The sequence below is a fragment of the Phragmites australis genome, chromosome 6, assembly GCF_958298935.1.
Source record: "Phragmites australis chromosome 6, lpPhrAust1.1, whole genome shotgun sequence".
Taxonomy (NCBI): Eukaryota; Viridiplantae; Streptophyta; class Magnoliopsida; order Poales; family Poaceae; genus Phragmites; species Phragmites australis.
In genome coordinates this window covers 17483783-17626864 of record NC_084926.1, presented here as the reverse complement: position 1 = coordinate 17626864, position 143082 = coordinate 17483783, and the positions used below count along the sequence as shown (strand labels likewise).

At 45.1% G+C, this 143082-nt stretch overlaps 9 protein-coding genes and 1 pseudogene across 18 annotated transcripts; 4 read left to right on the top strand and 6 right to left on the bottom strand.

Moving 5' to 3' along the window:
* Window positions 1-14455: 14455 nt before the first annotated feature.
* LOC133922010 (uncharacterized) lies at window positions 14456-24361 on the top strand. Of its 2 annotated transcripts, XM_062367154.1 has the most exons (4): window positions 14456-16554; window positions 22534-23790; window positions 23839-23887; window positions 24054-24361. In XM_062367154.1, the coding sequence occupies exons 1-3, from the start codon at window positions 14644-14646 to the stop codon at window positions 23875-23877; spliced, it is 3207 nt and encodes a 1068-aa protein (XP_062223138.1). In that variant the 5' UTR covers window positions 14456-14643; the 3' UTR covers window positions 23878-23887; window positions 24054-24361. The 2 variants fall into 2 exon arrangements, with proteins under 2 accessions (XP_062223138.1, XP_062223137.1); XM_062367153.1 differs by having other exon boundaries at window positions 22534-23887.
* A 26413-nt stretch (window positions 24362-50774) lies between these two features.
* On the top strand, window positions 50775-55597 carry LOC133922008 (uncharacterized). 6 transcript variants are annotated; one of them, XM_062367148.1, is made up of 5 exons: window positions 50776-51123; window positions 51217-53244; window positions 53536-53713; window positions 53833-53881; window positions 54034-54265. In XM_062367148.1, exons 2-5 carry the CDS (start codon window positions 51269-51271, stop codon window positions 54111-54113), a joined length of 2283 nt encoding a protein of 760 aa, XP_062223132.1. In that variant the 5' UTR covers window positions 50776-51123; window positions 51217-51268; the 3' UTR covers window positions 54114-54265. The 6 variants fall into 6 exon arrangements, with proteins under 6 accessions (XP_062223131.1, XP_062223136.1, XP_062223132.1 ...); XM_062367150.1 differs by having other exon boundaries at window positions 54023-54131; XM_062367149.1 differs by lacking the exon at window positions 54034-54265 and adding an exon at window positions 55305-55597 and having other exon boundaries at window positions 50777-51123.
* Window positions 55598-57045: 1448 nt separating this feature from the next.
* Window positions 57046-59506, bottom strand: LOC133922007 (V-type proton ATPase 16 kDa proteolipid subunit-like). Its single transcript, XM_062367146.1, has 2 exons — window positions 59007-59506; window positions 57046-57422 (listed from the first exon to the last, which is right to left on the bottom strand). The coding sequence occupies exons 1-2, from the start codon at window positions 59372-59374 to the stop codon at window positions 57290-57292; spliced, it is 501 nt and encodes a 166-aa protein (XP_062223130.1). The 5' UTR covers window positions 59375-59506; the 3' UTR covers window positions 57046-57289.
* A 1430-nt stretch (window positions 59507-60936) lies between these two features.
* LOC133923034 (uncharacterized) lies at window positions 60937-62290 on the top strand. Its single transcript, XM_062368501.1, has 2 exons — window positions 60937-61181; window positions 61789-62290. Exons 1-2 carry the CDS (start codon window positions 60937-60939, stop codon window positions 62288-62290), a joined length of 747 nt encoding a protein of 248 aa, XP_062224485.1.
* Window positions 62291-98205: 35915 nt separating this feature from the next.
* Window positions 98206-100129, bottom strand: LOC133922006 (uncharacterized). Its single transcript, XM_062367145.1, has one exon. It carries the CDS (start codon window positions 100016-100018, stop codon window positions 99020-99022), a length of 999 nt encoding a protein of 332 aa, XP_062223129.1. The 5' UTR covers window positions 100019-100129; the 3' UTR covers window positions 98206-99019.
* Window positions 100130-102380: 2251 nt separating this feature from the next.
* On the bottom strand, window positions 102381-106156 carry LOC133922005 (cytosolic invertase 1). Its single transcript, XM_062367144.1, has 4 exons — window positions 105552-106156; window positions 105002-105433; window positions 103552-104110; window positions 102381-103060 (listed from the first exon to the last, which is right to left on the bottom strand). Exons 1-4 carry the CDS (start codon window positions 105945-105947, stop codon window positions 102762-102764), a joined length of 1686 nt encoding a protein of 561 aa, XP_062223128.1. The 5' UTR covers window positions 105948-106156; the 3' UTR covers window positions 102381-102761.
* Window positions 106157-113819: 7663 nt separating this feature from the next.
* Window positions 113820-117488, bottom strand: LOC133922004 (exosome complex component RRP45A-like). Of its 4 annotated transcripts, none has more exons than XM_062367139.1 (9): window positions 117259-117488; window positions 116865-117074; window positions 116691-116786; window positions 116486-116597; window positions 116179-116259; window positions 115885-116073; window positions 114915-115183; window positions 114755-114810; window positions 113820-114141 (listed from the first exon to the last, which is right to left on the bottom strand). In XM_062367139.1, the coding sequence occupies exons 1-9, from the start codon at window positions 117390-117392 to the stop codon at window positions 113939-113941; spliced, it is 1350 nt and encodes a 449-aa protein (XP_062223123.1). In that variant the 5' UTR covers window positions 117393-117488; the 3' UTR covers window positions 113820-113938. The 4 variants fall into 4 exon arrangements, with proteins under 4 accessions (XP_062223123.1, XP_062223124.1, XP_062223126.1 ...); XM_062367142.1 differs by having other exon boundaries at window positions 113998-114141; window positions 115018-115183; XM_062367140.1 differs by lacking the exon at window positions 114755-114810 and having other exon boundaries at window positions 115018-115183.
* A 1683-nt stretch (window positions 117489-119171) lies between these two features.
* Window positions 119172-126771, bottom strand: LOC133923033 (uncharacterized; annotated as a pseudogene).
* A 7798-nt stretch (window positions 126772-134569) lies between these two features.
* LOC133922003 (ammonium transporter 3 member 3) lies at window positions 134570-137764 on the top strand. Its single transcript, XM_062367138.1, has 3 exons — window positions 134570-135380; window positions 135453-135738; window positions 136877-137764. The coding sequence occupies exons 1-3, from the start codon at window positions 134736-134738 to the stop codon at window positions 137383-137385; spliced, it is 1440 nt and encodes a 479-aa protein (XP_062223122.1). The 5' UTR covers window positions 134570-134735; the 3' UTR covers window positions 137386-137764.
* Window positions 137765-138210: 446 nt separating this feature from the next.
* LOC133922002 (protein FAR1-RELATED SEQUENCE 5-like) lies at window positions 138211-141042 on the bottom strand. The gene is made up of 2 exons (XM_062367137.1): window positions 140793-141042; window positions 138211-140700 (listed from the first exon to the last, which is right to left on the bottom strand). Exon 2 carries the CDS (start codon window positions 140645-140647, stop codon window positions 138494-138496), a length of 2154 nt encoding a protein of 717 aa, XP_062223121.1. The 5' UTR covers window positions 140648-140700; window positions 140793-141042; the 3' UTR covers window positions 138211-138493.
* Window positions 141043-143082: the final 2040 nt, after the last annotated feature.

Below are 143082 nucleotides of genomic sequence, written 5' to 3'. Positions count from 1 at the left end.
ATGCACGATCTCACCGAGTGAAACCGCACCCGATGAAGGGGAGCACGCCGGGTGCCGAGACAGTGCCGCGCCACCTAGTGGCACACACTCGGCAACGGAGTGCAAGGAGGCTACCCACGCGTAGAACCCAAGCGACGTAGCGCAGATCCAACAACCCACGCACACCGCTGGTCCGGAACACAAAGGAGCCGAGCAGATACAACTGCATCTCTACCGGTAGCGTGCCAACGATGCACAAAGGGCACCTACTCGCACCCACGTGCGGATTTCAGCTGGCGTTGCACAGAACAGATCACCAATGCTCGTAACACAGAGGAGACGAGTAGATCCGTTGCCACAACCAGCTTGCAAGCCTCCAGCTCGTAGAACCATCCGGCACAACATTGATCCGATCCACCACCTTCAAACTGCATGGCCAAAACCAAAAGAAAGGGAGGGAGAAGAAGGTGGGAGGAAGGAGAAGAAGGAGGAACACAGCAACCGCTGCTTGGTGGCGTCGCCGACCAGAGGTGGCGGCTGCCGCCGCCCAGGCTCAAGGTGGAGGAAGCTTTAGGCGGCAGTGGAGGAGTTGCCCCCGTGTCGCTCGACGGAGACGATGCGGGGGCTTTAGGTCGCTCTTACAAGCTGAATGTGTTGTTTCTAAATGTTACTTTTGTGACCTTTCAGTGTGTCTACCGTATGATGTTACTCCAGATTCAAGAAGTATGTCTAGAATGATCAGCTGCAATTCTTGCAAGTGGTTGCACGAATGTGAGTGCGGATGGCGTCGACTTGTAATTTGCTTGCTGTTCCTTTTTGTTATTGCTGAGACGTGAGGAATGAGCGATCAACTATTCCTGAACAAATTCATTAGGAGTTACAATTAATGATTCGACTTTCTTTTCGAAGAGGAACAAACAGCAGTATTTGGCTAATCGTGGTTCTAGAAAAAAGAAAATCGACGAAACCTGGTCGCTGGTTGACATCTGAAAATATACTACTAGAAACACACAAGAAATAAATAAAGAAAGAAGAAGTATAGCATCTCTTTCAGCATGAAATTAAACAAAATGGGTGTCGGCCTGTCTGAACACACAATCGAAGTCTACATGATCATCGCTTGGCAAGCTTGCAAACTCCAAATGTCATGGCATCAGTTAATCCAATATAGTGTCTACATCACTACATGTCATGGCTTCACCAATCTTCGGGAGTACTACTTCGTTTTGCCGCTGCACCTGACGCTGGGCCCAGCGACGCTCCTGCGGCTCCTACCACTCGCTCGCTGTCCGGACGCGTCGCCGTCGTTGCTCTGGCCGTCGGCGACTACTCGTATTGGCGAAGCAACTCAGCAAGGGGCGTTTCGGTTGTTGGTTAGTTTTGCTGATTGGCGCATGGTCCTGCACTGTGTGCCGACGATCGCCGACTGAAAGCACCGCCCATCTTCAACAGTTTTTCTTTGAAAAAATTTTTGAAAGAAAAGGAGAGAATCTTATTATGAACAGAATAGAGATGTGAATCCCTTGTGATGAGAATCACGAACGAAAACCGTTGAAGTGTTGAAGAAAACAAAAATTTCTTTGAAAAAACCATAAAAAAATTCGGTTAGAGATGTCCTTAGTTACCCTTCCTATTAATTCCGTTTCTTCTTTTTGCTGGAACCTTCCTGAACTCAGTGTAGAAGCAAAGAGGACGCGAAGAGAAGTTTAGTCCCACATCGCCAGCTGAGCTAAAACTCATACCTTTTTCGGTATTTTAGTTAACATTAAGTATAGTATCTTAATATTTGATAGGTGCGCTATGTGCCTACCGCCCCTTTAGTTTGCCACTGGAACTCTCACGCATCGCCTAGGCTACTGATTCGTTTTTCGATAAAAAGGTCTCCTACTTAAAAAAGCAGTAATCCATGTATCATCATCTTTGTTTTGCCCCACTCTTCGTGCGCCCGATTGCTCGCTTGACTTGTGGTCGCACTGCTATCTCCTCTCGATCTCATTCACGTCGCCGCCGTCTCCTCTCCACGAAATCCAGCTCGGGGTAGAGCCTCCTTGCTTCGATCACATGCTCTTGACCCCGCCGCCTCCCTCTCTACCGCTCTCGATCGGTCGCCTCCCTCTCCATCGTCCCCGACCCTGCCTCCCTTTGGCGCTCTGACCTCGTCTACTCCCTCGACCTTTTTGCCGACATGTAGGTGGTCAGGACGCTCGCCAGCATTACCGCATATGAGCAACTCATCGACACGCTTGATCGCACCGGCCCCACGCTCGAAGCTGAGGCGCTCCTGCTCAAAATCCAACCACCCTCTAATCCAACGCCGGTTCTGCCTCCATAGTCCTAACCCCTAAACCAAACGATCCGACGCGACCCTGCCGCCCTACCACATACCACAGCGAGCTGCAGCTCCTCACCCTGAACTCCTCGCCCACCTCCGTCGTTGCCGACACATCGCGGGCAGAGAACGGCCTAAGTGGCCCAACGGAGACGCTCCTAAGGGAGGAGAGCATCCAGCTCCGGCGGCAAGATCTGCCGCCCCTTCCTCCCGCACCGCTGCTGACTTGCCCTACGCGTGCCCTGCCCCCGCCCAAGCTGCCATGGTGTTGGCGTGTTCCAGGGGCGGGTGGCTCTCCTGGATAATCGTTGTCGGTGTCTCGCGCCTCATCTCCTCTGTGTTCCTCAAGCTGCCACCTCAACTCGTTGCGCCCCCACAACCACCGCCACCGCTGCCACTCGACGTTCTGCCTTCACGATCGGAGACCTCACACGACCTGCATGTTAGATTGATCTCTAACCCTAACTGGACCCAACGGCCCAGTTGGGCCCTTGATCAGCGCCCTGATCGGGGGCGCCCAGCCCACTATGGCTGGAGGGCCCCTGTCACCCTGCGCTATATAAAGAGGTGGGGGCCGGCGGCTCTTTTCACGAGGTTCGACTGAGCCGTACACCCCACCGAAACCCTAACCCTAATCCGATCTAAGAGGGGCGCAGCCAGTGACGGGAAGCCACCAGCCGCGCCGCCCTGCTCCACCACGACGACGGCTACACCGACACCGGCCCCGACCGTCGCTGCCCGTGCGCAGACTCCATCAACGAACGTGATGGAGGCATCTGGATCATCTACTCCGGAGCTGTCAGGTTCGTCCCTCTACCTCTCCTCTCTGTCTCTTTGTCTCTCAGTAGGTTTTTGATTCAATTGATAAGCTTGTAGTCTCTCGGGCCTACCCTAGATAGATTCTATAGCTCCAACAATGGTACCAGAGCCACGGTTGCTAGTCAGATCTAGACAGGGGCTAGAATCGAAACAGATGCTTACCTTGCCGTTGCTGACACCGCCGTAGCGCGGCTCGCCGACGCGCGGGGAGAAGAAGGCTGAGCCGGGGCGCTGTCCGCCGGGCTCTGGCCAAAAGGGGCGCCGCAGAGGCCTACCTCGCCGTTGCTGACACCGCCGTAGCGCGGCTCGCCGGCGCGCGGGGAGAAGAAGGCCGAGCCGGGGCGCTGCCCGTCGGGCTTTGGCCAAAAGGGGCGCCGCAGCCAGGCCGCTCGACGGCGGCGCGCTCACCCACTGGGGAGCGCGCTCGCCGGCGAGAGGGCCGGCGACGGCGCCGAGTCCTCGGACTTCGCTCGCTCGCTCGTGCTCCGCTGCGGCTGAGAGAGAGAGAAGAGAGAGGGGCGAGTGAGCTAGGGTTTCGGCCGTCGCCGGCCGAGCGCCGTTTTGTTCGCGCGATACGGACGGACGACCGTCGGATCGGCGCGGACGGCCGAGATTGAACGGGCCGCTTCGCGGCCCAGGCGGGGCGCGCGGCAGCGGCATTTTGCCGGCCCAGGCCCACGCTGCGGCCTGGGCAAGCAGTGCGCGCGCGCAACAGAGAGGGGCCGGGCTGGGTGCCGAGATGGGCCGAGCCGGTTGGGCCGAAAAGTGAATAGCAAGAGCTGGAAAATTGGAAAATTCAAATTGGCTCAAAAGATAATAAAAAATAGTAATAATAATAATATTAATAATAATAATAATTTTTCCCTGTGGGTAAAATTCATGAAAACAGTTCTTTTTTCCGCTGCGTATTTAAAGTTTTTATTTTCATTATTAAATTCGAACCAACGGGAGAATTTAATTTTGAAAAATGGATATGTTTATTATAATGTTGTTATTATTCTGACCAACGTTGATTAATGGCAATATTATAATGAGATTAATCATGCATTAATTCTATTTCTGCCCAACGGTGATGTAGATTTAATGTATAAACAACTGTATGTTTTAATTTTGACCAACGTTGGAATCAAGGCATGCAATTGTTGTTATTATTTATGTTCTCACTGTATATGAATTGTGTTTTCAGGCGGATACAATTTGATGAGTTGTATCAAAGAGATCCCCACTCTCAAAGGTGACAACTACACGGAGTGGAAGAAAAAGATAGACCTGGCCTTCATTTTGGCTGAGGTGGACTGGGTAGTCACCTCACCGTGTCCCACTGAACCTGTGGCACCGGTGAGGGAGACAAACGAGGATGATGCCGCTTGGGCAACTAAAGAAAGGGATTTTGAATACCAAAAGATGTCCTATCACCTTGAGCATAGGAAGTGGTTCACTGCCAACAAGAAATGTTTGGCTGTGATAAAGAACACGATTGAGCCTGCAATTTTGGGCTCAATCCCAGAGTATCACACGGTCACCGAGTACCTCGATAGAATAAAGAGTCAGTTCACTGGCTCTTCAAAGACATATGCTACCCAGCTAATAAAGCAGCTGGTGACAGAGAGGTACTCTGGAAATGGTGGCATAAGAGAGCACATACTAAGGATGAGCAATTTGGCATCCAAGCTGAAACCAATGGATCTGACTCTCAAGGAAGAGTTCCTTATCCATCTGATTTTTGCTTCTTTGCCAAAAGAGTTTGACACCTTTGTTGTCAACTACAACATACAGCCCGAGAAGTGGGACTTAGAGAGGCTCATGGCTATGTGTGTGCAAGAGGAGGAGAGAATAAAAGCTTCCAATGGTGGCACTATCAATTATATAAAAGACAACAAGAAAAAGAATTATAATGCTAACTCCTCCTCAAAGTCAAAGGGAAAAGGTCCACATCAGCCTCAGCAGAATAAGTTCACAGTGGAGAAAAACCAGTGTCTCCATTGCAAGAAGACGGGACATTATAAGAAAGATTGTCCCGATTTCTTAAAGATGATCATGGCAAAGAAAGGTGAGAACATTATTACGTTCATAAATGAATCCCTGTATATACAGTATTCGAAATCTACTTGGTGGATTGACTCAGGTGCAACTGTTCATGTTGCTAATTCTTTACAGGGATTCCGTTCGACGAGGACTACGCAAAGAAGAGAAAGACACATTAAAGTTGCAAATGGACTCCGAGCAGATGTTGAAGCTATTGGCGATCTTTCTCTAGAGCTTGCTGATGGCTTCACACTTTTACTTAGAGATGTACTTTATGTTCCCTCTTTACAGAGAAACTTGATTAGTGTTTCATGCTTGGACAATGATGGATATGATTGCCATTTTGGAAATGGCAAATGTAAGATAACATTTAATAATGCATGTGTTGGTCTTGCTATCTTACAAAATGAGCTTTATTTATTATCACTACGTGATGATGTGAATGTTGTATGCGATGATGGGAACGTTGCGTGCGACAATGAGAATGTATCCTCGTCTGCGGATGTAAACAGAAAACGAAAGAGAACTCACGATGCGTCGTCGAAATTATGGCACTGTCGTTTAGGCCATATTTCGAGGGGGAGAATAGAAAGACTAGTTAAGAATGATATTCTTCCTTCGTTAGAGTTCTCAGATTTAGAACAATGCAGGGAATGCATAAAAGGAAAGTATGTAAAGAAAATTAAGAAAAATGCCAAACGAAGCACAGGAATTCTACAGATTATTCATACAGACATCTGTGGTCCGTTTCCTGTAAAGAGTGTGGATGGTTATGATTCGTTCATAACATTCACAGATGATTACTCCCGTTATGGCTATATTTATCCAATCAAAGAAAGAACAGAAGCATTGGATAAATTTAAGATATTTAAGGCAGAAGTTGAAAACCAACACAATTTAAAGATTAAGATAGTCAGGTCCGACCGTGGGGGGGAGTACTATGGTCGGCATACCCCATATGGCCAAGTTCCTGGACCTTTTGCAAGGTTCTTAGAGGAGAATGGCATAGTTGCCCAGTATTCTACACCGGGCGAACCTCAGCAGAATGGAGTAGCTGAAAGGCGCAATCGTACCCTGATGGATATGGTGCGCAGTATGATAAGTTACTCCACCTTACCGTTGAGCCTGTGGATGGAGGCGTTAAAAACCGCCATTCATATTCTCAATAGAGTACCAAGTAAGTCGGTGCCCAAAACACCGTATGAGTTGTGGACAGGAAGAGTACCCTCACTAAACCACTTACGTGTGTGGGGGAGTCCTGCTGAGGCTAAAGTATTTAACCCAAACATTGGGAAACTAGATCCCAAAACAACAAGTTGCCATTTCATTGGCTACCCAGAAAAGTCAAAAGGTTTTCGTTTCTACTGTCCAGACAGACATACAAAGTTTGTAGAAACGAGACACGCTGTCTTCCTAGAGGATGAAATGATGAGGGGGAGCATGGTAGCTCGAGAAATTGACCTTGAAGAGAAGCGGGTGTATGCACCCACTCCGATGATTCATGAGCCATTTTTCTCACTACCTGCTGTCACTGCACCGACAGTGCAAGATACTGTGGTGCCAGCACCTGTTGTTATTCCACCTGTGACAATAATGAATGACGATGAGGAACCTGTTCTTCAGGATCCTGTAGAACCTATTGCCACACATGAGGGGGGGCAACAACAGCCCCAAACAGAAGATGTGCCAAATGTGGAGGCCCCTAGAAGGTATCAAAGAGTTAGAAGATCAGCTATTCCTGCTGATTATGAAGTGTACAACACTGAAGAATTTCAAATGGAGGATGATCCCACCTCATTTGAAGAAGCCATGAGAAGTGATCATTCATCAAAGTGGCTTGAGGCCATGGAAGATGAAATGAAATCTATGAATGCCAATAAAGTTTGGGACTTGGAAATAATTCCTAAAGGAGCCAAAACAGTAGGCTGTAAATGGGTCTACAAAACCAAACTTGACTCCCAAGGGAATATAGAGAGATATAAAGCGCGACTTGTGGCAAAAGGCTTTACGCAAAGAGAGGGGATTGATTACAATGAGACCTTTTCTCCAGTCTCATGTAAGGATTCCTTCAGAATCATAGTGGCGTTAGTGGCACATTACGATTTAGAATTACATCAGATGGATGTAAAGACGGCATTTCTCAACGGGGACTTGGAGGAAAATGTTTACATGGCACAACTGAAAGGATTTGTCATGGAAGGAAAAGAACGAATGGGATGCCGCCTAAAGAAATCCATTTATGGATTGAAACAAGCTTCAAGACAGTGGTACTTGAAGTTTGATCAGACAATAAGGAATTTTGGGTTTAAAGAGAATGTAGAGGACAATTGTATCTATGCAAAGTTTAAGAATGGGAAGTTCATCTTCCTTGTCCTGTATGTAGATGATATCTTACTTGCTAGTAGTGATGTCAGTCTACTACTGGAGACAAAGAAGTTTTTGTCCTCGAAATTTGATATGAAAGATCTTGGTGAAGCTTCATTCGTTCTAGGGATCGAGATTCACCGAGATAGAAGTAAAGGGGTATTAGGACTATCACAAAAGGCATACATAGAGAAGATCTTAAAGAAATTTAGTATGCACAAATGTAGTCCCTCACCTGCTCCTATAGTCAAGGGCGACAGATATGGGGATTTTCAATGCCCCAGGAACCAGTATGAGATCGATCAAATGAAAACGGTTCCATATGCTTCAGCTGTCGGAAGCTTACAATATGCTCAAGTATGCACGCGCCCTGACTTGGCATTTGTTACCGGGTTACTTGGCAGATTCCAGAGCAATCCTGGAACAGAACACTGGAAATTAGTAAAGAAAGTCTTGCGTTATTTGCAAGGAACGAAAGGCCTCATGATGACGTATAGAAGATCAGATTCACTCCATATAGTGGGATATTCTGATTCTGATTATGCGGGAGATGATAGAAAATCCACGTCTGGATATGTATTCACTCTCGCAGGGGGAGCTATTTCATGGAAAAGCTCAAAACAAACCGTCACTACATCGTCCACAATGTATGCCGAGTTTGTAGCGTGTTATGAGGCAACGGGGCAGGTGAACTGGCTAAAGAAGTTCATACCCGGTTTGAAGGTGGTTGACGACATCTATAGACCACTTAAGTTATACTGCGATAATAATCCAGCAGTGCAGTATGCTCACAACAATAAGTCAAGTGGTGCTGCCAAACACATTGACATAAAGTATTATGTTGTGAAAGATAAAGTCCGGGATCATGTCATAAGTCTTGAGCATATAAGTACCAAAAAAATGCTCGCGGATCCGCTTACAAAAGGCTTACCACCCAACGTGTTCAGAGAACATGTAGCCGGCATGGGTTTAAGGGAAAGCCTATAAAATTCCTGGACAAAAGAAGGCCCAAAAGTTAAGTATCTATTTCAGAACAGAGTGGTGTGTTTTAGTTGTTAAATCTATCGGCAATTGACCGTGACGATGAGACATGCTCTATGCGCTAATCTGTAATGGAATGAACAAAAGTAAATGATATGAAAATGAAAGATGGAATGAGATCAAGGGGGAGATTGTTAGATTGATCTCTAACCCTAACTGGACCCAACGGCCCAGTTGGGCCCTTGATCAGCGCCCTGATCGGGGGCGCCCAGCCCACTATGGCTGGAGGGCCCCTGTCACCCTGCGCTATATAAAGAGGTGGGGGCCGGCGGCTCTTTTCACGAGGTTCGACTGAGCCGTACACCCCACCGAAACCCTAACCCTAATCCGATCTAAGAGGGGCGCAGCCAGTGACGGGAAGCCACCAGCCGCGCCGCCCTGCTCCACCACGACGACGGCTACACCGACATCGGCCCCGACCGTCGCTGCCCGTGCGCAGACTCCATCAACGAACGTGATGGAGGCATCTGGATCATCTACTCCGGAGCTGTCAGGTTCGTCCCTCTACCTCTCCTCTCTGTCTCTTTGTCTCTCAGTAGGTTTTTGATTCAATTGATAAGCTTGTAGTCTCTCGGGCCTACCCTAGATAGATTCTATAGCTCCAACACTGCAATCGTTGCAACCGGAGCAGCTTGACGTGTTGCCCTCACCACCAGATCCACCGTTAGGTTCATGCCTTCATGTTTTGCTCGCTAGCGTTTGCATGTTTGCTCTGCTGGTTTGGGTTTTAGATGCGACTGCAGCGTATTGATTGGTACTATTTTTCGTATAGTAATAGGGCAAACTCATCTTTAAGCTATATGGATTACTATTATAGCTTTAATCGATGCTAGATCATCATTTTGGCAGTGCATGTGAGCTATTGGCTGCGGAATGAAGTATTTGGCGTTTACTGTGCCTGTTGTGCTGACAAAGTTAGTGATTATAGTCTTCAATCATTGTGGACTTGGGATGTTACCGTAATCTATGATGTGAGATGAGGATGGTTCATCCTGCTTGTGATGATTTATTGCTGATAAACATACTGAACTTTCCTTCTTCTTTTTTCCCTTTTGAATATACAGAGGATGATCTTCTAGAAGATGATTGATTTCTGATAAACATATTGAATGCACGGGTATCATACTATGGCCCTAATGACCTTAACAAGGAGTAAAAACACCTTAATGGTGGCTGTTATAAACGCGCAAGATTTATTCTGACATAAGTGGTATGAAGTATCAGGTGCACAAGCTTATATTTGTGAACATATGCACAAACTTAGATCCAATCCAGGCGGTACAAGTTGGAGATGGGATTTCTCCGATCCCACTTATGCACCTTTCAATTTTACTGAGTTAGACGGGGCAAAGCCGAGCCCAGCCGGACCATCTCTAGCTTGGCTTCCCAGATTGATGTGACGGATAAGATGCAGTTTGTGCATATGTCACCAATAGATGCTTGTGTGTCTGATACTTAATTTGAAATGCATGTTTGTAGGCCTGTTGTACAACAATGTTTTCTTAGACTACGAATCTTCTTATTTTGAAGATAATGGATCCTCAAAAATTGGAGTCCGATTTGACAAGCAGATCCCTGATGGTAATGATCTTGGTGGTATGTTTGAGATCATGGCTTCTTCTGCTCTGGTTAACTCATAATTCTGGACCCCCACGACTTCTTTGGCAGTTCTTTTAGTTTCTTATTTGTTGCTGACCATCATCATTTCCACAGCTGAATTACTTCGCCCAGACTTTTCTGGTGGTGACGAAGTTCAGAGGCTAGCAATGACTGAGTTAATTGAGGTACTGCCTCTTTTCAGAATTATATGAACCCTGCAAAAATAAGTTATGCCTGTGTATAATTGTATGATTTTCATTTCATGTCAGGTCATCTCAGAAGAAAACAAATCTGAGACCTCTGATAGTGTTACTTAAGGATGTAGAGAAATCATTCACTGGAATTACAGAGTCACTTTCATCTTTAAGAAACAAACTCGAATCACTTCCACCTGGTTTTCTTATTATAGGATCCCACACCCAGATGGATAGCCGCAAAGAGAAGGTGTACATTATTCCTGAGAAACTAGACAAATTTGTACTGTGACTTTTAAGTTCTCATGGTATTATGGCATATTGGATCCTGTCTGTCTTTTAGAATTGACTAGAACTAGGTGAGGCCACTAATTTTGGCGGTATCAAGTACTGAATTCACATTGCAGAACTGTATTTTTTTTTCACTTTCTTACACGCCGGGGTTTTTTGTTGGCATATCCCTTTTAGTCTTTTACCCTTTATTTTTTATCAGCTGCATCTCTTCAAGTGCTAGCAAAAGTTTGCTAAGATGGTGCCGTGATCTGTCTTGCAGGCAAATCCTGACCAGTGTCAACGCTAATTATTTTACTTTCATTTTATTTCAAATATAACTTAGTTCCCAAGCATGTACATGCGTGAATGCAGAATCTGTGCACTAAAAATCCTGAAAGTTCTACCAAGGACGGAGAAGAAGACATGCTAAGAAATTATGATGACCATGGTGCTATGGATCTTGAATTCTTGAAGCAGGGGACTTTCACAAGGCAAGTATCTGGTATTTCGGGCTAAGAACTGGGAGTTAAGCGATGGAATATTGTCTCATATTTACTTGACGGTCCCTGGTTGTAGAGTTGATAGTTTTGGACTGGTGGGAGCGGCACGTGGTATGTATAGTTCAGTTGCATTAGGTGAAAATTGTGAAATGCTTTTTACCTTTTTTAGCCCTTTATCCAGATCCTAATTTATATTGCCATTTATATAACACCTTAATACAATGGTAATAGAAGTTTTTCTGAACCACATACCTACTTATTATTCTTATTCCCCATTCCTCTTATATCTTCATGCCCTATATGTGTCCTACCTCTCGATAATCTGGTTATGTACATATTTAAGGTAATAATCTTCAAGACCTTGTTTTCGCAAAAAAAATAAATATCCAAGACCTTATTTTGCTGTTAGCTGTTAATTTTTAAGTCCATCTGCTTGTGCCATGTAGCTTTCATCGTTCTGTTTTTTAGACATTCTTACAGTGGATGTCCTATAAATTTAGTGTTAGACAACAATGTATGGCAGTTTATCTCCATGTTTATACATGCTCATAAAATTTTACTTCTGTCTGACAGTAACAGGCTAATAATGCCTATGTTGGATCTCACATTACATGCATACGCACTCTTCTTCTCAAGTTCTGTTAGTTTTATGTATTCTATTAACCTGATTGATGAAAAACATTTTGCATACACACTCTTCTTCCATTCCATAGCAACAACTTTCTTATCTCATAATTGGAATTAATGATCATGATCTATGAGATTCTCTTTTTATTTGCAATGATATACATGTACCTATCAATACATCTCATTATAAAGTATTAATAGCCATACCACCTTCCTCTTGTTTTATGTTATTTTGGAATCTAATGTATTTATAGTGGTAATACTATCGTGGATTATGTTATTTTGAATATGTTTCACCTTGTCAAATATATTATCTCGTGAAAAAATTTGATGTTTGTTGCAACGCATGGGCATATAAATATATTGTAAATAATTTTGTTCATGTAGCATAGCTCGCCTAAAATTAAGGCCTTTTTCGGATCCTGTTTAATTTGAGGAACAATCTACGATTTGTCACTGAATAAGTGTCTGTTCTACGATATATCATCTATTGTGAGAATGACATGTGGGATCTGAATCCACATGTCATTGACACACTGATGATATATCGTAGAATAGATAATTTATTCAGTGGTAAATAGTAAAATCTCCCTTAGTTTGAACCTCTGCTTGACCAGGCTTTTGAATCAAGCTTTAGCTGCGCGTGGAGTGATAAATTGAGGCATATATAGTGGAAAGAGCTAATGAATAGGAGCATATATAAACTGTTTGTAAACCAGGTAGAGATTCTTCTCCGTATTCTCACTTATCCCCCGCATATATATCGTAGTAGTACAAGCTAGGATTCTTTTAGGCTGTACTAACCCGTTAATAAAATTCATACCTGTGTAAGGAAATGGTAACAACGCTAGCTCATAATCTGTCGTATGCATGCATGCAGCGATGCAATACAGGACCACTGGCACTAAGCCCGGACGCACTGTTTTGCTAGTAAAAGCTTTACTGATTACACATAAAAATGCTACCATACGCGATCAGACGATAGCAGGAGAAGAAAATTCAAACATTTGCTCGCATGATTTGGGTAAGCGTTGAATAGCAGAAGATATTAATCATCATAGTATAGGGTTAGGCCTCTGAACACTGCGGAATGGAAGGTTGAAATGAACCTTCAAGATTCTAAAATTGTTGGATTTTACTGTCGGCCGGAGTAAAGATCAGAAGAACAGTGGTCCAGTACTGGACCAGCAAGTCAAATGATCCAATCTAACAAAATTATACACTGTGACAGCATTTTCCAAGGCACATATAGTATCATCATTCTCACATACTCGATCCTATATGGCCGGCCTGTATAATCCTGCATGCATTAGTATTGGTTACAGTTTAAATTTTTTAATTGCATGAATACCACCTCGACATAGATATCGTGAGCCAGAGAACCACGACATGGAAACTTCCAATTTCCACAAATTCCATGTACGATGTATACATGCACGTACATCGCTACACATGAAACGTTTGCAGCTAATTAAAAAAGCTTCTCCATGGTACTGTTCGTTGAGAAGAAAAGCAATCGAGAAGACCGGCGTGCGCATGCATGCATGGATGCGAGGCACGCAAGCACGCACTCTTAGACGGGACAAACTCGATGGCTTTGTGCAGACGCGCATGGGAAAATCTCAAGTCGATGCATGCATGCTGTATGGAGTATTAGTCAAGTTAAGAACTCGATCGAAAGAAGACTCCACGGCACGATGATTCGTTGCCCAGAATGAGCATTCATGTTCCAAGGTTAAAGGGGAACATGGAATCTCCAAATAGCGAAACGAAAAGAGGGTATTGGTATGCTTTGCTTTGATGCCACGCCTGAGGTAAATTGTGACACACTGATTGGCCCAGCTGAAATCGACCGACTTCAGTTGATATCGACGATATAGTTCATGGCAACTTATCATGTATGTTCGGTATGAGATGGTGCGTAATTCTACATATCTGATATTGCAACCTATTGTCCAGTGGGCATTGATGAGGGGATCTGATGGTTACCTGTCGATTTGGAAGGTAGACACTTCAGTTCAGGGATTGCTCTTAGGGCTGAAACAACACTTCAGTCAGTTGTTTGCAGCAAGATTTTCAGAAAACATGTCAGCTGCAAGCAATTCGATTCAATTCTCCTCTCAGATGGAATTGATCGTTCCCGGTGAATGCTCTCGCACATGACCGAGATCTTGGAGAACAGAGCACTGCTACACTGTAAATTAGTAATCATACATGTACAATAATGGTAAAAATGTAAAAATAGACAATATATATTGATGTATTTGTTAAAATAGACAATAGATCGGCGTATTTGTAAATATAGTACATGTATTCGGCACCTCAAAATCCAAAAATCCGAATTCGATACCTCAAACACCGAAAAAAGACCGACCCTACTGTATTCGGTACCTCAGGTGCCGAAAACTCTTTATATTCGGCACCTCGGGCCCATCATTCTAAGGTTTTTTCGAAATTTAAAGTACCAAATACGAGTGCTAGATTTATAAATACATCGATATATTATCTCTTTTAGTAAATACGGTGATGTTGTCTATTTTTTCCTTCTGCTGTACAATGATCCATCACCCCAACTAACTTGCGCTCTGCATGTCTGGTGCGATCAGAAAGCAGGGTGAGAAAAGCAAAAGCAAAAGCAAAAGCAAAGGCAACGGAATGGAGAAGCCATGCGCGGAGCTATGTCTGTCGAGGGAGGATATGTCCGGAGCTAAGCAAGAGCAAGGTATCGGGCCAGCTCAACTGGCCGAGCCAAGAACCACGCGCCGTCGGCTATAAAAGCCGGAGCGCGGCTACCTCGCATCGCGTTGCCTTACCCACCCTCCCATCGTAGCATCAAACCTGTCCTCGATTCCCAGCCCCGAACAGAGAGAGAGACACACGGGCGCCGGGCGCCATGGCGGAGCCCGGCAAAGAAGCTGCTATACCTCCTCCACCGCTGCAAGCAACCGAGACCGTCGACGGCCCTGCTGCAATAACACCCGACCCCGTGCAGCGCACAAGCGAGCCGGCTCCACAAGAGCCGGCCGCCATGGCGGAGCCCGGCGGTGGCCCTGCTGCATCACCGGACCACGCACTGCACGTGAGCGAGTCGGCTCGCCGTTTACCGCCGCAAGAGCAATCTGACGCGGCTGCTCCAGCTGGCCAGCCGCAGCAAACAACGGAGGGAGCCAGCCAGCCACCTACGCCAACCAAGGCGGAGCAAGTGGCCACATTGACTCGCCCACCTGAGACGCCGTCGCAGGAGAGTTCGGCGCCGGCGGCTGAAGCCGAGAAACAACTCCCAGCACCTGCACCACCACCACAACAGCAGAAGCAGCAGCAGCAGCAAGAAGGCGGCGTTGCGGAAGAAGCCTTCTCAGTTCACGAGGAGCAGAAGGACGCGGCACCGGCGCAGGAGGGAGAAAAGAGACCGGCTCGTCGCTGGTGGCGCCGTCTTCGGTGCGCCGTGCTCTTAGCCTTCCTCCGCCCCAAGAGCGCTCCTCCGCGCGGAGATCAGAGCGCTCCGCCGCCGGAGGACAAAGGAGGCGGCACGAAGCCGTCGGCGTCGGACAGCAAGCGGCCGGCGTCAGGTCAGGAGAAGAAGAAGCCGAAACCGAAGGACAGCGCCGCCGGTGTTCCCGCCAAGCCTGCAGCGACGGAGAAGGACGAAGGCGAAGGGAGCAAGAGCCTGAGCCGCAGTGATGAAACCCAGGCGGCGTCGGCGGCGACGCCAGGGAAGCCGCACCAACCCAAGCGGCGCAAGAGCCGGCGACGTGCAGAGATCCAGGCTGCTGCAGTCGCTGGAGGCGACGTCGACGCCGCCCCTGGCGAAACGCCGGTGGGGAAGACAACGCCATCACAGCACGACGTGGGGTGCCCTCTGTTGAAGAGGTTTCAGAAGGTGGGCAAGCTAGTGCAGTTCCTCATGTCGTGGTACCAACGCCACCGCTCCTCCTCGCGGAAGGATGAACCCCCGGGGCCGGCGCCGGAGGAGGGAAAAAACGGCGAGACCAAGACACCGGCGCCGGAGGACAAGCAGCCAGACTTGTCAGCGCAGGAGGAGGCTAATAAGGCGCCGGCGAAGGAGCCGCACCCGAAGTGGCCAAAGGAGGAAGAACGACTCGAGGACATCCTCGAGAAAGCCTTCACAAAACTCCTCGTGACGGAGTACAGCCAACTCAGCTGCATCAAGCAGAAGTGCCTCCTCACCTTCTCCGTCTTCGAGCTCGCTGCCGAGGTGAAGAAGCAAGCCATGGTCTACTGGTGGGTCTCGGAGTTCAACCTGCGCCACCGGCAGAGTGATCCACCCAAATCGGGTAAAAACTCGGCGCCGGTTTCACCGGCGAAGCCGAGCAAAACCCGGTTCCCCGAGAAGCAACTGGGGCGCAAAACCGCAGCTCCGGCTGGCGGAAGTGATTCACCGGCGCCTCAGGGCAAAACCGCAGATGATGATTGTAAACTCGACCCGTCGGCGGAGGGTATCATCTCCAAACTTTCTGAGCTCGGTTTCCTCGAGCCGATCAAGAACAACTTCTGCAGCAGGGTGATCCAAGGGTGCAAGGTGAACCCCCTGGTGCATTGGATGCTGAAACGTCGGGCGAGAGATGATTACTTCGCCGGCTTGGACGACCATGGCAACCCGACGGCGGACTTGCAACCTAAGTCCACCATCCTTTGTCTGACGGCTGGCAATCGTGCCTTGCTACATAAGATCGCCATGGAAGATGAACCACAGGCCGGGAACGAAGGCGAGGCAACAAGGGGATCTTCTTGCCTTGCCTTTGTTCGGAAGAAGGACTCAACAGGACTTCGGAAGCAAACACAGGTATTACTGACTACTCCATCTTGTTCTGATTTTTCAAATCTCTAGAGGTAAATTTAATATCCCTTTTCTCCTTCAAACAATGACCGCCGTCGGGGTTCAAAAGACGAATCTAGTGTTTCCATTCATAATGCAATATCACAAACAAAGAGTAATAAACAAATTGTGACAGACATTTTCTACTTTTTGGCGGTAATCAGAAAACTGTTTTTTTTTCGAACAATAGCAGGAGCGCTGCTCTTTCATTTAAGAAGAAGAGTTTTTCATACTACATATGTTGTGATTACAAAAGGAAATGAAAACACCTCATAGTTGATTCTACGCTGGAGATTAAGCAAACAGTGTCTGACCAAAGGCCAAGCTCCGCGCCCTCATATCCCCTTGAATCATATGAAGCACCTGCAGCGGTAGCGCCGATTTGTGTTCGAAAATTATTCGTTTTCTCCTTCCAAATGTTCCAAGCTGTGAATATGATGACAGCCGCCACCGATCGCCTTTGATTCTTTGAATGTTTCTCCAAGTTTGCTTTCCACCATTGACCAATAGTTTAGTTTGCTGCTGGGGCATCGATCATATCCCGCGTCCAAACTCGAACCACCTCCTAGACTTGTTTGGCATAACTACAGAGCAGACATAGATGCTCCGTTGTTTCTTACTCTTGATCACATAATTGGCACATCAGATTGCAAGGCTAGTTTCTTCTTGCGAACTTATCTGCCGTCAAGAGTTTTTCCTGGATCATCAGCCAAGCAAAAAACTTATGCTTCCCTTCCGAATGGGCTCGCCAGATTGCCTGGGCATCAAAACTTGTGTATGATCCCTAAAATTGAATAAGATATGTTGATCGGGCGCTATATTGGCCATTGGTAGTCCATTTCCAAGTGATTATATCTGGCTGCTCCACAAGATGCACCTGCTCGATCATCCCCCATATTCTCATCAGTCCTCTTGTCCACCTGCTGCCTTGAAGGTCTTCTTGTACTGATCTGTTCTTTCTCCATACGAGCTTGTACAACCCTGGTGCTATGTCCATTGGTGCTTGCCCATCTACCCAACTTGAAAGCCAGAATTTTGCAGTCCTACCGTCCCCGAGCTTAACCTGTGTGCTTAACCTGAACAACTTCTTATCAACGTTGTCGCAAGGCACATCAGTGCCCACCCATGGCCTCTCAATGTCAGTCCATTCGTACCAAAGCCAGCGCAAACACCGTGAGGTGATATACTGAAATTGATGATATCACGCTGTTAACAAGTGTGAGCCACAGGGCTGGTCCTGACATTTTGGTGGCTCGGAGCGAGATTAAAATAAAGCCTTATTATTAAATATAAATCGTCCGGACCTAATTTTTTCAGTTTATTTTTGGACCGATATACACAGTATATATATACATATGGGGCCTCTGGGTTTTGGGGGTCCAGGGCGGCCGCCCCGCTTGCCCCCCTCAGGGCCGGCCCTGGTGAGCCGGCCTGCTTTGGTGAGTAGTCGTCCCTTCCAACCTGGTAGTTTTGCCACAACCTTTTCGATTAGAGGCTGGACCTCTCTTCTAGTTAGCTTTTTTGAGCTAAGCGGCAATCCCAGATATTGGCATGGGAAGGTCTAGATCACGCAGGGAAAATGCTGCATGATATCCACAATATATGTCCAGCCCTTTGCATCTGATGGGGTATACGTCACATTTGTTCAGATTGATGGTGAGGCCTGAAGCATTTCCAAAAGTCTCCAACAGCTCACAAACTGCTTTGATCTCTTCCTTTTTTGGGTTGACGAATATCGCTGCATCATCTGCATACATCCTTGCCCTCAACTTAGTTGCTTTGTGCTGAATCGGCTGGAGGATCGCTGCATCCGTGGCCAATTGGAGCAAACGTTGCAGCGGATCAATCGCTAGAATGAACTACATTTGCAAGAGGGGGTCGCCTTGGCGTAAACCAGTGCCATGTTTGAAGCCTTTGCCTCTATTGTCGTTTAACAAAACGGAAGAGGAAGCTATCGATAGAAGTGCTGAAATCCATTCTCTCCATTTAACCCCGAAGCCCATCTGTCCCAGGACCTCAAGGATAAAGTCCCATCTCAGAGTGTCAAAAGCTTTAGCAATGTTTAGCTTGAGGAAGAGAGTAGGCTTCTTGGCTCTATGCAAATCTCTGATCAGATTCTGAGCGAACAAAAAATTGTCATGTATGCTTCTTCTTTTGATGAAAGCACTTTGGCTCCGGGAAACTAATTGATCCAAGCATCCTACTAATCTTGTCGCTGGCACTTTAGAAATCAGCTTTGCCACACTGTGAGTAAGACTTATTGGTTTGTAGTCATTTATGTATTGAGCATCTGGCTTTTTTGGTATAAGGACAATATGGCTGGTGTTTAGGAGGTTTAAGTGTTGTCGATGTTGAAAAAAAAATTAGATCTGTCACTTTCATAACATCCTTCTTTACTATGGACCAATAGGATTTGAAAAAAACTCCAATAAATCCATCCGGCCCTAGGGCCTTCTCTGATGGCAGATTATTTATGATTGCTTGCATTTCTTCCTCAGAGAAAGGCTCTTCCAAGTGCTGTAAGTTGTGTCTTCACAGCCCAATTGTGTTCCAATCCAAAGTTATATTTCTATGAGTAGGTTTTCCGAGTGTTTTGCTGAATTGCTCAAAGATGGCTGTAGCTTTGGCCCTATGAGTGTGTGCTTGCCCAGTAGAGGTGTGCAAACTCTGGATAAATTTTTTCCTCCTTCGACCATTTACCCTTAAAAAGAAAAGCTTGGAATTAGCATCACATGCTTTTATCCATGTTAGCCTAGACTGTTGTCGAGCTCTGAGTTTTTCTATTGCAGTCATGCCAAGGCATATTTGCTTCAGGTCTTGTTTTAATAATCTGCACTCTGCTTCACTTAGCTGTCAAACCCTGATATTTCTTTCGGTTAACATCCCCAATCAAGAGCATGGGACAATGAAATGAAGAAAGGGACGACTGTGCTTGCAGCAAGCAGTTTGGGAGCATGAGCTCCCACTCACCAGTGTAGAACACGAGATCAATCTTGGTGTGAGTGCTGCCATTTGTCCAGGTGTATTTTCTAGATCTGAGGTGGATCTCCTTCAGTTCCAGATTCTCCATTGCAGCCCGAAATGCTCCCATTATTCGCCTGTTTAAGTTTTCATTGCTCTTGTCTTGTGAGTGAAGGATCATGTTGAAATCTCCAATTACTAGCCATCTGTCAGTCACCGAATGTCGCAACTGCCTCAATTCTCCAAGGAAAGAGAGCTTGTCATTGTCCTCTTGTGGCCCATATACTACTATGATCCACCAATCCGTAGGGGTCGTTGTTGCCTCAATTTGAGATGTCACTATGTAGGTTCCAGCAAAAGCTTGCTTGATTTTGTAGAAATCCTCATAGACCACCACCAACACCCCTCCTCTTGTGCCCTCAGCCAGCAAGAAGGCAAAATTATCCTTGAATTGTGGTCCTAACATCTCCTGTATGACCTTCTCATCCACATGTGCAAGCTTAGTTTCCTGGAGGCACATAACGGTACTCCCAACATCAATGACCATGTCCTTGACGACCTTGCAATGGACTGGGTTATTCAAACCTCGGGCTTTCCAATTTAGAACAATACAGTGTTGTTCATTCATATGGGAACCGAATGCAAAAACCTCCCTGGGCAAGGGACATCCCCATGTCAAGGAACACCCCCATTGCTAATTCTCCCCTTCGTACAGGACAAACAAGACACCACCTTCTCTCAACTTGCCCTAGACTTAAACACTCACAGCTTATCCTAAATAAGACCTTCTTACTACTCTTACAATGATGCAGCCTGGAAGCACAAGACCTTGAGACACCATGATCACTGAACACATACAAATGCCAAAGAGGCCACATTACAAAGTAACTTGACATCAGAACTAAGAAACTCAGACCAGCAAGCTGATAGAGATTAAGCATCAGCTTCAACAGCAAGTGAATTGGAAGCACCTCCATCCATTGCATCAATGCTAAATAGGGTCCTGAAGTTTGAAATGACTTTTGATGGTAGAGGCTTTATGAATTGACTGCGGAAATTATCCTGAGCTTCTTCATCCGGCTCTCCTTTCTTCTCCCAAGTTCTGCTCTTCCTCATTAGTAGAATGATAGCTTGTTGCTCCATGGATAGCCCTGTCTTTGGCATGTTAGCCAACCTTTGGCTTCGTCTTCGGGTGTCTTCCCCTTCAATCACTATCTCATGTCTTGGTTTCTTCTTGTCAGATTTTGTTGTCTTTGACATTTGCAACAGAGGTGTATCAACCTTCCAGGTGAGAGAGGTAGTGAAAGAAAGAGGATCAGATCCTCCCCCACTGCTTGCTGAAAGAGCAGCGGCCGGACCGGGCTGCGCTGCCTTTGTCCCCAGTGGCGATTGCAATTCGTCCTGCACTTTTAAGCCTTCACTTTCTTCTTGATCAGTAACCTGTAACTCAGCGCTTGGGAGCTGTAAGACACTATTGGGTCGATCCCTGGATTTCTCATCCATGGACGGCCCATCATCAGCAGGCCCGTTGAGGCTTAGGAGACTCAAATTCGACTCAGTGTTTGTTGGGTTGCAAGCAATTTCCAGGGCCAGTCTGACATTATAGCTGATTCCTTGCTCCAATGCTGCAGCCTTTGAAATAGCTGCCTCTTCCACCATTGGGTTCACCTCCCTGCTCTAACCTTGCATTGCTGCAGAGTTTTCATCAAGAAGGAAACTATCTCCCAGCGGTCCTGTAAAAGACCTTCCTAAAATGTCCGCAGAAAGGTCACCTTTTTGACTCGGCAGGTGTGCACGAACCTCGAGTACCTCACCTCCCGATGTCCATGATATGTTCGTAGCATCATAGTTCACCGAAGCCAACGAGATAGATCACCGGCGACCAGAGTGGCCGCCAAGCAGATCGCGCCCCCTCCAGTCTTGAGTGCGGCCTTGGTGGCATGGTCCTCTCATCTCGAAGTCCCGTAATGCCATCGGTGCTGCAGCGCTGCCGCCGCTTCTCCTGCCCGCCCGATCACCACCGGTGGAGAACGGTCGCGTCCACGGTCGCCTAGGCGCTCATGGATGGACCTCCACCTCTGCGCGGGCGGCCAGCAGCCATCAGGATAGCCCAGGTACCAAGTGTGATGGTACCATTTGGGCCACTCATTGTCGGGATCACCCATGTCCCAGTCGAAAGCATTGTTGCTCGCCCCCCAAGCCCTCTGGGCAGTCGGGCAGAGGCGAGTAGTCCCACACCTCATCTAGGTGCAGCAGCACCTCGTACTTTAGCATCTCCGCCGGCCTAACCACTGAGAAGGAGAGCCATAGATGCCAAGTTCAGTGAAGTGATGCATCTAGGGAGATTGATGCAGAGGCTCCTCCAATTTGAGAGTTCATGTCTTGGCAATTGCGTCAGAGTGTGAAGTCCATACCCAAACTCAAAAACACACCGTCTCCTTGTCTGTGAGTTTTGGATTGTCGTTGACGCCGGGGAGGAGCACAGAGAGATTAAATAGGGATCTGATCGCCTCCAACTACCAGGCGTGACAAGCCACACCCTCAAGGCATACCCGCATCTTGTAGAGGAGGTAAGTGGTCTCCGCGTTGCGCTGGCGAGACCAAGGAATGATGCTTATGTTCACCCGCCCGACAGTGACCTGGCCAGGGGAAGCAAGAGCCCTGCATCACAGTGCCGGATCACAGAAGTGAAGCATAAAAGAGGAACGCGAGAACATGATGACCTCGCACTCACTCGCAGGGGTGCCGAACTTATGGAAGACACCCTCCTCCACTTCCTTGCAAGACTTGTAGCATTCTGTACTTGAATTTAGGCATGCATGCTTTCCTTCCATTGATCCAGTTTATGTTTCAAATCAAGTTAAGAAATACTTGTAGCATTCTGTACTTGAATTTTTAGGGATTTTTGGTTTAAGCTTTCATGTATGTTACAAATTTATGCATAGAAGTTTTTTATTTTACATAATTTATTTATGCATACAACAGGAGCAAACCAGACCAAAACAAGAAGATATTATGGTGACAAAGAAGAAGAAAATAATCCTCAATGTCGGTGCACATGTGTACCGTCTCTCGGAGTCCCTACTTAAGCAACACTCCGACTGCTTGGTTGTGCTGCAGCTCGGCCAATGGTGGAACCTTGACAACACCACATACATGGAGGCTGAAGGTCTGGAGTCACTGATGAGAACCGTGGGTGATCTCAGGAACCTCCGCTACCTCAGTCTTCGTGGGTTGTCACGGTTAACAGAGCTCCCAGACAAGATCAAATGGCCTAAGAATCTTGCAATCCTAGACATGCGTGGTTGCCAGAACTTGGTCAAAGTGACAACAAATGCCATCACACCATTGAAGCAACTTACGCACCTGGACCTCACTGACTGCTACATGTTGGAGCATATTGGCTGGGGAATCACCTCCCTCTCAGAGCTGCGGGTGTTCAAGGGCTTTGTTTTTGGGGCCGGAATGCAAGGGAACAAGGCATGTCGATTGCAGGATCTCAAGAAGTTGAAGAAGCTCCAAAAGCTCACCATTAGCGTCACCACAGACGCCAATGTCGGCAAGAGGGAGATGGCTCAGCTTAAAAATCTCTCCAACCTCCGGTCACTCACAGTGACATGGGGCGAACTACCAAGCATTTTGATCAATGGCTCAGACTCAAAAAGTGAGGACAAGAAGAAAGATGAGAAGAAAGGCGAGAAGAAAGATGAGAAGAAAGGCGAGAAGAAAGATGAGAAGAAAGACGAGAAAAAGGAGCTTCTCGATACATGGACTGACCTTGAGCTACCACCGGAGCTCGAGAAGTTAGACATTCGATGCTACCCCAAGAAAACTCTAGTACTCAAAGGGCCCAAGTTCCTCAAGAAGCTCTACTTAAGAGGTGGAGAACTAGAGAATTTGGATATTTTTGACGAAAACATGATCAAGACATTGCGCTTGAGATACCTTAGGAGTTTCAAGATGAAGTGGGGGAAATTGCTTACTACAATGAAGAATGTTGAATACGTGGAAATTGTGGTTAAGGATCAAAAACTGATGAAGCTCTCAAGAATGGATAAGGATGAGAAAGGTCTTGCGGAAAAAAAGAAAACTCGAGAGGAAAAAGAGAAGGCTCTTGAGGAGGCCAGGGAGGAAGATCACAAACTTGTATCGACCATCATGAAGCAGATGGAGATACCAGATTCTACCTTGGATGAGAATGGGGTGTGGGTGAGGGATAATAAGGAAAAGGAGAACCAGGATTTGATTGCACGAGCTGTCGATCAGCCTACTCTGACGAGCAATGGAGATGCTTCTAAGAAGGGAGCAGGAGACCAAGGCACCAAATAAAAGAGCAAAGGTGCACTAGCCAACTTGCACTTTTCCACCTATATAATACAATCTTGATTTTTGAACATACCATTATTCTTTTCTAACACTTATTCTTGAATATTGTTTCCCAGTTTTGGGACCTTAGGACCTGCTCAAGCTCCTTTTACTAAAGCTTCTATGTACTACCACTGCAGATGTTACTAATAAGGTCCTTGACAACACCAAAAAAATTGACAATGGTGGTGATGATGCTAGCGAAGAACAAGCAAGTCTTTCCTTCTCCAGCGATAAAAGGATCTAAATTCGAGTGGTGCGCTATGCCTAGGCTCAATTTGACAATAATATTGCTTATGTTATTTTTTTAGAAGGCAAAAAATAATACACGTACTAAAGGTGATATGTCATAGAGGCAATTATAGAGATAATTATATCATATTTATATTTATGTATTTTTGAATAATGTGTTATTTCAAGAATAACTATCATTTATATTTATTGGCAAGTATGTGACTTATTTATGGAACTCTTTGTGTATATCATGATGCTATTCTAAATTGATCTCTCGTTATGTATTATTGTGATGATTTATAAAACCAACACATGTATTGATTGATGATCATGTTTTATGGATCATAGGTATAGATATATCAGGTCAATAATATGGACATTTATGTTAGAGAATATGATGTTGGATAGACCCACCTTGAGATACTACCAGGATTGTTATTTACGATGTATCATCGGTTGCTACCTCAGATGGTGTACCTGCAGGATCCTTAGACCTGAGATTGTCATTGATTACCAGAATGTGTAGTGACATATTTTTGGACTATCAAATGCTATTCCGTAACTGGGTAGTCATAAACGTAGTTTTCGTGTTTATTATGAAACATGTCGTGGGGTATGAGCGATCAAGATAGAATTTACCCCTCCTTGATAATAGAAGAGATATCTTTGGGCCTCTCGAGGTAGTTAGATTAAGAAAGTGCATGGTCATGCCAATATGATTAAAGAGTTAATTATGATGAATCCATTACTTGATCGAGTGAATGGTCGAGCTATCACAAAGGTGGCACGTATCTCGAGCTTGACTGGTTCGTGAGGTGAAGGGATCGATGCATGTGTATATCAAGGTTCAGCTGATATGATCTTTGTGTATACTCGAAAGTCAACATGTTCTGCTAGGGAGCGCTATTGATTTCAGTTTAGAAAGGGTTTCCAAGTCGTAGCCATTTATACATAAACCTAACGGGTCACACACTTAATGGGTTAACACAAAACATACGAATTAGATTAGTATATAAGTTTGATTGGATTGTGATCTATGAGGTGTTAGAGTCCTAAAGGGCTTCCAACGTGGGAGCCCATTAACGAGCTCTATATAAGGAGAGGTGTGGGGTGGGGTGTGGAGAGGTGAGTCACTCTGAAACCCTAGCTGCAACCCTCCACATGATCTCCCAAAAGTCTAGCCACGCGCGCGGTGCTAGCATATTGGTGCTCGGCGATCCTGCCCAGTACGTGTGGATACCGTAGAGGCACTACTGCTATTGTGGCACTGATCTCCTCGGCGTGAAGATTGCGACGCTTTTGTTCAGCTAGTCGAGGACCTACTCGGTTGGTCGACATACCTGCTCGTCTAGTCGTGGAGCACGACACAACGACTCGGAGCTGATCAAGGACGCGACAGACCTGCTCGAGGAACTGGTCGAGAAGCACGACCACCTACTTAGAGCTGGTCGAGGAGTGTGACCACCTGCGCGAGGCTGGTCGTGGATCTGATCGAGAAGCTGCTCGAGGAGTTTAACGCGCATGATGTTGGATCGATCTACTTCAACTCTTCTTCTATACTACGCCTCAAGTGGTAACGATCTATGATCTCCTACTTATATAATTTTCTAGATAAATACAGTAGAAAAATTTTATTTTTAAACTAGCATAGCCAATCCATTTTCCAACACACGTAGCTCTAAAGGTGCTGATACCGTAGAAGATAGAAAAGACTTCGGAACCGAATCAAGTGAGCTTGTTGATGATAATGATGATACAGGTAAAGCATAGCCATGTTCCTCCATCTTGAAATATCAACAATGAAAATAAACACAACTTGTACATTGTGCCTTGGCAAACGCTAACACACAATGCTTGATTCTACAGATGGCAAAGACGGACAGAAAGGTGATTTCGGACAAACAAAAATAGAAGATGACTAACTACCAACTAAAAGAGATGGAGGAGATGAAGATATAGTTCCCACCGGCATTATTGCCAATGAAATAGGTTCCACAACTCTGAATCCTTCCTAACAAATATCTCTTAGTCTTAATAACATTGAAGAATAGGCCTGCCTGGTGCACTCTCAGAAAATACAAGCCTCAAGTAGACATGGTCCATCTACTCACAAAGCTACAACGAAACCAAAATAACTCAAGAAGAGTGGTAACGATCACTACTATAAAAATAATTTAGTGGGACGTCTCTATACAGATGATTCTGTGGAGCTGTCTGTGCAAAGATTATCACAGATGGCTCTAAACAAGAACCATCTGTGATAATAACAAGATCTCTCTGGAAGTGGTGGGACGCTTTTAGTACAGACGGTACCTGGTGGGAACCGTCTGTATTAATATTACATACAGCTCAAATTACAAGTCGTCTGTAATAAAACCAGTATTACAGACAACTCTAAATTAGAGCCATCTGTAATATTAATACAGATAACTCATATTTGGAGCCGTCTGTAATAAAATGAATATCACAGACGGCTCCAAATATGAACCGTTCATATAATTAATACAGACGGCTCTAAATACGAGCCGTCTGAGAAAATGAACGGGAGGAGAAGGTGAGACACTTTATTACAGACGGCTCCAAACATGAAGTTGTCTGTACTATTACAACAATACATCGTCCACTACCTCCAAATCGAAGGAGAGCAGTGGCACCCGAACAGTAAACAAAAACATACAACTTTTGGAGTGAGAGGGCGATTTTGACCGAAAAATTTGTTAAATTTCAGTGAAAGCTTGAAGATTCATTGGCATTTGTTTCTCCAAGGTAAGCATTATATTGTATTTTGGTTTAAATGGTCTAGATTTTGGTTTAGAGAGCTAGCTAGATCTAGATCTAGATGTGTTTCCATAATGACATAGTTTTGTTCTATTCATTAAATGATGTAGATTTGTGTTCTAATTTAGTCTTGAGAGATCAACTATATCTACATCTAGAATTAGATTTTTTTTTCATGATGATCTAGAATATATTAGTTGTTCTAGGTATATATGAAGCTCAAAGTATAGACGAAGGTTTAATTATGTGATAGTATAAATGACTAGTTTTAATCTAGTGCTGTAGATAATTTTCGGATTTTTGGTATATAAACATAAAATTATCAATAACAATAGTATTTAAAGACAAGTTTTGAATTATAGTTTGCTCTTATTTTTAGATATTCATGTATATAATATAATGGTAATCATTAATTATTTTCAAATTAATTGTCATTTGTATGGTTCATTCATGCATGCGTTCATGGTAGCTCCATTTTTTCGAAGAAAAACTTGGTTGCTCTCTTTTATTATGTTGATTTGACATTAATTTACTTCGTACATTGTAAACGGATCCTAGCTGGATGTACGGTTCTCATATGAACCAAGGATACCTTGATGGTGTGATGACTGAAGGGAATCGAGGACATCCTAAGAGGGGGGGGGGGTGAATTAGGGCACTTAAAATAATTGGCCCCAAAACTTTCACAAGATAAGTCTATCTCAATTTCTATCTAAATGTGCTCTAGGTTTATCTAGTGTGTCTACTTCTACCGCTCATAAGGATTGCAAGTTAAATTGCAAGAATGTAAATGCAGAAACGTAAATGAGGTAGAGAGACAAACTCGGCACAAGGGATTTTTATCTCGTGGTATCGGTGGCACACAAGTCACCCCTAGTACACGTTGGAGCTCTACAAAAGATATGTTCCCAATCGCCAAGTCTCTTCTGGTCACGGCTCTTGAGATACCAAGTCACCAAGACAAGGCCTTAAGCACAATGAGCCACCAAACAACCAAGGCGAGGTCTCATCACTAACCTCTCTTCCAGTCACTTGTACGTCGTCTTCACTTCCGAGCTTTAATCACAAAGATAAGGGCCTCTTCGTCCCCACACAATTCTCTTATCGTCGCTCCACACCAAGTCGGATGGTCAACAAGTTACCGGCGAGTCACAAAGACTCCAAGGCGTTGTCGTACCTCTCGGTACACTTTTGGATCACTCCTTGATCCACACTCTAGGTTGCAGCACCTAGCAACTCTTCTCTCTAGGCCTATAAGCACTAATCACTCACTAATAGTGTTCTTAATCGCTTTGGATGACACTTTATGTTCTTGGATGGCTTGGATGTCTTCTTAGGTGTACAAGGGTTTCTTTGGACTCCAGCACCTTCAAATGACTGAGTGGAGGGGTATAAATAGGCTCAACTTCGTGAACTAGTCGTTGCTCCAACGATCACATTCTTTTTGTACTCACCGGATGGTTCGGCGTGTGCAACATTACAAACACCGGACTATCGAGTGTGTACTCTCTAAAAACTAGCCATTGGAACTCCACTGTCATTTTTGTGAACACCGAAACATCCGGTGTGCATACGGTGTCAACTGAGCCATTTTGCAACCTCTCTGAAAAATAGTCCGGTGAGTTCATTTTTGTGAACACTGCATCATCCGATGAGGTATATAGACTTTGGTGCAATTTTTTTTGAACACCGGACCATTTTTCTCTGTGAGCGCCGGACTATTCTTGTTATGAGCACCGGATCATCCGGTGAGGCAAATTTCAGCAGAACAACATTATGTATTTTAGGCATAACTTTTAGCTCCGAACTTCGATTTTGATGATCTTAAGCTCTGTGAAAAGCTTGTAAAGTTTTCTACATGATTGTACAGAAATTCATCCCATTTGATCATATCAAAAATTCAAAAAATAAGTCCAATTTATTTCTCTCTTTGTTCCGGCTTCAGTGACTGCTCTTTTGTTGCATCTATGAGACCTACTAAAGCATATACTTGACAAATATGTTAGTCTCATTGACTATGTTGTCATTAATCACCAAAATCACATACATGCCCTAAGAGGACCATGTTTGCTACAATCTCTCCCTTTTTTGTGATTGATGACAACACAACCAAAGCAATATAATGATAAAAGATACCAATTGTAAAGGAAATGATATCAAATTTTCAAGAGCACAATGCATTAACTCTTTGCTTGGATGCATGGTAAGAACAAACTATGATACCAATTGTAAGGGCAACCATGTTCTTAGCAACATTATGTCCCCCTTTTTGTTGTGGCTGCTATGGAGATAGTTCATCCTCTTTCTCTATTATCACTATCTCTCTTGATCGACCAATGTAAGAGTTTCTTCTTCTTCTTATTTGTCAACTAAATTCTCCTCCTTTTTCAATAATCTCAAAAAGGCTAAAAACACATGTTGAACTCAAGGGAAAACGTTAGATTATATGGGAGAGAGCTTCATGAATCATAATCCGATAAAAGATGATACCTGTCGATGACACAGGAACCAGGGATCCCCGAGTCCTGAGGCCAGATCAGTAGTTTGACACATGGCACCCTCCCGCGGGGATCATCCCCGCAAGGTACGAGAAGACTAAGTCCCAGGAGAAGGTGCTCGGGGCCATGAACAGTGGGCCCTGAGTACCCGAGTTCCCCGATGACCTAAGAAGACCAAGTGCGGGGAAGAGAGTGCTCGGGGCCATGAACAGTGGCCCCGAGCACTCAAGTCCCCAAGTGACCAGAAAAGCCAAGTACCGGGAAGGGGGTGCTCGGGGCTGCGAACAGTGGCCCCCGAGCACCCGAGTACCCCGATGACCCAAGGAAGTTAGTTCCAGGAGAGAGTGCTCGGGGGCGTAAACAGTGGCCCCCGAGCACTCGGTTCCTCGAGGACCCGAACAGCCAATTCCGGGAGAGAGTGCTCGGGGCCGTGAACAGTGGCACCCGAGCACTCGGTTCCCCGAGGACCAAGAAGGGGCATATCCGGGAGAGAGTGCTTGGGGCTATGAACAGTGACCCCCGAGCACTCGGTTCCCCGACGGCCTCAGAAGTCTTCCGCCGGTGGCCCCCACAGAGGTCCAGCGGTGAGGTGTCAGCCAATGAAAGGCCCAATGCAGCATTTAAGAGGGTGCGTGGCCTGTCACTTCCAACTGCTCCTGCCACGCTCGCTGTCAGTTCCTGCCACGGCCTGGCAGAGAGGCGTGGGAACATTTAATGCACGGGTCCCATCGTGGGACATCCGGCGCGCCTCGGGATAACATCACGAGGCCCAAGGCGCCCCGCCTGCCGCCCTGCTGTGTCAGGTGTACAAGACCGAGCGGGCACGTCGGGCTGTTCAGTGGCAGCCCGGTGGGCCCTCTCCGCGGCGTCCGTTGCAGAACGATATGATGATGAACCAGATCGGATGGGGGCGTGTTTTCAACCCTCCCCGTCACTTCGCGCAGTAGCCCATAATGGTTGCTTTCCATTTATGGCTCCTTGGAACTCGCGCCCTCCCTTTCTGGGCACGCTACTGCCTAGCGAGTATTTAAGGCGGGGCGGGCTCCCCGGAGAAAAGGGAACCGAGGAGAGGACCCCGGTTGACATGGAGCAACCGCCAGGACAAGTTGAAGCACAGAAGCTCAGATCACCGAAGAACAAGGAGCCCGAAGCTCTAGGCTAGACAAATATTCTTGTAACCAGCAACATCTCTGAGAGACATTCTCAGAGCATTTATAGCATACACACAGGAGTAGGGTGTTACGCTCAGTGCGGCCTGAACCTGTCTAAAAGACCTCCTGTGCATTTACTACTTTAGCATCCGATCACTCCATTCCACCTGCATCGCATTTACGCCCATTTATTTCACCTACAAAACAGATTCAGAATCATCCTCCCGCCCGAATCTCAAAGGGGGTCCCTCCGGATCCCTGCTTGAGGAGTTCACCCTCCGACAACTAGCGCGCCAGGTAGGGGGGTTGCATCCCTGAATTTGTTTTGTTTTCCTGCAGAAAAAATGGCAGGTGGACATCGTCTTCGACGCACCGGCTCCAGCTCCAGTGAAGAAATGGAGCCCCTCACACAGGAGGCCCCAGTCTCTGCTGCTCCTCAGCAGTAGCCACGGTCCGCCCGCACGGCGCTCCCCTCTCACGGGGACCATGGCGATGGGCCCAGCAGGGCCGCCGCTGTCGTTGCAAGCGCACCGCCTAACCCTCAGCAAGCAGTAGAAACTCCTGCCGCGAGGTCCACGTCTGGACAGCGCCAGACGCCGTTACGGCGCAGGCTCGCCTTCGGTGACGCCAGTCCTGGAAGCGCGCTGCTTGCAGCGCAAGCTCTCCTCAGGCACCTGCCAGTCCAGGTGGCGAGGGAAACCCTAGAAGGCCGCTGGCTCCAGGAGGTGGCCGCTCTGGTGGGCACGGCTCACCATCAGGTGTTGGCCGAAAGCTCCCGGGCTACCTCCCACCGCGGCGCAACCAAGGCCGGTCCATCCTTAGGTGGCGACCGAACCGGCCGGGGGGGCTCCAAGCGGAGTGCCGCCCCCTTGGCCACAACCGGATCTCAGGACCTCCGCTTACATCTCAATGAGCGGAGGGCCATCGAAGACGCGCGTGTTACCCTTGAGCACCAACGGGAGTCTCGGCACGAGGTCGAGGCAGAGGACCAAGCCTCCTCTATGCCGGCCCATGACCACCGGGGTTCCCCAGCTCGCCGGCGTTCACCGCCCAAGGGCGCTGCCCGCGCGGTGGGGTACGGCACAGGCTGCCGCGCCTTCACCAGCGAGCTCCGCCAGGTCAACTGGCCCACCAAGTTCCGGCCAGAACTGCCGGACAAGTACGACAGGTCCATCGACCCCGTCGAGTTCCTCCAAATCTACACCACCGCTGTCCAAGAGGTGAGCGGTAGTGAAAAGGTGATGGCCAATTATTTCCATGTAGCCTTGAGGGGCTCTGCCCGTTCTTGGCTTATGAACTTACCCCTAGGATCCATCGGCTCCTGGGATGACCTCTGCCACCAGTTTGTGGCTAATTTTCAGGGCACGTTCACGTGACCCAGCCTGGAGTGCGACCTCCACGTCGTGAAACAGCAGGAGGGGGAGACGTTGTGGTGCATCATGCAGCACTTCAGCTAGGTCCGCAACACCATCCCGCGGATAACCCCCCACGCCATCTTTGTCGCATTCCGGCAGGGTGTCCGCGATGAGTGGATGCTCGAGAAGTTGGGCACACACGAAGTCGAGACCACCGTGGAGTTGTTCGTGCTGGCCGATAAGTGAGCAAAGGTGGCGGACGCTCGGGCGTGGCATGTTCCGCACCCTGAGCAACCCGCTACCGATCAACCAGGTTCTTCCCGCTCTGACAGGCGGGAAAAGAAAAAGAGAAGAAGGCGCGAGGCTGTCCCTGTCGTGCCGGCTCAGTGCCCTGCCCGTAGGCCGGCCGAGGAGCATGACCACCGACCAGCACGCCGGGCGACCGCCGACAGAAGGCTTGCGCTCGCAAGGGCTCCGGCCCCTCCGAGGGCTCTGGCTCCCGCGAGGGCTCCTGCTCCCGCAAGGGCCCCCGCTCCTGCGAGGCCTGAGCCAGGAAAGTGGTGCCAGATCCACCAGACCGAGTTGCACGACCTCACGGAGTGCCGCACGGTCAAAGGCCTCATCGAGCGGCGCAGAGGGACCGCGAAGAGCCCCGCAGGGTGGCGACGACAGAGCCGCCCCCGAGAATCAAGAGCTCGATTTTCAGGAGCCTGAGCACACCATCGCCTTCATCGACGGAGGCGCGTATACGCCCTCCTCCCTCCGCTGTGTCAAGACCATGCGGCGCGAGGTGTGCTCAGCGACCCCAAGCATGGAGGCCAAAAGGCCTCTAAAGTGGTCGGACTCCCTGATCACATTCAGCCTGGCAGACCACCCTGCAAGTACTACAGGCGTGGGACGACTACCCCTGGTAGTGTCCCCCACCATCTGCAACGTAAAGGTCAGCAGAGTGTTGATCGATGGGGGTGCAGGCCTAAACCTCCTCTCCCGAGAGGCCTTTGAGAAGCTGCAGGTGCCTTCCAGGCGCTTAAAGCCATCGCTCCCCTTCTACGGGGTGACGCCCGGGCACACCCTGCCTCTCGGGCAGGTCGAGTTGCCCGTAACATTCGGGAGCCGGGACAACTTCCGGATGGAGAACGTCATCTTCGATGTCGCGGAAGTCCCCCTCCCCTACAACGCCATCCTCGGGCGCCCGGCGCTCGCTCGGTTTATGGTGGTCACCCACTATGCCTACCTCACGGTCAAGATGCCGGGCCCAGTAGGCCCCATCTCCGTGCCCGCCAAGACCGGTAGTGCCGCCTCCTGCACCGAGCAGCTATACTCGGCCTTGGTCTCTGCTCGGGCCGAGGTCAAAGGACACCCAGGGGGCCCGGAACCCTCTTTATCCAAACCCCGACTCGCTGCCGACACCTCCGTTGCTACGAAGGAGGTCATGGTGGGCGAAGATGCCTCCCAGGTCGTCCGAATCGGCGGCGACCTGGGCGGCAAATAGGAAAGCGCACTCATCGCCTTCCTCTGGGCTAACGTCGACGTGTTTGCATGGCAGTCGTCCGATATGCCCGGGATCCCTAGGGAGGTGATCAAGCACCACCTTGCTGTACGCCCGGACGCACGGCCTGTGAGACAGAAAGTCCGGCAGCAGCCGCCCGAGTGCCAGGAGTTCATTAGGGAGCAAGTCAGTAAGCTCCTTGACGTCGGCTTCATCCGAGAAGTGGCTGGCAAACCCAGTCATCGTTCCGAAGGCCAACGGCAAGCTCCTCATGTGCGTCAACTACATCGACTTAAACAAGGCTTGCCCGAAAGATCCTTTTCCTTTACCCCGCATAGATCATATTGTAGATGCTACCGCAGGGTGCGATCTTTTATGTTTTCTAGATGCAAAATCTGGTTATCACCAAATCCGCATGGCCGTAGAGGATGAAGAAAAAACTTCTTTTACCACTCCGGTGGGGACTTATTGTTATGTGTCAATACCATTTGGTTTGCGCAATGCTGGGTCGTCTTTCCAGCACGCTGTGCGCATTACCCTTGATTCACAGGTTGGTCGCAACGTCGAAGCTTACATCGACGATATCGTGGTCAAAACCTGAGACCGCACCACCTTGCTGGAGGATCTGGCGGAGACTTTCAACAGTCTCCGCACTACCCGCCTAAAGCTCAACCCCGAGAAGTGTGTCTTCGGGGTGCCCGTGGGCAAGCTCCTTGGTTTCTTGGTCTCCAGCCGAGGAATCGAGGCCAACCCAGAGAAGATCTGGGCCGTCGAGCAGATGTGACCCCCGGCTTGACTCAAGGAAGTTCAGTGCCTCGCCGGCTGCATGGCGGCCCTCGGGCGCTTCATCTCCAAGCTCAGGGAGCGAGGACTCCCCCTCTTCAAACTCCTCAAGAAGACCGGTCGCTTCGACTGGACGCCAGAGGCCGAGCAGGCCTTCCACGACTTGAAGAAATATCTCACCTCGCCGCCCGTACTGGTGGCCCCCTCCGAGGGCGAGCCACTACTGCTCTACGTCTCAGCCACACCTCAGGTCGTGAGCTTGGTACTGGTGGTGGAGCGTGATGAGGGCTCGGGGCAAGGTGCTGGGTCTCACCTCCCGGCCGCCCCCGGGTAGTCTCCAGTTCTCGCGGCTCCTCCCGAGCAGGGAGTCAAGCCCGAGCACCTGGCTCCTCCCGACCAGGGAGTTGAGCCCGAGCACCTAGCTCCTCCCGACCAGGGAGTCGAGCCCGAGCACCCGGCCAGCCCCGACCACGCCACTGAGCTCGGAGGCTGTGACAAGCCCTCGGGTGAAGCCGCAGTCCAGGCCCACCGTGTACAGCGACCGTTGTACTTCATTAGTAAAGTCCTCCGAGATGCCAAGACAAGATATCCCAAAGCCCAGAAGCTGCTCTATGACGTGGTTGTCGCTTCCCGGAAGCTGCACCACTACTTCCAGGCGCACAAGGTCTCGGTGGTTACTACGTATCCGCTGGGGCCAATCTTCGAAACCGAGAAGGCACTGGGCGCATCGTCAAGTGGGCGGGAGCTGGTGGAGTTCAATCTGCACTTTATCAGCCGCCAGGCGATCAAAAGCCAGACGCTCTCTGACTTTGTGGCGGAGTGGACGCCCGTCCCCAAGATTGACCGAGAAGAGATTTTCGCATATCCTGGGCACGATGCGCCCGGGTACTGGGTTATGTATTTCGACGGATCCCTAACGCTGAAAGGCGCGGGGGCTGGAGTGGTTCTCACCTCCCCAATAGGTGAAGAACTCCGGTACGTCGTGCAGCTGCATTTCCGAGCAACCAATAACATGGCGGAGTATGAGGGCCTCCGAGCCGCGGTGGGCCTTGGGATTCGTCGTCTGCTGGTCACGGGAGACTCCCAGCTGGTGGTCAACCAAGTATCCAAAGAATACCAGTGCACGGATCCACAGATGGCGGTGTACGTGGCGGAAGTCAGGAGGCTGGAGAGGCACTTTGACGGCCTGGAGCTGCGGTACATATCTCGCCGCGACAACGCTCTGGCTGATGACCTTTCTCGCCTGGCCTCTTCCTGTGCGCGTGTCCCTGCCGGAGCCTTTCAAGAAAGGCTCACACGGCCTTTCGTCCTGCCTGCCGACCAGGACGAAGGGGAACCCTTGAGCCTAGTTGAGGAAACCCAAGCGGCGCCCTCAGTGGGGAGCCCCGTCAGGGTGCCGTCGCCCGGTGAGTGCGTTGCACTTGCCGGCAGTTCTCAAGATGCCTCGTGGATTGACGAGATCCAACGGTACTTGAAAGAAAATATCCTCCCCGGGGATGATGCCTCTGCTGAGAGGATTGCACGGTAGTCCAAACGCTATGCCATAGTAGACAGGGGTCTCTACCGGCGCGGCACGGACGGTGTCCTCTTGAAGTGCATCACCCGAGCAGAAGGCGGTGAGCTTCTCACTTAGATCCATGAGGGCGAGTGCGGTGGCCATGCATCGTTCCGCACGCTGGTCGGGAAGGCCTTCCAGCAAGGTTTCTACTGACCTACAGCTCTCCAGGACGCTTTCAAGTTGGTTCGGCGCTGCAGGGCGTGCCAGTTCCACGCAAAGCAGAGTCACCAGCCAGCTCAGGCTCTTCACATCATCCCCCTGTCATGGCCCTTCGCGGTCTGGGGGCTGTACATCCTGGGTCCATTCCCCCGAGCAATCGGGGGCTATGAGTACCTCTACGTCTCCATCCACAAGTTCACCAAGTGGCCGGAGGCGATTCCAGTCATCAAGGTTACCAAGAACACGGCGCTTCAGTTCATCCGCGGTATCACAAGTCGCTTCGGCGTCCCGAACAGGATCATCACCGACAATGGCACTCAATTTACAAGTGCCCTGTTCGGGGACTACTACGAGGACCTCGGCATCAATCTTTGCTTCGCCTCTGTCGTTCATCCTCGGAGCAACTGGCAGGTCGAGCGTGCCAATGCTGAGATACTGAAGGGGCTCAAAACCCGGACCTACGACGTGCTCGCAAAGCACGGGAAATGGTGGATCGACGAGCTACCTGCTGTGCTATGGGCCAACCGGACCACGCCGAGTCGCGCCACCGGGGAGACTCCTTTTTTCCTCGTATACGGCGCTGAGGCGGTCCTCCCCTCCGAGCTCACTCTTGGCTCCCCTCGGGTGCATGCCTACTCTGAAGGCGAACAGGAACAGCGAAGGCGCGACGACGTTGACTACTTGGAGGAGCGCCGGCGACGTGCCGCCGTCCGAGCAGCCAGATACCAGCAAGGCCTGCGGCGCTATCATCAGCGTCACATCCGGGCCCAGTCACTCGAGGTTGGGGATCTAGTTCTCTGACACGTTCAATCGTGCGAAGGAAGGAATAAACTATCCCCTATGTGGGAAGGCCCTTTACCGTGATCAGTGTCCCGCGACAAGGGTCGTTTCGGCTGGCTGCGGAGGATGGGCAGCCGCTCCCAAATGAGTGGAACATTGAGCATCTGCGTAAGTTATATCCTTAGGTGGATATGTTTGTGCTCGGGCCAACCAGGCCGGGGGTCCCCCCCCCCACCAAAGTTGGCTGGGGGCTACCACCGACCATGTAAGTCACCCAACCTTGTATAAAATTGTCAATATATACATCTCATTTTCCAGTTCTTATTTTAAATTTTTATTTTCAAAATTTTCTCTTCTGGAATCCATATGTTTAATCTGTCTGGTGAGATGCTCGATTGTGCGAGAAAAACATGCTCTCTCATTTTTCCCATTGATAAAAGAATCCCGATCAGTATGCGCGTAGACAGTTGCCGCTGACCTAAGTCTGTTGTGGTAGGTTGTGGTGCCCGGTGCCATGGCAGTACCCTGAGCATCACCGAGCCTCTAGGGTTCTCGGGTAATCCTACCGCTTGAGCAAAGAGTGGTCGGGAGCCTAGACTCCAGGGGCGGGCTGTTGGAGCTCGGTCTGGTCAGTCCTTCCCGGGCACCACCGAACCATAGAACCTCTGGGTTATGCCTCTGTCTGTATACTTCGCCAGTCTGGGTATTCGAGAGGTCTCAGGTCAAAAACGAGAGCAGTCTATAATGAGTACCACACTAACAGAGCGCACCAAACAAAGAATCTTTTCCTATTTTCTAAAGCTTACAGATCAACAACCAAGAATGAAAGTAGCTCGACCACAAGGGCCTCCGTGCCCAGGGCGCTGCTCTAGCCTATGGGATCCTCGAGCAGTCCTACCGCTCAGGCACGAGTGGTCGAGACTGCCTGGCCCCTGGCTCCCTCTCATGTTCTCCGGTGCTCGGGCGCTCCGTCCAGGGGAACCAAGTTCCTGGGCACCCCGAGCTCGGAGCGCATACCCCTCCTGGACCGATCGGCCGAAAGGCTGACAGCTGTCCGGTGAGTGGCTAAAGTCATACGAGTTTACATTCTTACTTACTCAGCAATCTATAGTTCCCGAGTTATCCTCGGGACCCTCTCATTCTAATCTGTTCGGCGAGATGGTCTCCTCACGCACAAAACCCTGCCCACGTGCTCGCTTTTTCCGGAACGACAGAACAGACAGTAGTTGGGTGTACCGTACGAATGGCGATGTCTGACCGAAGTCCTTCATAGTGGTCGTGGTGTTCGGCCAGCTTGGTAGTACCTCGGGCACTATTGAGCCTCTGGGGTTATCGGGTAATCCTACCGCTTGAGTAAAGAGTGGTCGGGAACGCCTAGACCCTGGGGGCGGGCTGTCGGTGCTCGGTCCCGTCTGTCCTAGCCCGGACACCACCAAACCGTGGGGACTCTTGGTCGCGTTTCCGCCCGCACGTGTCTCCGGTCTGCTTGTTTGAGTGGTCACAAAGTGAAAAAGTGTTCACTGGTCGTGATGTGCTCTGTGCTGGATCGACCTATCTCCCGAGCAACGAAGTTCGTGCCTTTGTCTCTTGGCTTAGCCGTTGCGGACTCACGAGGGCTCGGGGGCTGAACGCGCGGATTGGTCTCACTACTCAGACGATGAGTGGTCGGGGCGACTTCATTCTCGGGGGAGGAAGGTCGGGCTCGGTCCAGCTAAGTACTCCTCGGGACATCAAGTGAAAAGTGAAAAGACATCATCAAGCGTCAAGACAAACATCGGAGTTGCGATCCCAAAGAAAGGCTTCTATTATATTCAAGAAGAACCATTCAGAGGGATCACTCCCATATTTACAAAAAAATCAAAAAACAAAAGCCTAATCTAGGTCGACGGGCTCTGAGGGCGGTGAGGAGTCTTCGCTGCTGCTGCAACTGCTCGGTACCGACGGTGGCTCCCGCGTGAAGCACGCCGCCACCTCGGCGGCGACGCTCCAGATAGCTTCCCGGGCGGCCCCTTCCTCGGCCTCGACCACCCCTTGCCGGACTGTCTCCAGCGAGATGAATTTCCTCAGGTAAGAAAAGTTTTCGTCAAGGAAAACTTTGTGTTCGACACGGGCGCCAGGCGAATCTCCCTCGATCTGCGCTGTTGCCAGTGCACTATCCTCGATCTGCGCGGTTGCCACACGCGCCGCCCGCCTCGTTATCACGCACCTCGGGAGTCGGTTGGACATGCAACCGTTCGGCTCCCCGCTGCGCCGTACCAGAAGCCTGGGCCAAAGAGACCAGCGCCTAAAAGCAGGCCACGTGGCACCGGTGTTGGGATCGGCCTCGATGAAGACGAGGGCCCCATCCGTAGTCTCTGAGCCATCGCTTGCCAATGGACCCGGGGGCTGCTGTCGGTGACAGGAACCAGGGGTCCCCGAGTCCCGAGGCCAGATCAGCAATTTTCCATGTGGTACCCTCCCGCGGGGATCATCCCCGCAAGGTACGAGAAGACTAAGTCCCGGGAGAGGGTACTCGGGGCCATGAACAGTGGTCCCGGAGTACCCGAGTTCCCTGATGACCCGAGAAGACCAAGTGCCGGGAAGAGAGTGCTTGGGGCCATGAATAGTGGCCTCTGAGCACTCAAGTTCCCCGACGACCAGAAAAGCCAAGTACCAGGAAGGGGGTCCTCGGGGCTGTGAACAGTGGCCCCCGAGCACTCGGTTCCCCGAGGACCCGAACAGCCAATTCCGGGAGAGAGTGCTCGGGGCCGTGAACAGTGGCCCCCGAGCACTCGGTTCCCCGAGGACCAAGAAGCGGCATGTCCGGGAGAGAGTGCTCAGGGATGTGAACAGTGACCTCCGAGCACTCGGTTCCCCGACGGCCTCAGAAGTCTTTCACCGGTGGCCCCCACAGAGGTCCAGCGGTGAGGTGTCAACTAGTGAAAGGCCCGATGCCGCATTTAAGAGGGTGCGTGGCCTGTCACTTCCAACTGCTCTTGCCATGCTCGGTGTCAGTCCCTGCCATGGCCTGGCAGAGAAGCGTGGGGACATTTAATGCACGGGTCCCATCGCGGGACATCCGGCGCGTCTCGGGATAACATCGCAAGGCCCAAGGCGCCCCGCCTGCCACCCTGCTGTGTCAGGTGTACAAGACCGAGCGGGCACACCGGGTTGTTCAGTGGCTGCCCGGTGGGCCCTCTCCTCGGCGTCCGTTGCAGAATGACATGATGACGAACCAAACCGGACGAGGGCGCGTTTTCAACCCTCCCCGTCACTTCGCGTAGCAGCCCATGATGGTTACTTTCCATTTATGGCGCCTTGGAACTCGCGCCCTCCCTTTCTGGGCACGCTACCGCCCGGTGAGTATTTAAGGCAGGGCAGGCTCCCTGGAGAAGGGGAACCGAGGAGAGGACCCCGATTGACACGGAGCAACCGCCAGGACAAGTTGAAGCACAGAAGCTCAGATCACCGAAGAACAAGGAGCCTGAAGCTCTAGGCTAGACAAATATTCTTGTAACCAGCAACATCTTTGAGAGACATTCTCAGAGCATTTATAGCATATACACAGGAGTAGGGTGTTACGCTCAGTGCGGCCCGAACCTATCTAAAAGACCTCCTGTGCATTTATTACTTCTGCATCCGATCATTCCATTCCACCTGCATCACATTTATGCCCATTTATTTCACCCGCAAAATAAATTCAGAATCATCCCCCGGCCGAATCTCAAAGGGGGTCTCTCTGGATCCCTGCTTGAGGAGTTCACCCTCCGACAATACCACTTGTAGGAATGCAATTTAAAGGATTATGTGGATACCAATTGAGGATAATGAGCAATGGATCACAATTTAAGAAACTCACATAATATGATCTAAACTCCCCCTATATATGTGCATATTTATGATGAGAGTAAAACATATGCACAGCTAGACAATATGACAAGTTAGGAAGTTTAAGCCATATTATGCATGGAGGTAGCTTAAATGTACGAATGAAATGACAATGATACAAATTGAAGCGCTTAAGCATTGCATACCTCCGAGGACTTGTAGATTGCTCCATGAGACTACAAAAGATATCACTTAAAACACATGTTAGTCTCAAGATCATAACACATAGGATATACTCCCCCTAAATGTGTGCATACAAGTGTTAAATATTTGTTAGACATATACACTTGTTATTGATAACAAAGGGGAAGGTACCATATAGATTGGACTCATGGCACATAAAAGAATACCACTTGAAAAACTAGTGCCATAAAAGGATCCTATTACTAATAAACCATGTAGGTTGCTCATAACAAAGATAGAAACACAAGCAACCTACCATATGAAAACTTACACTAGGCATTGCAATAAATTGAATTAAGCACATGCAATCCTAAGCAAGGCAAAGATACCAATTGAAAATATTTTATATCTAGTACCTTTCACCTTTGGATGGGGATTTGGGTATATAATGATCACGATCTTCATCAGTGCACCCAATCTCGTATACTTGGCTTTTTTGCTTGAATTTTCACTTAATCTTGTGTGCCAAGTCTCCGAATCCCCAAAGACCTATGGACTTTAAGTCTTCTTTGAAACCAAAACTGATTGGGTCTTTTCATGTTGGTGATGACTTCCTTGGTACCTAAATTGGTTCGCCCTGATCCTTTCTTCCAACCATATGTGCAACCACTTTACCATTGTTCTTCTTTTTGAGTTTGTAGTGGTTGCTCTTGATCTTGTTCTTGTAGTTGGGCTTGGTGTAGATATTGGAGGTCTTTCTGGAGAGGTTTATCATTTTCTTCTTCTACTTAGTCTCCTTCTTAACTTGCTTGCATTGGAAGGACTTATGACCTTCTTGATGGCATTTAAAGCATGTCACGGTTGACCTCTCTGCAAGCTTCTTCACTATGATAGCACGGTTATCTTGAGAAGATTGAACACGTTCTTTGCCGTTTAATATTTCCAAGTCCTTCTTGAGCTTCTCCACTTCTTGCTTAAGCTCATCATTCACTTGTGCAATGAGGTTGTTAGATGATTCTGTAACAACATTCTCAACACAAATCTCATTGCAAAGGGGTGAACTAGATAAATCAATTAAATCATCACAAGAAGTGGAAGCATCTACCTTAAGACTGAAATTAAATAGAGAGGTAGATTGCTTCAAAGAGACCTTAGTTTGAGATTCAATGCACTCAAATTTAACCTTAAGCTCTTTACGCTCCTTGTCTAGCAAATTGAATTTCCACAATAATTGTTCATAATTAGAAAAAAAGGTAACATGGATGTCATTAAGTACATTAAATTTCTTAAGCTCTTTAGATTATTTCTTAAGGGCCCTTTGTTTCTTATTGATCAAATAAAAGAGTTCATCATATGAGGGTGAATTCTCATCGGATTCATCATCACTTACATCGCTTTTCATACCTTTGACCATAAGGCACTTGTGATATGGCATGCATGACGACTTGTGTGATGATGACCTTAAGGAAGATCTTCTCTTGGAGGGGAAGATGGTGAGGCTTTCATCACTTGAGCTTGACTCTTCATCATCACTCACCCATCTTCCTATGCTTGCAAATGCTTTAGCTCTTCCCCTTGTCTCCCTCTTGTTCTTGGTCTTTTTCTCCATCTTGATATGATCAATTATTTTGACCAAGTCTTGTATGGAGATTTGATGATCAACCTTGGCATTGATCCTCTTCATATTCTTCTCCAATTTTGAGAAAAGCTTGGCCATCTTGGGATCAATTTCTGCTTCACTTGATGTGTTTTGATCATCCTCTTTGTCGCTCTCTTTATCTTCATCACCATCATCTTCTTCACTTGAGCTTGACTCTTGCTTTTGCCTCCTCATCTCTGCCTTCATGTGTGGGCATGGAGCTTTCTTACTTGTGAGAGCAAGATTCTTGGCTTTGGATGAGGAAGAAGCTTCCACCCCAATGTTCATAGTCATCTCATGGGCGGTGATCTTGCCGAGCACTTGACTTGGAGTCATCCTCTTTATGTCGTTGTTGTCGTAGATGATGGAGACTATCAACTTGTACTTCGGAAGAAGAGCTTGAAGTATTCTTCTCACTACTTGATCATCTCAATTGGCATCAAACCTAGCCCATTGATCTCGTTGACAAGAATATTCAAACGTGAGTACATGTCATTAGCACTTTCATAGGGTAGTTGCTTGATGTCATTGAGCTTAGTAACAAGCACATGATATTTCTCCAAACATCTAAATCTTTAGCTTGCAAATAACAAGTCATTAGAATTTTTCAACGTGAGAAATTTGTGCCATCGAAAAGTAGAGAACTATGGGAATCCATCTCAACCCCAGACGTCACAACTCTAGGTGGTTAAGCCCAATTGAAGAGCACGAAGCTCTGATACCCATTGAAGGGAATCGAGGACGTCCTAAGAGGGGGGGGGGTTAACTAGGACACTTAAAACTATTGGCTCCAAAACTTTCACAAGATAAGTCTATCTCAATTTCTATCTAAATATGTTGTAGGCTTATCTAGTGTGTCTACTTATACCGCTCATAAGGATTGCAAGGTAAATTGCAAGAATGTAAATGCGAAAACGTAAATGAGGTAGAGAGACAAACTCGGCACAAGGGATTTTTATCCCGTGGTATCGGTGGCACACAAGTCACCCCTAGTACACGTTGGAGCTCCACAAAAGATATATTTCCAGTCGCCAAGTCTCTTCCAATCACGGCTCTTGAGATACCAAGTCACCAAAACAAGGCCTCAAGCACAATGAGCCACCAAGCCACCAAGTCGAGGTCTCACCATTAACCTCTTTTCCGGTCACTTGTACGCCGTCTTCACTTCAGAGCTTTAATCACAAAGACAAGGGCCTCCACGTCCCCGCACAATCCTCTTGTCGCCGCTCCACACCAAGTCGGTGGGTAAACAAGTTACCGGTGAATCACAAAGACTCCAAGGCACCGTCGTACCTCTCGGTACACTTTTGGATCACTCCTTGATCCACACTCTAGGTTGTAGCACCTAGCAACTCTTCTCTCTAGGCCTATAAGCACTAATCACTCACTAATGGTGTACTTAATCTCCTTGAATGAACACTTTATGTTCTTGGATAGCTTGTATATCTTATTAGGTGTACAAGGGTTTCTTTGGACTCCAGCACCTTCAAATGACTGAGTGGAGGGGTATAAATAGGCTCAACTCTATGAACTAGTCGTTGCTCCAACGGTCACATTCTTTTTGTACTCACCGGATGGTTCGGCGTGTGCAACATTACAAGCACCGGACTATCCAATGTGTACTCTCTAAAAACTAGCCGTTGGAACTCCACTGTCATTTTTGTGAACACCGTAGTATTTTTCATTGTGAACATCAGAACATCCGGTGTGCATACGGTGTCAACCGAGCCATTTTGCAACCTCTCTAAAAAATAGTCCGGTGAGTTCATTTTTGTGAACACCGGATCATCCGGTGAGGTATATAGACTTTGGTGCAAAATTTTTTGAACACCGGACCATTTTTCTCCGTGAGCACCAAACTATCCGGTGTAGCACCGAACTATTTTTGTTATGAGCAATAGATCATCCGATGAGGCTAATTTCAGCAAAACAACATTATATATTTTGGGCATAACTTTTCGCTCTGAACTCCGATTTTGATGATCTTGGGCTCTATAGAAAGCTTGTGAAGTGCTCTACATGATAGTACATAAATCCATCCTATTTGATCATATCATAAATTCATGAAACAAGTTAAATCCATTTCTCTCTTTGTTCCAGCTTCATTGACTTCTCTTTTGTTGCATCTATGAGACCTACTAAAGCATATATTTGACAAACATGTTAGTTTCATTAACTATATTGTCATTAATCACCAAAATCGCATACATGCCCTAAGAGGGCCATGTTTGCTACAACGACTTTTCTGGTAGCTGCCGATGAGAATTGATTTGAGAAGGGTGTTAAATTTATATATTGTCCTTGTTGTGATTGTAGAAACGAAATATCCTTTCTTAGACAAAATGCAGCCTTACAGATCCAAGCACACTTGATTATCAGAGGCTTCAAATCGGACTACACATAATGGACCAAACATGGTGAAGAACAGAATGTGTTACATAAATATGTTGGTATCGTCAAAGTAACAAGAGAAGATGACGATGAATTTGGTGCAGATGATGATGATTGTGGTGCTACAGGCGACGATGATAGGTTGGATCAGATGTTGTGTGATGCAGATGTGAACTTGAGTACTCAGAGAGACTTTAACAAATCCATATGCTTGATCGAGGATTTGAAGAAGCCATTGTTCCTTGGATCAAACCGGAATACACAAAGTTGTCATCTGTGCTTGAACTGCTTAAATTGAAAGCAAGCGATGGTTGGTCGGATAAGAGTTTCACAACGCTATTAGAACTCTTATCGAACATGCTTCCAGATGGAAACGAGCTATCCAAAAGCACATAAGAGGCAAAGCAGGTTCTTTGTCTGTTGAGGATGGAAGTAGAAAGGATACATGCATGTCCGAACAACTGTATCCTCTACCGTAAAGATCTATCAGACATGCATTCATGTCCAGTGTGCAAATCATCTCGATACAAGCGTAAGAGTCGACCAGATGATGGCGAGGTGAAGAAAGGAATTCCTACTACGGTGGTGCGGTATCTGACTATAATTTCACATCTTAAGCGTTTGTTTGTGAATCAAAAAGAGGCCAAATTGTTGTGCTGGCATCCGGAGGGCCGCAAGTAAGATGGAAAGCTAAGGCACCCTACCGATTCTCCCTAGTGAAGAAACATCGACACGATCTTCGATGACTTTGGTGCAGAATCGAGGAATATAAGGTTTGCTTTGAGCACGGATGGGATGAATCCTTTTGGGAACATGAGCAGCAGGCACAGCACTTGGCCAGCTGTTCTCAGTATTTACAACCTACCTCCTAGGCTGTGTATGAAGCAGGAGTATTTGATGATGTCGCTCCTTATCCAAGGCCTGAAACAACCTGGGAATGATACTGATGTATACCTAAAACCATTGGTGAAAGATCTAAAAACATTGCGGAATGAAGAAGCGCAAGTATAGATGCGTACAAAAGGGAGAATTTCACGCTACACGCACTGCTGTTCTACACGATCAATGATTTGCCTACACTACATAACCTTTCGAGCCAGAGTAAACAAGTAGACACGGCGTGCCCTCATTGCTTAGATGGTATCGCGAGTATGTGGCTGCCCCACTCGCACAAAACAGTGTTCATGCGCCACCATAGTTGGACTGGGACAAGGAGGATGAGCAAGCAGCTCGGAAGAACCGCTCCACACCATTTTCCATATCCCGAAGAGGCGTGCCCAGAACTGGTTCTAAGGAAGGGCCGTATGCTCAGCTGATGGTTTCGTCACCTTCAGGAAGCCAGAAATCGAGGAAGTGCCTCAAAGGATCCCGCAACTTTCGGAAGAATCCACACAAGGATCATTCCAGCCATCTCAGGAAAAAAGACATACTAACCTTGGCTCTAGGGAACAAAGAGCACCCAAGTCACATGCGTGGCATAGGTGTTTTCGTTCAATGGAAGTTGGGATTCCCTGACAACGTCGATTCATATAAGAGCCGAAGGAGAAACAAAGCTGAATGCGTAGCAGCCGAGTGTGAACGGATGAGAATGCAGATTGTCACTGAGGTTGAACCAAGGATGACAGAACATATGGATATGCTTGCAAAAAGGATGGAACAACGGGTCGACGAGTGAGTACGGGCAATGAGGTAGCAGAATGCAGCCACGACACTTGAATCTCCATCGGCTCGGCATAGGAGCAGCTGCGCATCTACACTAGATAACAATCCAGGTAACATGCTCGATCAACATGACTTCCCTATCGGCGGATTTGAAAGAGACCCCCCTCCCCCAGTGACGACATTCCAAAAGAGATCCTTAGTGAGAGATACCCCATCGACAACATAGAGGTGGCCACCAAGTGCAAGCTTGTACTGCCCATCACTATTGGCTCTGATAACATCATTGAGGTTGGCACGGGCTTGACGTTCCCATGTGGCAGGGATCAGACAATCACGGAGTCCCACTGCAGCCTGGTTACTCTAGCGTGTCAATGGACATGGTATACGGAAATTGCACATCCCTCCCAGTTCCTATTCCCTCAGCGGACGACATCAGAACACTTGGGGAGGCCATCCACTCCTTCATCCAGTGGCCGAAGAAGTTCATAACACTGGTTGCCCCTCCATCGCCTCCGCGGCCTCTATCTCCAGTACGTGACGACAATGACTTCTCTTTTCGTCGTGCTCCGCCAAAGGTCAAATCTCCTTCTGTTCCACATGAGCAACAAAAATTGTCCAGCAAAGTTGGCCAATAGTCCACCAAAATGGTACCTCCTGGAAAGCATAAGGCCAGCAAACAGAAGGACAAGAAGGAGGTGGAAGAAGAACCTCTATCAAACACCTACATGGCAGGCCAATTGTTACTGAGCAAGAAAGCGTTAGAGCAATTAGGCTGTGCAAGTATGATTCTGCACGATCTATATATGAAGAGGTTCCATGAGGAGAAACATCTTTCTCCTTGTTTCAGCATCAAGTACTAACGACAACATTTTCTGCAACTAGTTGGAACCTTCCTCGTGACCTTCGAAGATTTATTCCTCCTCTACCGTCTTGACAAGCTGGACGTCGGTCTATTGAGATGCTGGACACTGTAAGTGTTATTAATCGTTGTCTATGCTTAATGAAACACCTAAGTCATTGATACGCTCATTCATCTACATTACTCTTATGCGTAGACTTATGATTCAAGAAGCCAAGAGAGAGAATTCGAGAATCGGATTCCTCGACCCATAGGTCGTATGTAGGTCAACGATCACTTGGTCTCCGAGGGAGATCGAGAAATACGTCGCGGAGGCCATGATCACTCTCTGTGGATCGAAGGATCTTATTCTTCTACCGTTCAACTACCGAGACCATTGGATTTGTTGACAAGGGCGTTCACGAAGTATGTTTTGATGGGTGGGATTGTACGGAGAGATAAACCCTCGGTGATCTACCAACATAAGTTCCTGGTAATAATTCCTCCGTCGCACATCAATTTACCATTATAATATGCATTCTATAGAATAAATGTATCGTACACAAATTTCTGCATTATCACAAGAGCCGTAGGGTACTAACCTCTGTGGGATTTATGTTGCCCAGTATATGTTGAAAATCATTGGCTCTAGTCCATCAGTATATTCGCCGGTTAGTGTAATTATAGTATATTAAAATATATTTTTCATCGTTGTGCCTAACTATTTAAAATTTCTTCTACAGACGTATAAATTTCCTACAGGTAATCTCGTGAAGGATAGTCTAATGTATATTAAAAACGGCTCATCCATTTCATACTTGCGGAGATCGTAAAAGAGACCGGTGAATTTTATGATCTGAAAACTTTAGGAGCTAAGGTTTTTAATCTCATCATAAGCTGGTCATTTTAATATATTGAAAATTCTTGCATCTTATGGTCTATTGATGTATTATACTTTTATGACTAATGATATAGAAAATGAAGCAAATGAACTTTTTACTTCCTTTTAATCCAGTGTGCTAAAGTTAATTTGTTGGTTTATATATTGTTAGGCACAGGATTAACTCAAGAATGAATAATGAATAATGCTTTGCAAATGTTGTGAGCCTTTGTAATATTGACATTTTACTTCTGTATATGTGTGACTTCGTAATGTTGCGAGGCTTTGTAATATTGACTTTGTGATATTGAATGAAGATGTTCGATCTACAAAGTGTATGGGATTTGAATGCAAATGATCTCTTGTGTGTATAATGTACTGTTGTGTGTATTTTGTTGTTGATATGTCAATTACATTTAGTAATATATGGATTTTGTACTATATATATGACAATACATATGTTTTTAGGAATACAACCGTTGTACAAATGCTTTTTATAACAGCATCTGTTATATAGTACAGACGGCTCAAAATTAGAATCGTTTGTATTGTCCCATAGTACAGACGACTCCGATAATGAGCCGTCTATACTGTTATTATATCACAGACGACTCAAAATTTTGAGTCGTCTGTGATATTACATAGTATAGATAGCTCTTGTTTAGAGTCATCTATACTATTACTATATTATAGACGGCTCGTGACTCCGAGTCGTCTGTGATATTTTATAGTACAGACGGCTAGTGATTGAAGTTATATGTATAAAAGTTTTGTACATATGGTTTAAAATCTCTCTGTATAAATCTGATTTATGTAGGCTTTTTTTCACAGACAGTTCGAAAAACTGTTCCGTACAGGATTTTCAAACCGTATGTAAAAATGTTTTTTCCAGTAGCGAGTGATTGATCGATAGGTTGTTGTAATGTACATACAAGAAGTACAGAATAGATAAAACCTTCAGTGAAAGCACAAGACGGAACATGGGCATCTCGTGCAATGTATTGTACTAGTTGTAACGTATGTGTACCTTACATTTAATTTGCATATTTTCTTTATCTGGTTCTTCAGAATAACAGCTTGGTATTGGTGTCGAGATGTTTCTACGAGGAACTGTACTACCTGAGTTTGTACATGTAAGTTGAGGAAGATAATATAACACCCCATTTTCTTCTACATCTATAGTGCGAGATTAGGAAAACTGAAATTATTGGTCACTAAAGTAACTACATGCACATTAGCATTGCAATACCTTCCAACTTGGCAATGATGTTGCTATAATTACAACATGCATGCATACATTTATCTACTAATGGGTACAATATTGTAAGAAACATAAAGCTCTGCATCTGCATAATAACCAGTCAAATGTTGGTGACTTCCTTACGTATAATCTTACTGCCAAAGATGTCCAAACTCAAAATTGAACAAAATTCAGCGAGCGAGTTAGGTAAACTGGCATCCCATTTTTTATGCAGGTGACCAATTATTTTCTTTTCTGAATATTAATATGTGCATAATCAAGCCAAGGTTTGTTTAGTACGCATCCAACGGTGTAATCCCTTACAAATAAGGGCTATCAATTCAATCAGATCATCAAGTTAATCTTCAGCCTTTTCCCTCGATGAATTCGATGTCAAGGTCCCTCGACAATGGCTACACACAAACACCCTCCAATGGGCAAATGATGACTCCTGCTGGCGAGCTACATGTATTATTGGTGCTCTCTCAAAAATAAGCCTCATATATGGTCAGACTTCTATTATTTTTAATGTTGGTGGAGTTGATTAGTGCTTACCAATGGATAGCACGGCACAGCTAGTCAGGCACGATGGTGGCACATCTCATTACACACGATCTGTCTAGATATGATTAGGTTATTGTTCCCTGTCGTGTGGGCCTCATGGCCTGATACGTCGTGCTACTTTAGACATACTTAGTATTGAGTCATGCGCTTAGGTTAGGGCTCATGCCAATCTATTTGGCACGACCCATTTGGGCCCGTGAACACTTGGATTGATCACCACTTCAAATAACACAAAACTCTACACCTTTACTTACGTCACTTGTAATTTATAGGAAAATACAGTCGCTCACCTATAATTTTCAATTTTATCAGTCCCTGCCAAGGTGTCAAGTTACTAGTCCAACCAGTTCCATGTTTTTCCGATCGAACGGCAAATCTGGTTCGCTTTATATAACTTTGGTAATTTTGCTTTTCTTTACGGGCACCATTGTAATTGTAACTCCATGTTGCATGTCATTTTCCATCAATGAAAAAGAACGTGAGTGGACGGCCCACGTGGCAGACACTGTCGGCTACTTATCTCCATTTTCATTTACTTATCACCAATAATTTACTATAATAATTTTGATCTACATTTTTTAAAAAAATTATAAATACTTTAAAATATATAATACTAATTAAGTATATTTCATGATAAATCTAATGATATGAAAATTTAGTGTTTATAATTTTTTTAAAGAACATAAAATTAAAATTGTTATAGCAAATTATTGATGATAAATAAATAAAAACGGAGGTAGTATATGCCATGTCTCCAGCTACTGCCAGTTAACCACTTCCAAACGTGTCAACTCAATGACAGCCTAGCCCCACACGCCTGGACCCCACAAGTCATTCCCATGACCCACCCACTCACCCCAGCAGCAGATAGAGCCACTTTGATCCACGTGCGCATTCACGCGCGCACTCGAAACTGATCCTCCGACCCACCAAAAGCAGCAACCATTAATTTATTTCGCCCTCCTTTTATTAATTACCAGGCAGCAAATTCTTGCCGTAGAAATTAGAATTGCGAGCTGCACCATCGCATCCTTGTAATCTAGTACGAAAATTGTTCCGATTTTTCCCTAATTCTTTTTTCCGTCTCCGCATCGGTCGAACGAAGAACAGAGGGTAGAATCGTAGGTAGAAACAAGAACTGAATTAGCGTGTGGTGATTGCTGCCTCCGGCTGGTGGATTGCTCCAATTCGATGGCAAGATTGGCCGTTGAATCGTGACTCGTGAGTTCTTGCCCTCATTTTAGGGTTTCCGATTCCCCGCCGCGAGATAAAGTTGCAGAAATTGTAACCTTTTCTTTTTGGTGTTTGCCTCAGAATTTTCGGTGATTTCCTCGTGGAATCCGCGGAGAAAGGCGTCACCTTTGCGATGCAGTACAACCACCGCAGCCGCCTGCTGCCGCCGCCGCCGTTCGGCCGCGGCGGTGGCGCGGGGTACCCCCGCGGCCACAAGCAGCTATACGCTCCTCCTCCTCGGCCGCCGCAGCATAAGTACGAGGTGCTCATGGAGGCCGGTCGCCTCGCGGCCGAGTACCTGGTCTCCCAGGGTGTGCTCCCGCCGGCCGCCCTGCAGCGCAGCGCCGGCAGCGCCGGCGCGTGGGCCGCTCCTTCTCTTCCTCCGCCGCCGCCGCAGCTTCAGCAGCAGGAGCCCCCCGCGTTCTACGGTCGGAGGAGGTACGATGACGAGTACAGCAACAACCCTAGCGCCCGGCCTAGGCGGACCAATGGCACTAGTAGTAGTACGAGCAGTAGAGATGATTACAGCAGTGGTAGCTACAATGACAGAGGGAAGAGGAAGTATGGGGAGTACAGGAGGGGGTATTCGGATTCAAGTAGGGACAGGGAGAAGGAGAGGGGAAGGGCATTTTCAAATGGCCGGCTCTATGAGGAGGATGAGGATGAAGATGAGGCTCCTGGGTTTCGGAGGGAGCTGCGAGGGAGTCGGGGGAGTGTTGAGGTGAGGAGTAGTGTTACAGAGGCGGTGAGGGAGGAGATGCCGTTGACAGCGAAGGCTGTTGGGGAGTTGGACATAGACGATACTAGGTCGAAGGCTGTGAGCTCCGTTGAAGATGTTCAGAAGGATGCTGATGCTGTGCCTGAGGTGCAGGGTGAGAACGAGGAGGGTGAGGTGGATGGCGATAGCAAGGTGTTGAATTCAGAATCAGAGGTAGTGGAACAAGCGATAAATACTGATGCTACTAATGCTTCTACTGGTGTGGAGTTGGAGCCAATGCATTTACCAGGTGGTAAGATTCCCGAAGAGAAAGCTGATGATGAAAAAGTTTTGGATGAGGCTGCTTTGGATCATAATACTTTTGATCTTGAGGTCACAAATGTGCAGAACAATATGTGTGATGATATGAGGAATTGGCTTGACTATTGTGATTTTGCAAGAGCTCCAACAAGGCCCAGGTCAGTGCGTGCACACAAAAATACAGCACCTATCCCAGGAGAAACTTCAGTAGCTGAAACAGTTGATCTAGTTTCTTCTGGACAAGCTTCTCAGATGGTAATAGATGGATCTGCAGAGGAGAGCTCTTTGACTAACATCCAGTCAGAAAATAGAGAAGATCAAACCTGCCAGGAAAACACTAACTCTAGTGTTGTCTGTGATGAACCAATGGAACCAATGCTTCTTCAAGAAATTGGAACATCAGTTGTGACTGAAAATATGAAAGAAGAGAAGGGTGATGCACATGTGGTCCAGGAATATATGGAAGAAACCGATCCATCTCCGTTGAAGGTTTCTCACAAGGATAGCTTGATGCAAGAAACCGGCTTGTCTCCCTTAACAGCTTCTCACAAGGATAGCTTTATTAAAGAAACTGAATTATCTCCATTGACAGTTTCTCACAAGGACAGCTTGATGCAGGAAACTGACTTGTCTCAGACAATGTCTTCTCACGAGAATAACTTAAAGTTGCAATTTAAGGAAGGAACACAGACCTGTGATATTGATATGCTGCCACAAGATGTCGACTTGATCAAAATGTCTGATCAAAGGGAAATAGTTTGTTCTGAACTATGTCCTAATGTTGGGGCTGAAGCTGCCATCGAATTGGAAGAAGGAAAGATGGACCAATCTAGCTCATTCAAAGTATCTTATCTTGACCTAGTTGGTGGTAAAGAGGTTGCTGCAATACATGATAATACAGCGTCTGCAACTGGATTTTCCATAGATTCACATAAAAAACAGCATGAAGGCCCTGAAACCACTGCAGGTGCCAATGCCAGTGCTACAGATGATATATGCCACCTTCCATTAGAGAATAAGGATGTTCAAGTAATTGATATAGAATGTGACACACCGATCGAAGTTGGTGGCTTTGGCTCTTCGAAATCAAAGTGAGTTGCTTCTACTTCAATTATTTTCTAGTCTTGCATGCTGATCCAATGGGTTTCTATTTTCTTGTTGCTACCATTTTTGCATGACATAGGAAATCTTGGCAGTCTTGAAAATGATCTCCGTAATTCTGTATTGCTCTCTGATATTTTCCCCATGTGCCAAGAGGCCTGTCACTTGGTCCATACCAATATGTTGTTGCGTTAGCATTAGCACATCAATATGCTGTTTGTAAAATTTTCTGCATGATGGCCTTTCTAATTAAATATAAATACAACGTGCTTTTCAATCAGAAATGAGATGATATGCTCTAGCATGGATAACATGATGCACCCTGGCATACATGCGGATGTTCTTGGTATTCAAGATGGTTACAATCTTGCATTTTCCGATTTCCTCGGTGCTCATATACCATGCTACCCACCAATGCAATCAGATCTTCATGCTGGCATAGCTGCCAATAACTCAGAGGTGAGGCCCTCTGGTACTTCATAGTTTACACGTGCAGGCCTGTAGTAAAGTCGCAGTGAATAATTACTGCATTTCTTGCGTGGATAATGTATTGATGTTTCTTTTCTTTCTTTTTTCAGGGTGTTACTGTCATGGATGATCCAATATATGGGTCCCTCACTGATTTTGGTAAGTCCACTTGTCTGTTTTCCCTGTACTGCTACTTTGAATTCCGAACTCAGTTGTCAACGTTGGTGGTGCTTATCACTGGATTAATTTTGAAAGAAGGTTGCACGGTACTTAAACTTTTCATAACACTTACATGTGCAGTCATGTTTTAGATGTCCCTACCTTTCAGTCAAACAAATGTGGATTCTTGGTGCAATATCTAAGCACAAGGCTGATGACTTGCACTGTGTGAATTGTGGATGGAAGGGCCATGTCGGTCTATATGCCAAGAACGAAAAAGCTGTTATAGCTGTCTGCTTTCCCGGTTTCCTTCGCGCTGGAATAGCTGGAATGACCTATATTGACCGAACTCTGGATGCAAAACTGAATGCAACCTCTTTTGTTCCATTTAGGAAATGGAATGGAACATGATCAAACAACTTTGCTCACATGTCCTGTGCCATATTTCTACTCGATTATGTACTTGGAAAAGATATAGACAATTGATGAATATAAATGTAACTCCTGTGAACTTAGAAAATGAGAAAAACAAGTCTTTAAAAGAATATTAGGTTACACAATACTTTCAAATACATTACGTTATTCCTTCATTAGTCAGCAAGCTTGTCTGTACAATATGGAGGGCAAAATCTCAGTCTGTAGTAATGCTATATTCAAATACACTATTTGGTAGTTACTCATCCACATATTTATACGTTGACATTGTGGAACTTTGAAGAATCATTATGCTATATGTCCAGTCTGCCTAGAAATTTGTGGCAAAATTGTGTTTCCTGTGGTCACTGATCTCATCTAACTGAGCAAGTATTCAGTACATGGGCAAACCCCCTCAACTACAAGAAAGAGGTGAGATCTCTCATAGCATCGCCCGGGGGTCCAGGCCCAGTAGCTCTTTTAATCACCGAAGGCGAGCCTTCATTTTCGAAGCCTAGCTGGTCCACCCTCTGTACACTTTCCACAGTGGAGAAGCCTCACTCATCGCTTGCATAACCCCCTATATTTGTTACTCTGTGCTTCCATTCACTCATGTGAACTGGAATCCGAAAATATTTGTGTTTGTTTTATGAACTCGATCTGAGATACCTGTGTTGCTGTGTTTGCTTATGTAAATTGGGGCAACGAGCTTCCAAGAGCTGAGCTCGAGCCTGACTGAGTTCGGATCGAGCTGACTCGAGCCTGACTGAGTTCGGATCAAGCTGAGCTCAAGCCTGACTGAGTTCGGATCAAGCTGAGCTCGAACCCAGGCTCTAGGGCCAAACCAGGCTCACTCGAGCTCGGCTCAAGTTTGTGTCGAGCCAAGCCTGGGCACTGGGCTCATTCGGCTCGTTGACAGCCAGAGTTTGCTGGATGGTACCTTGTTGGATGATATCTTAAGTAAGTTTCCTTCCGGAGCTGAAGCATCTCTTTTTCTTTATGGTTCCAGGTTTCATGGACGTGTGGGGGCAGCCAGCTCAGGACTTCGACAAATTCTTCTAGTCCACTGATGAAGGCAAAGTTCATAAATCTGACAAACAAATGAGTAGTGTAGTACATGCGAGAATAAGTACATTGCGCGCTGTCTCAACAGAAATGTTGTATTCATCATAATGTAAGGGTAGAGAAACTCTAGGCATTGATACCAGTTTGACGGTGTTACTGATCCGAGGGTGCTACTATTTGTTCAGGTTCTTGATAGAGTATGATAGTGTTCTGCAATTATACCTTCATTGGTTTTGTACTTCTGTGTATTCTATGTGTGAACATGATGTGAACTGAGCTATGCTGTGGGCTTACGATGGGTATTTAGCGGATGGACCGCCGTTTGTCATAAATGGGCCGTAAACATAATGTCAGCGAGATTGTGAGGCCTAAAAGGCTACAGTGACTGTAGCCTTTGTAGCTCTGATAGCGGCGTTCAGCGTTTGCGTGTTCCCGTGAGTTGCTACCTGATATTGGTCAAGATGGAAACTGTATGTTTCAGTTTACCAGTATTTGAAGACAATGAGCAACGAGTTTTTTTAATGTTAAATTAGCAATCTTGCACCAGAGAGAAGGGCATTTTTTTTAGTATGACAACTGGGTTTTTCTACTGGAATGATACTGGAGAAAACCGTGCAATCTAGTGGCAAGTGGCAACATAGCTTATCTTGTTCTTTAATCAAACAATCTTACACTACAGGATAAGTTGACAGCACAAGCGTTTCCAACATATAAGTACACCAGAAAAATTGCAATCCTCTACCATTGTTAACATGAGATGTTTGTTGGTGCAAGAATTTATCTTGCTCTAGTAAGTACGACGAGAGTTTTTTTAGAAGGAGACTAAAGCTTAGAGATGAAGTTTGAGAGGAAAGAACACCACGAATATATTGATGATAGAAAAATGTATCACTTTAGGAGGAGTATCACAGCGTTAGCTGTCTTGCTTGTTCTTTCCCGCTATGTTCGTCCCTGCCCAGAGGATCATGGCACCCTATTTATAGGATCATACGTAGCTTGATATACAAGTTATCATAATGTACAAATATTTTGGATCCGACTAAATTACTGAGTCTTATCCTGGATAACTACCTTCTATCCTATCGGGGAGATAAATATCCACCGTGGTAATTATCGTGGTGCCTACCCCTGAAGGGGGCGAGCCGGTCTCCGATTGCGACCCGGCGCCGCACTGTTAGGGGTGTCAAGATAGACTTCATCACGGTGAGGTGTCAGAGTGACGTCCATTAGCCTAGGCCTTTAATGCCGATCACTTCCTTGCAGGCAAAGCACAACCAGTGCTTCCCTTCCGGGAGATCTTTTCTAAGACCTGCTGACTCACCCCACTGCCTTCGGGAAGGCGACCCGATCAGCCCGAGGCGGGGACCTCGAGAGGCATAAAACCCGGAGGTGAAGGCTTTAAGAAGCGAAACCCCAGAGGGCCGGGGCTTCAAGAGGCCAAAGCTTCGAAGGAGCAAGGCTTCGGAAGATCGTGCTTTGGGAGGCTTCGAGGAGTCGAGCCGACGGAACCAAGAGAAGGCTTCGTAGGTGTAAAAGGGTAACATGAAAGAATCTGATGATATCGGAGATCGAGCTTTTAACAGAGGGTTCGAAGATCAAGACCCCGGAGAGACCTAGAATGGTGATCTTTAACCATTATCCTCAGACTGGTTTATTTTCCCCCAATAATGCTGATACCCATATGATAACAGATATCCAGTAGAAATTCCTTATTCACCAAATCCTCGATGCCATGTTTCCAATTCCAAGCAACCATGTTGCCAGGAGTGCGCCAACAAGTTATAAGTAGATTGTAACATTATCAAGATGTGGCAAAACAAAGCATAATGTCTGAACAACAGCAATGAACCATAAAGATACATCAAAGAACTTTGATATGCCATCAGATACATGATAAAGACAAGTGGTACAGGCATTATAGCCAGATATCTAGTCTGCTCGGGATTGACCAGCACGAGAGGACAAGATGATGCCGACGATGAGGCCGTAGAGTGCAAGCGCCTCAGCAAAGATGAGGATGAGGATCATACCCACGAACAGTTTTGGTTGCTGAGCATTTGCCCTGAGAACAAAGGAGCCAGAATTAAAACAAGCATTAAGGAAAGTGTAAGACTCAATTTTCTCGCTTGACATTCCTAGAAACAGAATTACCAAAACAGTATTAAGTGTTTATCTAAAGTTTTTTTAACCAGTTTAAATGGTTGCAAATGTAATCACTGACAATCTTTCTGCATGATTTTTCTTTCTTCAGAAGCAAGTGAGCACAACCAATACTTTGTTAATGCAAATTATAAAGTATGTCGGTCCATGATCAATCATGTGTTTGTGCAGTCAAAAATTAAACTTAATGATCATCAGATTCTAGTAAGAGAAATATAATCATAATAGTGGGAACTTACTACTTAGTGATAGATATGCTCTATTGGATGCATGTTCATGAGTTTGATTGAAGTACTAGGAACATCAGTGCATAAAATGAAAAAGAAAAAGTATAGCAGTATCTAGAGTGGTTGAAATTGTGTCTGAATAACAACAAAGTCAAGAAGTCAAATGCGAGCAATTGTAGCATATTTTAGTTATGGAGGGTTGGAAGTCATCTTATTGAGATGATTGGTTACCAGCAAACAAATAAATGTCTGATAAATAGACAGAATCAGTACAACATGGATAAATACAACCAACTGTGATAAGGACAGCCATGTAACAAAAAGGTCAATAAAATTTAGGCCAAGTCTCAACTCAGGGTGTGTTTAATAAAGTGGATTTGTACCTATTATATGATATGCATCTAGAGTGAGCGTCAAGGTTTCTCATGGGGATGAATCCTCGTTAGTTTTGTGATGAATACATACTGGATATGCATCGAATTACTTTTGCCATGTCTAAGATGCATAGGTGCAGAAATGACTTGTGCATCCCCAAAGCTTATATATCCTTTTGGCACAACAAATGCCATGTCACCATGCATGTATTATATTGCCTTACTTTTCTATGGTTCAGCTAAAAAAGAGAGAAACATTCAGATCATATCATCCAGAGCAAAAGGGTCTGAATAAACCCCATGGCTAGGCTATGGTGCAGTGACATAAAAAGAAATAAACATTCAGGTCGCCGGCTTCTTATGTCATACATTGATATCAGTGCTATAGCGTGTGGTACTCCACGATTCCGAGTCCTATATAATTTTACTACAATCCATCTAAATGAAATACCATTCCATTGTGTCACAGTACATATTGTAAATGTACCGGAAAAAAAAGAACCTCCTTATTTCTGAAACAAACAGTTCTACAGCGGATTCATAAGTCTATAACCCCTACACGTACGTGACATACTGGAAAGCTCCTAGATAATCCACTTGCTCAGTATCACGCCACTTAAGCAACCCCATTTGCCTCCAAACACAGCTGGGAAGTGGGCAGTAAGCCTGTTAATCTATACAAACCCAGCTCGATTTGTTTAACTGATCATCCAAAGGGAGCAAAGAAGAGTGAAATTCTACCAGCACCCAAACGAACAGCACATTCAGTAGGACTAAGATACGGCTTTCTGATCAATTTCACCACACGAACGGATGAACCAAAATGCACTAAAATAACAAAAATAATTGCTCCTTTGGAAGGGTGGATTTGGGATCGGGGTTGACCTGACGCCGGCGTCGCCAACAATGCCGATGGCCATTCCAGCGGCGAGCCCAGCGAGGCCGCAGGCGAGGCCGGAGGAGAGGTGGGCGTATCCATCGAAGAGGAAGTAGGGCTTGGCCTTGGGGTTGATCCCGGTGCTGATGATGACGGCGATGATGAGGCCGTAGATGCCGAGCACTCCAGCCATGACCACGGGCACGATCGACTTCATGACCAGCTCCGGCCGCATCACTCCCATCGACGCCACACCGACGCCGCTCTTGGCCGTACCGTACGCGGCGCCCATGCACGAGAATACCAGCGCCGCCGCCGCGCCCAGGAACCCGAAGAAGGGCGCCGTCTCATCGCCGCTGAAGGTGGACGCGGCCATGGCCAGGGATTGGGTTCTCCGGACCTCTGTTTTTTCTGATGAAACCCTAGGCGTTCGATCGAGAAGAGGCCGGTGTCTCCGTGGGGTTGGTGTTTTTTAAAAAAAATTAAAAAAAGAGGCAGAATGGAGATGGTGGGATGGGGAGGAGTCGAGGACTCGGAGGAGACGGCGACCGGACCAGCCACGAGCGATAGAATGACCATTTCACCCCTGGCTGCCTTTTCTTTTTCTTTTCTTTTTTTTTTAAGTCCCCCTGATTGCCTAAAGCCCTGAACTGCTTGGCAAACTTTTTTTTTTCTTTCCTTTGACTTGCTTCTTTGACGAGACAAATGCTTGGTAAAGTTGTCAATGCATCTAGTGCATATACATGAAGTTTTTGATTCATTGGTGCCCGACGTTAGGTTCGTGGATCATGGTGCATATGCATTAGGATCCTAAGAAAATTACAATGCTATTTTATAGTGTATTGTTTGAAAATTGAATTGTTATTATATATATAATGAAGTGGTGCATCAGTGTCTTCTTTGCTCATACTTTGCCACTAGATGCCTACTGGGATGGGCGTCGCATCATTTCCCTATATATATAGTTTGGTTCAAAGATAGTAAAGAACTGCTCCCTCACAGAAGACATCGACAGTTAAGTTTTCGGTGGAGTAGCGTGCTATAGGAGTGTCCTATATATACATGGCAAATGACGTGAGAGCACGGGTTAAAATTGAAAGAAGTTGTTCTCCTGCTACTGAAAGACAACAGCTCTAAACTATTTGTTCGTTTGGCCGACTCTAAGTTGAAAGATACAATAGTTCAGACAGAGGTAGCTTGAGACAAGTGAGGTCACCACTTTCGAGTGCATGTAGCTGACCATGATTTGGTTGTACAAATAATGTGCGCCATCGTCAATAAATGCTAATACAATTGTTAACAAAACTTGAATGCAACACAATTATAAATCATCGATAGGAAATAATGCTGACAGACTCGAATTAGCCCTTCAAATCGATTAGCGATCCAATTCTCTGAGGACCGATATGTGGTTGCATTGTTTCTGTTGTGTTGTGCTATAAAATATAATTGTTATGGGTATCTTTACTATTCTCGAAAGGTTTTATTGTATGATCCTAAAATGACTCTTCAACCTAACTATAATGTCTGGACCAAAAAAATGCCAATAACCACCGTAAGACCAACCCCAACCGTTTCCTTCCCTTCCCACTCCAAAATCCCTTCCCAGCAGGATTCCCTTCCCAGATTCATTCCCTTCAGGATCCTGCACTCCAACAGCATTTCCTTCCCCAACAGACATTGAATATTTTAATATATTTGTTACGGAATCCTTATTTTTATGATGAATGCTTTTATACGGTGAATGTACGGGCGTATGCAGTACGGGATTAGAGTGTTGACTGGGTAGACGGTTTGTGGTGGAAGGAATTGGACTTTGCAAGCGGCTTGCAATGGAAGCTATTGAAGTGTGGATTCGCATGGAAGATTTGTAGCACTATAAAAGGGCCGCCATCCTCAAAGGGGACTCAAACTAGTTCCTCGTTTTCCAAATAGAAGATGAACTCCTCAGATTCGGAGGAAATGATGATGTTCTCCTCGGATTCGAGTGACGAGGAGGACGAGCTGTTTGTGCTTATTGCCATCGAGGAGGAAGAAGCAGGAGCTACGCGTCGTAGCAGGCAGCGTGGGTCCATGCCCGGCCATGCGGTTATAGACTGGCAACACCGTGAAGGTGCTGCTAGGCTGTACAACGACTACTTCGCCGACAACCCTGTGTACGGTGATATCCTGTTTCGTCGGAGGTAAGTGCGATTTTGTAATGGAAGCCGTAACCTTCCTTGTGTACACTGAGTCATGTATGTTCACGCACCCAGGTTTCGTATGTCGCGGCGGTTGTTCTTGTGTATTGCGGCCGTTGTGGAGGAGCATGACACCTGGTTCAGGCGGCGAAGGGATGCAACGGGGAAGCTCGGCCTTAGCCCGTTGCAAAAAAATGACAGCGGCCATACGGCAACTAGCATACGGAGTTAGTTCCGCTGCAGTTGACGAGTACGTGCGGATAGGGGCGAGCACAGCGATGATGGCATTACGGAAATATGTGCAAGCTATTGTGGAGGTGTTCGGAGAAGAATATCTCCGGGCTCCCAATGAAACTGACACCGCCCGTCTCCTGGCAGAAGGCGAGCGCCGTGGGTTTCTCGGGATGCTCGGGAGCATCGATTGCATGCATTGGGTATGGAAGAACTGTCCAAAAGCGTGGCATGGCGCGTACATAGGCCATACTCGCAAGCCTTCTATAGTTTTGGAGGCGGTTGCGTCGTATGACTTATGGATTTGGCATGCTTTTTTTGGCATGCCTGGGAGTCTTAACGATATAAACGTATTGCACCGCTCTAACTTATTTACTAGGCTTATCGATGGGAGTGCCCCACCTGTGTCATACAGCATAAATGGTAACAGGTACGACATGGGATACTACCTCGGCGATGGCATATACCCCGAATGGGCGACCATAGTGAAGGCAATTCCTGCTCCACGAGGCAACAAGAGCATCCATTTCTCCGCGATGCAAGCTGCTCTCCGCAAGGATGTCGAACGTGCATTTGGTGTGTTGCAAGCTAGGTTTGCTATTGTTCACGGACCGGCTAGAGTATGGGATCAGTCTACATTGTACAATATCATGACCGCCTATGTTATTATGCACAACATGGTAATTGAGGACGAGCGTGGTATCGCTTCCCCAGTGCAGGTGTTCGACTTCATGGGGGAACCAACTCAAGTCCATCGAAGTGGTGACGAAGGTGTCCTGCATTATGTCGAAACAATTCAAGCTATCCGCAACCGTGCAGTGCACCGCCAATTGCGTGCTGACCTTGTGGAGCACCTTTGGAGTATTCATGGAGCACGGTAGAATTCAGAAAGTATGTATTCCGTAAGCTAGTTTCAAGCATGTAGTTTAGTTTTATGTTCCCAATAGGGTCGGATTTGGCATGTACTTTGGTTTTATGTTCCCAGTAGGGTCGGATTTGGCATGTACTTTGGTTTGTAATGCTACTACTACGCAGGCACCGTGTGCAATGTACCTACGAATCAATACAAGAACCACTATTGCAGTCCTCAATGAAAGTACTTGAACGTGACAAATATTACAAAGCAAAGTTAAATGTTCCAAATGTTGCACAGTAGCATCACACACACATGTCCATCAATATTATAGTCGAAATAACAAATGCTTGACTAGTTCATCCGTGCTACGCTCGGTCCTCCAGGAGCTTCCACCGCGCCGTTATGTCTTCCTGGCGCTTCCTATAATACTCACGCAGGGGTCCCGAAACACTGTCCAAATCAACCTTCATAATTCTTTCGTCTTGGTCATTCATTCGGACAGTGGCTTGGAGCCGCATAACCTCCAGCTGCTCCTTCTTAAGCTCCACCATCACTTTCTTTGTTTCACTGATGTCATGCAATTGTCTTTCATATGCTCCTCCGGACACAGTAGGAATTGAAGACTGCGACGGTGACTTGCGGGCTCGGGAAGCTTTGGCTTGGTCACGGCCAATAGGTCGGGGAAGGTCCATCGACGCGTTGGAAGCCGCATCATTTGGGACGTCGTTGCCTGTAGCTTGGCTGCACTGTGCTTCCGCAAGATCCAAGACCTTCTGCGCCTTTGCCGCTTCGTGAGCATGCCACTTTGGGTGCTCGGCCAGCAGCACCCAACAGTGTGTGTGCGCGAATGGTTTGCCCTCGATTGCTTTATATGCGGAGCACGCTCGAGCCATCTGCGAAGCATGTAAATATAAGTCGTGTTTGACTATACATGCATGGACAATATAACCGAAATGAAGAGTTACCTTGTCACGTTCATTGGTGCCACTCGGGTTCAGCTGCTCCACCTTCCTGTAATGCACCGTAAATTTTGTGACGGCATCTGTGATCAGCTTCATATGATTTATGAGCGCTTTCTCGGTCCTCGGCATCATGCTTTCTTTTTTGTAAGTGTTGAAGTACTTCGCGATACGGCCCCAATATGTCTCCCTTGACTAATCCGTGCCCACAACCGGATCTTGGCTCACGTTAAGCCACGCTGACACCAACAACTCATCTTCCTCGTCTGTCCATTTGGTTCTATCAGTTTTTGCATCCACCTTCTTCTTCTTCCTCGAGGTGACCTTCTTCCTACCCTTTTCATCGCTCCCGAGACTAAACTGGCCTAACTCCGACTGCCCTCCAAGATCAGCAGGCTGCGAGAACTGCGACATCTCCACTTGTGCAACGTCGGTTGACCCCCCCTGGGTACCCATGCCTTCACCCCCCCCCCCAAGTCATACGGTCGAAACCGTCCTGCAGGATGCTCTCGTAAAAAGGATCCATTCGGGCCCTTCAAATAAGGTAAGTTTCAGTATCTATGATATAGATCACACTTCATACAGCAACAAGCAGCTATTTATGATAAATATCACAAGTACAGTCCCATTGCTAGTAGCCCTGTCACTCAAATATAGCAAGCCGAACATTGCAAAACATTAAGCATAGTACAGCAATCCTTGATGCACCAGAATGTACGCAATTCATGGCCTTTCCAACACCTATGGCCTATTACTGAAACACTACTACCTAATAATGCCATTACCAAATTTAACCGATGCATCTAGCAAATGTACCTAATCAAGGTTACACACCTACATGACCTGCATGACCAAGCTACAAAAAAACCACACTATAGCCACTAAAGGCTAGCTGCAGTCGGCCATTGTTTGTTCTTCATGAAACATAACACAAACATAGAGGGCATGTCCTCGGAAACAAAGTGATGTAGTATCCATAGACCACTAGAAGCAATTAACATGCGAACAACATTATTATTGCAATACTGACGAAATATTTGTGCCATACGAATACATAACACAGTGGGGACAATATTGATGATAGCGGTTCAGTTCATCACACAGATTAAGCCGACAACAAACAAGCTTTGTAGGGCTACCAACCAAAGTACTGGCACCAGACGCACATCGCACAACACCACGATAACAAATGACACCTTTCTATCCTAACCGGCAGCCAGATTGCAGCCGCCAGGACCTATCGGACTCAACCGAACCGCAATCTTCACTACTGGAGCATAGCACGTCATCCGAGCTCCCTTCAGATTGGTCCGAGTCATCGCCGGCGACGTTCAAGGAAGCCCATGCCTCTCCTTCCTCCCCAACGCTACTCCTGTCCTCCTCCTCGGTACACACGGACAGAGAACACCAGCGCATGGCATCCTCCACCTGGAAGACTAGCTGACCCAAATCGCCGGCAATAGCATCCACTTGCAGAAGCGCCATGTTCAGATCGACAGCCGCTGGTGTGCTCTCTGGGCTCATGTTGTCGGATGCTACCTTCTTCAACGCATCAGCCGCATCCTGGACTTGGTCTTGCATCAACGACACAAGCTTCACCAGAGCTGCCGCGTCCATCTACATAGTTCACCACGGCAATCCCATGAGGCCGATGACTCCCCTTCACCGCCGGCATCGCAAGTTCCCCCCGCCCCAGTACGAAAGCATTCCGCCCTCCCACCGCCATCGCCGCCATTGTGCGCAGCACAGGGCCTAAGCACCCCCTGCGATGCCTCCATCACCCACCCCGTCGGGCCTTCCCCCATGTCCGACAACGAAGCAATCGACCTCTGCCGCCGCCTCCCTACCCCTTCGCTTGTGCACTGTATCTCGCCGAACCTTCGGCTGTGCTGCAACATACCGATGACCTTCGTGTCCTTCCCCCCTGTCCAACGACCGCTCCATGTACCGTCGGCGCCGCCTCCCCCCCCCCCTTCCTCCTTCCCCCGTCGCGCAAGGGCCGACGACCCTCTGGACCTCAACTACAAGCCGGAACCCAATCCATTGACCTACCCTTCCCCGGATCTACGGCTCGGATACGGGCAAGCTATTGTGGGCGTACCTGCCGTCGATTCGACGCTGCGCTGCCTGGCCGCCTCCGCCGACGTCGACGCTCCCGTCCCCGCGCGGTCGACCTGCCCCCGTCGCCCGAGTCGCCGGCCCGCCGACCCTTGCGCCTCCGTCCTCCCTGCTCATGCCGCCTCCGCTTCGCCTCTCCATGGCTTCCGCACCAGCGCGCGACGCCAACTGCCGGATCGTTGGCCGCTCTCTGTCTACGCGAAGGGACCGGAGAGAGGTACCCACGACCGAGGGAACCTCTCTCCTTTCCCGTCCCACGCCGCGCCGGGAGGGGAACTGATTGGGCGTGCTCGCCCGTTCCTGTCTCGGGCGTTTTCCCATCGCGAAGGGAATGCGGCCCGGGACGGGAACCCGTTGGGTTCGGTCTAATGGCAAATGGAGCATCAGACTAAGACGCCTACATTGGTGCAAAAGTTTGAATAAGTATCACTCGAAGATATACTAAGAGCATGTGCTCTACACAATCATAACAATTAGGATAAGAATTTACCTTATGTATAATTCTTACAACAACAGTTATCACTTTAGTTTACAAATAACTCTATTTAAGGTATTGTATAAAAGAAAATGTAATACTCCTTTGTATTGGAGTGAAATTTGAGAAGGTCAAGTGTTTGAACCTAAAATTCTTAAGGAGGCCGAAGAACAAGTACGAGTGATATGAGAGAAGCTAAAGACTACCCAGTCAGGGCAAAAGAGTTATGCCGATAATCACTATCAAGAATTAACTTTTGAAGTTCAAGATTATTGTTGGGGATGATCTCCCCCCCCCCCCTCTTCGGAGGGTACCTCGAAGTCTACTGGAAGTATCGCGTGCTTGCCACTGCAGCTTTGTTTCAGGGACTTCATCTGCAAGCGGCAAAGATCACAAAGCGCCATCGGTCGAATGGTGTAGGCGCGCCCGCATCTTCGATCTCTCGTACCGGCGAAGACGAGGGCGATCTTCAACCGAAGGGCGAAGTCCGTGCCCGCGGTCCTGAGCGATCGCGTCGGGCGAAGATATGAGCGAACCTTCGCTCGGGGGACGAAGGCCATCATCTGACGGACATCCGAGTGGAGAAGGCTTCGGTACATCTTCGGAGGCAGAGATCGCTGCGGGACAGTGGGCCCGTTTTCGGGCGTTTGGACCAGGATTGTAATTATATAATTATGCTCACTTGTACCATAATGCCCCCAGATATTCCGAGAATGTAGCAGGTGAGAGGGTAGGATTTGTAAACCGCACCTGTGGTGGCCTAGTACGGGCTATAAATAGAGCCACACTGTACCCGAATGGGGCATCAAAAAACTGTTCTACCTCTAACACGTGTCACTCCGAGGACCCTTCAATATCCCTGTAACCGAAGGCCTACCTTGTCTGGGATTTTGATTCCAACAATTATATATATATATATATATATATATATATCTCAAAGTCTCACCATTAAGAGGGCTACGCCGATTCAAAGTTAGAGGCAAATTAGCACCCTGGTACATTGAACCTTTCAAGGTGATTGCCAGACGGGGAGAAGCAGCTTACCAGTTGACATTGTCACTCAAGCTTTCCGATGTACATGATATCTTTCACATATCACAGTTGAAGAAGTGCTTGCGAGTACCGAAGGAACAATTACCATTGGAAGAGGTAGACACACAAGAAAACCTCACCAATGCAGAATACCCGGCTAAAATTTTAGACATTGCGGAACGTGTGACCCGAAGAAAGGTTATTCGAATGTGCAAAGTACAGTGGAGGCACCACACAGAAGATGAAACAACTTGGAAACAAGAAAAAGAATTAAATACATAATTTCTTCATCTTTTTTTTAGATCAGCCCGAATCTTGAGGACAAGATTCACTTAAGGAGTAGGTTTTGTAACAACCCAATTTATCATAAATCAAAATTTATTTTTATACCAAAGAAAATAAATGAATAGAATAATTAAAACCCTAAATAATATATATGCATATATGTGCAAATACAAGAGGTTTTGATTTTATTTGCAATTGTTTGATTTACATTGTTTGAATTGATTCAACTTGATTTATATTATATTAAATAATACATGCACCATATATACATATATGTATGTATGTATAAGTGTATGTAGGAATACAAGAAATAGAAATGGAAAAGAAAAGGAGAAAATCTCACCTGGGCCGTCAACTCATCACCCAGCCCACTCTCCATTCTTCCCCACCTCTTCTCCCTTCCGGCCCATTTGTTCAGCAGCCCAGCTCGCCCGGCCCGATCTCTCTTTCCTCTTCCTCCCCCTCTCGGTGTTGGGCTGTTATCAGCTGAGTGGCCGATCTTCGCACGCGTGAGGCAGCCTAGCCGCAGATTATCTTCCTCCTCTCGCTCATTCTCTCTCTTCTTGTCCGGCAACATCCTGACAATGAAAAAGGACGACGCCGAACTGCCGTGCTTGAGCTGGACTTCACGCCAGGAGATTGGTTAAATGAGTTCGCCAACGCTTCGAGAAGACATAGCCCGATCGATCTTCAACCGAGCCTGATTCAAAAGGCAATTGGGAGTCCAGAGCATGACTGTAATACCCCAAAAATATGAATTTTAGTTGTGACAATAGGACCCATGATGAGTACGAATTTTAACGGTTTGAACCATTATTTAGATGGATAATTGGAGACCGTGGATGCATAAATCTCATTAAGACTATTCCGTTTTGCTATCTAATGTGGTGTTTGGACACTTGGTGAGTATGTGACGAGTCCAATAAGCTTTGACTATCAAATAAATTAAAAAAAGAAAAAAAAAAGAGGACAAGGCTTGGTGGTATCGGGTCCCACCCGATCCCACCTGCACACCACCCCTATCCCCCTGTCTCGACCTAACCGCCCCCATCTGCCACCTCTAGCCCGAGCCAACTCCTCCTCGGCGTCGCCTGGCCAACGCCACCGCTAGCCGCCACAACCGGTCACCGCCTTCTGCCAACGGTCGCTGCCTCCTGCCTCAGCATCAGCCATCGCGCTGCCCTGCCACTTATCACTGGTCGGAGCGCTACCAACTGGTGGGCGTAGGGGGGAGTAGAGGGGTGTGGGAGCATGTAGAGAGGGGCAAGGAAGAAGGGCCAGCCGGCCAGGAAAGGAGAGAAAGAAAAGAAAGGAAGAAAGGGAAGAGGAAAGAGGAAAGGAAACAAAGAAGAAAGAAAGAAGAAAAAGAAAGAGGGGAGAAGGGGAAGAAGACAGGAGGAGGAGGGTTTCCACGAGTTTGCCGGTTTTCTTTGCTGATTCGTGATTCTGCTCCAAAGGTGACTCATTCGTAGTCCTTAGATGCCTGTAGGAGGTTGAGACCGGTCGTCCATGTTGTTGGTTCGATGTGTTGTTGGTCCGGTTAGCGAGTAGCGCATCAATTCAATTTGAGGCCTAATCGATGTCGGTTTCGATCGTAGGATTATAATGGAAGTTGTAGTTCTTGCCATAAGCTTTCTAATGGCGTTGGCATTGTTCTTTTTGGGTAAGCGTTTTAGACATTTTTGGATAATTGGTGTTGGTGTCTGGCGAGGATTAGCCTGTGCATTATGTCTTGTTCTTCGGTCTTCGACCGAGCTAGAGGAGGTTCTTGCTCGGAGTCTAGCAAGCTAGTTCGTAGATGTCTTTCTATAACCTTCAGTTGTCAGGATTGTAGGGTTTTAGGTGTAGAAGCGTGCACCTTCTTTTACTTTGTCGTTGTGGTGTCTTGGTGCTAATTCATTTTTTGTCTAGTGGTGCCACTCCAGGTCGTAGCTAGTGCCCACCTTCATCGTCGGTGAAGACAAGTGAATGTAGCAAATGGCTATGCTTTAACCTATTATTTGGTTGCCTCCATTATTTAAATTGCAATGCATATCACTAATATGATAAATTGATTATAAGCTTGTTACCCTGTTGTTTACCTTTCAGAAGTTACTCGGTTCTTGATTTATGAAGTGCAGTAAGTGTGATATGTTGCTTGTAGTTGTTCTTTACTATATGTGAAAATTTGAAGTATGCAGCATATCCTAAAAGTTATGTTGTTGGCTATGCATGAAGCATGTCATACATTTGCATCTCATGCATTGGAAGTTTTGTCGCCGTCTTATAGCCGCGACCGTACTAGTACAGTGTCGTACATTGCCTGTGGAGAGGTATGATGCACACCCTTACATTACACGCGGAGGGGTAAGGGTGAGGATGAGCATTGCATGTGCACGCACATGCATTCATATGATGTTTCATATCTTTGATCGCATCAAAGTATTATTGTAGCGAAAATAACCTTATTAGGCCATGATTGTGATTTTAGTGATTAATGACAACATAGTCAGGACTAACATGTTCGTCAACAATATATGTTAGTAGGTCTGATGGATGAAATACATGAAGAAGTCATCAAAGCCAAGGATAAAGTTTGATTGAATTGGAGAAGTCTCAGGGAAAATGACTACACCAGATGGTCCGATGATACCACAATTGTACACACCTGAGTGTTCCTCCCGTGTGTGTTATACTCACCGGATGATTCGGTGCTTTCAGAGCTATACACAACGGAGCATTCTTGTTAGAAGAAGCTAGAGGAGTTTCCATTTATCGAATGGTCCAGTGATGGGAGCAGAAGCACACCAGAGTATTTCCTGCAGATGCGTTTTCAGAATTGAAGAGTGAAGATCAAGGCACCGAATGGTCCGATGATCAATGTTGTGTGCACCGAAGGTTCATACCGGAGCATTTAACAGAGTGTGTAAAAAAACCTGAGAAGAGGAAGCTATACACACCAGAAGGTCCGGTGATCAGAAGATCAATACACCAGACAGTTGAACAGTGAAGAAGTTGGCACGGTCAGGTTCAAGTATACACACCGGATAGTCCAGTGATGGAGATGAAGTACACACCAGATAATTCGGTGATAAGAAGAAGTGTAAGTGGAGTTTCAACGGCAAGTTTCCTTACATGTACACACTAGATGGTCTGCTGCTTGTAATACTGTTGTCACCGGACCATCCGATATTTACAATAAAGTTGAGCCATTAGGATAATAGCTAGTCCACGGGGTTGAGGCTATATGTCAGGACCCCGAACCCGGGTTCCCCTGTGCCTCCTGTATCAGTCCCTGGATCAAGTAGCTGATACACACAGAATTCAACAGAATGATATCAAATACATACTTCGAATGCAAATAATAAAAATAAAAACCTGAAAAGCAAAAAGATGGTCTGGTGGACAAGAATCCACAGCAGACCAGCCAGGCAGAAGAGCCTACAGCACAGCGGAGCGAAACAACGATGCAACCCAATGCCACAGGCAACTCGGGTGCGGACGCGACCTTAGACTTCTTCTCTTCGACTTCATCTGGGTTGAGGCTGATCTCCAACTCAACAATCTAAAAGCAACAAGACTGAGTATGGAAGGTACTCAACAAGTCTTATACTACTTCAATGGGTTGATATATGTATAATGGATATTTCAAGGATAAGGCTTTTACGGCATAGTTTTGAGCATAAAGCAGGTTTTATGCAGGTATCCAGTTATATTATCCACTGTTAACCTTTTGAAATAAATGTAACAAAGCTTTTTGAAAACAACGCAGGAATCTTCTGTTGGTACTGAGTATCACCTCAAGTCCCCAACGTATTAGAAGGTAACCTGGTAGCAAAGCTATCAAAACTGTTTTACAAGTAAAACGGTTCAGGAATCTTCTGTTGGTACTGAGTATCATCTCAAGTCCCCGACGTATTAGAAGGTAATCTGGTAGCAAAATTGTTGAAATAGTTTTAAAACCAAAACCAGGGTAACAAGTTGTATCTGGGGTTTTGCGTCTTGGGAGGGGCTATACCTCACTCCGCAGTCCCTTTCATCACATCTGGTGTACCTCTAGTACCACACAGCTTCTGGCGGATCGAGCCAGGAACCTCATCACACAGACATCTAGTCCACACACTCACTCATCAAAACTCACGCACCCAGAGTCTAGTCAAAACGATTACTGCTGTTGCATGTCCGTAACCGTGGACACGGTTATTCGAATAGGTTTACACTCTGCAGAGGTTGTACAGCTTTACCCATACGATATGTTCAGCCTCCACCGTAGCTAGCGGAGGAGCGAATCATACCGAGACCCTCCATAACACCTTTCCTGCCGGACTTTTCCACGTGATCCATCAAGTACCAGAGGCCATGTTCCGAAGGCCAGTCCCATTTTTAAGCCTAAGCCGGCTAGCAACCTCCAAACATCGGGTAAACTGGTAACTTGGCTCAAGCGCTGCTCTCAGCCTCCTGATATTTTGCCCAACTCAGTCTGGTGAAAGAAAAGTCAAGTCCTGCCCATACAGGACGCATGGTTGCACGAGGTGGCTAAGCATGACGGTGCATTGACTCGGTCCTTAAGCAACCAGGGTAGGTATCTTCCGGCAATGAGTACCCCCACGATACCTCACGCCCCCAAGAGCACCCTCCCCGGAGGACTACTCTACCTACCCCCGCCAAAACAGTTTTTACCCATTTTTACATGGACTGGGTCTACGGGATTTGTGAACCCAGGGGTATTTGTGAGGGGAGTCCACCATAGACGAGATTTGTGGACTTGGTCTGTTGTTTTTGGTGGACTGGATTTGTCTTGGGTGGCTGGTCAACCATGGACATGCTGGCCAGTGAGGCCCACATGTCGGCGTGAGAGTGGTGGGGGGGATAAGGCCGGATGGCCTTTTTTCCCAAGCGGCTCACAGAGAGAGGCGGAGGAAGGCGAGCGCGAAGGGCGGTCAGCCAGGGAGAAGGGAGCGGCCGGTGGGAGAAGGGGGAAACACCGGAGAAGGAGGGAGCTCCGACGGAGAGAAGGAGGGAGCCGGATGGCAGTGGCCGGCGGAGCGGCGCGCGGACCAGTTGTGGCGCAGGGGCGACGCGGTATGCGCAGTGCTGCGGGAGGCGCGGATCGGCGCGGCAGGAGGCGGCACGGCTCATGCGGGCGGCGGTTGTGCGCAGCGCGGCGCGGCAGGAGGCGGCACGACGCATGCGAGCGGCGGCTGTGCGCAGCGCGGCGCGGCTGGGCGCGGTGCACAGATGGAGGCCGAGCGGGGCGGCACACGCGTAGGAGCGGTGACCGAGCGACTAGCGGTGCGGGCTGGCACGCTGGTGGCTCGGCGTGCGCAGGAGGCGCGACGACCAGCGGCGCGACGCAGAGGGCTGCTCGGACAGCATGCTATGGGAGGCGCGGCGGAGCAGTGATGCAAGGATACGGCGTGAGCTGGCTGGCTGGGGAAGTGAAGGCGGCGGGGCCGGAGAGAGGAGGGGCACCGGTGGAGAGCTGCGCCTGAGAGGGGAGAAGAAAGGGAGGCTCACCGGGGTGGCACACGGGTGGAGCTGCGCGGTGGAGCTCGCCGGTGATGGCTCGTCCGCGGCGGGGCGGAGTAGTTGTAAGCTGGCACGAAGGGACGGCACAGCGCACGTGGTTCAGCGGCAGGCACGATGGTGGCGCGTTCGGCACCGAGCACGGCGACGGTGAGCAGGGTGGCTCGGCGCGACATCGCAGCTGAGTGGCACGGCATAGCGACAACAGCACGGTGGGGCGCACGGCTACACGTGAATGAACAACGGCGCGGTGGAGCACACGAAGCGTGTGCCGACCAGCTCGGCGGTAGCAGTGGCAAGACGGCGCCACGGTGGAGGAATGCACGGGCGCAGGGGAAGGGAACTCGGTGGGGTAACTGGGTGTATGGATGCATGTTTGTGTGTATGTTGTTGTGTGTCTGAGGAGGAGAGCGCCGGTGTGCTCATGCCGCTGCCTGCTTTGTGTGCTTGCAGGGAGAGGAGAACGCCGACGGTGTGCTGCTGTGTGGTGTATGTATACTGCTCGGTGGCTTGCAGATGAAGCTTGAGGAGGGCAATTGGCCAATTTGGTTTTGCTTGCTCAGGTGTGAAGATCAGAGGAGGCATGGAAGAAAGAAGGAGAGCATGGCATGGGCTGATGGTGGCCGACGCAGTGTGCCAAGGAAGGGAGAGAGAGCACAGAGGGAGGGGATGGGCATGAGAAGAACAGAGAGAGAGTGTGAGATATTTTTGATAAACCAATTGAATGTATCTGAATTGTAAATAAATGCGAGATAATTCAAATAGATGTATTTGAATTGTATGTAATTGAAGTTGAATTGAGATGCATGACGATTGAATGAATGTAGCCGAATTTTGAATTCGAATACATGATGATTCAATTGAATGGGATTGGATTTGAAATTGAATTTGGCATTAATTCAAATAATGGTATTTGAATTAGGAATAATATTTGAACTCGAAGCATTGGGATTTGGATTAGGAAATTGCCGAGACGAACTAAAACAGATTCGAATTGAGAAGCATTCAATTCGAATCACCACATAAAGAATCATAAAAACGATAAACCAAAATATGCATATGATCAATTTATTGCAACTATTCACTTAGAAATTAATTTGGCGCTATTCGGAATCCTTATCCCAAAATAATATATTTGAATATATACATACGAGTATATACATATTCAAATATATATTTCCTTGATTTTATATTGGTTTAATAATTGGAATTTTTTTAATTTGGAACGAATTTTGCTATATTTTTATATGCTAAAATTCTGGGTGTTACACTATATATACCCCTCCACTCATTCATTTGAAGGTGTTGGAGTCCAAAAAATCTCATATACACTTGAGAAGACATCCAAACCACCAAAGTGCTTAAAGTGTTCATCCAAGGAATTTAGCACACCATTAGAGAGTGATTAGTGCTATTAGCCCTAGAGAGAAGTGTTGTTAAGTGTTGCAACCTAGAGAGTGAATCAATGAGTGATCCAACCGTGTACTGAGAGGTATGCCGACGCCTTGGAGTCTTTGTGATTCGCCGGTAACTTATTGACCCTCTGACTTGGTGTGGAGCGGCGACAAGAAGATTGTGCAGGGACGCGGAGTCCCTTGCCTTTGTGACTAAAGCTCCAAAGTGAAGATGATGCACAAGTGACCGAAAGAGAGGTCAGTGGTGAGATCTCACCTTGGTGGTTTGGTGGTTCATTGTTCTTAAGGCATTGTCTTGGTGACTTGGTAGCTCAAGAGTTGTGACCAGAAAAGACTTGGCAATCGGGAGTATATCCTTTCTGGAGCTTCAACGTGCACTAGGGGTGGCTTATGTGCTGCTGATATCATAGAATAAAAATCCCTCGTGTCAAGTTTGTCTCTCTACCCTATTTACATTTCCGCATTTACATACTTTCAATTTACCTTGCTAAAATAGGTTGCAATCCTCTTGAGCAGTGAGTAAATACACTAGAGAAACCTAGAGCACATTTAGATAGAAATTGAGATAGGTTTATCTTGTGAAGTTTTTGGAGCCATTAGTTTCTAAGTGTCCTAATTCACCCCCTCTTAGGACGTCATTGTTCCTCACAATTATGTCGAAAGGAAGTCTTTAATATTTGCTTATATGTGATGCAGTTGTGAAGGATCAAGCTAGAGGATATTATATTTGGTGGTGTTTCTATTGGTCTGGCTTAGACATCTTTCTATAGATGTTAGTCTATTCTATCTCCATGTTTCTATTAAAAATGATTGCTTAATCAACTGTAGCTAAATATCTCATTAAAGAAAATTCGTCGAGTCATCCGTGCAAGAGGTTGGAGGTTAGGTAGACCTGGTTGCTATCATGAGAGAGATGCGGGAGGTGGTGTTGAGGATGTTGGGGCAGAGCCAGGGTCAGAATGCTGGTGGTGGTCACGCCGCTGTGGCACCCAAGACTGTTGTAGCTAGTCTTGGCAGTGGGATGCTGATGCAAGACTGGGTCGGGTTGAAGCTCGATAATTTCAATGGATCTAGTAGTCCGATCCAGGCAACGGATTGGTTGGCCTATATGGCAAAGTAGCTTGAGGCTTTTGAGGTGGGGATGCAGGACCGTGTGCGATTTGTGACTCAGCTGCTAAAGGGAGAGGCTCAGAACTGGTGGGACGGTGTATTGGCCTCTAGGTCCATGGTGTTTTGTAGTCCGTATTGGTAGGAGTTTGCTCGCCAAAACGAGAGGTGGTTCTACCCTACCGCTTTTCTCGACAAGATGCATATCAAGCTGGAGCAGTACACTCAGGACAGGAGGTCAGTGGCAGAGTACGAGGTTGGCTTCAACCAGATTGTTTGGTTCATGCCCCATGTGGCATACAATGAGGTGAAGAAGGCTTGGTGCTTCCGCTAGGAGCTTCGCCCTGCCATTCGCCACACACTTGGTGCCTTCCCCATCACTGACTTTCATTCGATGGTGGAGCAGGAGCTTGGTGTAGAGTTGAAGTTGAGCTACACTGATGATCTTCACAGGACTTTAGGTGGAGACCAGTCCAAACCCCTATGGGGAGGGGGCCATTTTGGTGGCCCTATGCAGAGGAGGGGGAAGAGCTACCGTCACCAGCCCTACCATGGCAGCTCTAGGCCATCGTGTTCTCCAGACGAGAGTGTGCCCCAGTACCGTGTTGTTGCCAAGCCTGGCATGGGCATGTTCTGCTTCTGTTGTGGCGATCCACATCGCCGCAACAAGTGTACCTGGAGCAAGAAGTTCTCCATGTGTGGCCAAGAGGCCCACAAGGTGGTGGTGTGCAAGAAGAAGACCAACTCCAAGGTGAGTTGGGAGCTCACGTCGTCCTTAGATGGTGGGCAACCCTCTGGAGGCTCAGTCCAAATGTTAGCTGTGCCTCCCACCCTGTAGTACCTGACGGCCCTCTTCAGCTTCATCAACTATCCCTACACCTCCACAGGGGGTTTACTAGGTGCCTAAGCTTCTTACACCATCAGGCCCAGTGCCCCTGCAGTGGGGTTCCGCACCGACACATTTGGGTGCAAGGACTTCTTTGTCACATGCTACTCTTGGGGTCTACATTACGCCCGCAACTGAGGGTGTGCACCGTGGTGACGTGGTGACATGTATCATTTCAGTTGATTCTGTTGATGCTAGTGCTTTATTTGACTCTGGAGCTAGTTTCTTGTTTGTCTCTGTGGGCTTCTCTGGTTGTGCTGGTCTTTCTGTGTAGGAAATTGGACAGGTCGTGGTGGTTAGCTCACCGTGTGGCATTATCTCTAGCTGCAAGGTCTGTCTGGGTTGTCTGGTATTCTTGGTTGATGAGGAGTTCGTGGTGAATTTAGTGGTGATTCTTTTGGAGCCGTTCAATATCATCCTTGCCATAGACTCGCTATCTCAGTACAAGGCCGATCTATAAGACCCCGTACCAGATGGCTCCAGTGGAGCAGGTGGGGTTGAAGAAGCAGCTAGATGACCTTATGGCTAAGGGCTTTGTTAGACCGAACACATCTCCTCGGGCTGCTCCGGTCTTGTTTATGGAAAAGAATGATGGCACCAAGAGGCTTTGTGTGGATTATCAGGCGCCTAATCAAGTCACCATCAAGAACATGTATCCTTTGCCTCGCATTGATGATCTCTTTGATCAGTTGAAGGGTGCCAAGATATTCTCTAAGATTGATCTGCAGTCTGGTTACCATCAGTTGCGAATTAGAGAGGAGGATGTTGAGAAGATGGCTTTCAACATGAGGTATGGGCACTTTGAATTTGTAGTTATGCCCTTTGGATTAATGAATGCCCTTGTTGTTTTTACAGAGACAATGAACAAGTTGTTTCATGATTACTTTGATGTCTTCGTAGTGATTTTTATCGATGACATCCTTGTCTATTCGAAGACTAAGGAGGAGTACGTTATGCACCTTGGCTTTGTATCGGATACTCTTCAGAAGAACAAGTTTTATGAGAAGCTCAAGAAGATTGCATTCTGGCTATCTGAAGTGGGTTTTCTTGGGCATGTCATCAATGAGAATGGTATCACAGTTGACCCAAAGAATTTTGAAACAATGGTTAAATGGTAGAGGCTAATCAATGTGACTAAGGTTAGGAGTTTCCTTGGGCTTGCAGGATGTTATCGGTGTTTTGTGCAAGATTTCTCCATCATTACTAAGCCAATGACCAGGCTCAATCAAAAGGGGGTTCCCTTTTCTTGGACTGATGAGTGTGAGGCATGCTTCTAGATGATGAAGAATAAGTTGGTTAATGCACCTATTCTCTCTATGCACGTGAGTGGCAAGCGCTACACCATGTATACGGATGCTTCTTTGATTGGTTTGGGTTGTGTGCTGATGCAGGATGGATGTGTCATCGCTTATGCTTCCAGGCGGTTGAAGTCTCATGAACAGAATTATCCCACTCATGATCTTGAGTTGGCTGATGTTGTCTTTGCATCAAAGACATCTTCACTGACTATAAGAGTCTCGAGTACATCTTCACTCAGTGGGAGCTGAATTTGAGGCAACACAGATGGCTAGAGTTGATAAAGGATTATGATCTGTCGATTTAGTACCATCCATGCAAGACTAATGTGGTGGTTGATGCTCTAAGCAAGATAGGTGTTCCTCGGATTGTGATGTCTTCGATCTCAGAGTTTGAGCGGATGCATATCACTTTCCGTTTCACCGGTGTTGCATAAACTGAACGTAAGTAGCATGCCGAGTTTTTGCAGTCTTTGTCAGTTCCTGAGTGGAAATGGGAGCGTGTCATGATGGACTTTGTGGTTGGGTTGCTTCTCGCTCCTCATGGTCGAGACACTATATGGGTTGTCATGGATAGGTTTACCAAGTCTACACACTTTATTTCCATGAAGACGACTAACTCTGCACAGGATTTGGCTCCCTTGTATATTAGGGAGGTGGTCAGATTCTACGAAGTGTCGAAGTCAATTGTTTTGGATCAAGACTCTAAGTTTGTGTCCCACTTTTGGCAAAGCTTGCAGAGTGCTTTGGGCATGAATCTCACTCTTAGTATAACTTTCCATGTTTGTGTCCCACTTCTAACGGACAGCCAGTCAGAGCAGACTATTCAGACTTCAGAGGATATGTTGTGTGCCTACGTTTTGTCTTGAAAGGGTAGTTGGGAGGACCATCTAGCTTTGGTTGAGTTTGCATATAACAATAGCTTTTTGAGGCCTTGTATGGTCGGAAGTGCGCTTCTCCTCTCTGTTGGGATGTGGTGGGTGAGAGATCTTTGCTTGGTCCAGACTTCATTCAGTAGACCTTAAAGAAGGTGCAGGAGATTCATAAGAATCTGTTGGCCGCTTAGAGCTGATAGAAGAGCTATGCTGATGTTAGGCATCGTGATCTAGAGTTTGTTGTTGGAGATCACGTGCTTCTCAAGGTGTCACCGACCAAGGGCATTATTCGCTTTGGTACCACCGGGAAGCTCAGCCAGACTCATTTCCTGGTGTGGCCCATGTTGGCAGTTTGGCCTATCGTTTGGAGTTGCCAGACTCAATGAGGGGAGTGCATAATGAGTACTATATTTCTATGCTACGGAAGTATCTCCGCGACCCTGAGCATAAGATCGATTTGGAGTCCATCACAGTGGAGCAGGATCTGACCATAGAGTGCCATCCGATGTGCATCTTGGACTTTTTTGAGCGAGTTATGAGGAGAAGGACCATCAAGTATGTGAAGATCCTTTACTGAGTGTGAAGCAACATGGGAACTTGAGGATCAAGTGCAAAAGAAGTTCCCTGAGCTCTTCGAAGCTAGTGAGTGTTAATTGTTGTTTAACGTCATATATATGCTTTGTTGTCCTTTCTTATCGTGCTCAGATTGAGTAGATTTGGTGACGAATCCTTTTAAGGAGGTGAGAATGTAATACCAAAAAAATGATTTCAGTTATGACCGCGGGACCAGTGATGAGTACGAATTTTAATGTTTTAAACCGTTGCTCGGATGGGCTATCAGAGAATACAGATGTGTAGATCTCATTGAGACGATTCCGTTTTGCTATCTAACATCGCGTTTGGGCACTCATTGAGTCCATGGAGAGCCCAATGAGTTTAGACCATTGGATAAATTTTTAAAAAAATGGAAAAAGGGGGGATAAGGCTTGGTGGGATCGACACCCACCCGATCCCACTCGCACACTTCTCCCCATCCACCCGTCTCTGCCCGACCGCCCCCATCCGCCGCCTCAAGCCTGACCCACTGCCTCCTCCCAGGTGCCGCTTGGCCAACACCGCTACCGGTCGCCAACTTCTGTCACACCACTGGTCAGGAAAGGAGAGAAAGAAAAGAAAGGAAGAAAGGGAAGATGAAAGAGGAAAGGAAAGAAAGAAGAAGGACGAAGAAGGAGAAAGAAGGAAGAAGAGGAAGAAGAAGGGCGGAGGAGGGCTTTCACGAGTTTGCTAGTTCTCTTCACTGGTTCATGATTCCGCTCTAAAGGTCACTCCTCCGTAGTCCTTAGATGCTTGTAGGAGGTTGAGATCGGTCGTCTATGTCGTTGGTTGGGTGCGTTGTTGGTTCGGTTAGCGATTAGCGCATCAATTCAATTTGAGGCCTAATCGGTGTTGGTTTCGATCGTAGGGTTTAATGGAAGTTGTAGTTCTTGCCATAGGCTTTCCAATGGCATTGGTGTTGTTCTTTTTGGGTAAGCGATTTAGACATTTTTGGCTAATTGTTGTTGGTGTCCAGCGAGGATTAGCCCATGCGTTGTGTCTTCGACTGAGCTAGATGAGGTTCTTGCTTGGAGTCTAGCGAGCTAGTTGGTAGATGTCTTTTTGTAGCCTTCGGTTGTCGGAATTGTGAGGTTTTGGACGTAGAAGCATGCACCTTCTTTTACTTTATCATTGCGGCATCTTGGTGCTTATTGGGTGTTTGTTCAAGTGGTGCCACTCCAGGTCGCAGCTAGTGCCTGTCTTCATCGCCAGTGAAGGCAAGTGAATGTAGCAGATGACTATGCTTTAACCTATTGTTTGGTTTCCTCCATTATTTTAATTGCAATGCATATCACTAATATGATAAATTGATTTGAGCGTGTTACCCTGTTCTTTACCTTTCAGAAGTTACTCGGTTCTTGATTTATGAAGTGCAGTAAGTGTGATATGTCACCTGTAGTGGTTCTTTACTAGATGTGAAATTTTGAAGTATGAAGGATATCATGGATGTTATGTTGTTGGCTATGCATAAAGCATGTCATACACTTGCATCTCATGCATTGGAAGTTTTGTAGCTATTTTATGGCTGCGACCATACCGGTACAGTGTCGTATGTTGCCTGTGGAGGGGTAAGACGCACACCCTTACACTGCACGTGGAAGGGTAAAGGTGAGGATGAGCATTGCATGTGCACGCATACGTATTCATATGATGTTTCATATCTTTAATCGCATCGAAGTATTATGCCAAAAGGAAGTCTTTAATCTTTGCTTATATGTGATGTGGTTGTGAAGGATCAAACTAGAGGATGTTATATTTGGTGGAGTTGTTATTGGTCTGGCTTAGCCATATTTCTCTAGATGTTAGTTGGTCTAGCTTAGTCATATTTCTCTAGATGTTAGTTGGTCTGGCTTAGCCATATTTCTCTAGATGTTAGTTTGTTCTATCTCTATGTTTCTATTAAAAAAATTTGCTTAATCAATTGTGGCTAAATAGCTCGCTAAAGCAAATTTGATTACTGAAATTTTTGAATCTCACCATTGCTTTCTTTCAAGGTACATTTTGAGGTTATGGCGCGCATGTGAGATAGGTAGCTGCATGTTGCTTGCACATTCATCTTTCTCTTTTGGTTAATCTTGTTTCTCTTTTGGTTAATCTTACGTTGTTGTTAGGTTGCGACACTTTACCTTGTGTTGTATATTTTGTCATGTGGTGACTTGGATGTACGATTGAGGCTTGTTCCTCGTTTGCTAGAATCTTTATATTGCTAGTGTGATGTTCTATAAACTGTTATATCTCTGCGTATGTTGTTGCCAGTTATACATCTAGTTTCAGGGGAGGTACTGTCGAAAATTTTCTTTAAGTTTTAGCATCTCTGTAGGTTGGTCAGAGTGACATTCGAGGCTTGTTGTAATCCTCGAGGTGTTACAGTCACACTGGTCAAATTGAGTCTGACAAAATCCAATCAAATTTGGGATAAAATCCATCTAGGGTTTTGTTAGCAAACTCCAAATATTATCCATGAACTTTTGCCCATCTTATCTCCTTCGAAGCTAGGATTAATCTGGGAAATCGAGTTCAAATTGAGCCGACCATCGTGAAACCCTTAGTTAATGAATCTAGACTTCCTAAGCCTCAGACCTATAAATAAACACCCCCTCGGCCTCCTTCAGCTCAACCCACAGTTTTCACCTAACTCGTCGAAGCGATTTTTCCACCGGAGAGCACTAGCATTGAACTTTGATGCCTAGAGCCGCCGTTGCTTGTTGCCAACCCTCGTCGAGCTTCGTCACCGTTCGCCGACTGTTCAGGTGATTTCAACGTCCTCTATTAAAGCTCTTCAGCCACTCACCATCGTGAACCGAGGCATGTAGCATAGTTCCCATAGGTTTCTGGCAAGGCGCCGCTGTCGCAGTGACGTTGTCATTGTTCTGCAGGCCGGAACCGAGCGAGATGCACCCTGATCGTCCAATCTAGCCTCAATAGACCCAATTAAATAGGTTCATACTCCTTTGGCCTGGAGCGATCCCAATCGCCCTATCTCAAATCAATGGATCATATTCAACGAACCATGTCCAGTCAGTCATACACATTAGCGTGCCACCTCTTCAACCATGTCACCACTTTGTCCTTTGTGGTAGCCCAGTCACCGTTCCACATCAGCCATAAATCTGACTTGTAAGCCTAGTTAGCAAAGACATGCCATCAGCCACCTCAGCTGCCATGTCATGAACACGTCCGCACTTTTGCCCACATGGCAATTCACATCAGCAACACAATTAGCTTTTTATTTTCTTTTTTGTTTTGTTTTCAGTTGCTGATGTCACAATTAGATTAATGACACAATAAATATATTTTCTAGTACAAAATAATTCAAATAAATGATAATAAATTCTAGAAATTATATATTGCTTCAAAAAATTCTAGAAAATTTTCTAATAGTATAGTTTTATCTATAGTTAATCTTTTTGTCATGTTTTAATCTTTTGGAAGCCATAACTTGTCAATCATAGCTCTGATTTGATCCGTCCTTTCACCAAAATTTCTAGGAAAACATAATCTATTGAGTGATGTTGTTTGTTGTGTGCTATTTGGTTCCTTTTGGAAATTGGTGTTTATTAGTTGTGTCGAGGGTTAATCTCTGATAATACTTCCGGGGTGTACCGGACGACGGGCACGTGACCAACGCTTCTGGTGGGTGTGTGTGTCGAAGGAAACTCAAGAACACGAAGAAATATCCAAGTTCAGGCCTCTTGTAGGATAACAACCCTACATCCTATATATTTTCTTTTGGCTTGGAAGAACTTGTTACAGAAAAATGAGTCATATCCTCCCTAAGCCCAGTCCTCCTCGCTTTATATAGTAGGAAGAGAGGTATACATACAAACAAATTGTGCCAAACCCTGAGATCGGCCTAATACTGACAGAGCCAACTACTCCTAGCCTATGATGATGAAGGGTAGGCCGATACATCTCATCCTGTCACCGTGCACTGCACACTCACATGTGAGTCTATCCCATCACTGTCTGGCGCATGCTCTCTTGCAATGCCATCCCATAGCATTTAATACTACGGGATGGGTCACTGCACCTCTGCACTGGCCATGACTTTGCTCGCCGAGAGGAGATGCCTGGGGAAGGAAAATTCTTAAGTGGATGTCATTAAATGAGGTTAGACAGGTTAGGTGAGTACCTGCCCTACGACCAGCAAGGACTGGTCGCGAGATTTCCTTCTACGATCAAGGGACTGTTCACGCGAGCCCCGTCTGGTCACGCGGTGGGGCCACAGTCTTGATAATATCAACTGTCGGCTGACATTTGCTGGTGTGGACCCCCTGACAGGATACCCCCTTACTCTTTACACATATTTTTGTGAGTAGATGCCTATGTTCTGGAGAAGCTAGAAGGACTTCAGGATCAAGACTTTAAGGCCCAACTGAGTATTGTGAAGGCAAGTTATGTGTCATTGACCATATTAATCCCAGTTTTAAAACTATTTTGTTTTACAAATATGCATCCTAATAATATTACTGGGAATGCCAAGTCAGGCTTTACCCTAATTTTCCCTTTAACATCCTTAATGACATGCTTATGGTTTCGAATATGAAAGGGTAGATCATGCTTAGCCTTGCTTTATGATGGTGATAATGATAATGGCTCAACTAAATATGATAATGGTCCTATGAAACTATGATAAAGATGATCTAATTTTTGTTATAACATGGAAGTAGGATTTGAGGAAATGGTTTGGATGAGACTAGTACAGGTTATATGGTTGGGTTTATGCAAGTCTTGCTCAAATATAAGGATCAGTTCGTGCAGCAATTATTCTGAGTTAATAGTACAACCACAAGCCTAGTATGGGACATGCCCATCCGATTAATTTGCTTTACTCTCAACATGGTGTAGACCATTTGGTTATATGAAATGGAAGGGTATACTTCCTAGGATCCGTAAGGTATGAGAGGGGGTTTCCGTTGTTGAGGTGTATTCATGTGGTGATGAAACCTTAGCGGGTATGCATATGTTGAGAGGGGCTTTGTAAAGGATTTGTAGTGGTGTTTCGACACACACTTTGAAAGTGTGTAAGTACTGAAACAGAAAAGGAGTTGATCATGACTTGTGGGTAAAGTGTACAATATTTGCAAAGTGTAAAGCTGATTAATCACTCATGCTCATGGTCAAGAGTGGCGAGGAAAACCTCACATGATTAGAACTTTAAGGTTTGGTTTGTTTGGTCTATCAAAATGGTGGAAACTGTGATTGAGTTGTTAGTTTTGTTCAACTTTAGTGGTGAGTGTAAGACCCCAAACCCAGGATCTCCTGTACCTCCTATATCAGTCCCTGGATCAAGTAGCTGATATGTACAGTATAACAGTAGTAGTATCATAGTCCCTGGATCAAGTATTATGGTTCAGAGTACAAAAGGTTTACGAACCATATTGTATATTAAAAACCTGGCCGACAGGCCAACAAACACAGCGGAAAGAAAAGCCCAAGCCACAAGCAGCTTAGGGTGCAAACGTGACTTCTAAGACTACTCTTCATCCCTGCTTTCACCTCCAGCGTAGCCAGCATCGGCTTCCTCATATGAATGATAGCAAGAGTGAGTATGGAAGGTACTCCACAAGCCATATACTACTTCAAGGTGTTTGATAGATGCATAAAAGGTTGTTTCAAGGATAGAGCTTTATGGTTTAGTTTTAAGCATAAAGTAGTTTATGCAGATATCCAATTGTATCATATATGATTGACTTTAAAACAGTTTATATAGTTCAAAACCAGGTAAAAAGCTATATTTGGGGTTTTCTCGGTCCTGGGGGGGTTACACCTCACTCGGTAGTACCTTTCATCACATCTGGTGTACCTCTAGTACTACACAGATCTAGCAGATTCAACCAGCAACCTCATTACATGGACATCTAGTCCACATACTTACTCATCAAGACACACGCACCCGGAGTCTATTCAAGTGTGACCATGCCTTAGCATGTCCATGACCGTGAACATGGCTATTCGAATACGTTTACACTCTGCAGAGGTTGTACAGTTTTACCCATGCAATATGCTCAGCCTCCAACCATTGCAAGCGAAGGAACAAATCATACCGAGACCCTTCAATCACCTTTCCTATCTGGCTTTTCTATAAGATTCATCCCCAAGTACTAGTGGTCTTGTACTGAACACTAGGTTCCCTTTTTAAGCAATTGCTGGTCTCTACATGTTCAAACAGAGAGCCACATAGTCACTTGACTGCTCGCTGCTCTCAGCCTCCTAGTACGATGCCCAACTCAGTCCAGTGAAGAAAAGTTAAGTCTTGCCCATTTAGGACATATGGTTGCACGGGGGTGGCTAAGCATGACAGTGCAAGACTCGGTCCTTAAACGGCCAAGGTAGGTATCTTGTGGCCATGAACACCACATAGGTGACTCAAGCCCCCAGGAGCATCCTCCACCAGAGTACTACTCCACCTACCACCGCCAAAATAGTTCTCACCCATTTTTACACATCTCCCACCATGTCCCACATGACATTAAGGATTTCATAGCCATCACAAAATTCACAACCATCAAAGATTCATGGTATATGAGTTATCATTAATAACAGTAAATCTTATCTCCGAGGAGAGGTGTTTTCAAAACGACATCTCCGAGGAGACGTATTCAATCCTAAGCATGCTAGATATCAAGACATCGTCTATCATTAATATAGATAACAATAGGTAAACCTATGGTGATATGTGTTTTGGATGATAACATTTATGGAATGGCAAGTGTTTCATAGGATTAACTACTACAAGTAGTTTGTAAAAGCGCAATATATAGCACATGCAATATAAGTCTAGTTTTAAGTTGATCATGTAGATTATTTGAAGACATATGTTCAATATGATCAAGGAGATAGGACTTGCCTTCTCTGAAGTTTTGTTCTAGTTCTTGGTTGTAGTCGGGATCCTCCTCTCTCCTGACACTTCTCACACAACACTCACAAAACTCTGGTTGCTCTGCAATTGCGACTACGATCAATAATGGCTATATTAGATAAGAATCAAATAATACCAAATAAAAGCCAAATGAGCCATGTTAGATATCACAATATGACAAATGAGTAGATCTTGATTTTAGATTAATTTCAGCGAAAGAATCATCGAAATCGGAGCCAGAATGGAGAAGTTATCGCTCTCGGAATATTTAATCAGAAATTAAATAGGGAAATTACGAAATGGTAATGTTCACATGTGGGACCCAAATGAACAGTAATTGATTGGGCCGAAATGGGCTTGGATTGGGCCAAGACAGGCTTGGGATGCACAATACTAGACTACACAGTACTGGCCCACTCGGGTTGGGCTAGCCGGCTTTAATGAGCTAAGAAGCTGGGCTGGCCCACTAGAGCACGGCCTTTGGGTGACTGGTCCGGCCTGATAGACCGACCGCTACTGGGCCGAGCAGCGCGCATACGACGGCCCGACCACGCGCGTGCGTGCTCGCGGACACACTGGCCCGAGCGGAGTGGCGAAGGGGGGAATCGACGACGAGCGATTGTGGCGGAGCAAAAGCTCGGCAGCGCAAAGCTACGTGCGAGAAGGAAGCACGGGGGCGATGACATGCTAGCTAGGGGGTTGCGCGAGGGGGTGGGAAGCTCATCAAACTCGAAAATGGTGAGAAGCTGGATGGCGACCAGTGATGTGACAGAGCGGTGGCGGCGGAGGCGGCTCCGCTACCGATGCGGGCTGGCTCCTGTCAGGCTTCTGGTGAATAGACGATAGCACAGGGATGGCGACGTCCTCCTTGAGCTCCTGGGCATCACGTGGCCGGCTGATCGACAACGGCGAGCTGCAGCGGCATTCAATGGCGGCGGAGGCGGTGAATGGGAAACAAGGGGAAGGAGAGGGGGCCGGGGCTATGCTATTTATAGAGGGGGAAGGGAGCAGCGAGGCGATGCGGTCACTCGCGTCATGCGATCATCGGTGAGTTGAACGGTGGTGCGGCGGCAAGGTAGCGCCCACCTTTATTTCTACGGCATGGCCAGACTGTGTCGGCCACACACGTGCGCGAGTGCGGAAGTCACACAACGTGGCAAGATTTGCGCGCGCAAGCATGGGCGGAGAGAGAGTGAGAGAGAAAGGAGAGAGCGAGAGAAGCGGTGGTCGGTCAGGCGCGCGGGATATTTCCCAGAGAGGGGAAAACGGCGGCCAGCGACGTGCGTGTCACGCTGGAGGGAGGAGAAAGGGGGGAGAGGCGCGGGTGAGCAAGCAGGTCGGCGTGCAAGTGAGTGGGCCGAGCGGCGCGGTCGGGAGTGCACTGGCGAGCGTGCGGAGAGAGGAATCCGGCTCGGGGAAGAAATAAAAAAGAAAAAGAATTTGGTTTATTGGAATTAAATTCAAATGAGAGATTTGAATGTGAATTTGACTTTGGATTTGTGTTTGGATCGTTCAAATAAATATATTTGAATTATGATTTGAACTTGAATCTTGAGCTTCCTAAGATGATTTGAATCAAAGAATTTGAATTTGAATTGAATTTTAGCTGAATAGAATCTAAGAGTAGATTTGAATTTGAGAGACATTCAAATTCAAATCTGCACACAAAGAACCATAAAGATCTCAATCCAAAGCATATGAACCAGTTTAAAGCAGGGATTAATTCAGAAATTGTCTTGGTGCTATTTGGAATACTTAGCCCAAATAATATATTCGAATATATACATACGAGTATATATAATTCAAATATATATATCTTGGTTTTATATTGGTTTAAATAATTAAAAAAATTAATTTGAAGTGAAATTTGTAATAAATTTACATGCTAAAACTCAGGATGTTACAGTGAGAACCTTGGTTAAGGTGTTGGAAGGTTGGTAAAGTCAAGATGGTTAGAATTTTGTGGTGGTTTTTTATTTATTAGCTTGTACTTAATTATTTACTCACTTTTAACTTTTTTAAAGTAATGTTGTTTTATACAAAACATCCATAATTGGCATATTATTGTTTAAGCCTTCATATGCATAATTTTGTTCACAACTTACAGAGTACGACATATACGCATACTTGCTATAACCAAACAAACTCAGTTGGAGAAGACACTGAAGAGTTTAAAGATGGAGCATTCTAAGGTGTTTTCTACATTGGTTTGCCTGTGTAGTCGTCATGAAGAATCAAATCTACATAGTTTTGCTGCAGATTTATTTGCTTCTTAGCTCTCGAAGGTTACTTTTGTAAGACAATTGAAGTGCGATTAAGGAGGATATTATAATGATTATCATCAATTAAGTCATTATGTGTTAAGATTAATTTCTGGGCTCAGTACATAGATGAGATTGGTCGGTTTCTTGGATCGATCTCGAGAAATGGTGCCAAATTTCTCTCCTCAACTGCCTTATGAGGCTTTTAAGTTTGCTTAGATTGCACACAACTTTGGCACTTAGAACCTTTGATAGTAGAAAAAAATTGGAACTAAATTCATACTGAAAAACTGAGACATACAACTTAAATTTATACGATATAAACACAAGTGCCAAACATTGCCACAAATATGGTTTGCAGATTTATTACAAAAATCAGAAAGGGAAAAGCTGAACAATCCTCTACAATCATAGCCTTTACAAATAAAAATACCATTCTTCAACACGACCACTTTATTAGACTCAAACATCACCTTAAACTGAGATGGCCAAATAGGCCGTGCTTTTTGGGTTGGCACTTGGCCCGCTATTATGGGTGCGGCCCATTTACAAATGTGCAGGGCCGTCATAGCAAGACGGGATTGGCCGTGCTTAGGCCGACACCATGGCACGTCGAGCAAGCATGGCACGACCCACAGCACAGCACGGGCACACCGTTTAGCCTATTTAGCCTGTTAAATTTGGAAAAGTAGTTGTTTTTTACCATTTGAGCCCAAAAAATCACAAATTTCTTGATTTTTTAAATTTTCTTAATTTTTTCCTTTTTTATAAAATTTATCCAATTTTTTCATATGCTAACGGGCTAAATGTGGTTAATGGGACAAAAACAACCCATCGTGCCTACCGTGCCATGGGCCAGCTGATGCGCGTTTGCCTGATCTTCCGAAAGGTAATATGATAAGTCGATTAGTGGAGTTTTGACGTTGATGATCCAAAGGCTCTGACAAAGACAGATCGAGAACCCTCTCTGATTCTCTTTTTTTTAATTCTATCTCCTTTTTTGCACTCTTTGCTTCTTCTGTTTTTTTTTAACTCTTTGCTTCTTACTTGCTTTTCTTTTCTTTCTTCTTTTTTTTACGAATGTGACACAAACTCAAAACTCTTCTACTGCATTTACTAAGACCAGTGAGGTACGTGGGTCACAAACTTTTTTCGGAGAGCAGGGGTATAAAGGTACCTCTGTTTGGGCTATCGAGTGATACTCGGATTTTGTCGAACAATGCTCGATATGATGAGTACGTAGGGTGTCCGAGAGCAGCCAGAAACAAATAGAATCTGACTAGGTTGTGGAGGCGAAAACGAGTGGATAGTTGAATCCACTATGTGGTCGAACCCAAAAGGATGGTCGAATCCAAGGAGATAGTCGAAATGACTAGTGATCAAACCCGAGTAGATGGTCGAAATGACTAGTGATCGAACCCAAGTAAATAGTCAAAATAACTAGTGGTTGAACCCGAGTAGATGGTCTACTCGACTAGTGATCGAGCTCGGGTAGATGGTTGAAAAGACTAATGGTCGAACCCGAGTAGATGGTCAACTTGACTAAAGACACAATCTCGGCTATTACAGATAAGGACGGGCCGAGATACACAATGACTAAATAGCAAGACTCGACGCTAGAAACTAGATCACGATGACTCGACTAGCAACAAAGACACTAACGATGGACTCAAATTCAGCAACGTGAATACTGAAAACAAAATTGTGAAGGCATAAAGTGATTTGGACAGCGAAAAAACTAAGATCTAAATATTTTTGTAGGGCAATTTTCTGGACTCTAGGTAATAAAAAACGACAAAACAAAGGGGATAACTGAGATTACCTAACGGGCAACCGATTCCGAAAGGTAATATGATAAGTCGATTGGTAGAGTTTCGACGTTAATGATCCAAAGGCTCCAAACAGAACAGATCGAGAACTCTCGCAACCACTACACCACTACTCTGTGGTTATCAACCGTGCTAAGATGCGGTTGACCTTACCAAGAAGGCTTTTCCTACAAGTGAATTAAGAACACAAGTAAGAATAGGTAAATACAATCTAAATATTGTTAATTACCAATGAAGTACTCGAGTTGGGATTCTACAAACTGAACAAGCGACGAAACTGTATAAAACAAAATAATCTAAGCAAAATCCGAGCCTAAACTACGACAGCTACTGTGTATATATAGAGGGATGTGAGGAGGTCTACCTAGGTTTGTGCAGCCATAGGAAGAGGCGTACACAACCTGGACTCCGAACCCGACACGATTACAAGACCAAACTAGGTCTAAAACGGTGGTGCAGCACCTTATTTCTTTAACTCTGAATAAACTAAAAGTAACATTTGGTATACCTCATATGCATTGGAAAGGGCTCGCCGTAAGCTTTCCAGAATGTCCAAGATTGCATAAATCGGATTTTGTATGAGAGAGTTATGCTCATTTTACCAACGTGCTATCATGTGACTCGATCACGACAACGACTAGAGCTCGGCATTGAGTTCAAGTAAACTTGGCCTTCGAGGGGTGACGTCCGGGTAAGATTGTGGTGCTTCTCCCACATTCCTAAGCAATAAAACATCACAAGAATTTAGTAGAAATCCATCCAAGGAAGGATGAACAGCGAGAAACAAGTTCACCTAGTGGTCTAATTGTCGTGCACGTGCTCTTGTAATTGAACCTTGTTTGATTTGAGGATTATTGGTGGTATTGATCGTATCCGAAGGAGACATAGGCTCATCGCTAGCATGGTATGACCCAGCCTTACGTGGGTTGTGCCTAGGCCGAATGCTCAGCACACGGGCCGGTACGGCATGACTCACTTGGCTAACGGGCCAAACCGGGCAATGCCGTTACCAGTCTTGAGCCGTGCTGTGCCAGGCTGCCCATTTGGCCAGCCCTACCTTAAACCCATCTCTAAAGAGAAGGGACACTAATTAGATTCTTGTTTATTGATGGGATATGTTGTACGTTCCTTAGCTACACGATCTTTTTTAAGTAAACTTCAGATGTAACGTGCCAACACCATGAACAGTAGCATGTAACCCATTCCCCATTATGACAGAAGAATCCTGAGCGACCTGATAAGAAGAGAATATTGAAACACTAGGACACATATATACATCGAAAGAACAGTAGGTAAATTACCATACCCGGTAGCTCCATCTCCAGTGTTGCTAATGATCACATTGGTAGACTTTGAATTCTGTCCTTGATTAAAATTTATTCCTTTGCGGTGTTAATATTTTTTAGCCCAATATCCAACCTCGCCGCACACGAAACAAGGTTTATCCTCTATGTCCATCCTCTTCTTTTGAAGTTGGTGTTTTGTTTGGTCTTGTTATTTTTTCCTTTGAACTTGCCAGTAGAGGACTGTTGCACTATATTTGTGCTAGATTGTCCCTCTCCTCCTTTGGCATGCACATCTTTAGCCCAATCTTTTTCCTCAATATCAAGAGACATGATCAGTCTCTCAACAGATATTTCTTGACTCTTGTTCTTTAGAGCAGTGGCAAAATTTCTCCATGAAGGAGGCAATTTAGTAATAATGACTCTAGCCACAAACTTGTCGTGTAATTCACACTTAAGAAATTCGAGTTCCTTTACAATACACTGAATCTCGTAAGCCTACTCAACTATAGACCGATTATCAGTCATCTTGTAGTCATGATGCTACACTATGATATACAGTTCATTGTCTGCATCTGACGCACCAAATTTGGTATTCAGTGCATCCCACAAATCATTTGTTTTCTTTATGTGCATATACACATCACAAAGATGATCAGCAAGAGCATTAATAACACATCCTACAAAGAGTGTGTTGGCATTCTAGAACTTCTTCTCCTCTTCAGAGGTAAGAGTCCCTGCAGGTTTACTAGACGCAACCCAGTAGCAGTTCATAGCTGTAAGCCACATAGTGGCTTTAACCTGCCATCTCTTAAAGTGTACACCGATAAACTTATCCGGTTTATGTGCTTTAGCAAAACCAACTATTGTTAAATCAAAGTGCCTACAATAAAGTTTTTAGATTATTGGATAAACACACTTTTAGATTTAATTTAATCCCTAAATAAGCCATAAATACAAACTGATAAATCAAAAACATGATATGATGACAGTTCAACCTAGTCATGTAGGTAACAGAACAATGTATATAGCACTCGAATGCAATCACTATCATGTAGCATCACAAAACTACCCAGCATGGTAAACATGACTAAATAGAGATTGATCATAGCGCACGTACCGATCGGCAGCGTGAGATGAAGAAGCCCACGTGATGGCGATGCAGAAGAAGACGACGACCAGGAAGTAGAACATGAGTACTTGATGGAGATGAGGAAGCAAATCACGAGTAGTCGTATAGAGCGCTTTTAAAAAATCTTATTCGTTCTCTCCCGTTGCAGGATCCCAAGGACAACGGTTCCGAAGACCTGCTCTCCCGATCATCGGTGCACGCCGACATAACATGACGGAGTAGACTACCTGTGCCTATGCAGTACAGAGAAATAGGCAAAACTCTAATTGCGTGTGTCTTTTATAGTGACAGTCGGTAGGTATATATATAAAAAAATTACGTGGTTAATACGTGCTACCATCGAATTCTTAATCGATATAATTTCCATATACATTTGTTTGCCCACACAACAAAAGAATAAAACTATAAAAAAAATGTTGCAGTTGTGCAAGCTACTGGACCTGATTTCGGTAGACCATTCACGTAGGTGTCATACATGCCTACTATGTTATGCGTCGCACCCTTCGCCCCGGTCATGGCCTGGCCTGATAAGGTAAGAGCGCGCGCGCGTGTTCTTCTAATCCTGATGAGTTAAAGAGTGAAAAAAAGAACTTATTTTAAATTGGTCTTCCTCCACCTCTACTTAGAGGTGTAGGACTAAAGAATTGCAACTCGTTTTATATATTAAGCCTTTAAAATTTATTTAGAATTACACAAATATAATAATCAAACCCATATATTCTAACATCTAGCTCTTCAGACGAGCGATGCTCCTCATCAAACGCTATTGTGAAGTGATACGGTAGTAGTCAATCAAGAGTTACAGAATATATATATATATATATATATATATATATATATATATATAAAAAGTGTTATTATATATCTATAGTGTAAAATGATATTCTACACCTAAAATCAACATCCAACCCAACTAATCAACGTAGCCCACTTCCTTGTCTCGTTAGTGTAGCATATGGCCCAACATAGCCTCCTTAGCCAGCCCAACTCCACCCGTGCCCCGAGGCCCGTTTGCGTTCGTGCTTCAGTCGGATGGCAGGTTCTGTTGCTGAGTTTGGCTTCGATGGGCCCAGGAATTAATCAGCGCTGTTGCATGGCATTTTGCATGGCACGTGGGAGCATTGATGCATTACTTTTTGTATGACATGTGGGGGACTTTGATGGATGGCTTTTTGCATGGTAGAGGCATGCATGTCCATACACTTTTTGCATGCATGCGAGCTGATTTTTATGTGCATGTGCTCGGTCAAGCCGTGGTGGACTCGGCCATGTAGGCCAAGCGGGTTTGGTGTCTGAGGTGACTAGTTTCATGTTATAGAAAAAATATTTAATAATTTTAGTCGTTATAAGTTATAATGTAGTTGTTCAGTAGGTTGTGTTAGTAGTTATCGGCAGTTGTTTAGTATTGTTAATAGTTTTATTCAGTAATATTAATAGTTGTTTAATAGTTATAAGTTATAGTAAATTATTTAGTAGTTTGTGTCAGTAGTATTAGTAGTTTTTTAATAATGTTAGTAGTTTTTTTCAGTAGTTATCAGTAGCCGGTTCATATCCCGTAGTCAGTAGTTGTATTAATAGTTGTTCGATAGTGTCAGTTATTATCTTTCAGTAAGTTTGTTAAGTAGTGTTACAGTAGTGTCAGTAGTATTAATTTGAGAATAATATTATTCTAGTTGTGAAGCAATAGTGTATTCTTATTTAAAATAATCAAATTCATCTAAATATTTGATTCCACGCTGACTATCTATACAATGCCGTGATTGAAAAGGGGTACATACAGTTAGTACTCCATAATAAATAGAAAATAATATAGGAGTCCATAATGAATAAAAAACAATATAGGAGACTAGTACTGAGTGGCCACGTCCTGCATGCAGGCCCCTGGACGGCTCCGTGCACGAGCCACTGAGCGTGAGTGATACGGAGTAATTCCTTCATACGCTGCAGGCCGCGCTACGCATGCATGGCACAAAAAGCGCGCTAGCTGATTAATTAGCTGCCTTTGCGACGCGCACGGATCTGCATGCATGGCGCGCGGGTGGCCGTTCGGTAGGACGCGCTCGTGGGGCTCGGTCGGACGCACGGAGCGCTAGATCGGTCCGACTGGCTCACGTGTAAAATAACTATTCTACACCCTATATATATAATGCTGTGGTATATGTTATATAATTATATAATGCTAGCAAGTGAGCACAGTCATCCATGATCCAAAAGAAAATTGCCAGATCCTATTAGAGATTCTGAAACAGAGAACACAGAGACAGATTGATGCCTCCTCTGTGGATTGTCCTATAGAACATGAACATGCACGTCCAAATAAATCTCTAATTAAACAGGTTCTGGTTCATATACTTCCTGATCAGAAACGGTTAAGCATCTTTCTCTTTGCACCTGCAGTCATTTAATCTTACCTTTGCGCTTTGTTAAGCTGAAGTGTTCAATAGTGTCAGTTGTACCTCAACAAGCTATTTATCCTAGCTAGCTGTCCATGCGCAAGCAAACAGGATATGATTTCAATTGGAATTTTATCCACCTGGTGTTTGCAACATATACCACAGCAGGCATGTTTTACAAAAAAAAAAAAAAAAAAAAACACTATCAATCACCATTCATCAGCACAAAACACACTCTCCATTAATTTTCCCCTGCTCCCAACTGAAGATGAACAGTGTATAGTCCATAATTATTGCAGAAAGAAACGTAATACCTGGGTGGTTACCATGCAATAATCATATATAGTCCTGATTTGAACATAGATATACTCTATGTTAGTCTTTTGCTACTTCTTCGTCCACGCATGAAAATGCAAGTAATTAACTTAAGCCACTACTCCAATTAACAAGTTTCCTAGCAATTAAGATGTCTGCTCATGGCAAGCAATACCAGATATCAAAGCAAGCAGTCAGCATGATCCATCAATGTATGGTGCGTTTGGTTAGAAAACAATGATGGATAGGATATGACTATTTATATTTTGTTGAATGGAACGATCTAATTTTTTATTTGGTAATATGGATAAGACGATCTAATTTCTTATTTTGTTGGACGGATAGAATATGAATGTGGTTAGTCAAAATTTTGTAGCACCGGTTTGTCATGTATTTTGTTTTTCATAAAAATATAGTCATACGAGATCTTGTTTTATTGATTTAATTGTAACAAAAAATAGTACAATCAGATCGCAAATTAAATAAACAGTTTAAGAGATAATATTATTTAAAGCATGTTAATAAAAAATATATTTACTCTAACTAACTAAAATAAACCATATGTATAAAACTCATATAAAATATGGATAGCTCCATCCAGTATTTTTTAGTGGATAAATTCATCCAACATCTTAAACGAATATTTCCACAAACGCCTAAAAACTGGATGGCTATATATGACAATTAGAAACATAAATAAATTGCAGAATATGACTGGGGATATGCAGATGGAAGATGGAATGCTATGCAGAACTGTATAATACCATTCTCAAGCGAGGGTGGCAGCATCCAAGCGAGGACGTAGCGCCAGCTGATCTGTGGCAGCCGCAGTGGCCCGGCGATATCCTCGACCAGCAGGCCGTAGGGCTCGCGGAGGAAATCCACGACTTGGCTGTCGCGCACGTCGACGCAGAAGAGGTACTGCCTCAGGAAGAAGTAGACGACGTCGGGGTTGGCGGGGTGCACGAGCGCGAGCATGGGGACCTCCTCCAGCATCCGCGTCCGCCTGTCGTCCGGCCAGACCTTCGCTAGCCCCGTCACGCACCGCTAGCTACTTCCACAACGACGCCATGACGGACGGATCCAAGACCATCGTCCAGACGGCCACCAGCGTTTCCCCCCCCCCCCGGGGGGGGGGGGGGAGGGGCGGTTCTCCGGGGCGGCGCCTTGTCTTCGATGTCGAACACCTCCGGGAGATCCATGTGGCGCAGCACCGGGTGGTCGGCGAGACGGCGAGAGGGTTGCAGCCGAGGAGTTCAAACACGAGGTTGACCCACCAGAGCTTCCCGTCGTGGGGGATCACGTCGTCGATAGGCCGCGCCCAGTCCCGGTCGGCCATGAAGGGACAGCTCATGTCCCTCTCGACCCACGCATCCGTGCCCGAGCGGAAGGAGAGGAGGCTGGCGCGGTCGGCGTCCTCGACAAGCCCGAGCTCGGCGACCACGTACTCGTCGCTGCCGGGGAGGGAGACCGGAGACGAGACCGACTTTCTTGATGTTGGATATGCCGGGCTGCGCGGGCCGGTCGCGGTCGCGGTCGGGGATACGCACGGCGGTGCCGGTGGCCGCGTAGCGTCCGGCAGCGGCGGCGGCGGCCGCGAGGAAGTCGCGCACCATGAGTCCACGACGAGGAGTCGAGAGGATGCCCGGGGGGTAGCGCGCCACGACGAGGAGACGAGAAGAGAGGCATGGTGTGGGCTTTGGGGAGATGGATGGATGGGTGGCCATCGGGGGCGTTTGGCGTGCGGTGCAAGATTTGATTCCGATTCACGCTTACTTTGCCGGCTGCCGCTGCGGCGTGGTGAAATCGTGAACGGAGGAGCAAGGCTGTAAGAACAGATAGGTAAGAACAGAGAGCACGCGCGGAGGTGAGGTTGGGCAGCAGAGCGGCTCCAATGGAGGCAATTTTCCGATTACTACACAAACCACAGCATCGGAGATCGGACTGAGCAACCGTCATCTTCGCTGGATCTTGATAGACGTGAGGCACTCGTAGCTACTGGCTACCAAGAGCATCACCGGCCCGCTTGCTTGGTCCAGCGGCCGGAGGACAAACGAGAGGCAAAAAAAGAAAACGAGGTGAAGCACTTGGGTGGATGGTGAAGACAACTAGCGAGATGATTCATCTCGTTGCAGGAGCAGCTCCGATGGAGCTTATTTTCATATTACTACGGCTACATGTTTTTAACGCTACGAGATGCTCACGTTTGTATAAATAGGTGGGCACTAGGATTTGAACGTGGTGTGTGTGATTCCACTGCCCCGCGGAGAGGACATTCCCAGCTTCCGAAAAGTTGTTTCACAAGTTCACCTTTCCATTTCGGGGCATCGGATGGTCGGTGGGTGGGGCGGGGCTTATACCATTGGATCACATTAAGTTGCATACTCGTAATTTCTTTGTGAAACATAAATAGCTTAAAACACATTAGAGCTGCCGAACCAAATGGTTCTTGAGACAGCTCTCGGGGGAGCGATCCGAGTTCAAGTCCCGACGCTACTCCGGAGACGCTCGAGCAGCTCCTGTGCAGTTGTATGAGTGTAAGCCTCCTCTTTGAAAAAAAGTCTAAAAATAATTTAATGTCCTATCGGAGTTGGGGGGGGGGGGGGGGTTTATAAAAGGATTAATTTAGAGCACCAGGCTTCTCCTACAAGATCATAGCAAAATGCAGCGGGATTTTCGTCAGTTGAATCGTCATGTATCAGACAATTTCCCAATGTTACCACTCTAGTTTTCCTTCGCCTCCAGCTGCTGGCTGCTCTGACTTATGAGGCTATGACCTGCACACCGTCTCCCGTGATGTACAATGTGGGTTTCGTATATGTAGATGTAACATACAAACTGTTTTCACCCCCCCCCCCCCACACACACACACACTGCAACGTACATGTACGGTATGAATCAAGGATGTATACCTGGTCTCACGACATTAGCATTTCCCTTTTCCCCTTCCTTTTCAGTAAGGGTGCAAGAAAGCTTCTGGGGCCATACCAAGGGCTGTTTGCCAAATGTGAACCACTTGTATATAGTATGGTCGGATACTCGGATGACAAATTTAGTTGTCTCCTGTTTAGTTTATGATGCCCTCTACCGTTTTACTGATGATGTCAGACGATAGCCACCTTTCTCCTGCTTGTTTGCCCATTCACAATCGCTGAGGACAACTTCCTGATTCTGTAGCCAAAACAACCGATACTCCCTATCGTACAAAAAAAACAACTAATACCTAATAATTGAAGCAAGCATGAACCTCTCCAAATCAAAATTGTATCAATTAGGTTCGCATTGTACCAAAGCTGTGCACAAGAATTTGACTGTCGACTTGGACAAAAAAAGGAAAAGGCAAGTGCTGCCACAAATTCCCACACATTCACATACATGTACATCATCTTACAAACAAACCTGCTTGAACAGCTACATATCTTCATTCTTCACTAAATGCTCATAAAAACTAGTATTAGTGCATCCTCAAGCAGAAGCATTGCTACCAGCTCAAACCCGAACGACGAAAACTCAGTGTCAGAAACTCAGAATCACAAGACAACAGAACATCATACTCCATCCCAGACTAAAGTAGAAAGACACAACCCTTGCTACCATTCACCACAATTAGCACCAGTCTTTTCTCCTTCTAAAACATACCTTCCGTTGGTTCTGCATGCGCACACGCCCAGCATGTCGCAATACTTCATTTGGAAAGGGGGCTGCTTTGTGCAAGCACTCACCGTCAAGTCGCGTATTTCTATCCACCAAGTTCTGCATGAAATCCGGTGTCGGCATGCCAGCTGCAACCAGCCGAACTGCCTAAATTGTCAGCATGGTGTGATTTCTAGAGGTGGATGAAAGTTTTGAGAAACCTCATGACCATTAGCAAAGAAAAACTGGGGTTCTCGGTTCTCTAAAACTGTGATCATAATAACATGTGGTCTTCTAGTAAAATTTACTCTTTCTTTTGAATACAATTTACTCTTTCTTTTGAATACAATTTTCTCTGATCACCTCACAACTTCAATTGTTACCAAAGAAATCAGTTAAATGTCATCGGAGTATGGACAATCAAGTTCAGTATGTGCCACAGAGCAACTATAGCAGTAGGTGTCCAATAGCCCAAAGCTAAATTTCAATACCAGTGCCTCCTACATGCGCGTGCAGGAGGTGTCGAAGTCGTCGGGCGCAACCCTGGCCATCCACTCGGCGAGGCTCCTCTTGACCTCGCCGTGGTTGACGAAGGCGAGCTCGTACATGCTGCACAGGTTGACCACCACCGTCTCGTTGAGCGCCGCTGTAGGCACCCTCTCGAGCGCGCCCTCGAGCACCTTGATGGCGTCGCCGAGGTCCCGCGAGTACATGAGGCACAGCGCCTTGTTGTTCAGCGCCACCGCGTCCGCGGGGTCGGCCTCGATGCAGCGCTCGTACTCCCGCACCGCCGCCGCGTAGTCCTTGGCCACGACGCACTCGAGCGCGCGGTTGCGAGCGAGGAGGTTGGCGTACTGCGCGGGGTCGTCAGCCGCAGCGGCCACTGAATCCACGTGGCGGAAGGCGGCGGAGGCCACGGCGAGGTTACCGATCTGGAGGTGCGCATATGCGAGGCGGGAGAGGAGGACCGGGTTGCCCGGCTCGCGGGCGGCGATGTCGGCGAGGAGCGCGAGCGCGACGTCGAACTCGCGGTGAGCGAGGTGGTCGGCGGCGAGGAGGGACGCAACGAGCGCGTCGCGGCGGCGCCACTCGGGGTGGCTGGCGTCGCGGCGGGTGCGGACGGAGGAGAGGAGAGTGTAGAGGCGGTCGAGCGCGAGGGGGCGGTCGGGGAGGAAGAGCGGGAGGAGGGCGTGGAGGAGGCGGATGAGGAAGGGCGGCGGCGGGCAGGCGGGGTCCGGGTGGAGGGAAGCGAGGAGAGCTGCGGCGTCGGGGAAGCGGCGGAGCTTGGCGAGGGAGAGGGCGGAGAGCGCGGAGAGGAGGAGGCGGTGGTGCGGATGCGGCGCGTGAGAGGGGTGGGAGAGGTGGGAGAGGTGGGAGAGTAGCGCCTGCCACTGCCCCCGCGTGGCCAGGTCGTACGGGACCGAGAGATCGGGGAGGCCTGGCGCGGCGGAGTCGGTCGCCGCCGCCGGCGGAGACGTGGGGGAGGAGGTGGCGGCCATGGCGCGATGGGGATCGAGATCGGGATCTCGGCGACGGAGGAGGACGTGGTCGGACTAGTTAGGATCGCCAAGGAGGCTGGCCGACAGGTCGTGTGTGCTGGAAACGAACTGTACAACGGTATTGGGCTCCTTGTTTTGGGTTATTACGTGGGTTTGGGCCTGCAATAAATCTTAGGTGCTGTTTGGTTGGGTCATTTTAGCCCGTAAACGGTTCACAGTGGGAAATGTTTTTATTTTTATACTTCGAATTTTTAAAAAAAAACTAGACATCCGTTTAAAATTTGTCGTCCTTCCAACAAGAGATAGGTTTAAAATAATAAAGATGTCGTCCTTCCAACAGGTGACTGGTTAAAAAATCTAAAAAACAATATGTTATATTGCTCTCAAATTTAAAAACTATCAAAATAGTCATAAAAAATTCGAAAAAAAATTATATTGTAAGGATACTATGACATATATCTAAAAAAATTTAAACAAAAATATGATATGTACAATGAGAAATAAAAAACATAAATTTCAAGTAATTGTTTAAGTTGAAAAAAAAATTAGAGATGGATTATAACATCCCCTACAACATATTTTTTTCAGAATTTTTCATAGCTATTTTGATAATATTTTGAATTTTGAGAGCAATAGAACGTTTTTTATTTTTTAGCTTATCACTCGTTGGAAAATCGGCATCTTTAATTTTTTAAAACATATCTTTCATTGAAAGAGTGACATCTTTATTTTTTTAAAACCAATCGCCTATTAGAAGGGCGACAGGTGCCCCTCTAATGAGCAACAGTAGCTTATTTTTTAATTTTTTAAATAGATGTTTAGTTTTGTATTTTTTTATTTTTAAAATATAAAAATAAAAAAGCTCTTCACAGAGGTATCTCTTACCGTTATTTTCTATTTGATTGGACTAGACTGTAATCGATTGATAGGGTGATCTGATACCGGGCTATGAAATGCTGATACCGCTCACATCCATAGGGAAGCAATTCCTCTGACGTAACATCAGAGGACAGTAATCACTGTGTGTGGACTTCACGCATCAGTGACCACTGCACAACATCAGAGGATCTCGATTCATCCCATAGCGAGCTGATTACGCTGCAGCGATCCCTCCCGATTAGAGCTGCTCCTATGTTCCTCACGAGCTCGCCCGCGACTGCTCGGCGGCGTCCTCACGTGAACTTCTTCGCCAGTGACCGACGGCTTCTATCACATCCTCACTGGTGAGGAGCGCCCACCTCCCTCTCCCCCTCCCTCTCTACCCAAACGTTCTTGCAAAGCTGGAGCTATGCCATCGTCCCCTCTGCTGGACCGGCTTCAAGCGGAGATCGATTTGAATTGATTTCCTTTTTTGCTGGTAAGAACACTCTAGATTGCTTCGCCTGATCATTCGTCTAAGTTGTTCTGCAAGATCTCTTCTTTGTTGCGATTGATCTAATACAAATCATTCTTGCCGAGATGACAGCCAAATCCAACCTTTCTGGCAAACACAAAAGCAAGATTGTTCGATGAATCTAGTTGGGATTTGCTGGTGTAGTATGATTTGTGATTATCCAGTGAATCTTTTTATTACATACCGATATCTATCTTTGGCTTTTGATTCCATTCCGCCTTTTGAACCAAACAAATCGTGTCTTCACTCATTCCACTTTCATTATCAATGTTATCTGATTACGTTGACGTTTGCGTTACAATCCTCTAACCAAACACCACCTTAGTTCTCGACCTTTGTCAAAAAATTCATGATTTATGACTCTACGATTACAGATAAGTGACGCTTTGACATTAAAATCAACCGTCGGAAAAATGCAACTTTGATTACTAGTTTTTGTTTCAATATATTTATGAAACATAGCAAAATTATACTGTAACAAAAAAAATTTAAAACAAATCTACTCGTACTATTTTTAAATATTTAAAATTAATACATAAAAAGTAATTTGTGAGCAATATTCAGATTGTTTGACTCGGTGTAACCAAAATGTCACTTATTTGTGAGCTAAAGGAGTACCATATCACTCAAGGATGATTAGAATTTCCTCGCAATCCGTATGTTCAGTTCAAATTAGACTTAAATCCTAAATTTCCATAAAACAATCCTTGTCTAAACACCCCATATGCGTTCATATTCAGAATGTCACACAATTAGAAATCCTGTTCATGAACTATGTACTGAATACTGGATGCAACGTGGAGGGAACAGAGATTTGGATCTAAATATTGTCTTCTTTTCTTGAACACAAGTACAACTCCAGATCTGTGGACGACAAATGAGAAAGAAACACACAGCGTGCACTTTGTCTGACTTGTCTTCACAAGACAGAACAGGCAGCCAACAAAACGCAATCGAGACGTAGGCATGTAGCAATGCAGAAAAATGAGCTTTATTCGTTAGAATAGCGCTTCAGCTGTTCACAGGGAAGCTGCTGGAATCAGCGTATTCATCTGTATAGTCAACTCATACAATACAGTTGAGTCCAACCAAAAGGATCGAGAACTTATAGCATGACCCAAGCAACAGTCAGAGTATCTTCTTACAACGAGGGATTGAAAAAACAAAACGCCCATTCCCGCAATTGCTTCTTTCAACTCAGGAAATGAGCTGAGATATTGTACAACAGAGGAATCCAGAAAAACAAAGCTTTCCGGTTTGGGAAGTCAAAGGAAGGGACCAGCAGACAAGCGCTACCCAAAGAATGTGTTTTCAGCTGACTTTGCTTCCCTAAAAATTTTCGTCGACATCTCAGTTTGTCCAAGATGCGGACCTCTTCAAAACAGGCTTCAACATCGCCCTATCATCTTCCAATGAGATCATGCCAAGATGTGAAGGATCCTCCAGCATCATCTTGGCGACTAAATACCCGGCGATGGACCAAGTCTGGAATTTCCTCGCCTGCTTCCCAACATACCGCCCAAGCTTCCCATCGTAGTATTCTGGCCAGCCATCCTTCAACAGCCTCCTCTCAGCTAGGTCAATTGCTCTTCTTGCAATTTGCGGCCGCCCAGTCTTGATGCAGGCTGCGGTCAACAGCCAGAGAAGTACTACAGAGAGAACGAACAAAAAATGTAAATTTGATGTCTGAAAATGGCTCACATTGTTTGGGGTCCTTGGACTAAGAGGCAACATGAATGAACAATGAAGATGTTCAATATGTCATGTTATGAATTTCTACTGGACAATATCAGAAAATATGAGGATCATTGAAATTATCAAGAACAAAACAATTCTGCTTCATGCAGTACAGAATTATGAAAATTTGATATGAGCTATTGGCATAAGGGAATGCATCAAATGTTCAACAAAACAGAGCTCTTGCTCTTCCCAATGCTAAAAAGAAATAGATCAGAATGTATGAAATTGTTTAGGACATATGAATGTAAGAAACATCGACTATCGGCTCAAAATCATCAGCCTTATTGTTTAGTGTGGTTCAGCCTCAGAACAGAAGGACAACCAAAAAAAAGTTACTTTTTGACCTAAAAATTGTAAAGGATTCAAAGAATGAAATCCAAGTAATGTGAAGCTCGCTAACCTGGCCACGATCCTCCATTGTGGTAACTCCATCTAGTATTTTTTGGGTCACAACCAGTCACAATTCGCCATTCATGGTTCTCAATAGCCGGATAACATATTTTCAGAGGCATTTCACCAATCAGCTCTTCCCAGCGCTCCTCAATAAGATCCATTATGGCTGTAGATTGCTCGGGTGTAGCAAGAGATGAAACTATGGCAATCATGTTTCCAAGTGCAAACCAACGGAAGTCCATCCTTGCAGGACTGACATTACCAATGAAAAATCCACCTTGACAAGGCATAAAATCAAATAACCAGTCCGGAATAGAATCTGGAATAACATTGAATTTGTTGACAGCTGTGTGGGAATATTCTTCTGTCTTATAGCGATAAATGTCATTTAGCTGCTGGAAGTCAAGCCAAAAATAACTTCGCATGTGATAACTTAAAGCATGAAGGCGAGTAGCAATCTTCTCTACAAATTCCTTCCCTTCATTATCATGCTTAAGCATTTGAAGAGCACACCTAAGTGCCATAAAGAAAAGGGCTTGGATTTCAATGGGGTAGCCATACACACCCTACAAATAGGATTAACAATAAGAATGAGCATGAGAAGCTCAGATAGAAGTCAAAATGGCATTTCAAAAAAAGCCATATGGCACTTAAAATCATAATTAATTCAGAAAGGGCCATCAATATGTTGAAAGTCAGCAACAAGTAGGACAAATAAGATTAATAAGTATCACTCAAGAAACATTTACAGTGAAATGGATCTTTTATCTATTTGACTATTCTGCACTTGTGAAAATAAGACGTATGAGTTAATATATCACAGAATGAGACAAGTAGCCGAATTCAAGTCTAGTGCTGCTTGTGGACTTGTATTTGGCAACTGTCCACCAAAAAAAAAAAAGAGGAAAAAACGTAATTGTATAGCCATCGATGAATATAGGAGATAGTTTTTAGTCTTTGTATGTCTCTGCACGCACGGCTCAAGGCTGTTCACCAAATGTAATAGGAGGATTTTTCTGTACAAACAGCTAAAAGTCTAACGAATTACTCTGGTTGTATGGACATTCTGTAGGCATGTTCGTGCTCAAAGCGGGGAAAAAGACAATTGACATCATATTTTCAAATTTCAATAGAAAAATTACAGACATTAGTTTTTAGCATACTCTAAAATGATAACATAATATGAAATGGTTATCTATATCTTATATGTTCAGGACAGAGGACACAGGGAAGCAAATCATAACCAGAACAGCTGAAACCTTGCATTATTTAAGAAATATCATTAGATCACGAAATATAAGAGAAAATTGTCATTACTTTGGAGATGAATGGGAGACAGTAAGGCCGAAATTTTCATTGGAAGTGCTAGATATTTATTCTGTAATAAATACTGTAATCCAAATGCTAAATATAGACTTCAAACATACTGAACAACCAGAGCAAAGTCAATAGCTTACCATTCTGCGATCTATCATGCAGCAACCATCAGCACATAACAACGTCGGGAACGTATCAAACCCCTCAGACAAACACAAGCTGAGTATGAGCCTCATCCCTTTCTGGCACTCCGGTGTCTCTGCCAGAGTCAAATCCCCTGTGGACTTTGTGTACGCCCGCAGGAGTATGATCCACCAGAACCCCGAATCGACCGGCGCAACCCTCCCAATCGCACTCTCCCCAAAATCGGCATGTAGGGTATCGACCCCCTTCTTCGCGTCATGCAGCACCTTGAAGCTGGCCGGCATGGCCCCTTCCCCGAGCTTGAACCGATCGACTTTCTTCTCCCAGCCCTGCAGTAGCACGGTCTTCAAAAGGAAGTTCTTGACTATCTCCGGCTCGCCATTCATCAGGAACGCCAGCGCGCTTGGCACGAAATCCCTCACAAACACCTGCCCCCAAGTCCCCCCAAATCAGATAGGCACACAGCAATAAGCATCCAAATTGCTAGCTAGGAATCAAAAGAAATTATGGTAGTAGAAACTAGGAGGAAGAGTAATGACAGCCCACCTGGTCGTAGTTGAGAACTTCCTCTGATGCGTGGTCGAAGGCGGCGATGGTACCGAGGGGCTGGCCGCGGAAGAAGACGAGGGAGCGGCGGAGCGCCTCCCAGGCGTCGCCGACGATGGGGTGGGGCTCGAAGGAGTGGAGCGCGGAGGAGGCCGGCGTGCCGACGAGGGAGCGCAGACCGCCCCCCGGCGAGTACATGCCGTCGAAGCCGCTGCCTCCCCTGGCGTAGCCGCCGGAGTGCGAGACGTCGCTGAGCGAGCGGTCGTCGAAGGAGCGCTGGCGCTCGACGTTGATCCGCGGCTTGTTGAGAAGCCTCGAGAGGTCGAAGTCGTCCGACTCCGACAGCGAGGTGTGCGACGCCGACCGCCGCATCCCGCCGCCCACCGCCAGCTCCATGGCGCCCTCCCCCTCCCCTCACGAACTCGCCGGCGGCCTCCTCCGCCTCCTCGCCGCGGCCAGATCTAGCCGGGGGCGCCGGCGAGCGAGCGAGAGATCTGGGCGCGGACGCGACCGAGTGGGGCAAGCAGCGGCAGCTGGGACCAGGGTAACACGGCCGCGCGAATCTCGAGGCGAATCGCGCCGAGGGAAGTGGGAAGGAAAAAAAGAATACGGTGCCGGTGAGACGCTTATTTATACCCGAGCGGAGGCGGGAGCCGTGCGGCACCACGGCGTCTTATGTCCCATGGCACGTAGGTTCGGCGCGGCCGGGTCCCACGCGTCGGCGGAGGTGGGGTGGCCGTTGGTGTCTTTCTGGGTTTTTTGCGGGGAGGCGAAGGGCTGGCCGTGGGCCCAGCAGCTACCGGGTGCAGCCTGTGGCGCTGCGCTGCACGTGGGGTTGGTGAGGGTGGAGGACGAGGCGCCGACGTGGCGCGGTGATCGCGGTTGGCTGCCTTGGGGTTGGTGGTTGGGAGCCTACGGAAAGGTGAGCAGGGTGACGGGCTAACGGCGGCGATCTGCCCGGCGGTTTGGGGGAAGCCGGCGGGGCCGCGCGGCAGCCGTCGTTGGGGCCTCCTGGAAGCTGCTTGGCTCGATTTCGGCAATGGATCGTCTTATCCCTGCCCACCCTGATCCTGATCCTGATCCTGATTGAGACACTGACTAGAAAAAAAATGGTTCGGCGTTGCTGCGCTCGTTAGGCCTCAATGAGATGACCTCTCGTTTTGCATGACAATGAGATGACCTCTCGTTTTGCATGAAAGGTGAGCTATACATATTTGTATTTAAAGCTGATCATATTTATAGTAATATGGGTCTTATAAGTACATAAAAAAATTAAATATTGTAGAGATTATCTCAATGTAGTTATTATAAAATACTGATTTTTACTGTAATTCAATTGTATCGACTTCAACACCAAATATATGATCTATATCTGTATACCTGTAAAGTTCTCCACTTACTATCCATTTGTTGAGACTAAAAAAATAGCAGCCAGCATCATGAAAAATTGACTTGTTGATCGTTTCTCAGGAACATGAATGAAATAGCGTAGACGTGTAGTTGTCGGTTACCTCTATGAAAGCTACACTAGGAATTGACCCTGGCCTCGGTACATGCACCAAAGAAAAAAGAAAACGTACTGTAACAACGAAAATTTGAAATAAAAAGGGAACCTGAATTACACCACCTATTAATTTAGGTTGTTTAATTTTTAGATGTTCCTTTGTGCATGACTGATGCAACAATTCTGTTGAAAGTACTTTTATTTCATAGGAAAATCACAACTTCTTTTGATTTACTGTAGTTCATGTCTGTGTATACTGATAAATAATGTTTTATATATGAATGATGTGACGGATGGTTACAAACAGATGACCCAAATCCGGATTCACTTCGAATCCTAACTCAACAAATCTGAAGATTGAGAATTTGGTTTGTGACCTTTTTCATTTAGAAAATGAGATATCTTCCTTTTCCCCTATTCAATAATTCAGCCTCGTGATCAATAAAATAAAATTTGCGCGCTAAGTTGCGAAGTTGTGCGATCAAACTTTGCCACCCCGTACAAAAAGGCCAATGAAAACCCCGTGGCATGGGCAATGATCTACCGTCGGGTGGCACCACATGCTGTCATGGTTGATGCATACGTTGCTGATCAAACAGCCCTTTTAAAAGCAAATACACCGGTTCACTCTTAATATTAGTTATGTGTTCACTAAATAAAAAGATGATAGGTAAGTAATTTAAAGATGAGAAAGAATGAGCTTATTTAAAAAAAAAGAAAATTAGTTTTTTTAACATTACTAGATAATTGTGAGACAATAAATTATTTTAAAACACCTAAAAACTAACGAGCACATATATAAATTGAAATTTTATTTCTTAATATTAATTTTTATTGTCTCTCTTTTTATATATTACTGAGAAACACAGCCTTAGGAGTGATACGAGTAAATATACTCTAGATGTAACCATGTAGAGTATAAAAATCGCGGATGCGATAACCTATCAGTTTGCCGGTCGATGGACAAGTCGCGTGCTGGTTGCCTGTTCACGGTCCTCCTTGTTTTGGAACGTTTTGTTATCGTGAAGAGACATGTTTGTCTCATTGCCCAACTTAGCTCGCTTGACGAGAGATATATTTGGGCAGTCCAATCACAGGCGCTTGTATCGCTTGATGAGAGAGATATTTGAGCCGTTCGGTTGCTGGTCGACCGAGAAGGTTTGGTCCGAACTCTACCGATGGAGGTAGCTTGGCAGGAATGCTTCAGGCGCAAACAAAGTCACTCTGTAAGCTAGGCAGCTAGCATCGTGCAGCTGTGCACATGAGTGTACCGATTTCGATCACTTGTTTCCATGTTCACGAGCTGACTGTCAAAATCACGGTACATGTTAGGTGGTGTTTGGTTACGGAACTGTAAACTCCAATGTGAACGAAATCAGATAACACTGGTAATGGAGATTGGATAAGTGGCACTATTTATTTGGTTCAAACAGCAGAATGGAATCAGAAACTATTATAACGTTTGGTTGGTTCAAAAATATCGGTATGCAATAAAAGGATTTACTAAATAATCACAAATCATACTACCGAAAAAATCACAACCAGATTAATCGGATAATACCATCGAGTTCATACGTCCTAACAAAGCTAAAAAAATCTCACAAGAGCCGGCTATCCTTTATGTGCCCAAATAAACCAAAAATTACCACAAAAAATCTCATGCACCAGCCAATCTAGCTATACAAACGAAAAACCCTCACCCAAACCAACCAATCAACATACGGAATTATGAATACATAAATCAATTGATGGTTGCGCTAGGAGACACAAAGGGAGGGCTGGTCAATACCATCATCATCCTCTTCCCCTATGATCGTGCAACGGCAAGGGTGTCGCCATCATCTTTCTTATAGATGGCACCAGTACAGCGTGGTTTACGCTGCTATGTAGATGATATCAACCTTCTGCAGTCTAATATCAGATCACACTATGATTTAATTACAATTCAATATAACAAATAAGAAATAATGGTCTCAGATAGCATAATAAACTATTTATAGCCTAAAATGGTCATACTAAACAGCACCTAATGTGTTGAATTTTCCTGGATCACCAAGGTGTAAAATCCATCTGTTAAAAAGAAATACTCCACGTGCGAGTGACGCATCTGATATCATGCATGTGTTGATAATATACGTAAAAATTTAATTCCAAATTCTATAAAAAACATATTTCACAATCTATAACGGATGAACATACTTTTAACTCTAGCAGCAAGCAACAGTACCAAAAATCCATCAGTTTCATCAAGAACTCACAGTCGGGTTGATGAAGGGATGAAGTTGACGATGTGTCGATTCGCTGCCGTGCAGATCGTAAATGAAGCAGTACAGAGCGGTCGCGCAGGTGCGCTGCCGAGAAACCTTATTGTTGTCCCTCGTTCACGACCGCAGAGGCTCGAAGATACCTCTCACCCTCCAATCTTGTGCATGGCAAGGAGAAGGGCCGACGAGATTCGGCAGTACATCACACAAGATAGTGATCTGAATGGGTGGAGAAGAAAATGTGGAGCAGAGAGATGTTCCCTCAAAAGTTTGGACGTCTCCAGGATTTATAGGAAAAAGACTGCACTCTTGGAGCCGCTTTCTCTCATAAATTGCCCACTAATTGCTGCCTCCATAACTGACTAAATACTCTCAGAATTAAGGCATTGATCGCGATCGCAAGTCACAAGTCATGCAGATATTCACGTGAAAAATATGTAAATACGTGCGCACGTGTGTTTATGAATATAGCAAAGTATACTCTTTCTTTCTCATTTTCTCTATCTTAAAGAAACGAAAGAACTCAAATATTTAAATTAATCTACATCTCATTACTTAGTAATACAGAACTAAATCTTCTTACTTTACGTTCTCATAAATGAGTTTTAAATGCGCCACGTTCCAACAGCATAATCCCGGCTCGACTACGATATCGAACTAACACAAGCGTAGACGTGTAGAAGTCGACCGATGGGGCGTGCGCACCATACCATCCGACCCGATCCGATCCGATCCGATCTGACCCTCGAGACCCCAACGTACGGGGACGGGGCTGTGCTGCGACCGCGATGCGACACTTCGACGGTTTAAGCCTGTGCACTCGCCGTACACGGTGGCTGGTGGCACGAGGCGCACGAGGTCCGGCGGGCCCCGCGGGGGCACCGGCTGCACCCGGTTGGACGGGAGTCGAGCCGGACAGGGTGACCCGGAGCCGCCGAGCCAGACTGCCGGTGACCGTGAGTCGGTCGCGCGGGCTGCGCGGGTGGCTGGCTATGGCTTGGCTGCGACCACGCGGGGCACGCTACGCCGTGTCCACACGCCAGAGCCAACGCCCGCACGTGACCCGGGCCTCCCCTTTCCTCCCTCCAACGGTCGCCGTCGACCAGCGCTCCTCCCTCTGACGCCGCGGGCCCATATTTGCCTGCGCTAGAGTCCATTTACACGAGATACGTAGTAGTATTTTTTTTACTTTCTCTCGAGTCCAGTGGAGACTTGGCGTGTACCGATTTACTGCGGACGCCTGTGAACCCGCACCCTTTTTATCTTCCTTCCTTTCTATCCCGCGGTGCGCTGACGCCGTCAGACCAAATTGAATTTATTTAATTTAATTTCATTGGTTAAAGGTATTCTAATCCGGTCGATGGTCCCGTGGATGGATGAGGAGGCAGGTTGGGTGGGACCTGTCTGAGATCATGTGCCCCCAGCGGGTAGCTGGGGCCACTCCCTAACTTGTGCTTGGAGAACCGTCTCCACCACTGCCGGCTTATCATTATAGATGCAAGTGAGAAATTAATTTTAGGTTACTATTTAGTTTATTTTTTCTTAATTTATTGATGCGAGAGTGAACCTTTAGTTTTTTTTAAAAAATAGGTTGATTTAATAAAATAAATAAAATTTACATTCTTACTTACCATAGATGCACAGTTGCTTTGAGACATGTGAAAAACAAAACCAACATTTTAATTCAAAAGTACTCTAAAAGGCAACAAGAATTCCTTCTAACAAACGACTCATAGGAAGCTGTTTGGAACGGAGTTTTTTTTCTTATAAGCTAACATTCCTATTTTTCACATTGGTCATCCGGCGACAAAATTTTCCAAGTTTTAATTGTAGGTCATCTTTCACATTGCTACCATGGCCAACTGGCTTATTCAATTTGTTCCGCTCCAAAGACTTTCTATTTTACTTTTACATGTGGACGAAGATGAGTGACATAAAATAACCAACACACCACGAACCCATAACACCTAACTCAATACATAGTTACAGGGGTGGAGTATTGTTGTGGTCAGAGTAGGCCGTGACCTTCTGATGGAACAAATTTTTCATATTTTGTAATGTATTTTCTATATTTTATAGTATATTTTAGATTTAATTTCTCATATTTCATTTATTCGACCCTGCTATGATCCGGTTAAAATCCATTTAGCTTCATAGATCCTCTCTGAATCCCGTCCTAAGCTCCGTCACTGCATAGTTAGTTTTACCCGTCTACTTACAACACGCCTGAATCGCTTCAATTTGCAACCAACATACCTCTATATTGATGGGTGTTGTTTTGGTTTCCTCCAGTATTTCACATTCAAGTAAAAATCTCTTTCCAAAGTAAATATGTAAGGTAAAAGCTTTGAAAGGAGCATGCAATTGTAGAGGACTGAAATATGCATAGAAGCCTAACTATATATGTAGAAGGATGAGACTGAGAACAACTCTGATCTGATTGCGACTGGGAAGAGGAGACAGTAACATAGGCCTGAGACTTGAACCAAATTTGGAAGCATATATAGGAAGCATCGAGCGAAAAGTGTACATGTACAGAATACAAAAGGGGTTGAGGACACACTAGTTGCATTGCACATGCATGCGAAACACATTCAGCCCGATTCATTCTTTAGTATTTACGGTGGAGAACGCATGGTGCGTTCATGCTATTATGCTAAGCAGAAGAAACGGCAGGTCCAAAAAGGTAATGCAAGAATGGCCGGCCGCCAACTTTTCGACTTTGATAGGCTGCTAGCAAATTACAAGAATGCATAGTCGGCCACCAATTCAGTTGTGGATTGATTGTTTGGACTACGTAGGCCACCCTGGATCATGCTTGAGATGAATTCAAACTGTTGAATTTAGCCGCATTCAGTGTGCGTGTGCATCTTGCATTTTCCTTGTAATCGCAAAAAAGCAAAAAAAAATAAAAAGATTAGGCCTATAATAGATAGCGTGTTCGGACTGGGCTAACATTATGCTTTCAAACTTCAGGCCAGATCTAGACTGGATCTGGGCTGTCTAGGCTGCACCGGCGTGCTATGAAAAACGAACTGGAGCTGGACCGAGTTCCTCCTATCCAACGCGCGCTGCGCACAATGGATGGGCCTTAGCTAATGCCTTTCTATCGGCGGCGAGCTCGATTCCTCTAAAAAAAAGTTATAGTTCAACGCAATCAAGTTGGAAGGTTATTTTTTGAAACATTAGTACAACTTGTAGATAAAATATACATTCACACTACCATACATATATATCTACACAATGTTTACTGAAGAACAGAGATACAAAACTTAAAAATTAACGAAATCACTACATACATCTCGTTATCGATAGATACACCACCTACTATTAAAAGAAAATTATATCTTAATGAGATACATAATAAGCAAACCTAAGGTTTTATCCCTGATGAGCCGAAAATATAATCACTTTCACTAACCATCCAAGCCAAGCAAGTTCTCGTGAAGACGAAGTTATCATCGGCAAAAGATTCTTCTTGATAGGACATATGGACTGTTTGGTAGAGTTCTTTAACCTCTTGATTCTGTAGTGGAAGTGATTTTATAGTGGAAGTAGATTATGTGGTGAAAGTATTCTGTTTGTGAAATTGTTTGGTGTGTTAGTGGTGGAAGTGATTCCTGAGAGAAGATTGTGTTGAAATTAAAGAGAATCAGTCAGGAATCGGTGGAAGTTAGATTTTTCAGCTCTTACCTCGCAGTACCAAATGTGTGAGTGATTTCCTATGATTCTAACGTGAAATCGATTCACCGGCAGACTATTTGGTAGTGCTCCTGTCGATTCTGACACGGAATCAGTTCCAGAGCACTACCAAACTACCACCTAAGCTATGCATGACACTGAAAGTATGAGTACATTGCCCACCTCTCCATGGACTGACAAAAGTAAGAGTTGGAAACTGGCCACGGAATCTGACCGAAAACTTAACGGAAAAACATTTATAGAATACTGTTCTACAGCTTGTACAAAATTTGCTTGTAGTCACTGCTGATATCTGTCACAATTCAAAACAGAGAAGAAACCAACGCATAGCGCCATAGCGGAAGACCACCTTCGATGATGATCCCTCAATCAGGAAAAGTTGACTAGGGGTTATAGAGATTATCGTTGATAACCTGTAGGCATAATTGTTACTGGAAATTTGCAAGAACATAGACAAATGAAAGAACAGAACGAACGCATTATTCCATGTTGATTTGACTATCAGAAAAATACCACAAACTGCAGCAAGAGTACAGCCATCAGGCTACACTGACAAAATAAAAGAGCTTAGTAATTACTTACTCCCTCTAATCATAAATACTTATCGCTTTGACTAAGATTCAATCAAATTTTTAAAACTTTGATCGTCAATAGCTCTCAAAATATTTAGTTTGCGAACATAAAAATAACACTTATAACTTTGTCTTAAAAATATTTTAATAATATTATATTTTAATTAGATATTATAATAATAATCTAATAAAAAATAATGATCAAAGTTGCATATCAAAAACCGTAAAAAGTTAAAAGTGACAGATATTTATGACCGGAAGGAGTAATTAACAAGAATGTTAAGAGGCAAATACAACACACAACTATTACCCGACAGGCCCAGCAGTTACAGAATTGCAGTTAAGCTAGCTCCTGTCACTTTTTTTCTTCTTTCTTTTATGTTTTGGTTTGACAGCATCTTTTAGACTCTTTGGAGATCTAATTTCCTGGGTTTCGTCAGACTCTCCAGCAGCCCCAGAGCTTGATGTGCTTTTCACCTCAGCATTGGATTCAGTTGACATTGGTTTGGCATCCTCATGGTTGTTCGCCTTAACAATATTTGCGGGATCTGCATATGGCAAAGAAAATTATCATAAGGACGGGTATCTGAATTCATGTGAGAGAATCATTCACCTCAGTTAAGATGATAAAAGAGTTTCCTCGTGGAAGACTATAATAGGGAAACAGTTTCGGGATTTTTCTGCTGGCGGTAAAAAAGTTTAGTGCTAGATCTACATGATCTGAAAAAAATACACGACCTGGTTTTGAGAAGCGTAAACAGAAGGATATCGGTGGAGTGTGGACTGGCAGGAGGGACGTTTATACATATCAGAATTTGAAGAGAATCAAGGCATGTTGATAGCATAACTATAAAATCTTTCACTCAACCATAGATGAACCTCATTTTTTGGTACTATTCTTTAAAAAAAGAGCTGTGCGAAACTAAATAGTACTTGTGACCAAAGCATTACTAGAAAAGGGCATCATTTGTTTGACATTTCATAATTTCATAAAGATGATATTCATGGTTAGAGCACTAAAATTGCCAGCCAAACGATAATTGCAAGCACATTTGGTAGATGGTACTGACATTTAGCAAGCACCCAGATTATATGTTCATGCACTGGATACTATTTGGAAAACAAAATGAATAACATGTAAAAAAAAAAAGTTAACAGTACCAGGTAAATGAGAAATTCTGAGGGAGCTTAATGAAACTCCTTTAGAATATGGGTCCCTACATTGCAAAAATCAGGACCAGTTGGCAAATCTTGTGTCAAGCAAATCTTTGATACTAAATATCTAGAATTTAAGAAACAAATACATCAGACCAATAACTACCAATTTGATGGGCCACCAACGAATGTTGATGTTTGTTTGTGTTTAGCAATTCTGTCCCCAGTCAAGGGTGAATTCCTTTTCATATTTTCATGATCCTCATCACCTTTGCTTATCTGCTGAACATCACTGAGTGTCTTCACAGTTTGCCTCTCCAATTCACCATCACATTTGTTCTCCATAGTTACATCAGGAACATTAACTTTCTGAGGCACTGAGGCTGGAAGACGCTTTACTTTCTTTAAGGCTTTCTCGGTGGCGTATTTGTCTACCTGAACAAAAAGAATACAATCATTTGATGCTGATGCAAAGCCAACAATAGAATGAGAATCATAATCTTTATAGTTCCACATTTTGCTAAACATTCAAACAAACATGTAAATTGAAATATATTCACTACTTAAGAAAAAGTTTGTTGTGGTCCGTTCTACCACCTCACATCCCTCCTCCCTCCACCCTCCTCAAAAGCAATCGGCACCAACATGTCTCTCTGCAAGATTTTATGTTTGCACGGGCTCCCAGGTCCTCTCTATGTAGAGCAGGCAACGGAGTGTTGCTTAACAGTTGATATCTTAAGCTCATTCGTCTTCTCTAGTGGAGCATTAACATTTGCACTAATTGCTTCAGTTCACTCTGCATGAGTGTATCCAGTGGTAAAAAGTGCTAACAAAGGCTGATGAACTATAAGGGAAAATTTCTTCTAAGTAAGACATACAATGAAGTATGCTACAAAGGCTTACGTAGTACTAGTGAGCATTTTTTCAGCGATGAAAATATGCAATGCAATATCCATGCAAATAGAGAAGGACTTTGTTTATTCAAAGTTAAACAGGCACAATATTTCATTATAATGTAATACACATCGTACTGTGGCGTATGTTTTGATTTTTAGAATTTAGAAGTTGTTTTATTTGAGATCGAAAGCAACGCATGGGCACATTGGATAGTCATAAAATTGATGCTGTTCACTTACTGCACTCTTTATTTTGCTTGTAATATCAGCAGCCTTAACTGAAGCAATTCTTAGGCACTGCATGATAACACTCGACATGACACCCTCTCCACCAGCTTTCTGGATGGCACACACATCACCATTCGAGTTAACTGTGGCAGTCATCCTTCCTCCCATTATTGCTTCTTCTTTGTATGTTGGATCAACAACCTACACAAGAAGATTCAGTTAACAATTCAGGATGCTAATGACAAAACATGATGACCATTAGTCAAAAAAAAAAAAAACTTCCATCTTTTGAAATATTGAACATACCACGATGTTACCTTCACCAAAATATGCAAAGGTTACAGCAATGGGCATATGATGAATTGTTAGAGGGAGTGGATCCCTAACCTGTAAAATACATAAAAGACAAAGCATAAGATAACTCAGTTTGGTGTCAACAAAGGGGACCAGGATGTGACAGTTAGCAATGGGGTTGTGTTTGTGGTCGCACATTACCAGAAGCTACTTCTCATAATATTGACATAACAAATTAATGATTGTAATGCTTTACAGGTGAACTTCAATTTCGAGAAATATATTAACAAAGTTAAACACCTTGCAAGTTTATGCCTACCTCAGGATCATGTACTGTGACTTGCTGGCCATCTTCTCCAACCGTGCATTCTGGCCTTCGGAAAGTAGACAGAGCTGCCAATGCAGCAATGTTAGCTGCATCAATGAGATTCCTGAGGGATAAAGCAAGGTACTAGACAAGTTTAGAACTGTGACCAGACGCGTTTGCAGATTAGTTACTTCAGTATACAGTACATAACACATACCCTCCATTGTCCAAAATATGAATGTCGACACGCACAGACCAGACATGCTTGCCAGCAACAACGCATAGCGACTCCATGTCCACAGCTCGGCTCTCCCTGAAAAACACCAGGAATCCTAATTAGACTTCATTCTCGAAACAATTCAACAAAACGAAAAGACAAGAATTAGGAGACCTCAGGCCGCGGTCGATAACTCGGCCAAGCTCAATTGCTGATTCCCCAGGCCTCCCGGGCTCGAAAGCAGGATCAGCCATGGGCGAGAACTCGGTGAATATGGCTAGCGTCCCCTCGTTAGGCCTGTCCCTGTACGGCTGCACCAGCTGCGCGGTCACGTATCCCATCACGCGCGTCTCCCCGAGCTGCACCTGCGACGAGCCGTCCTCCCTGAAGATCCCAACAACAAGAACAGCAACCCACTCGCTAAGGAATCTTCCGAAACTGCCACACGCCGGAGCAGAGCAAAGCCGCAGCGGCGGTCTAGGAGATCAAACGGAACGGCACGCGAGCAGAGGTCGAGGAGGAATCGCGCGTGGGACGGGAGCGGTGGACAGGGAGGAGGTGGGTGTACCTGCCGAAGGTGATGTCGAGGCGGCGGAAGTCGAAGGAGCGGCGGCCGTCGACGCGGAGGTCGGACTGGACGGCTCGCTCGATGAAGTCGCGCTCGTTCACCGTGGGGCGCCACCGCAGGTGCTCCATGGCCATGGCCTCCCTCGGCGGCGGCGGGAGCCGAGCTAGGGTTTTAGCCGCCGGGAGAACTCAACAAATGTTTACTCGCTGTGATGGTATAGGGATGGTAAAGGTACGTCGTTTTAATCTCTCTAACTATTCTTTAAATATAATATATTTAATTTTAAATTTTATGTACTTTTTTTATTATTTTTTTCTTACCTTTATTTAATAAATACTATTATACTCACAAATGAATGATTTATTTTTTCTAATGTATAATAAATAAAGAATAATAAAATTATTTGATTTACTTTCTTAATCCTTATATATAAATCTAAAACGATCTATATTTGCAATCAGAAGAAATAAGAATTAAGAAAAGATGAGATGGCGAAAAGCTAAAACTCTTTGGGTCGTTACGAGTTGGGTCCTTTGACTTGGCCTTAGAGCTTGTTTGGATGCCTTACCAGGATCTTAGCCTATTACTAGGCACGTTTACTTCATGATTTTCCTCCCACTTCCATCCTTAGCCATCATCTGATCCCACGTGGGCTGAAAAATCCCTCCTTGATCCACTCTGATACCAGCCCACCACGAGAAAAATAAAGAAGGCATATTGACATCGGAAATTTTCTCACCATCGCTTTCTTGCTCTCTCTCGATTCTTCATCTCCATTACCGATTTGTTCAACGCCTCCGCATCCGCATACGCGTGCAAGTCCCCTCTAGCGAGGCAGCAACCTCGTCGTTGCTTGTCACGACACACCCCTTGAGGGCTTGTTCGGTTTTTTGGATTTAATTCCCAATGGAAACCTATCCAGGGAGGGATTGAGTAGATTCCTCTCATATCGCCCAAACCCTGTGAGAAATGAATCCTTCGCTTCCCCCTAATCCCTCTCTTGAAGAATATGTTTGGTTTTGGCTAGGATTTTAGCTGAGGTTTTGAAATTGAAATTGAAATCCCTGGTGGTATATGCATGCATGGTTTGCTATGCTCTTAGCTACTAGTAACAAGTTAAAAACCAGACGAGCAAGATTAAACAAAAACAAATCGTCACATAACAAATTAATAGCATACCAATACCAAACATAATCCTTCACGGGCACATGCTAGTTCCTTCACGAGCATTTCCACGAACACGGGGTGAACACCAAGATCGAATTACAAACTACTACTACATACTATCACACGATTGAATTTGATAGGCTATCCTCTTGCTGGGCTATTTGTTCAGCAGCACAACTTCAACCTACATATAGTCACTTGTCAAAGGTAAACAAATTGATGTTCATATACATTGTCAAAAATACTAGGAAGATAACCTTTGCTCCCAGCTCTGACACCCACAGTATCCTCACAAATCCATATCAACATCAACATGGAGCCACACAAAATAAACAAGATTCACCTTGAACTTGCAATGCAATCTGCACTTTGGAGAATGCATAAGTAGCACAAAGAAGTGAAGTAGCACCTTATTGTCAGTGGCAAGTTAAAGAATCAGACAAGCAAGAATAAACACAACCAGATCATCACATAGCAGATAGATAGCACATCACTACCAACTAGAGTCACGACATCACATAGAAGATTAACAAGAGTATCAACCAGAAACACATATCACTAAGTAATTAAGAGTAACCATGATAACACACAATCTAGCACATGGCAGTTCCTTCCCATGTATTTCCAAGGTGGACACCACCAAGATCGATATATTCCAGCCAATAGCCAGAGAAATTAACCAACAGAGAATATTCAATAGGCGCACGCATGTGTGTGTGTGAGAGAGAGACCAGACCTCAAGCCAGCTAAACACCGAGTTCCATTTCATTTCTTAACCAAATCAAGGCAGATTTTGGATCCTTATCACAAGCACTCAGAAAAATTTCTATGTTATCTGGATTCTTGAAGACACCATATACTTTGGCCTTTTCCTCTTTGTCACTTCCATTGAGTTGAGAACAGATATGCACCTCTTGATTAAAAAATCATTACCTTGAGCAACCTCCTTTTCTCTTACTAACTGTGCAGCTTCATTCTCAGCCTGTTTGGTTCTCATATCAAGGTATCTCTCCATCAATCCTTCTATGTTACCGCTCTTCTTCTGCCTCTTTGGCTCTTTTTCTTTTTTGTTTCCTATTACATCAACAACCCTTCTTTGCGGCATCTGTTCATTCCTTTTAACATTTGCATCATCATCTTCAATTATTTGCACTCTTGCATCTGCATCATCTTATCCATGATAAGCCAAAGTCTCTTCAAAGTTTGGAAACATAACCTCAGTGTTACCGAGCCTATCTGCACTCTCAACTTGTGTAAGAACTGGATACTGTGGTGGCTGAGTAGAGGTGAAATTATAGATTCCTTTAGCAGTATGATCTACACAAGGAAGTTATAGTACAAGAAAGAGTAAACAACATATAGTTCTCGCAAAGCATGGATATTGATAACAAGGATTATAACTTATGGCAAAACTAACCATCATAAAGTTCTTCTAAGGCATCAAGTAAAGGAAAAGACTTGCTGCGAAACTTCTTAGCTTTAGAAAATGACTGCATAATAAAAATAAAGCACTAAATGATTGAGGTGTATGATTAGAGTAATCAGCTATCTATCGACTGCCATAGTCCATCTATTACTGACAAAATAACATGTGTGAATTATCAGGTGAACATCATTAAGTAATGTTCAAAAGCACAACCTGTATGGGCAGTAATAGTATACTAGTGCATGCATATAAAAGCATCCTGTGTTGGGCAGACATCAAATCACACGACCTGTATGGCTATCTAGCAGGAAACATATTAATGACCACAACATATTTCATGGAAACAAATAAACCCCTCAAAATATCTCCATAGAAGATGTGGCCATAACATACCCTCCTTGCCATACCAGACCAACCTACAAGTTACTACTATAACAAGGTGTGCATGACATGTTGGCTTGACTGTTAGAGAAGGGGGAAATTACTGCTAAAACAGAAGAAAAACCATTTCATCTGACAACCACGACGTGGAAACAAAAAGAAGGAAAGAAAAAGGAGGAGAACATGCAGAGCAAAGACTTGTTTCTTGTTGCAAAATTACATAGTATGTTAAACTGATTATCATTATTCTGGTAGCAAAAAGAAATGGGGGAGATGGCAGAAAGCTAATTGATATTTACTATAAATTCATCTCTGTAACCAAAACTAATAGAAAGCAAACAGGTTTCATGCTAACACTACTGGAACTAAAACTACGAGCTATGCTGTCACTTTGGATACGACCTGTATGGCTTGAGTCAAAACACGAAATAGTATACTAGTGCATGCATATCAAAAGTTGTTCATCTTACAATGATTATATTGTTTCATATAGCTGGTTCAGCCTCAATCATACATGTGAGGAACCATCTAAATAATATGCTAATTAATCATTAAGTTAATCAATTGTGTAATCATGACTACATGATTAACCAGAATATCGCCTCGGTAGTTCTGACATGTGTTTTGTGCCCAAAATCGGAACACACGCCTTTACAACAAGCACATCATCACAAAACATAATAAAGAATGAGTAACTAAAATAAATTACAAGTATTTAAGTAGATTAATTTTATAACAAAAGCATAAACCAAACATTATTAGAGTAGCTACGTAGAGAAAAGAGTTACATAATGACAAAAGATGGGTAGCACCATTGCCCTAAGGCGTCACCCCAAAATAACAACACTTGAGTAGAATGGCATTACTCCTGCCTATCGCCAATATCGGCGGATGTAAAGTAGCTAAAGACTAAACATTCCTCACCTGAAAAGTAAATGAAGCACGTGAGTAAAAAGGTACTCGCAAGACTTAATCCATAATGAGTACTTATAAATAGCCTAACTCTAAGGATAATGCAATTTGGATAATTAGCAAGAACTCGGCCACAAGGTTAAGTGAATTCCAAATGCAAGAGCAACTTCGACTCAAATGTAAGCATCTACACCTAACCATAAACAACCTTCTATCCTGAGATCATTACCATACCATAATTATAACTTGAACCGTATCGAAACTTCAACAATATCACCATAAATTTCACAACATACAATCACAACCATAACTGAAACTCTACGATTGATGCATATGGACAGAAGTGTGCTCATAACCGAGAGCGCGATAATTCGAATTGTTTCACATCCTATAGGGGGTACTCCATTACTCACATGACTTGAAGACCATACGGCTTACGTGACCACACATGTCCACACAGGGGTACTCATGTTAACCTTTCTCAAATAAACCCCAATCGTTTGAACATACGCCCCGGCATGCGGGGGTCATCTAGAACTACTCACAAAGCAAACTAGATACCCTTTTCAAGCCTATTATACCAACAACACCCGAGACTAACACACCAAAAGATCATAGCTACATAAGGTATTTGACTCATCTGTCCCATATATTGATACGTAGTAAGTACAGATAAGTGCTAAAGCCAACTACAGCAACGGACGATGCTTAACCGATTCAAACGGGCCTATAGAATCCGAGACTCGCTTCTCGAGCCATCTTTATTGCCCGCCCGAATCTCGGCTCATCCTCACTAACTTACACCATCCTCCATTCTCCTCCTACCATCTCCATTTCATCAAGAACAAGAGACGCGTTGCAATACTCGATTTGCAGCCCCTAAACTCTAATTCATCCATCCTAAAACGTATATTCCCACCAAAGAAACATAGAAGAACTCACCAAAGGTTCTTATTGTAGTTGGAACGCGAGTGACAAAATTGATGAAAGAAGCTCGGAGAAGAGATGAAAAAGCTGCTGAAAATTTCAGAAAAGAGAGGTGTGACAAAATTGGTTGCCAATCCTTCAAATCTCCATGCATACAGCGAAAACTTGGATGGATTGGAAGTTAAGGAGGAGGGGGATGTAATGTTATAACATGCATACCTTCGTTTAGCTTCCTTAGGGCAGATTCCTGAGGAGAAAAGAGAGAGTTTGAGAGGGAGGAGGAAGAAGGAGTTGATATCCTCTCTGTTGGTTTGGGCGTGGGGGAGGGAGAGAATGAGGGAGGGGTGGGGCTGTTGTAGCCCAAAGAGAGAAGGTGAAGGTGGTGGGGCCAGTCATCTAGGTGGGTCCCACATACAAGAGAGGCAAGTATTTTTTTCAAAAATTCTATTCCTTCTCTTCCCTTTCTATTAGTCCAAACGAAGTGACTTAAGCTTCAAATATTCTAGGAATTTATGTGATACGATTACAAAATGATAAAAGGATTCACCCACAATACATAAGCGGAGGTTAAATTAAAGAACTTTTACGTCGGGTATTTTCAAAATACATAGCAATTATCAAGCACCATTAGAAATGACAAACACTCAACAATGCTTAACAAATAAATATGATGTTCACGATGTATGATTATGCTTAATGACATGCTTCCGGATTTGGGACGTGACAAACCTCCCCTTTAAAAGAATCTCGTTCCAAGATTCAGGTGAGCTTAGAGGATAGTACGGTGCATCAAAGAACTTCATGATTTCACGAGAAACCACGCTGTGAGAATTAGAAACTAATGTAACACTCATAGGTTGGAGAAAAACTTGGGATAATCGGTATAAAGTCAATCTTCACGTTCACATGTTGCTTCGTCTTTGGAGTGATTACTCCATTGCACCTTGAGAAATTTGAAAGTGTTGTGTCGCGTCTTCCATTCGACTTCATCAAGGATGCAAACATGATGCTCGCAATAAGAAAGATCGGGTTGAAGTTCTTGGTCATCTATGGTCACAACTTCTGTTAGAACGCGAAGACATTTCTTCAAGTGCGAGACATGGAAAACGTTGTGCACAACGGAGAGAGATGAAGGTAACTCCAGATGATAGGCCACCTCGCCACGCCGGGTAACAATTTGGAAAGGGCCAACATACCACAATGCCAACTTTCCCTTGATTTGGAAACGTCCTATTCCTTTGAGGGGAGAGACCTTGAGATAGACGAAGTCTCCAATCTTGAACACAAGCTCAAGCCAACGACGATCGACATAGCTTTTCTAACGAGATTGAGCTATGAGAAGGTTCTTGTGGATAGTTAGGACATGTTCTTCCATCTCTTTGACCAAATCCGGGCCCAAAAAAGCTCTTTCGCCAAACTTAGACCAATTCAATAGGGCATGACATCTCCTTCCATAGAGTGCTTCGAACGAGGACATCTTGATACTAGATTGAAAACTATTATTGTAGGAGAATTCCACAAATAGCGAGCATATTTCCCACCTCTTCCCATAGGTGAGAGCACAAGCCCTTAACATGTCTTCAAGGATTTGATTTACTCTCTCTGTTTGACCCACGGTCTGAGGATGGTATGCGGTGCTATGGAAGAGTTCAGTCCCCATAACTTCATGAAGGATCTTTTAGAAATGAGAGACAAAGATAGACCCATGTTCGGAGATGATCTTTGTAGGAATACTATGAAGACAAACGATTTGAGCGAGATAAAGCTCCGCATACTGCTTGAAAGAAAATGTGGTTTTGACGGGAAGGAAATGAGATGATTTGGTCAACTGATCCATAATGACCCAAATCGAGTCATATTCTCAAATGGTCTTAGATAGTCCGGTAATGAAATCCATACCAATTTTCTCCCACTTCCAAGAGAAAATATGCAAGGGTTGGAGCGTACCAGCTGGTTTGAGATGTTCGGCCTTCACCCTATGGCAAACATCACACTCAGTGACGTAACAAGAGACCTCATGCTTCATGCAGGTCCACTGAAATTTTTGCTTGAGGTCTCGATATATTTTGGTGCTACTAGAATGAATAGACAACAACGAGTCATGGGCTTCACCCAAAATCTTCTTCCTTAACTCATGAACTTTAGGGATCACAAGTTGCTTTCTAAACCACAAGATGCCATAAATAAGAGTCTGCACCTAACCATAAATAACCTTCTATCCTGAGATCATTATCATACCATAATTATAACTTGAACCGTATCAAAACTTCAACAACATCACCATACATTTTCCAACATACCATCACAACCACAATGGTAACTCTACAATTGATGCAAATAGACAGAAGTGTGCTCATAACTGAGAACGCGACAATTCGAATTGTTTTACACACTGTAGGGGGTACTCCATTACCTACACGACTTGAAGATCATACGGCTTGCGTGACCACACAGGTCCATATAAGGAGGTACTCATGTCAATCTTTCCCAAATAAGCCACAACCGTTTTAACATGCGCACCGACATGCGGGGGTCATCTAGAACTACTCGCAGAGCAAATTAGATACCCCTTCCAAGCCTATTATGTCAGAAACACCCGAGACTAGCACGCCAAAAGATCATAGCTACAAAATGTATTCGGCTCATCCGTCCCATATATGGATACGTGGTAAGTACGGATAAGTGCTAAAATCAACTGCAACAACAGACGATGCTTAATCAATTTAAGCGGACCTATAGAATCCGAGACTCCCTTCTTGAGGCTTCACTATTGCCCACCCGAATCTCAGCTCATTCTCACTGACTTACAGCATCCTCCATCATCATTATCTTTGTAATATAAAGTAAGCCCTAAGCTCACGAACGATGGCTGAACCACCTCTCGACTTCTACCAAGGACCTATGCCATGCTAAGCATAACACATACTTTTTAAGTGAGACCATTATGTAATATGAACAACACATATTACAAAGGATCAAGCGATAAACAATATCAAGGGAGGGTAATGCAACAAATAGGATCTAACCTAGAACCCGACATAAGACTCATTGACATGCAAACATACATAAAGCATAACTTATCAATTGATACTATATATAACGCAAAGTAATAGGATAAAAATGCTTAGATGCTTTCCTTATTGATCAGCTTCACAAGCAAGGGAAATAACTTCCGGATCGCCCTCGATCACGCCCGCATTACCCTTCGGTCCTTCGTTCACCAAGAAGAACACATGCAATAATGAGCATAAAAGAGATGCTATGAAAATGCTACAAAATTTTAATGCAGATGTGGTACTGGGTAATGAATGTAATGCAGCAAGAAACACTCAAATTGAAGCACATATGCTCATAGTATAAATGATTTATTTAAGGGCTATCCAAAAAGGACCGCAACTAAACTAGATATCAAGATTAAATGAACTTCAACAATTTAAATAACACTTCCATACCAAATTATATATTTTCCTATATAGCACTGATTAAAAAATGAATTGTTCAAGTAATTTCATAATTTTAAGATATGGTATTAATTAATTGTGAATTAATTAAGCTAAAACCCATTTAAGTAATTAATTATTTATTTAAAAATATTTTCTTGAGTTATAACATTTTTAACATGTATTTATACTCATACAAAGCTAACACAATTGATTTCATAATTTTTATATAAATTAATTATGAAATTTAAAAGCTATCAACAAAGTAAATGAAAAAGAAAAATACCTGATGAACAGTATAATCTGGATGCTCCGGGTTAAACTAGGAGCCTCTGGGTTCCGGAGTCTCCGGGTGAACCTCTGGGTGGGGGTCATCAGGTATTTTTGGTTAGGATCATCTGGAACCTCCGGGTTAAACTCGGACTTGAACCTCCGGGTGGGGGTCCTCGGGTATTTTTGGTTATGATCACCCGGAACATCTGGGTTCCTACAGAATAAATATTTTGTGACATTTTTTTTGACTGATTCAACTTGTATGTCGAATTTCCAACCACTTAAATATGTGTTGGCACTAAACCAAGAGTTCTAAACTTATTTTATCCACTCCACAAATCCGGTTTGAAGGCTATCTCATCCATTCTCCTCCTACCATCTCCATGTCATCAAGAAAAAGAGAGGTGTTTTATACATATTTTCAATGATTTGATTTACTCTCTCCGTTTGACCCTCGGTATGAGAATGAGAGACAAAGATAGACCCACGGTCGGTGATGATCTTCTTAGGAATACCATGAAGACAAATGGTTCGAACGAGGTAAAGCTCCGCATACTGCTTGACAGAAAATGTATTTTTGACAGGAAGAAAATGAGTTGATTTGGTCAACCGTCCATAATGATCCAAATCGAGTCATACTCTCAAATGATCTTAGGTAGTCTGCTAACAAAATTCATACCAATTTTCTTCCACTTTCAAGAGGGAATAGGCAAGGGTTAGAGTGTATCAGTCAGCTCGAGATGTTCGACCTTCACCCCTCGGCAAACATCACACTCGATGACATAACGAGCGACCTCACGCTTCATGCAGGTCCGACAAAAATTATTTCTCTAACATGTAACAAATCCAATTTGATTTAACTTGCACCAGTTGCATACCTCTTGGAGAACCTACATGCTCCTTTGTAGGACAGTCTTTAGGAGAAATTTTCTTTTGTGCAGCTTTAGACAAGAGCATGGTCAACCTTAGAGAACCTCTTCCAAACATATTAACTATGAAAATATGTATAACACAATATTTATAACAGAAACATTGAAGCAAATGTTTGTAAGATGCAACCAGCATAACTTATTAATAACACAATATTCATAACATGTTCAAGTTATTACAATCCACAAAGCATCAAAACATATTCAAATGTACTACTTATTACAACCCACTAATTTCTATGTCGTTAGTAATCATTCCACATTTATTATGCTATCATATCTCTCAAATTGTTGCCTTGATAATTGCCTTGATCACCTTCTGGTAGATCAACAAAATGTTGGGGATAAATATTATCCGGCTGGTAATCTAACCATTGCTCATCTCCCTTGAGTGATCGGATAATATTGTGCAACATAGCAGCAACTTCGAATATCTTCACTTGGTTCTTTATTTTGTGAAATGTGGCAACTTTGAGGATGGGGAAGCACTTCTTTAAAACCCCCAAAGCCCTTTCAACATGATTCCTCAATACCGCATGGTGATGGTTAAGTAACTTTTTGTAGTTTCAAGGTCTACGATGACCTGCCCCATACTCGTTTAGATGATATCTGACTCTATGATATGGTGCAACAAAAGAAGGGGTGTTGTCATACCCACCATCAACCAAATAGAACATCCCCAGAGGTATTTGGAAACCGTTGTTCATTGCAGATATAAGAACTCTAGCGTTCGTAGCTGACCCCTCCTATCTGGTAGATATGAAAGTGATATTCAGATCAAAATCACTAGTTATCATCACATTTTGGCAAAGAGTGCCCTTCCTATTTCTAAATGGAGCGGCTTTGTCAGATGATATGCATATGGTTATATGACTACCATCAATTCCACCGATGCAATTCTGCAAAAAAAAAAAAAAAAAAAAACTACATGTGATTTTCTAAAATTTGAAAAAACATATATTGATCAAGATAGAAGTGTTAAAGTAAGCACATTGAAGTAGGGATAAAATCTAGGATCTCTTTCAATTTTCAAATGTACTTGATTAGGATTAGGACGCTTCATAAATCGCTTGGAGAGGGTAGGGACAACCTTATCGAAAAAATGCTTCATGTAACGATGATAGGTATCACTACTATGCCCAAATTTTTTTTAGAGATCCTCATATGAAGCATTATGACTAAGCATGTATAAGAAGAACTCCAGCTTCTCCTCAACCTTAATCCTAGTATCACGGACCAACCTTTCCCTTCTAAGGTAATTGGTTAAGGATCTGAATATTTTAGGTTCCATCCTGAATACTACCCGACAGCTCTTGACATGCCCTTCAAGCAGCTCCCGAACACGTTCCTCGCCTATTAGCGCCGATGTATGCCGCCACTTCTTTTCCCTTCCTACACTAGAACCCAACAGATATCATCATCATCCTCCTTTCTCCTCTTTCTAATGCGATCTCTTATTCTCATATTCATTGCAAAACTAAAAATAAAGTCATATTAAACAAAAGTGAACACCCAACAATAAAAACAGAACTTCATTTCAAGAAAGGAATCACAAAAGTCCATAGATAAAGAACTTCATTTCAGCAATAAACAATATAGACACTAATGTAGGTCTAACAATATACATAAACAACTTTAAGAAAAGAAAATAGAACATATCAATTACCGCTTGGAGAGGGTACAGGTCCCAATATGGTGGTTGTTGGTCTTCTCCAACTCTAACTGGTGCAAGGATAATCTACAAAGTAGACACAATGTACATGAGTAAAATTAGTTTACAAAATACATTAGTCACATAATTAAGTATGATTAAGAAGTGTGACTTATGCTTAACAAAAAAAGAATTAAGTTGTCCTATAAATAGATAACCCCTTAGTTAAAGTTGAAAGCAATCAGAATAGGGGAAAGTACACAGGTAGCTAGGCAGCTAGCCACTTTTTACCGAGTGCCCCAACCATATATAGCAAGAACACCAAGGAGCCCTACACACATGCACACTCAAAGTTTCTCTTGTGTTTTGGCCTCCCTAAACTTGAAGTGTTGAATACTTTTCTAATAGATGTTCAAAAGCAAGCAGAATCGAATCGACTAATTAAGGCCAAACTCTGAATGTGCTATTCATTGAGCTTATTTAATAAACATATTTAGAAATACATTATGTCGCTACAATCAACAACAACACTTTCAATCAAGCCAGCTAGTCAGCAGGAAAAATATAGATAGATATTCCAAATTTGTTGCTTGTTTGATCTACTAATGATTGAATATGCATAGATTCTCTACATTAAATATACCACTTAAAATAATCACTATGTACTGCAACAGAAACATAGTACAACAAATATGCTTGGAACCTTACCACTAAAATGTTCATAGATATTACATAGATGCAAGATCCATCATGTAAGATATCAATTGACGCATGCAATTTACCACCAAACAATCAGTATCCTATCAACAATAAAATGACTCAATAATAATCAGGGGAGTAGTAGGCAATGCAAGAACACAACAATAATCTGGAAAAATGAAACGAGAAAGAGAAGCAATGATCTTCAACTCAAAATCATGGGATTCACCAACAAGATTGAACAAAAGGAGAATCAAAAGAACCAAACGCTATCCCACCTTTTCACCCATCTAGACAGAACAAGAGGCCCTAAGGGCAGAACAGATACAAGGCAAGAACAAACAAAGGTATCTCAAACTTTTTTCGCACTACCATCAAGCACTCAGCCTGTTTGATGTGCCAAATCAGGAACCCTAGGACGCAAGGAAACCCTAGAGGGGAGATCGCCGCGTCGCCGTCGCCTCCGAGTCGCGTTGCTGCGTCACTGTCACCTCCGAGAATTTTTTCCATGCCTCCATAGTCGATGGTTTTTTTCCCAGGCTAGAGGGAGGGGGAACGACGGGATGGGCCAGGTTAGAATCTCAGTTGGACTTAAATGAAGACGTAAATATTATTAAGCTAAGATCTTTTTTTTTGCGTCGGACTGATCCGTGAGAGTTAGACCACGACCCCAATTGTTCCGGGGCCAACCGAACAAAGCCTGAATTTGGGCACCTCCTTCCCCCTGGTTTCCCTTGAAGCCTCTCCCCATGCTCCCCTCCTCCCCCATCACCTCTGTACATTGTCGTCGAGCCCCTCTCCTGTCACTCCATCTCCTCTTCTCACAACAGCTGCAAGGGTCACCCACTGTCATCCGTGTCGAGAGAAGCTGCTGCGCTGAAGGAACAAAGCGTTAAGAATGCAAAGTCCATGTCCGATTGGTCGAGCTCCTGGCTGATTGGAATCCCATTTGACATGGTGGTGGAAGGCCAAGCTTCCTACTGCTGCACACCAGATCCATCGATTTCTGTGAGAAAAATAATTTGATTTCTTTTTTATTTTACTTTCAAAGTCAGATTGGAATGCATGTTCCTTTTGTTCTATCCTCTACCACATATGATCACTGGTGCAACATGGATTGGATGCATATATATTATTTTCTATGTTTAGAAATATTAGACGTTTTTTTACTCGGTCTTCGATGTAAAATTTTGACTAAAATTTTCTCATAAAATATATTATTTATAACTACAAAACCTATATAGTATGGAATCATTTTAAATTATGAATCTAGTTGTATAATTTTTATACACTACGTATTCTTATAATTTGATTACATATTAATTAAAATATACAAAATTTATTTTTAAAAAATACATCTACCAAGCATATGCTAAAGGGCTAGGAAGTCAACGGCCTCCCAGCCATCAAGTTACTGTAGCTGCCGGTGATCTCCCCGTGGATTGACAAGGGTGTCGTGTGCCCATAAATAATCCTCTCCGGTTTTTCATTTCCTAGTTTATTTCTTCCTAACATCCGAACAATCCCTTAATGTTTTTTTTTTTCGCCTGCTGGGCCAGGATTCTACACTGGGCCAAAGCTTTGTGAGGATGACCAAACCCATTTCCCTAAAAAAACAATTGGGCCCACATCACCTTCATTTGACTTGACACAAATTTTTTTGAGAGGATACTTGAAACATTTTTAAATGCAAATGAACTTCCAACCAAAATAATAAAAAAAGGCAAAATGAATACTTGGACTTCCAAAAGTAGGGCCAAGTTGAATGTCCCTTCAAATGGAAGCTGATTAACTTGGCTAAGGATCAAAATACGGCATCGGCCAAATGGATAACATGTCACAGATGCACACTGCACGCCACCATGCCCGCATGCGATTGGAAGCCGCCGTAGACTTGAAAGCTTTACTCCGCATGCGAGCGAAGCTGGCTGGCTACTGGATCGCTCACCGGTCAGCTCGACGTGATGCTCCATTTGTGCTCTTCTGGCTTCCAGTCAGTCCCCGGCAGAATCTTGAAGAACGTGAACGACCGCCAAGATTCATCAGCATCTCTATGTACACGCGTTCATGAGTTTTGGATCCACGGCACGCCGAGTGCTACCCGTGGAATGCGACTCAAAGCAAAGCAGATTACGAGTTCAAACTTCGAAAGCGATTCGGACGAACGAGTCGTCAAATCAGTCACCATCGAGAGGAGGTTATTCGCTGTTGGTTTCTAGCAAGAGAGGATTTTTCTCTCCAAGCTTTTCGACACACTTCCTCTCCATGTTTCTTGACGGTTCAGTGCCATGTGACACACGTAAAAAGAAAAGAACAAGTCCATTTTACTAACAAAATTCCACTTGATGCGCTGATGGGAACGGACTCCACTTAATGTATTGACTCTTAACTAAAAAACCGGGCATTTAATGCCTCCATTTTTTTTAAAAAAACAAACCAAGTCAATTTTGCACACCGAGTTTGAGAGGAGGAGAGATGGTTGTTGCACTGCTTGGAGGTTGGAGTTCCTCCTTCCAACCTTGGTCAGCAGAAAGGATAAGATTAAGAGGCGAGGGCATTACTAGATAGGAAACTAGGAAAGCTTAATTATTTTTTATACACATAGGCTTCGACTTGTAATTCTAGGGTTGGATAACAGTCAGCTTAGCTTGTTTGGGTTTGATTTGTTTGGCTTGTTTAATATAACGAGTAGAGAAGCTAGTTTAGTTCGACCCATTTGTCTTGTGAGTACTGGTTACTTTTTTTTTTGAAAGGGAACAACTCATTACTAAGATAAAAAAATATATAAATATTTATAAAAAATGTATCAATAAAATCATACAATAATAGAAATGACATCTACAAGTATAGCACTTCTTAATCAGAGGTATAATTGTTATAAGCTGAATCTCTTATTAATGTTTTTCAAACCCACATGCAGCACATTAACAAACAGATCTACACATATATGTTCTGCTACGGCCTACGAGAACAAAACATTCTAAAAAAAAATGAAACAACATTCCCCACGCATCCGTATATACATGCAAAGCCTGAATGAATGATCGATTGGAGAAGAAAAAATATAAAAACTACATCGTAACGAGGAGTTGACCAATAAAAAGTCAAAATAGAATGGCAAGGAGCCTCTCTATCGAAGATGAAAATGATCAATGAATAAACTAACAATCACAGTGAAATAAAGTGATATCATGCGGTTGATAGCCCTGGCTCGTTTAGCTCGCGAGCTGTCTTATTATCTAAATGAGTTAAAACTCTAGCTCAGCTCGTTAGATTTTAAAACGAGTTGAGCCAAACATGAGCTGAGCTAGCTTGCAAACTTAAGTTTTTTGTCCAATCCTATGTAAATCAGTTCCTTTCCAACCGAAGGCCACAAAGATACCAATCATGCAGGCATAAAATTGTTCCAGCTATCTCGCAGGCACTTGTAAATTAGGTTCAGACAGTAATCTTTAATTCGATTCCCAATTCTAGAATGGAGATGCAAGTCATTCTAGACTCGGTGGACAAGGTGGACGACTAAAGTTGCTGCTGCCTACTTCATGCCACCTCGAAGTCATCATTCGAGACTGCAAGTGCAAGTCTGCAATTAGTAGTCCAGGTCAACCAAACCAAGTCCTTTTCTGTGTTATGCTTTCGTCTGCAGGAAAACAGCTAGTGGTGTACAGACAAACGCCTCGCCCAGTTCCGACCTTCTTTTCCTGAGTGCCTTGATTATGATCCCAAAGTCCTAATTCCAAGTCACAACTCACATAATGTAGAGAACGTGGCGCAGATGGCCAGACCTGTGTTGTTACGCCCGTTCGAGGCCTGCTCGACGCAAGTTTTCTGACCTTTGCGCATGGGGAGAGTTTCTTTAAAAAAACTCAGATAATGTAAATAATACTGCTTTAAGTATTAAATTAAAGGAAAAAATTCATTTTACTCCTCCGGATAACCCACTTAACTTTCAAACCGTCCATTTAATCTCCCAAAATTTCAATACCGAATCACTTAACCTCTTGAGTTGATTCCAATAGCGGTTTTAGTGACATGAAAGCGATTTTTGATGACGTGATTGCCACACCATCCGGTTTTTGCCACATGTCTACCGCATCAACTCTCTCTTTCGTGTGCATGTGAGGCAGAGAAAAAGAGGGAGCAGAGGGAGAGTGGAGGGCGTCGGGGAGATGAGAAGGAGACTGAAGGGATCGAGGCTAGCCGAGGAGGAGGAGATAGGGTGGGGAGGACTTCGGCTGGGTCTGACAAGGCCTCCTTGCACGCGCACGAGGGAGAGGACAGAGAGTGAAAGGATGCGCCGGTGAGAGGGAAGGGAGGGAGCCGGCAAAGAGGAGAGCGAAGGCGACGTGAGAGGGGGATGGGCCAAGCTTGCTAGGGACAGGAGCAGGACCAGGGCGGTTGAGCACGGTGCGTGTGGACCAGAGCTGGGACGACAGCTACGCAGACCGAGTAGCGACAACATCAGCGATGTAGAAGGAGGTGGCGTCGGTGGAGTGGCGCGACCACTCACACGCACGCCGTCTTAGCTTCCGTGTTGGGCCACTTACACATAGGTACATGGTGGCCTGACCTCGTCGGCGACGATTCCAGTGACAGCTAGGCCAGCCAACTGCGCCAAAAGCTCCAACTTGATTAAACGAACTAGGCTACGGAGCCCTCGACCGACAGGCTCGGCTAGAGCATGACCAACGACGAGGGCGACGCGGCCACGCTCGAGAGCAATGAGCAGTGCGCCAGCGACGGGCCGAGGTCAAATGAGGGCGCGTGCGAGGATCTATAGATGAAAGGGAAACTCACCGTGGTGCTCGTCAGCTTGGAATGGCGGCAGCGTGACGTGGTGTCGGTGAGGCGCGAAGGCGGCAATCGAAGGCAGGGAAGACAGTGGGGCAAGGTCGATTCTGATTGATGAGCAATGGGCTCGGCTGGGGAATCGAGGGAGGAGGTGTAGGAGAAGCTCCTCTAAGCTTAGCTCGGCTGCGGCGGAGAGGGCTCGGTTGTGGTGGATTTCACAGCAGCGGTAGTGGAGCTCAGGTGGGGAATGGCGGCTCGAGAGAGAGATGACGTGATAGCCACGTGGCAAAAACTGGGTGATGTGGCAGCCACGTCATCAAAAACCGCTTTCACGTTACTAAGACCGCTGTTGTAACCAGCTCAGGGGGTTAAGTGATTCAGTATTGAAATTTTAAGGGGTTAAATGGATGGTTTGAAAATTAAGAGGTTATCCAGATCAACGGCACAGATCAGGGAGTAAAACAGAATTTTTCGTAAATTAAAAGATGCCAGCGGTGTGCTGTGACAAGCATAGTCCATAGTAAATCTATGCAGCAGCATGCCCTTATGATTCCTAGGATTAATAATGTCAGATAAAGAAATAACAGAAATCAAATCAAGTAGCGAGATCACAACACCGCACAAAGGAAAGACGATGGTATCATACTCCAGCAAGTACAAACTTGTCAGTGCTTATAGGAATCTCACCTGCCACTCCAGGGTTTAGGACTGTGACCTGCAACTTGTTTATAGTCAGGGAGCAAGGGAGGCGTGTATAGTTAGTTATATACACCGTAGGCAGAGAGACGACCCTTATATGAACTTTGCTAGTTGAGTTCAGTGCAATTCATCCCCTTCCTTCCCCTGCTTTGGCCTCCCCTACCATTCTTTCAGTGGGAATCATGGCAGGAGTGGTACCGATTGCATACCAGAACTCGTCGTCATCGCCGGACTGGCTCAACAAGGGCGACAATGCATGGCAGATGACATCCGCGACCTTGGTTGGCCTGCAGAGCATGCCGGGGCTGGTGATCCTGTATGGCAGCATCGTCAAGAAGAAATGGGCGATCAACTCGGCGTTCATGGCGCTGTACGCGTTTGCTGCCGTCTGGATCTGCTGGGTCATCTGGGCGTACAACATGTCATTCGGTGACCGGCTCCTGCCCTTCTGGGGCAAGGCGCGTCCGGCGCTCGGGCAGAGCTTCCTGGTGGCGCAGTCAGAGCTCACCGCCACCACTGTGCGCTACCACAACGGCTCGGTTGAGGCGCAGATGCTAAAGCCGTTGTACCCAGCTGCAACCATGGTGTACTTCCAGTGCATGTTTGCCGCCATCACCATCATCATCCTTGCCGGATCACTGCTCGGGCGCATGAACATCAAGGCCTGGATGGCCTTTGTGCCGCTCTGGATCACCTTCTCCTACACGATCTGTGCCTTCTCACTCTGGGGCGGAGGCTTCCTCTTCCAGTGGGGTGTCATCGACTACTCCGGCGGCTACGTCATTCACCTCTCTTCTGGCACTGCCGGCCTTACTGCTGCCTACTGGGTACACAAAACATCCCTGATTAGCTTCACCATTGCAGTTCTGTACATATGGCTCTGACATCTCCTAGCACAGGTGGGACCAAGGTCAGCATCAGACAGGGAGCGGTTCCCTCCGAACAACATACTGCTGGTGCTAGCAGGGGGAGGGCTGCTGTGGCTTGGATGGACAGGCTTCAACGGTGGTGTCCCATACTCGGCAAATGTCGACTCGTCCATGGCAGTGCTCAACACACACATCTGCGCATCCACCAGCCTGCTCATTTGGACACTCCTCGATGTCTTCTTCTTCGGGAAGCCGTCGGTAATCGGTGCCGTGCAGGGCATGATCACCGGTCTTGTATGCATCACCCCCGGTGCAGGTGAGCAGCCTTTCCTTCCTCCATTGGCAGATGGACTAGTTCAACCAAGACCTAACCACATAAAGTATTGCAACGTGCATGAGTACTTCATCACCATGATAATGCCCTGGAAAGTAAACTAAGGAAAACAAGTGAAACAACCTTCAGCTATAGGTCTGTATCTGACACAGTCAACAAAGAATCAAGTATCTGCATCTTCTGTATTCCGGGCTCTTACATCGATTCTATATCCTGCAGCATTGAGCTAAAAATAAATGAAAACAGCAAGGACACAGTATTGTAGCTTCCTAAGCAAACTTATCTTGAGATAAATTGATCCAATGCCATGCAAGAACTTGGGGTGATTTGATTGGGGTTTGCAAGTATTTAATTTGAGTTCTTGTCTTCTCTGAGGTGACACTCTTGCTGCTAATTTACCAGCAAAAGGCATTGTTTGACCTGGATTTTTAAAGTAGTGGCCCTTCACTTGTTTCGAGCACTTAGATTCCAGCCACATAATGCTACTGATTAGTATTTTATCAGAAAAGGATGTCCGCCATTCATCAAACTCAATATCTTTGCCTCTCCATTGGCCTGGAAAATTTATGCGTCACTTTCTTATCAAAAATCTGAAAAAAAAAGAATCCGTCTGACTGACTAAAACACGGTTCTGACCATGGCACGTCGTTCCAAATTACTTCTTTCAATAGATGGCAAACTACCTGATTGGTTTCAACATATTAGAATAAATGGCGCCCTTTACCATTTGTTCACTTTAAGTTCTGTGTGAAAGCGTCCGTATTTTTTATTATCTCGACAAAATTCAGATTTGAAATTATATCTGACTATAAAGGATCCACCTCCACCTCTAGAAAACGTGGGCGCAAACACACGCATGAGGAAAAAAAAGAACAAAAGAAAGAAAGAAATATTCCAAGTCTTCAAGATATTCTCCGCAAAGTTTAATTGGAGGTGAATAAAAGCAAGGACATAATATAATAGACAAACTGATAGAAGGAAACTCAAGAAATTTCATGGTACAAGTTAACAATGCAGTTAACCAGGTGCAACTAACAAACGTTTACATCAAGCACTGTCTGCTCTCCATTTCAATTGGTTACCTAGCAAAACAAAGATTAACTAGATTTTCATGCAACAGGTCTGGTGCAAGGTTGGGCAGCTATTGTGATGGGAATTCTCTCAGGTAGCATTCCCTGGTACACCATGATGGTGCTGCACAAGAAGTGGTCCTTCATGCAGAAGATTGACGACACCCTCGGCGTCTTCCACACCCATGCTGTGGCTGGGTTCCTCGGTGGCGCGACCACCGGACTCTTTGCAGAGCCCGTCCTCTGCAGCCTCTTCCTCTCCATCCCAGACTCTAGAGGTGCATTTTACGGTGGTGATGGTGGATCGCAGTTTGGGAGGCAGATTGCTGGCGCACTCTTCGTCATTGCCTGGAACATTGTTATCACTTCCATCATCTGTGCCCTTATTGGCCTAGTCCTGCCCCTCCGAATTTCTGATGAACAGCTGCTTATCGGGGACGATGCTGTACATGGTGAGGAGGCCTATGCTATATGGGCCGAAGGTGAGCTCAACGACATAACGCGCCACGATGAGAGCAGACATAGTGGCCTCGCTGTAGGAGTTACACAGAATGTTTGAGCATAGATGTTCTTGTAACGTTAAAAGAAAAAAAGAAGTTGAAGTGCATTTGTTTATGGAGGAAGGAGGAAAGTGGCGTGTGCAGGATTTTTATTTGATTTTGGAATTTGAAATCTTTTCTGCTTTTAGGATTATCTATGTTGTGCATTAGAACTGCAGGAACAAGGAAACGGCCTTATTCTTCCCCAAAAATTATTGCAGTTGTTCACGCCACAACTCATGGAGGAGTGGAACTTCACTCCACTTCAATATAACATTCATGATACGAGTAAGTGGTAACTTGTATTAGTTGAATTTAAGGTGGAAAAGTGTATTCCCTGTTTATATGGGTGTGCTAGTCAAATATGCCACAGCAGAAATGCAGAATCCCTCTCTAGTATCATGGGCTTTAGCAGTGGTCGCTTGCACTATCAGAATGTCTATGGCTACAAAACTCCCACTTACAGAATACAGATTTATACAACTACTGGAATTCCGGTTCTCACTAGTCACTATATGTTACAGCCGATTTTGAGCTAGTTAGCAGTGTAGATATAGCAGCTGCAAACTGTGAATTCACATATTAAATCAGAGGCAGGTGCACCGGGAGCTATATATCAGAACCAATAAGCAACCAACTTCAGTAGGCAACTTGCCAAAAGAGCAGACATTTTCCTATTTCTGAAAGTGCGAGTCTCAAAATGTGGCTTTTGGAAATGTAGATATGTCCAAACTACATCGACCAAAACTCCTGTCACTCATATTCATCCAAAACTTGTCACAAGGTCGCAAATCCTTTTAGTATCTAAACTGATCAATTATGAAAGACAAGCTGTCACCAAGACATAGCTAAAAATCACTAGTGCATTTTCATCATAAAAGCTCAACTAACATCACTGCTTCATGGGTATTGACAGATGTGGTACCAAAGATCGGAATATCAAGTAAAGTGCAGGGAAGAAGTTGAAAACATAAAAACTTTCAAACTTGTATATTGTTTGAAAAACTTCTACTTCATTTCTTAAGAGTACAGTTTGAGTCAGAAGTTCTGCATTCATCTTCCAAAGAACCAGGAAGTACATCTTGCTCATCGTCAACAAATAAGGCCAGAAGGTTAATTAGTGATTCTTTAAGTGGCATAAGAAGGTGCATATTTGGCAGCATTTCCTAGGAATTTCTCCAATTCTTTCTCACCACTCTCAAGAGTTTCCCACAGCGATTTCCTCGATTCCTCCTGCCCTTGGCTCTTCATCACAAGGTCATAAGCATATCGCATAACATAGTTGCAGTATGCGGCTTCATCATCCATACATTCCTGATATGATAATTCATGTTGTTTTGGGTTAAAAACCCATTTCTTCGCATCCTTGGTCCACCGCTTCAGTATGTAACTTTCTGGGATTTTGCATGCATTCTTGATACTAAGAGCTTTCAGAGCATGCGGGCAAAGTAAACCCATTGTCTCAAACTTACTGCAGCTGCAACTGAGTTGCATCGTAGACATATTGAAATGAACTGTGCAGACTCTTGATCCTCGCCCTTGCATGGTCATCTCAAATTGATATGTGTTATTATCTTCACACTGAAGCTCCTTGAATTTTGTGGCACCACACCCATCAAGAAAATCCATCTCAAACAGCTTGTAGATTCTGTGTGTATAAACTTTTGCTGCATGATTCAAAATATCACTGTGTTTTATAACACAAGCAGGTGGCTTTTGGCAACACCGTGTGTCCTCATCAAGTTCTTTTTCCCTCCAATCTTCAGCTTGTTTATCCACAGCAACAGCAATTGCAGAAAGAGAGGTCAATTTATCAGCAATGCCATTGAGTATAGTACTCATACTGTCACATTGTGGCTCATTCTCAACCCCACCATCAAAGGTGCACTTGTTGAGAGCACTGCACCACTTCTGCTTGAGCTTATACAATTTTTTAAGCCACTTATTGTCCTGCAACTTAAAATGATGGAGCATTTCAGCCCATGTTTCCTCAAACTCAGCTTCCGAGTCACATCCCTGCATGCACTTGGTGAACATCTTAGTAAACACTTTTGAACCATTAAGAGCGCCAAGACGAGAAGCGGCATTTTTTTGGATGTGCCAGTGAGCAATGCGATGGCATGTATTTGGAAAAACCTCCTCAATTGCTTTCGACACAACTTGATCTTGATTGGTGAAAATAGATCGAGGATGCCGGTTCCCCATGGACTCCAAGAAAGATTTGAACAGCCATACAAAAGTTGACATTGACTCATCAGCTAAGAGCGCACAGCCATACATAGTGGTCTGCCAATGGTGGTTCACGCCAACAAAAGGTGCACATATCAAGTTCTGTTTGTTTAAGCGGTAAGTAGAATCGAACACGACCACATCACTGAAACAGTCATAGTCAATCCTGCTCCTTCCATCGCGCCAAAAGAAATTAGTCATCCGACCGCCTCGATCCAATTGAACATCCCAGTAGAACATGCCATCCTCATTTGCCCTCCTCTTCAGGTGGCTCACAAGGCTCTGCAAATCTCCAGTCCCTACAGCCGCTGTTTTCACCACAGTACTGTAACCAAGAAGCAAATCCTGCTTCGAAGTCTCCGCATTGTTGGTTGCACTAGTACTACCCGCGGGCAATTGTGGAGGAGCACCCTGCACCTGATACTCCGCATACAACATCGCCTCAACAGAACTCGACCGCCCTGCTATAAGCGACCTTGCAGAACGCAAAAGATGCCGTTCCTCAGGCCTCGCCAGGTTGTGGTTGTGATCGGAGACCAGCCGAATGACCTTCCACTCCCCCTGGTCGTTCACCCTGAACCGCGCCATTGCCCTGCAATTAGTCCTGGTGTGTGGGTCATTGAAATTCGCATTGGTAAGCTTCTCCCCTTCCTTAAGCCCTTCCTTGGAGCAGAAGTAGTCCTTGGTCCTGATCCGCTTGGTGCCGGTGAAGTAGGACTGCTTCCCCTTGCGGATGCTGAACCCCATGCGGTGGCCGTAGTCGCAGTAGAGCTTGTATGCGGCCTCCTCGCTGTACACCACCTTCCGGAGCAGCTCCTCCGTGCCCTCCTTGCTGCCCTGCACCTCTGCGGCCTCCTCCTCATTCTCGGCCACGTCGCCGTAATCCCCCCGCATCCCCGCCGCCGCCTCGTCGCCGGTGTTGGAGATGATCACAGCCACCTGCGCTTCCGAGGTGGCCACGTCTCCGCCTCCGCCGCCGCCGTCTTCATGCGCCACGATCGCCCCTTCGCCGCCCTGGGCCGCGCCAGCGGCGGCGGGCTCGACGTGGGACATGGAGCACCAAATGAGATTGATCACACGCGCTCAAGGAGAAGAGGAGCCACCACCTAAACGAAGCATCGATGGGTGGATGGATTGGATCAATAGGGCACCACGCGGCAAAGAAGGGGCTCTATCTGAGTGAGCTAGGGTTGCTTACCAACAGGAGAAGGAACCAATCCGAGTCCGGATGGGTGAATCTCCGCTCTGAGGCAGTGGAAGCGGGGAGGAGGACGAGGGCGGCGACGCCTCTGAGCGAGAGGAAACTACGGCGGGCGGAGGCGGGGGACTGGCTTGCTGTGTCCCGTCGCCGGCGGCGAGGCGCTACCGATGGGAGGGATAGAATTTGGGGTGAAATCAGGTGCAAACAAGGGGGAGAAGGACACCGAAATTCCAATATCAGAACGGTCTGGGGAGTACTCCCTCCGGTCATTAACGCATCAACCGAAAATCGGCATATGAAAAAATATAATTAAGTGAATTTCACAAAACTACCATTATTTACGCACAACTACAAAAAAATTACATCATTTGGCACCAGCTTCATATAATTATAACTATATATATGCCCTTAGTAACATAAAATTACATTTTTTTTTCAATAAAACTATAACTAATTTGCTATGTTTTTCATCATACAAAGTTGTAGTTTTGTAATATTAAAGACATAAATAGTTGTAGTTCTATAAAATTAATTTAAAAATTTATAATTTTATGGTAGTTATATGCAAATAGTTACAGTGTTGTGAAAATAACTCCATATAATTTCAATATGAATGCATATGTAAATAAGAGAATTGCATATTTGATTTACCACACGTCGTCTACATCCGCTTTAAGACATAAATGACCATTGAGCTCTGTTCCTATCTTATAGGAAGTCCCATGCAAGTTATTTGAAGTTGCAAATACTCCCCTATAAGTAAAATAGTTGCATTTACCACCTTGCAAGTCTAAACCTATTGTGAAATCCCCCTCAGAGTTCTAACTTGATGACATGGTAACATATTTGCCTTGATGTCACCTAGTGTGCTCCACATAGATTGCCAGCATGAAAAGGCGGGAACGGAGAAAGGACTAACAACACACTATAAAGTTCATTGAATCAAATATGTCATTGCAATTCCCTATACAAATTAGATCAAAAGAGACATTTAGTGGTCGTTACACGTAGTTAAACCCCCCCCCCCCCCAATCATTTCCCATCTATGTTATTAACCTATGTGGAGAACTTATGGTCACAACACGACAAATATATTAACATAATATTAAGTGAGAACCCTGAGGGAGGATTTTGCAACAGGTTTAGACTTGTGGGTGATAAATGCAACTATAAAACTATACGGGGTTTTTGCAACTTCAAATGACTTGTAGGGGGATATTTGCAATTTTCCCTTTATTTTTCTTCTTCTTGTGCACTAGGAGGCGAAGTTGCATCCACATAAGAGGAAACCGCAAATCTTCTTGCTCGGTAGTCATAGCTTGGAGTGGGAGTACGGTAAGGAAATTGGTTTAAGAGAGGAAGCCAAACAAACAACCTAGGACTTTTAAGCGCCGTTAAGCTAATATGCACCATAGAAAAAAAAGGTAATTATTCGGTTCAGAGAATTAACTCCCCATAATGGATACGCTAACTCTATCTCATGATATTTAAATAGAACACAGTAATAAGAAGAAAAGATAGACACAAATAAACTCTTCTATAAAGTTGAATCGCATATTAATATTCCTAAAAAATCTATGTGGAATGAGTTACTCTAGATGAATTTTATAGGAAATATATGAAGATTTATGTATATTCAGTTCCTTTGGAATTCTTTTGTTTCCTTTTAATAGGGTCCTTAATGCTTGCAACAACCAGTAAATGATTTCCATAACACTTGGATCACTTAAAAAAATTAGTGACTACCCTAACATGTTTCAACTTTAGTTGATTGCGACAACTCATAATAGAGCTATGTTGATGTAATAGATAGGGGTGCTCCATTGGGCGAGCCCTACACCATCAAATGTCAGCCGATAGTAGATATTTTCAAGACCACGAACTCATCGCGCGATCAGGTCAGGGCTCGTACGACTAGCCCTCTGGTTGCAGATGGATACCCAGTGACTAGCCCTTGCTCGTCACAGAGCAGATATTCACCTAACCTGTCAGGACACATTTAATGTTATGTACTCGAGTGTTTTACTTCCCCAGGCACTCCCTTTCGACAAGAGTGGTGGAGCAGTGACTCATCCCGAAGCATTAAATGCTACCGGATGGCCTGGCCGGTGAGCATGACATGTTCATTGATGAGACGGGACGTGCAGGACGACCAGAGTAGAGCGGGCATACCTATCCGATGTCATGATGAACTAGGGGTAGTTGGCTTTGTCAGGTGTAGGTCTGTTGTGACGTTTGACATGGTTTGTTTGTATATATTCCTTTATTCCCTGCTATATAAACGGAG

What these genes read in the sequence shown, in the direction of transcription:
- LOC133922003 (XM_062367138.1), top strand. Translation starts at nt 134,736, where the DNA reads ATGGCAGGAGTGGTACCGATTGCATACCAGAACTCGTCGTCATCGCCG. An exon ending in GCCTTACTGCTGCCTACTGG is followed by an intron (nt 135,381 to 135,452) that starts GTACACAAAACA and finishes CTCCTAGCACAG; the next exon opens with GTGGGACCAAGGTCAGCATC. An exon ending in ATGCATCACCCCCGGTGCAG is followed by an intron (nt 135,739 to 136,876) that starts GTGAGCAGCCTT and finishes TTCATGCAACAG; the next exon opens with GTCTGGTGCAAGGTTGGGCA.
- LOC133923034 (XM_062368501.1), top strand. Translation starts at nt 60,937, where the DNA reads ATGAACTCCTCAGATTCGGAGGAAATGATGATGTTCTCCTCGGATTCG. An exon ending in GATATCCTGTTTCGTCGGAG is followed by an intron (nt 61,182 to 61,788) that starts GTAAGTGCGATT and finishes CTTATTTACTAG; the next exon opens with GCTTATCGATGGGAGTGCCC.
- LOC133922002 (XM_062367137.1), bottom strand. Translation starts at nt 140,647, where the DNA reads ATGTCCCACGTCGAGCCCGCCGCCGCTGGCGCGGCCCAGGGCGGCGAA.
- LOC133922007 (XM_062367146.1), bottom strand. Translation starts at nt 59,374, where the DNA reads ATGGCCGCGTCCACCTTCAGCGGCGATGAGACGGCGCCCTTCTTCGGG. An exon ending in GTTGGCGACGCCGGCGTCAG is followed by an intron (nt 57,423 to 59,006) that starts GTCAACCCCGAT and finishes CTTTGTTCTCAG; the next exon opens with GGCAAATGCTCAGCAACCAA.
- LOC133922006 (XM_062367145.1), bottom strand. Translation starts at nt 100,018, where the DNA reads ATGGCCGCCACCTCCTCCCCCACGTCTCCGCCGGCGGCGGCGACCGAC.
- LOC133922010 (XM_062367153.1), top strand. Translation starts at nt 14,644, where the DNA reads ATGGCGGAGCCCGGCAAAGAAGCTGCTATACCTCCTCCACCGCTGCAA. An exon ending in GACTTCGGAAGCAAACACAG is followed by an intron (nt 16,555 to 22,533) that starts GTATTACTGACT and finishes TGCATACAACAG; the next exon opens with GAGCAAACCAGACCAAAACA.
- LOC133922004 (XM_062367139.1), bottom strand. Translation starts at nt 117,392, where the DNA reads ATGGCCATGGAGCACCTGCGGTGGCGCCCCACGGTGAACGAGCGCGAC. An exon ending in CATATTTTGGACAATGGAGG is followed by an intron (nt 116,598 to 116,690) that starts GTATGTGTTATG and finishes TTTATCCCTCAG; the next exon opens with GAATCTCATTGATGCAGCTA. An exon ending in TCACAGTACATGATCCTGAG is followed by an intron (nt 116,260 to 116,485) that starts GTAGGCATAAAC and finishes TGTATTTTACAG; the next exon opens with GTTAGGGATCCACTCCCTCT.
- LOC133922008 (XM_062367147.1), top strand. Translation starts at nt 51,269, where the DNA reads ATGCAGTACAACCACCGCAGCCGCCTGCTGCCGCCGCCGCCGTTCGGC. An exon ending in TTTGGCTCTTCGAAATCAAA is followed by an intron (nt 53,245 to 53,832) that starts GTGAGTTGCTTC and finishes TTCTTTTTTCAG; the next exon opens with GGTGTTACTGTCATGGATGA. An exon ending in TGGGTCCCTCACTGATTTTG is followed by an intron (nt 53,882 to 54,022) that starts GTAAGTCCACTT and finishes TTACATGTGCAG; the next exon opens with TCATGTTTTAGATGTCCCTA.
- LOC133922005 (XM_062367144.1), bottom strand. Translation starts at nt 105,947, where the DNA reads ATGGAGCTGGCGGTGGGCGGCGGGATGCGGCGGTCGGCGTCGCACACC. An exon ending in AAGTTCTCAACTACGACCAG is followed by an intron (nt 105,434 to 105,551) that starts GTGGGCTGTCAT and finishes ACTTGGGGGCAG; the next exon opens with GTGTTTGTGAGGGATTTCGT. An exon ending in CAATGGAGGATCGTGGCCAG is followed by an intron (nt 103,061 to 103,551) that starts GTTAGCGAGCTT and finishes TTCTCTCTGTAG; the next exon opens with TACTTCTCTGGCTGTTGACC.